Here is a 142,187-nt window from a genome sequence, read left to right as displayed (position 1 = left end):
AGACTAGCTATTAAGATTTGACCCCTTGCTGGGTGCCACGCCTGTCATCCTAGCTACTCAGAAGGCTGAGATCTGGGGATCAAGATTCAAAGCCAGCCTGGACACAAACAGACCTGAGACTCTTTTCTCTAACCTTTAGAAAAGGGGACATGGGGCTGGGTGCAAGGTAGGGTGGTAGCCTTGAGCTGAAGAGCACAGGGACAGCGTCCAGGCTGAGTTCAAGCCCCATGACTCCCCCCCCCACACACAAAAAAAAGAGGATCTGGCTCCAATAGGAGCCTATTATAAGTCATCATTTTGTAAGTAGCGAGCTATCTGATTCATGCCCTCTTTTTTTTTTTTTTTTTTTTTTTTTTGCCAGTCTTGGGCTTAGGTCAGGGCCTGAGCACTGTCCTTGGATTTTTCTCAAGGCTAGAGCTCTACCACTTGAGCCTCAGCACCACTTCTGGCTTTTTCTAAGTATGTGGTACCAAGGAATTGAACCCAGGTCTTCGTGCATGCTAGGCAAGCACTCTACCACTAGGCCAAACTCCCGGCCCCAATGACTCATGCCCTCTTATCTACAGTGCAAAGAATGCACGTTAGCTAAAGGTGCTAAAAGATCCAAACATATCTAACATTTAATCTAGAAACAACGATGTCAGTTCAATGTCAACGCTTTTTAATATTTAGGATGATTCATAGAGAGCCACACTGTGTGGTAGGTAAATAATTACAATGCCAGCACACAAAACTGTCACGGAGTAAATACTGCTGCATTTTAAATTTGTGGAAGCAGTTATTATAGTGTGTGTGTGTGTATGTGTGTGTGTGTGTGTGTAAGAGACAGGAAAGGGAGAGGAGAGAAAAGATAAAAGAGAGAAGAGAGCAAGGGAGAAAGAGATTATGGTTCTGTATTGAATCTTGCAACCTTGACTATTGACAAATCTAAGCTACTTTCCTAGCTCAAGAATTTACTGACTACTTTCTCTGAAAGCATACATTTAAAAAAAATTTGGTGAGTTGTGGGGTTTGAACTCTGGGCCTGGATACTGTCCCTGAGCTCTTCAGTTCAAGGCTACCACTCTACCCTTGAGCCACAGTGCCCCTTCCAATTTTATAGTAGTTGATTGGAGATAAGAGTCTTTCGTGCCCAACCTGGCTTTTTTTTTTTTTTATTCTGTTGGTCCTGGGGCTTGAACTCTGTGCCTGGGTGCTATCCCCGAGCTCCTCAGCTCAAGGCTTACTGCCCTTCCCTTTGAGCCACAGTGCCACTTTCAGTTTTCTGGTGATTAATTGGAGATAAGAGTCTCACGGACTTTTTAGTGCCTGGGCTGGCTTTGAACTGTGATCCTCAGACCTCAGCCTCCTGAGTAGCTAGGATTATAGGCATGAGACACCATACCCAGCTTCAACAAGTACTTCTAACATTGGTAATCTTTGTTGCTGTGGCATTTTACTTGTAAATACAAGGCAGTCAACATTTAGAAATAGAGAACATTAAAAAGGGGGGGGGGCTAGGTTTGGGAATGTGGCTTAATGGTAGAATGCTCCCCTAGCATACATGACGCGCTGGGTTCAATTCCTCAGCACCACATACTCAGAAAAAGCCGGCAGTAGCACTGTGGTTCAAGTGGTAGAGCTTTAGCCTTGAGCAAAAGAAGCTCAGGGACAGTGCCCAGACCCACAGGTCAGCCCCCAGGTCTGGAGCACACACACACAAAAGCCTAACGACAGAAAAAGAGCAAACTTGGCCACATCCCTCCCAGTGGATTTCAGGGGTTGAGGAAGAAGCTGGAGGCTGGTGGGAGGCGTGCAGCTCTCAGGAGGAAGGAGAAGCAGCCGTAGCAGAATGAGTTCAGTGAAGGTCCTTACTTGGTGTTCCGCCGAGGTCCTGAGTATTCCCATCCCAGCCGAGGAGCCAGAGCCTGGCGTTGCCAAGCCGCCTGTCCAGGGCAGTGAGAGGAATATCCGTTCTTCAGGGCAGGCTCGATTCTCTACTTATTGGGGATATCATTTTCTTAATATAATGCCCATGAAAGCCTTCTTTCAAAATTACTATCTCTAATTTTATTTCTGCTTTAAAAATTAGGCAAGGCAATCCTGTCAGTCCAGTTAAATAAGCAACGACTCATTGCAAGATACAAATGGAGCATACTCAGGTGCTGTATTCAAGCTGAAAATATATTCTCCAGTCTCCGAACATATTCTCTATCCGTAGAGATATGGAGGCATAGCTTCAGAGTCGCTGCAAACTGCCATCTGAAAAATAGATCCAGAATGTTTACATCAACACAGGACCAGGGTTATAGAGAATTTTTAGCATCTCCTTTACAGTGGAGGAACCTGAGCCAGGCTTGGGTGTTTATGTCTTGTCTTCTGCTCTCGCTATAAGCTTTCTTTTTTGTATGTCAATTCTAAGAGTTGACATATTAAAGGAATCAATCTCAATTTCTCCCAAATGGAAAATGTCTCAATACTTTTATTTATTTATTTTTGTGGGTCATGGGGCTTGAACTCGGCCTGAGCACTGTCCCTGAGCTCTTCAGCTCAAGGCTACCACCCTACAATTGAGCCAAGCCCCATTTCCCATTTTTCTAGGAATTAATTGGAGATAAGAGTCTCAGGTCCTTTTGTGCCCAGTCTGGCTTTGAACCTTGATGCTCAGATCTCAGTCTCCTGAGTAGCTAGGATTACAGCAGTGAGCCACCACACCTGGCTTCAATACTTTTAGTTTTATGTAACAGGTTTGTATTTAGTTTCTGCTATGAGGCAAGCACTGTAGTAGGTCCTTGCAACATTAGGAAACAATAAAAGTCAAAAGTCATGGCTCACGGCTGGGAAGATGACTTAGCAATAGAGTGCTTGCCTAGCATGCAAAAAGCCCTGGATTTAATTTCTCAGCACCAGAAAAAGCTACAAGTGGCACTGTGGCTCATGTGGTAGAGTGCTAGCCTTGAGCAAAAGACACTCAGGGACAGTGCCCAGGCCTTGAGTTTAAGCCCCAGGACTGGAAAAAAAATCATGGCTCTTTTAGAGTGGCAATGTATGACTATTTTTTGGCTTTCCAGGAGTTTGATATAAATTATGTTTCACAGGGGGTGATCTTTAAAAAGTGTCTATATTTCTAGCCTTCGTTCACTGTTTTCATTGCTAAAGAAACACAAGACTTCTAATAGCTAAGAAGGGTCATTTAGCTCCCTCTTCCTCTATTCATCTTGGGTCTGCGTAAATCTGTGGTTTGTATAGAAATTTTGAGATCGTAAGGAACAGTCAAGACCAAGATACACAGTGACGAAAGTGTGTAATATGGCAGGCAGAGTTGGTGACCTTGGTAGGAATGGACATATGGACTTGTGATCTAGAACGAGGTTGGCTTGAGACCAGGGTGGGGGAACAGAGAAGCCACTTAGGTCTGGGGTAACTGAGTGTTTTGAGGTGGTTTTATTTGTTTTTCCAGTCATGGAACTTGAACTCAGGGCCTGGGCCCTGTCCCTGAGTGGTTTTGCTCAAGGATAGCACTCTACCACTTTGAACCACAGAGCCACTTCTGGTGTTCTGGTGGTTAATTGGAGAAAAGAGCCTCACAGACTTTCCCCACCCGAGCTGGCCTCTGAGCCTCCATCCTCAGATCTCAGCCTTCTAAGAGGATAGGATTACAGGCGTGAGCCACCAGCACCTGGTGAGGGGTTTGAGGGCGAAGGCAAATTCAGCTTAGGAAGGGGACAATGGCAATGGTAAGAAGGCCACACCACATCAGCCACGGTAAGTTAGGAAGTGGTGCACATAGCTTGTGATGGAGTGGCAGTGCAGGAGAAAGGAGAAGAGAGGAAAATCCCTGCCACAGCAGAAACAGCGGCACTCTGTGGCCAGGGGCATTGGAGAAAGGGCATTGTGGCAGGGAACCAGCGTGTGGGGTCTTATTGGTGATGAAGTCACCTGAGTGGGTGGTGAAGGTGACAGCCATCTGGGAGACCGGTGGTGTCACTGACCATTCAAAATGCAAGGCAACCAGGATGGTTTTGATGGATGGGTGTGAGTGACACTATAAAAAAAATCTGTAATTTGAGTCAATTACCTGGGATTGCATAATTCATAGTTATATCCAACAATTATACTTAATTCAGCTCAGCATCTATTTTTGATGGTCCACTTCGCTGAGGATTTTTCAAGATGGGTAAGACAAATCCCACTCTAAATGGCTTTCAACACCAGAAGGATATGAATACAAACAAACAATCAATACAAATTGGGGAATGTCAAAGGAAGTCAGCAAGACCTGAGAAAAGAGCACAATGTAATCCCTCGGGGGAAGCTGCGAAGATTAGAGGAAGAAAGAATAACAAACAATTCTTAATGGAGAAACGGTGCTTTCTCCAAAAGAATATTTATGGAAACAGGCAAATTCAGAAATAATAAACATTGATTTGTTATGTGTCCAAATTCAAAGGAGTGGCTATATCATGAAAACATTCATGAATTCTACTCAGGAGGCTGAGATGAGAGGATTGTGGTACGAAGTTGGCCTGGGCAGAAAAGATTTGAAGTAGCACTGTGGAGCCTTGATCCAAAGAAGCTCAGGGACAGAGCCAAGTCCCTGAGTTCAAGGCCCAGGATTGGTGTGCATGTACACACACACACACACACACACACACACACACACACACACACACAGAACCTGGCAACAATGATTGGGTTCAAACACACTAAACTTAGTGTGGATCACAATTCCAGGCTTGAGCCCTGCACTCTGACCGTCTCTCTTGATTCTATTTTCAGGTACTTAGCTAAATAAAAAACCAGAGCTTAAGTACTGAGGGAACTGCTTAGTTCTCAGCACCCTGGCCATTTACGGCCACATCTCTAACCCACATGGATTTCTTCTCCAAGATTGCTGTTTGAGTTTATTTGAAAGCAATAACAAGTAAGCTTTTTCTTCCAAGGGATTCTTAGTTCTCTGAATAAGAGACATGCAATAGCAGGGTTATTCTGCATGCTGGCCTGTGCACAACTTCTCCACAACTAGAGATATCTGGGGAAGTTTAGGCCTGGTTTAATCCAACAGAGCATATATTCGTATTTTTGACAAATTTCACCCATCACATCATAAAAGGAAAATTCAGCTGCCCGTGTGTCCAGTGTCAGTTTAGTTCCTGTTCTTTCTGACCAGGAAAGTCAGTTTTCATCCACAGGCCTTCTCTTTCTTTTGTTTCTTTCCTTTCTCCTCCTCTTTGGCAGTTCCCCTCTGCCTCTGCATCACACTAAGACCCTTCCTGTCTAACTGGGACATCCTTTTGCACACCTTGCCATCCAAAGCCAGAAATATTGTCTAGAATGCTGAGACTTCGTTTTATTTCCTTATTCTCAAGCCTTATGGAGTCATTGGGAGACACGCTCTTCATGGCTGTGGATTATGCGCTGCAGAGTGAGGTAGACCAGAAGTGCAAGGCATCCTCACGAGTGGTGAGGCTGGTGTATTCAGCCCCACCATTAAACAGAAACGCCCTGCATTCTCTCACCTGCCCTCGGATGGCCTGGATGCCAGCAAAAGCAGATTTCTCAGTCTGTCTCTCTCACTTCTTCCTCCTTGCCCCACACGGGTTGTGGAAGACCGTCGGCTAAGGATTATAATCGCATCTCTGGCAGCAGAAGGTGTGGATGTTAAGCTTGTTTTAAATGTACTCTGATTCTGTTCCCACAGCAGAATCAGAGTCAATTTAAAAAAGCGTATGCTTCGTGTTTCCATTTTATGAAAGTAATACAGATTCATTGCAGAGAAATAGAAAATACTGATGTGGGCCTGGAGTGTGGCCTAGTGGTAGAGCGCTTGCCTAGCATGCATGAAGACCCGAGTTTGATTCCTCGCTACCACATACATAGAAAAATGCTGGGAATGGTACTGTGGCTCAAGTGGTAGAGCTCTAGCCTTGAGAAAGCCCAAGGACAGTGCTCAGGCCCTGAGTTCAAGCCCCAGACTGGCCAAAAAAAAAAAAGAGAGAGAAAAAAAAGAAAATACTAGTGTTTGAAAGCACATGTATAACATTACTGTCACAACTCACTGCCAACATACTCCATTGCCTTCCAGTCTTATTTCTGTTTATGCATATACCACTTAGCTAGTCTACATATGAAACATGCATGCATAACTAGATCTCCTTGGTTTTGCTTAGTAAACGGTGTGTGTGTGTCTGTATGTGTGTGTATGTTGGAACAACAAACGTCTTGTTACCTCTGGCATTGCCTTTGTTTCTCTGTGACACATTTACTTGACATGGGCTCTTTGTATCTGGCCAGCATTGGACCTTTGGTCACTTTTTATTTATGTAGCAAGTGTCCAGGAGCAGGAACTACTGTTCTGGTCAGAGCATCTTGGTGTTTTTGCTTTAGTCTGAACATCTGAATATATCATCTATTATGCAAGATGGTATGGGAAGCGGGGCTCGTAGTCTGTGCAGGGAGCTGTGGGCTTCATAAAACACTTGGCTCTGAACTAAGGCTAGACCACCCAACCATTTCATTAACCACTCTATGGCAGGACTCAGAATACGAAAATCACTCATCAGAATAGGTTAGGAACATTTCAATCAGCCTAATACTTAAAAATGCATTTGGCTGAGTTACCCATCCAGCCAGACCTGGTAGGGCAGCCTAGAATCCCAACACTCATGGGCTTGAGGCAGGAGGATCACAAGTTCAAGAACAGGTTGGGCCATACAGTGAGACCCTGTCTCAAATAATTCCCCCTCCAAAAAATACTGAAGCATCCTTTTTTTTTTTTTTGCCAGTCCTGGGGTTTGAGCCTAGGGCCTGAGCACTGTCCTTGGACTTTTTCTCAAGGCTAGAGCTCTACCACTTGAGTCACAACACCACTTCCAGCTTTTTTCTATGTATGTGGTACCGAGGAACTGAACCTGGGTCTTTGTGCATGCTAGGTAAGCACGCTACCACTAGGCCAAACTCCTGGCCCTAAAGCATCCTTTTTTGATAAAGGTTCTTTTAGAAAAATAGATGTACATTAACATACTTGAGCAGGCAAAATTACATATATTTCCAAGCAAATGCTAGAACTACATTTAATAACCCAACACAAGAACTCAATCTTTCTTTCTTCCTTCTTTCTTTCTTTCTTTCTTTCTTTCTTTCTTTCTTTCTTTCTTTCTTTCTTTCTTTTGCCAGTCCTGGTGCTTGAACTCAGGGCCTGGGCACTGTCCTTGGGCTTTCTCAAGGCTAGCCTTCTACCACTTGAGCCACAGCACCACTTCTAGCTTGTGTATGTGGTACTGAGGAATCAAATTCAGGGCTTCACGCATGCTAGGCAAGCACTCTATCACTAGGCCATGCTCCCGGCCCTAAGAACTCAATTTTTCTATGAAAGCTAAATAAAAAAGACAGGCTGAATTGGTGCATGAGCACATTTCTGAAAAAGGTACCTAGCAGTGCCTGGCTCACAGCAGAAGAAATTGTTTGTTGAATGGGTTATTGACATGCTCGACTAAGAGGGATAGGTCTTGGAATAAAGAGGTAAAATTATTATTTTTAGGCAATATAGCTTCATTCCCAGAAAATCCACTAAAAATGAACTAGAAGTAATAGGAACATTTGCGATAGTTGCTGTTTTCAAAATTAATATATGCAAATAGAAACCCCTTGAAAGTATAATGATCTCTTTTAAACTAACCACAGAATTAACAATAATAAAATGAAATACAGCTGCCCAATGTAATGAAAAATCTCAGCTTCTACTCATTTATTTTAAAAAAGTGCATTGATTGTGTGGAGTGTTTATCACTGTGTCAACTCTATCTATCCCACATATGAAAAGAAGGCAAATCAAAATGCCAATAGAAAATTTCAAAACCACTCGACTGATGAAAAAGTTTGATAATAGTCTACGTGGCACAGAATTTTGAAATAGTACCTGGTGTGGTGAAAGTTTATGGCTGTGAAATTCTAAAAGGGCCATTTTGCAATACCTGTAAAATTAAGTTGGGCTGTAAAGGCCTTGTGGGGTTCTACATATGGGTTTTGAGGGGCTCAGAGAACTGATTTTAACTGGAGAAATCAGTGGAGGAAGCCCGGCATGGTGGCTCAGGTCTTTGATCCCAGCTACTCAGGAGGCTGAGATGGGAGGAACCGTCGTTTGAGACTAGTCTAGGCAAACGTCTGTGAGAAACACCCCCTCCCCCATCTCAACCAGTAAGAGCTGGACAGGGCTAAGCAGAAAGAGCAAAGGGCAGGTCCAGGGCTGGTCAGGAAGCATAGGAGACCCTAAATATAATAACCAAGCAGACAGTGCAGGGAGGTATACCTTAAGGTGCAGAGTACCTGTCCGGCAATTATTAAGGGGCCTAGATTCGAACCCACATACCACCAAAGAAGAGAAGAGAAAGAAGTTCTTTCCCCTCGGAACATGGGTCCCCAGAGCATGTCAGAGCCAGTCTCCTCACATGCCCTGCAGGCTGGGCTTCCCACAGCCCGGCAAGAGCCTTGAACAGTAACCAGCGGCTGGAGAGAGCTGTTTAAATAGCAAACAGTTGAGAAAGCTGTTTGAGTAATACTAAAATTCATACATAAAAAAATCTCTCCAGTGGCTGAAAAAGAATGAAACATGGATGTTCTAGTCCTTTCCAGATATATGACAAACAAATAGATGACATAGGGGTGGGTATGCTATGATTCTAATGATAAGAGAACACTGATGTGTATGTTTAATACATGCTTGGGTTCCAGAAATGGGGGGCTTGGAGAGGCGATGAAGTGGGGAAAGCAGGCGCAGTTAGATCACATAGGAGGATCACTTTCCAACCACCAACAGCACGGCGACACAGTCGTCGCTGACAACATGCAACCGTGTATTTCTAAATAGCCACCCAGAGGGTTTTGCACGTTCCCGACACAAGGAGAAGCCAGGAGGAGCCAGTATCTGGCGTGCCGTAGCCCCACCAGCCCCCTGATCTGATGCAGGCTGAACCGTCTTCGGTGGCCATGTGAAGGCTGTCCTAGTACCTGGGTGATGGGTCACGGAAGTGGCCAGGCCATAACCCCCCCCCCACCACCTCTCACCTCCAGGGAGAGGACACAGAGGGATTCAAAGGAGCAGTTCAGCGACTGGCAGTTATCTGTCCTTCCCTCTACCCCTGCTCCCTGGAGGATTTGTCCTTCCCTGCAGGACTTTGATCTCTGCTCAGCTGATTGCCTTCCAGAAAGGTACAGAGGGCTCTGCCCAGCGCCCTGCATCAGTGGGGTGTAACGGACAGCCAGAGCTGCCAGCCTGAGCTCCCCAGGGCAAGGCTGGCCACCGAGATAGCCCCTTCCACACACAGCAGGCACTTGTGTGGGGCAGTGAGGCCATCTCAGGACTGGGTGCCACACGAATGTAGGTGGCAGAGCTAGGCTTTCCTCCTATCTTTCTCCTGCCCAGGGTCCAGGCTGCTTGCATGATGGCAGTATTTCCACGTGGATGTTTAGGACTTGGGAAGTCCCAGCCTCAGTGGTGGTGTCATGGTGGGGAGGAGGTCTTCAGTCTTTAGCACGAGGTCCTGGAGCTCGGAGAGGGAGCTTGGAGAGGCACAGCCCTGAGGAAATTCATCCATCCTTTCCTCTTGGGATGCCTGTGTTGGATTTGACTCCAAGAGGCTGACAGCAGCTCGGAAGTTGACCCCAGAATCCAGATTGACAATGGCGGGAGGGGAGCCCGGTTCCAGTGGTGGAGTGCTTCCATAGCCCTTGTCATAACTGAAGTAGTTTATTTGCTCTCCCTGGGTTCATGTTGTCCTTCCTGGGAGATCGTAAACTCCACAGGGACAGGAACTTGCTTGGGTCACTCCTGTATCTCCAGCCAGGTGAATGCAACAATATGTTTTACATGAATGGATGATTGTTACATACATAAATTAATTAATTGTTGGAAAAATAGAGCATGTGAACAGTGCTACTGCAGGCAGGCCTCCCCGCATTTGCTGAGCTGCTGTAACACCAGGAAACTCGGTGGGATGTCACCTCCCTGAGGCCCCCTGGCAATGGCGGCTTGTGTTTCTCCATCTCTTTCCCACATGCAGTTAGGCAGTGAGTGGAGTTTGGGGCTGGGACAGGGATTCAGGCGGCTTGGGCCTGCTGTCTGTCCGCAGTGCTGGCCCCCAGTGATTTCCTGAACCCCACCCCGGGGAGGGGCGGGGGGGGGGGCCGGTAGTCCAGATCACTGGCCATTCCCATAAGGAAGTTCCCTGAGAATGGAGAGGGCAACTAGGGCTGGCAGCCAGGGAATGGTGGGTGAGCTCTTTCTCTAATCTAATCTCTTATCCAGAGATAAGAGAACCAATCCACCCTCCCCTCACCCCAGACTCTGCTCAGTTCCGGTATGGCTGCCTGGTTCACCCCGTTTCTCAGGTCAGACACTGAAATGGAGGCCAAGGACGCTAGGAAGGGAGGAAGGCCAGTCACTGGGAAGACAGATCTTGATGGCGCTGACACCAGCCGTCAGGTCCCAGGAACGAGGTCAGGAGCCAAGAGAGGACCCTGCTGTAGAGACATAGGAAGGCAGGACCCGCCGTTGGTGGGAGGGTTACGCTCCTCGTTCACTAGAGGGGATTCCACGGCCACTTTTCTTTTGCTTTAAGTGTTCTGTGGTGGTTAGCATGCATTTAGTGTTGGGGAAACCCTCCCGTGGGCAATCTTACCGGTCAGCAGGAAGTTCACTGGAGAGACCCATATTAGCATTTGAAAAAAAGCAGACTGGTGAGTACGGGGGGGGGAAAAGCACAGAGGAAGGAATTAGGAATTCTCACTCACCACATGCAGTGTCACAGGCGGGTATCCATCAGTGCAGTGGAGCGTGTGTGCTGTTAAAAGGGGCCACAAAATTCTAAGGTAGATAACCTGAATCCACTAATTCTACTGCTGCGATCCAGTTTGTGAACACTGGTGCAAAATGTCCTGCATACTTTAAAAAGGAACCCAATTCTGACACACGCTGCAGGATGGCTGGGTTTTGGTTGAGTGAACCAGGTGAAATAAGCCATAAATAGCTACCAATAAGTGGCTATGCATAGCAAGCTGTCACACAAGGTCATATGTGTTCTTCTGCTCTTAGGAAGGGCCTAGAACAATTAAATTCAAGGACACAAAGGAGAATGGTGGTGATGAGGGATTAGGGGAGGGAGAATTTCTCTTTGGGGTAATGGTAGAGTTTGGAATTGATGGTGGTGAGGGTTACACTACCCTAGAAATGATGTCGTTGAACTGTGCGCTTAAAACACAGTCGAATATGTTCATGCAAGTCAACTATGCTCATATGACAAAATTTTCTTTTTGCCAGTCCTGGGACTTGAACTCAATACCCTCAGCACTGTTCCTGAGCTTCTTTTGTTCAAGGCTAGCACTCTACCACTTGAACCACCACATCACGTCTTGCTGTTTTTCTGTGTATGTGGTTCTGAGGAATTGAACCTAGGGCTTCATGCATGCTAGGCAAGCACTCTACTGCGAGGCCACCTTCCCAGACCTGAATGAGGAAGGCCCTTTTTATAGATTAAAATGTGTGTTGGGTATTTATTTTCTCCTTTGGGTTCAATGTTAACTGTCTACAACTTATTTTGTTTCCTGAAAGGCTATCTTTGGTTGTTGTTGTTGTGGTGGTGGTGGTGGTAGTGTGTGTGTGTGTGTGTGTGTGTGTGTGTGTGTGTGTGTGTGTGTACTGGGGCTTGAACTCAGGGCTGCATCCTCTCTTTTTTTCCTCAAGACTGGTGCTCTACCATTTGAATCATACCTGTACTTCTGGCTTTTTGTTGATTCTTTCAAGATAAGAGTTGCAGGGTCTTTTCAACAGGCTGACTTTGAACCTTGATCCTCAGATCTCAGCCTCCTGAGTAGTTAGGATTATGGGTGTGAGCCACCAGTGCCAGGCCAGGAAGACAGCCCTGGTGGAACAAAGCAAGCTGGCTATAGAGCTTCTCGCTTCCATGACCAGACCAGTGGGGCAACTCCAGGAAGAGTCTCTCGACGCCTTGCCCTCTTGGAGAACAGCTCCTGGTTCCCTACTCAGTGTTGTTAAACGCCAAATGAGTCTCTCCCTACGGGATATAGTACTAATTAAATTACCCACCACGAATCCGACGTTCTTGAAGCTTCACGTCCATATCATGGGCAGGTGTGGAACCATTCCAATGTCAAGTGAAGTGAGGACCACAGGGCTGGAAAGCCTCACGGTGAGCCTCTGCCCAGGTAACTCAGGCACCCACTGGAGGGGCTGCACGGGTGCACCCTCTCCATGCGCACCTTGGGCCACTCCCGGACCCCTGTAAACAAAGAGCACAGAGAAAGACCAGCTGGAGCCCCCAGGGCCCTTTCTGGTGTGCAGGAGCGGCAGATGGCTGCAGCCTCACTCCGAGAGGAGGGACCTGGAGGTGACAAAGGGAAACTTCTCTGCTCTGTGTCCACTCTGCACAGAAGGACAGGAGGCAGGTTGCAGGGTGCGGGAAGCCATACTTGCTTATGGGTTGAGGCGAATGCGTGGATCAGCTTCGTATGGAGCCCTAGGAATGGGTGATGGAGGAGGGGGACGACGTGCAGGCGTCACAGAACAGGGAGGAGTGTGCACTGAGGTGAGTGCTGTCCTTTCCAAAAGGAGGTGTACCCTTGGCTCATATTGTGTGTGCCATCCACACTGCCACTAGTCGTTCTGGTTCTGGCTTTGTGGGATAGGGTGGTCTCGGCCACAGCCGTGTCACCGCCACAGTCTGTCTCCCTAGACACAAGCACTGCCTAGCTAAATCCTTCGTCCACTTCGTGAGTGGGCTTGCTGTTTACTGTTGCATGCGATGAGTTCTGGATGTGTTTTGTACACTTAGCACTTGCTGCAGTTCAAACACTGAGCAAGAATTGGAAAATATCGTCGCCCCATTTGTGTGCAGTCCTTTAACCTTCTTCCTTTTCTTTGACACATGGAGCTCACCTAAACCGATTTATTGCTTTCTCCTTTGGTTGCTGTGTTTTCAGGGTCATAGCTAAGAACCAGTTGCCTAAAGTCAAAAAGGTTACAACTGCTTGCTCTTCTACGAGTAATTTTTGCTTTTAGTTTCATGTGTTTGGCCCACGGAGCTGGTCTTCGCATATGGTATGGGACAGAACCCTTCGTTCTTTCATTCTTCATTTCATGTGGATAACTGGCTAGCATGTGGAGTTGCCCAGTCTTTTGGAAATCTAGTGAAGGTGAATGTTGTCCTTGACTTTGTCCTGTTCACTTTTTCATCTGCCTCATCATGTCTTGATTTCACAGTTCACAGTTCAGGAAAATGGGAAGGCTTTCTGCTTTTTCTCAGACCTTGGCTCCTTTGAGTTCTTTGTGTTTCCCTATGAACTTGAGAATCAATTTATCCTTTCTTTTTTCTTTTTCTCTTTCTTTCTTTTTTTCTCCAAAAGGCAGTAGGAGTTTTGGTAGGAATTGCAATCAATTTAAGCATCTCCCTGCTATTTTAAATTTCAAGTAATGTCACAGCTGAAGTGAATTATTTCGATAGCAGGCCATGAGATAGGGTGGCAAAGGCGTTTTCTGCCTCCTTATATTGAGAGATATGAGTTCCTCGCCCAGACAAAGGACAGCTGTGAGCATGCAGATGCAGCCAGGGAGGTCAGACCTGGTGTCTTTTCTTTCCTTTTTCTCCCTCACCTATCAGGACATGTTCTTCACCATTCTCTACCTGCCCTGGGCCCAGAAGGCCAAACTTTGTGGATCATATCAAGCCAGCTGCCTTGCCTTTTGTCTCTGATGGCTTCATCCACAGCCACAGGCCCGGAGGCAGGGAATGAAGAGAGGCCGGCTATTCTCTCCCTGTCTCCCCGCTCAGGGAATGGCTGGAAGTGGCTGTGTGTTTTCTACCAGCTTCTCCAGTGCAGTTGGATCACTGTGTCTGTGTAGACGTCCTGTCAGGATCTGGCAAGCAGCCTATCCCCTCCTAGGAGAGAAAGTGTGGGTAGCTTTCCCAGGTTGCTAGCCCAGGAGCTCTTACTATCTTTTCCTAATCTTGCCAAAACCAGTCCTAGGGTTTGAACTCAGGGCCTGGGCAATGCCCTTGAATGCTCAGATCTAATGCTCTACCACAGCTCCACATCTGGCTTTTTGCTGTTAAATTGGAGATGAGCATCTCACGGATTTTTCTGCCCCAGGCTGGCTTTGAATCACAATCTTCAGATCTTAGCCTCTTGAATTGCTAGGATTACAGTTATGGTTTCTGGTCTAACATGGTTATATTCTTGTCATTAACGTCTCATTAACTACATTTTTGCCTTGTATTTTCTGCTTCCTGACTTCTTCTGGAAAGACAAAATAGAAAACTCTAGCAGGTCTATTGCTAAGTCAAAGATGATTCTTCCAAACCATTGTATCCAACAGAACATGAACTCCAGCTTCCTGAGTGCAAGCTACTCACCATCTCTCTCATCTCAACGTCTTTTTTTCCTAGTGTGTTCATTTTTAGAAGTCAAGAGACTGATGTTCTCATGGGAAGGCAGATCAGTGTAGCCATTTAATGGTTTCAATCATTAACCTGCTAGATGACCCCAAGTTTCATTCAGTTTCATGTTCCCAGAATATCACCAGGAGTCTGAAGAGCCATTTTTCTCTGCAGATCAAAGTCTGAAGAGAGGCATCTTGGTCGTCCGCCTTCCTAGCTTGGGGCCCTGGAGGGGAGCACCTGAGCTGCAATTAGAGGTGATGCTTCCTTTTGTTTTTTTCTGTGATTTGTTGCTGAGAGCACGACCTGATATCAAAGCTATTCTTGCCAAGTAGCCTGCAGTGTTTTCAAGCCACTGATTGGTACCTCGTTGTCCACAGCAGCTTATCTGTTACAGACTAGTCCTCTCACAGAGAAATGTAATCAAACTGGTAAATTATAATCTGTTGGGGCCGGGAGTTTGGCCTAGTGGTTAAAGTGCTTGCCTAGCATGCATGAAGACCCGGGTTCGATTCTTCGATACCACACGCATAGAAAAAAGCCAGAAGTGGTGCTGAGGCTCAAGTGGTAGAACTCTAGCCTTGAGAAAGCCCAAAGACAGTGCCCAGGCCCTGAGTTCAAGCCCAGGACTGGCAAAAAAGTGTAACCTGTCATAATTGGCATTTCTGGCAGAGCCAAATCATTACTAAGAGGACATGATGAAAAGACTCCTTTGTTGAAGGGCTAAGACTAATGAAAGAAATGGAGAGGAAGTGGCACTGTGTCTCACAGTGGTAGATCACTAACTAGCCTTGAGCAAATCAGCTCAGGGACAGTGTCCAGGCCCTGAGATCAAGCCCCATGAGCACCCCCCAAAAAAGAATGGTGAACAGAGACCAGCTGTGTGTGGTTCAGCGATTGGTGCTGTTGTGTGAAGGTTGTGTAGTGGGATATGACTTAAGACAGGAAAGAAACCTCCAGGGTTCCTTCCCTGGCCCCCTTTTTAAATTAACCAGTCCTGGGGCTTGAACTCCATGCCTGGGCACTGTCCTTGGGTTTTCTCAAGGCTAGGGCTCTAATACTTGAGCCACAGCACCACTTCTGCTTTTTTTCCTGTGTATGTGGTACTGAGGAATCAAATCTGGGTCTTCGTGCATGCTAGGCAAGCACTCTACCACTAGGCCAAACTCCCAGCCCTGGCCCCTTTCTTTCTTAGTGTGCTGAACTGGTACTTCTTAATTTTGAATAATATTTGCAAAACCCCATTATCTGTATTTTAAGTGCTTAGTCCTGTGGCTGTATTTTAGTCTGACATAGCATAGGTGTTTTTATTTGAAGGAAACATTAAAAAAAAAAAACGACATGTATAGTCTTATAAAAAGAGTACAGACTTACTAAGTGTGACACCTATGAGAACCAGGCCTCCCGGCGAACTTCCCTCTGCCCAGCCATACCTCGAATGACCCAGGAGCAGGCACCTGTCCTAAAAAGTCCCACACATGGCTGGGAATGTGGCTTAGTGATAGAGAAGCCCTGGCTTTGATTCCTCAGTACCACATACACAGAAAAAACCGGAAGTGGTGCTGTGGTTCAAGTGGTAGAGTGCTCAGAGACAGTGCCCAGGCCCTGAGTTCAAGCCCTAGGACCAGAAAAAAAAAGTTCCACAAACCTCAATCACAGACCATTGATTCTTATTATGTATATGTTAGCCCATCTGTGATTTTTATTATAACCCAAGATGGACTAAGCCAGCTAACATGAATGCAGATAGAAATTGCATGGTGGGAAGAGAAGAGATAGAACTTCTCTTTGTCGTAAATTCGGAGGTTATAAGAATTGCATGACAACTGTCTTGCTTCCCTTGGGCCCTTGCATCATACCTTAAGCCACTGTTGATTTCTTATAGTTGAGGAGTCAGGATATCTAAGTTCCAGTAGATTTGGAGTGGAGTGAAGGCCCATTTTCTGGTTTCACGGAGCAGGGGTTGGGGAGTGTGGGGGGGGGCTCCTGGGGCCTCTGGTGAGGGCAGTGATTTCCTTCAAGAGGGCTTGACCCTTGTGGCCTAGTTGCCTGGGAAGGCGAGCCTCTCCATTTCAACACCTCGGAGATCAGAATCTCCACTTCCAAATGGCAGGGGTGAGAGGTCCCAATGGAAGCCAACCATGTACCTGCGGGACTGCGTGGATTGCAGCTGCCTCCCCTCAACCCCACTTCCCACTTCCCACCTAAAGCACTGACAGGCAGGCAGAGAGACCACCCAAAGAAGAAACAAGGCGAGGGGCCACAGACCATGAAGTGGGCCTTCCATTCAGCTCGGATGTGGCCAGGACGGTCCCCAGTGTGGGGCAGAGAGAGCACAAATTCTATCTGGTGCATCTCCCACTGGGCCACTGGGCTGCTTTTCCGCAAAGTGGGTGTCCAAGCTGGCCGACAGCGGTCGGAGCCCACCACTCTCAGACATCCTCACCCTTTCCCGCCCTGGATGGCCCTGCTCACTGCCCGCCCGCTCACTTACCCACACATCTTGGCTGGGACCCTAGGAACCACTCTCAGCGTACTGATGGGACAGCTGGTGACTGGGCTGTGAGAAAGCCTGTGAAAAACAATCTCACGAGTGAAGACTACAGACAGAATTTACGGGAGGGGCTAGCAACAGAGTCATGCAAAAGTACTGCACACCTCTTTGTTTTGAGCCGGTGACCAACGGCATAAAGGCGATGGGTTCTTCAGGCCCTAGATTAGGAGATCAGGGCTATCCAGTAGGAGCCTGACTTCACCACAAGTGTAGCAGCTTCAAAGAAGCCCTAGCTCCTTCTGCACGCTCCCTGTGACTGCTGAAAAGAGGGATGGACTGTAGTGTGCTTGCTTGTGTCTTTCTGTTGGCCAAGAACACAGTGGCCCCCCCGCTTGTTCAAAGCCTCCCTCATCCACAAAGTCTTCTTTGAGTAACTCCTGCCCGCGGGTAACTTTTTCATTTCTAATGTCTGGAGTTAGAAGAGCGGGATCTGCACAGGAGAACATTCTGTGTAACGCCCCTACCTTGCACCTTGACCTTCCCTGTGCTACATAATCGCAGATATACGCATCCTTCCCCTCCATGGCCCCGTGGGTTAGAAGCACCAGGACATTGCCTTTGACTTTCCTCTTACTCATGGCTTCCGGTGTGGTGCCCAATGTGAAGCATCGCCCCGGAAAAATCCACTGAATTGGCATCTTGTCTTCAAAGAAATTGATAGAGACAGGCCAACGCTTCCATAACACCCCAGCCTAGATCACTGTGACATCTGCTCCACGAAACCCTGCGTTTGATCCCTCAGCCCTGAAAATGTACACCTCCTTGTCCTTAAGGATGTTACGGACCACGGCTCTATTATGTACTGAGAAACTGGGAACATTTTTTTCTCATATATTTTTTTATTGTAATTAATAGAAAGGTTACATTATATTCACCAGATAGAAGGTGCATTATTTCACATACATTGATACCCTTTCTCATGTCTTGGTCCCCATTTCCCTCCCCCCACCTGAAACTGGGAACATTTCAAATGAAATGAAAACATTTTAAAAGGGGCTGGGAATGTGGCTTACTGGTAGAGTGCTTGCCTAGCATGCCTGAAGCCCTGGGTTTGACTCCTCAGTACCACATACACAGAAAAAGCCAGAAGTGGTGCTGTGGCTCAAGAGAGAGAGTGCTAGCCTTGAGGAAAAGAAGCTCAGGGACAGAACGAGGCCCTGAGTTCAAGCTGACAAAACCACGCGCACACACACACACACACACACGCACGCACCCTGCCTTCTTGTTGCTGGCCTAAAACTCCTGCTCACAGTACTACTTCCTGAGTGCTCGGCTCACAACCAGCTTCAAACATCTTTATCAGCCAGTGCCATTCAAGCATGGAGGCCTGAAGACATAATCTTCATGTGAATGCTAAGGATAAATTCTCATTTTTCAAATCTAATGTTACTGAACCATGACGACAGTCACTGGCTAATCTTTTTCAAACATAACACCATTTACTTTTTAACTCTTAAGTTTCAAATTAGTTATTTTCTTCTGTTGAGTGAACATTATCTTGCTTTTATATTTTCTAGTCTAAAACTTCTGAGATACTTAAGGAAAAGAGGGTTAGCAGCAGGCTGTGAATGCCCAGACAGACAGACTTCCAAGGCCACATTCATCAGTAACATGTCTCCTGCGTGCAGGGAAAGGAAGAGTTTTATCAGCTCTTTCTAAAGTACCAGAAAAGCAGATGATACATGTGGATCATCGTGAATGAATGCAATATTCAAGTTGAGACAGAGCGCAGAGGGCCAGATGATGGTGCATGAGCGCACATGAGAGGAAAGCCTGCTTTTCCCTTCAGCCCCCAGCCTCTGCTGGTCTCCATCTGACTCTGTGGTGTGCAGGCTGCGGGCGCCAGCCAGTGTCTAAGGCAGCTCACCGTCCTCTGGAGGTCTGCAGATGGTGCAAAGCAGAAATCATACTTGCTCAGCCATAAGGGACGCTGGCGCTGGACTACATGGCCTTTATTAGCCCTTTCTGCTCTGAGAGCGTGCCTCAGTTTACTCCCAGGCCTTCCACAGGCCTTCCCGAGTGTGTGCACCCCAGCCAGAGGCAGGGAGAAGACACACAAGGCTGGGACAGAATGGGAAGGCCAGGTGGGCTTCCTCATCGGGCTTTATCTCCTTCCTAGAGTCGGCTCTGGCCAGCGTGCCGTGAGTGTGCAAGGAGCAGGGGTTCAGAATGGCACAGGGAGCCAGGTCGCTGCCAAACCCATCTGTGAGCCCAGAGGGACCAGTGTTGGGCAGGGAGATGGGGCCAGGCAGTGAGTGAAGCCGTGGGGCTGAGCTTCATCTACCGCAGGTAAACCAAGCCCTCCAGCGGGTGGCAAAAGCTCTCTGGAGTAAAGCATGCCCCCTCTAAGGGAATTGCTGGGTTGTGAAGGGATTCTATGTGCATCTATCTGTTATCTGGGGCTGCACTTCCCTTCCCACCCATAGCTTGTGAAGGATATATTTTCTCTACCTTTTGCTCTACTCTGGCTTTTTTTTTTTGCCAGTCCTGGGGCTTGAACTCAGGGCCTGAGCACTATCCTTGGGCTTTTCTTCTCTACCACTCTACCACTTGAGCCACGGTACCACTTCTGGCTTTTTCTGTGTATGTGCTACTGAGGAATTGAACCTGGGTCTTTGGGTATGCTAGGCAAGCACTCTATCACTAGGCCAAACTCTCCGCCCTATAATCTTCCTTTTTAATTGCTCTTATTCTAGTGGGCTTAAGGTGGAATTTGAGTTTGTACTTCTCTGATGGCATTAAGCATCTTGTTTGCCTTGCGTGCGTGTACTTTCTCTAGCCGCAGTCTGTTTGTTTTGGTCTTGTTTTTGGTGTTGGTTGTGGGGCCTCCTGAGATTTTTTGCTCAAGGCAGCACTTTACCAATTCAATCTCCACTTCCAGTTTTTGGTAGTTCGTTGCAGATAAGCGTCTCGTGAACTTTCCTGCCTGATTTGAACTGCTGCCCTCAGATCTCAGCCACCTGAGTAGCTAGGATTATAAGCATGAGCACTGGCGCCCCGCTTTTCTATTTATTTTTATTTGGGATATTTGTCTTTTTATTATTGAGTTAGAAGAGTTTTTCCTTCATTTTAGACACTAACTCCTTCTTAGATGATTTGTAAATACTTTCTCCCAATCTGTAGGTTGTTTTTATTTTCTAGATAGTGTCTTCTAAGGCACACGTTTTTACTTTCATGCAGGACGATTTATTTGTTTCTCCATTGGTTGCTCACACTTCACATTTCATTTGGGTGCCATGGCTCTTCCATTGCCGCCGTGGTATTGGGTCCTGGCTCCTGTTGTACGCATCCCTTGCTGCAGTAATCCTTACTGGGTGCGCTGTCCCTTTGTGAGGAAGCTCGCATCGGGCTAGACTAGGCTGATGGTGATGACAGCAATGACAGTTTTGGCATTATTGGCTGGCCGGGCCACTCAGAGTTCTGCTTAGAAAAAAGAGCTGTTGGTGGGATGGAGCTAGAATGAGCTGTATCTGCTGGTGGTTGGCTCTAGGCCTGAGATAATTTTTAAAACAAAAAATGTCCCTTAACTTCCTGGCTGGGGTTAGAAGACATGTTGTGCCTCTCAGACTTTCAAAACTTCCTTAGCTTTAGGACACCAGCTCTTCACACAGACTCTTCCTTCTTCGTGGAACATTTCCTCTCCCCCCCCCCCGCCCCCGCCCCTTTCTCCTCTTCCCTTTTTTCTTCTTCTCAGTATTGGAGATCAGACTTGGGGCTTTGTTCATGCTAAACAAATGTGTATGTCCTTTTTTTTAAAGTTTTACCTTTTGCCTAGGTTGGCCTTGAACTGCAAACCCTCAAGCCTCTGCCTCACCCCACAGATTCCAGACAAGAACCCGGTTTCTTCAGCCCTGGCTTCGGGGCCTCCTCTGGAACAGACAGACCCCCAGTCCACCCGCAGAGGACAGTGCCTTCCTCCTGGCTGGATCTGGAAGCGTCTCCGAACACTCACACGGTGTTTAGTGATGCATGGGTGAGTGTTTACCCCCTGGAGTGGGGATTCCTGAGTGGGCTCCAGCGTTGTTCAGCATTCAGTTCTCCAGAGTAGAATCCCAGGCATGGGAGAGACTTCTGTGGATCTGTCCACGGCTAGACGTGGGGTGCTATAAAGCAGTAAAGATGGTGGACGGGGAGCAGACACCGTGAGGAGAGGCCTTGCAGGTGTTTCCTGGGTACAAGAGCGGAGTGGGGCTGTGTAGGAAGTTCTTCACCCAGGAAGCAGTCGCGGATTCTCAGAAGCATCTAGACTGCCATCACTGAAGACCCGTTTCCTCTAGGCTGCTCTCTGGAACAAAAAGGTCTTCATTGCATTTAAGTTGCTTTTTTTTTTAAATCGCAGGTCAAGTACCTGCAATAGAAGAACGAGCAGCACACGGAAGTAATAAAAAACATTTCTAAGTTTAGCTGCAAGTTTATTATTGAATCCTGCAGGGAACTGATTGAACGAGCCTGCAGTACATCCTTTCATGGTCAGTTTGTATGGGAAGTTATAAATAGTGCGGTAAACTTGGCCTTCAAGGCTGCACGCCAGAAAACCTTTGAGCACATAAAGAGACTCTTGTTCTTGGTACAAGGCAATTCTTATGGATGCTTTCTGAAAATGGAAGTAGAATAAAGCAGTTTGTCAATGGACAGTCTAATAAAATTTGATAAAGATTGCAAGCAAAATGGCTCATGTCCTTTATATGTTAACTGTGATCTCAAAATAGGTAAGAATGATTCCTGGACTCACATACCATCAATAATAAATTTCTGTATTACTATTCAGTGACTAAATTATACAGTGTTAAAATGTGGAGACAGTTCAGCGTGGAAATTACTCATGGTACAAAACTATTCTTTTTATTTTTTTCTAGTCCTAGGGCTTAAACTCAGGGCCTGGACACAATCCTTGAGCCTCTGTTGTGCAAGACTAGCACTCTACCACTTGAGCCACAGTGGCACTTCTGGCTTTTTCTGTGTATGTGGTAATGAGGAATCAAACTCAGGGCTTCATGTGTGCTAGGCAAGCACTCTTACCACTAAGCCACATTCCCAGACCTAAAACTATTTTTTTTTTGCCAGTCCTGAGGCTTGAACTGAGGTCCTGAGTACTGTCCTTGGGCTTTCTCAAGGCTAGAGCTCTACCACTTGAGCCTCAGCACCACTTATGGCTTTTTCTTTGTATGTGGTACCAAGGAATCGAATCCGGGTCTTCGTGCATGCTAGGCAAGCACTCTACCACTAGGCCACACACCTGGCCCTTAAAACAATTCTTATAACTATATTTACCATACTTTACTTTTATTTTATTTTTTGTGTCAGCCCTGGGGCTTGAGCTCAGGGCCTGGGTGTTGTCCCTAAGCTTCTGTGCTCAAGGATAGAACTTTACTCCTTGAGGCACAGTGCCACTTCTAGTTTGTTCACCAGTTAATTGGAGATAAGAGTCTCATGGAATTTCCTGCCCAGGCTGACTTTGAACCTTGATCCTCAGATTTCAGCCTCCTGAAGAGCTAGAATTGCAGGTGTAAGCCAACAGTGTCGGGCTTCTCCTTATCAATGTAATACACTGGGAGTGTGGCCCAGTGGTGGAGTGCTCCCCTAGCATGCACGAAGACCAGGGTTCAATTCCTCGGTACCACAGAGAAAAAGGCAGAAGTGGTCCTGTGGCTCAAGGGGTAGAGTGCTAGCCTTGAGAAAGCCCAAGGACAGTATTCAAGCCCTGAGTCCAAGCCCCAGGACTGGCAAAAACAAACAAATAAAAAATAAATGTAGTCCGGGAGTTTGGCCTAGTGGTTAAAGTGCTTGCCTAGCATGCATGAAGACCCGGGTTCCATTCCTTGGTACCACATATATAGAAAAAAGCCAGAAGTGGTGCTGAGGCTCAAGTGGTAGAGCTCTAGCCTTGAGAAAGCTCAGGCCCTGAGCTCAAGCCTAGGACTGGCAAAACAAAACAAAACAAAACAAAACACTGTAATACATGTTTACTTACGCATAATAATCAGTGTGAATTGTTAGAAAGAGAAAGAAAAATATTCAAAATTTCAGCAAGCTGTGTTCGCTGCCCTCACTTCTTTTGAAGTTAGTGAATGTGTCCTTATTTTCTTTCTTTTCTCTCCAGACCTAGGGATTGGATCCAGGGTCTTGCACATTTGAGGCAAGTGTCTGCCACTAAAACACATCTCCAGCATCTGCTGTCATCATTTTAATTACTGTAGTTGGCTTGATTAACACCATGAAAAGTAACTTGACAGGGCCACGAGTTTGGCCTAGTGGTAGAATGCTTGCCTAGCAGGCACAAAGACCCAGGTTCAATTCCTCAGTACCACATACATAGAAAAAAGCCGGAAGTGATGCTGAGGCTCAGTGGTAGAGCTCTAGCCTTGAGAAAGTCCAAGGACAGTGCTCAGGCCCTGTCTGAGTCAAGCCCAGGATTGGCAAAAAAAAAAAATAACTTGACAATTATACATAGTTGGCTGGGTGCAGTGGCTCATACCTGTAATCCTAGCTACTCAGAGGCTGAGATCTGAGGATGGTGGTTCAAATCCAGCCAGGGCACTAAAGTCTATGAGAGTCTTATCTCCAATTAACCACTAGAAAACTGGAAGTAGCACTGTGACTCAAGGGGTAGGGCCAAGAGTTCAAGCCCCATGACTTACAAAAATAAATAAATTAAAAAAATAAACAAGGCCCGGGAGTTTGGCTTGTCTAGAGTGCTTGTCTAGCATGCATGAAGCCATGGGTTCTATTCTTCGGTTACCACATACATAAAAAAAGCCGGAAGTGGTGCTATGCTCAAGTGGTAGAGCTCTAGCCTTGAGGAAGCCCCAAGCATAGTGCTCAGGCCCTGAGCTCAAGCCCCAGGACTGGAAAAAAGAAATTATACATACTGCCAAGTGCCAGTGGCTCAAGTCTGCCATCCTGGCTACTCGGGAGGCTGGAAGTTCTGAGGGTGGTGGTTTGAAACAGGCCCAGGCAGAATAATACAGAAACCAGATTCTCTGTGGTCCTCAAAGATTGTAATCCTTTTATATCAGAAGTAAATTAGGAGGAAATACACTTTCCCGAATATATAACAAAGAACTAGTGAGTGTGTCAGGATAGCAATAAAGGAGACCTGAGAGGCACAGAATCCAGCAGCAGTGCCAAACAGGTCTTTGCGGTGACCTTGGGTGTGGGTTTCTGCGTCTGCTCTCCTTGAAGGACAAAGCAGGAGGAGGACCTACTTTCCCATGTCTTTCCAAAATGCCATCCAGATGAATGGCCTAGCGCAGAAAATGTCTCCAGCGCCTGGAAAACTCCGGCTCATTATTCAATGCCTGAGTCGGTAAGTCTGGTAAAAAATAAAAATCAATGAAGTCCACTTAATTCAGGGGAACAAATGCTCACTCACTGCTCACTTTTAGGGCCAGGAGCTTAGCCTAGTGGCAGAGTGTTCACCTGGGTTCCATTCCTCAGCACCACATTCACAGAAAAAGCTGGAAGTGGCATACAGCTCAAGTGGAAGAGCTCTAGCTTTGAGCAGAAAGTATCCAAGCACAGTGCCCAGGCCCAGAGGTGAAGCCCCAGGACAGGCAAAAACAAACAAACAAGCAACCAAAAACAAAACACTGCACTTTCGAACTGAGTGTATACAAATCACCTAAAAATGACCGGATTCAGTGTTTTCTAAAATGGCCCTCAGACTGGTGTGCTGGCTGGCCCTCGCTCAGAGCTCGTGGGTTCACAAGCTTTCTACCATAGTGGCACCACTGGTCTGTGTGTCTCACGTGTGCACACACCCTCCATGGTTGTGTGTACACTTAGACACTGTGTGATGCTGGCATTAAGACATTACAGAAATGCTTCCGGCTTCAGCTTGGAAGCTTCCACGGTACAACACGTGCGAGTTTGTGAACATAAGCAAAAAGCAAATTTTTAGAGTTCTTGCCACCTGCCTGTTCCAGCCTCATTTGGAGAAGGCTGTTTTAAACACCTATACCAAACAAACAATAATCCAGACTGCAGACCTTCTTTGTTGGACTTTGTGGCTGAAATGGTCTTACAAGTTAAATTATTGTTACATTATACTACCCAAGATGAGCATATGCTTGTAATTATACAGCTGTGTCATAAACAGGCAGTCAAGGGCCTCATCACCTCATTTTCCTGATTCCAGTAGATAAGATCCATTTATACCGATGTCCGTGCCTTGCAGTGTGTGGGGCCCTTGTTCTAGTCAATGAGCTGATAGTGATTCATTATTATTCCTTAAAAAAATCTATAGGGCTGGGGGCATGGCCCAGTGGTAGAGTGCTTGCCTAGCATGCACAGAGACCTGGGTTCAATTTGTCAGTACCACATACGCAGAGAAAAAAACAGAAATGGTGCTGGGACTCAAGTGGCAGAGCCCTAGCCTTGAGGAAAGCCCAAGGACAGTGCTCAGGTCCTGAGTTCAAGCCCCAGGTTTGGCAAAACTAAAAAAGACAAGAGAAGAAATCGATTTGACAAGTTGAGCACTATTGGCTCACGCCTGTAATCCTAGCCACTCGGGAGGCTGAGATCTGAGGATGGCAGTTCAACACCAGCCCGGGCAGAAAAGTTCATGAAGCTCTTATCGCCAATAATGTACTTAGGAAAAGATGGAAGTGGATCTCTGGCTCAAGTCGTAGAGAGCCAGCCTCGAGCACAAAGAGGCTCAGGGACAGAGCCCAGGTCCAGAGTTCAAGTCCCGCTGTATTGCACAATTCTGCACATTCTAACAAAGACACAATGTCCTGTGTCTACCATTTTCTTCTCATGCTTTCTTTTGCTGTGCTAAAATTATCCTGTGCTCTTGGCCCAAGCTCCTGGTCATTTCTGAACTTCTTAATGTCTCCATAGTTTTGTCTTTTCCAAATCGACTCCTTTTCCTTGGCAAGGTGCCCTTAAATTTTCCTCTACATCTTTTTCCTGGCTTGGCAGAGCGTTTACTTCCAGCCCTGTAGTTGGTCTGGTCACCCACTGAAGGACATCTGGGTTGTCCCATGTGTTGGCAGTAATGTACGCCGGCTGTGAACATGCTATGCAGACTTTCAGGCAGACAGGCTTCCAGATTATTTGTGAAAAATACCAAGGAACCCGACTTTAGATTGTAAGAGCATATTCAGCAATGCAAGAAACTGCTGATCTTACCTGGACAATTTTGCTCTCAGTATATCATCTTTGGGGAGATATCTGTTCAGATCTTTTGCCTGCTTTTTATTAGGCAGTTTTCTTATTATCAACTTTTAATAGTTGGTGTCTCTTTGGGACACAGACTTTTTATTGGATGCATTTTGCAAATATATGCTATTCTCTCAATACTTAGCTTGCTTTTTTTTTCTCCTTTAAGAATATCTTTTGCACAGCAAAGTTTTTCTTTAGGGAGCCCAGTTTATCAGCTTCCCCCCCCCCTTTTTTTTTTTGGTTGGTCATGGGGTTTGGACTTGGCCTGGCCACTGTCCCTGAGCTCTTCAGCTCAAGGCTACCGCCCTACCCTTGAGCCATGCCCCACTTCTGGTTTTCTAGTGGTTAATTGGAGATAAGAGTCTCTTGGGCTGGCTTTGAACCAAGATCCTCAGAGCTCAGCCTCCTGAGTAGCTAGGATTACAGGCGTGAGTCACTGTGTTCAGCTACCAGCTTTTTTCTTTCATGCTGGACTTAAAAGCCATGGTAAAACCAAAGTTTACCTAGACTACTGGTTCAAGCTTATTTAGATAAACATGTAAACAAGTAGGCGCTGCCAGGTAGCTTAGAGGATGAGCATTTGCAGGGTCCTGGGTTCAATCCCAATGAGCATATGCAGATAGATAGATAGATAGATAGATAGATAGATAGATAGATAGATAGAGGTTTAAAAACATCTAACTTTACAGCCTGTGTTGCCTTCTAGCTTTTATAGTTTCATGTTTTGTCTTTGCCTTTCTGTCTGCTCTTCTCCCAGGTCGGTCTGGAAGTGCTTCCAGAAATGATGGATTGTAGCTAACACATACCGATTCTCTCAGAACTAAGCAGGCCTCAACATTTTTTTGATGACACCCCAAATTCTAATGTTCTTCAGTGGGCTCACAGGTATACATAGTGATAATGAAGACTCACAAGTATTGTATTCTTTGTTCACTTTTCCCTCCTTGTTCTGAGGATCAAACTCAGGTCCCTGATGTGCAAAGACTTACCTTTCCTGTCCCCCATTCTTTCTTGTTCTGTCGAATTAGTGTTTCTCTCTATAACCCACGCAGGCCTTGAGTTCCTCACCCATTTACCTGAGCATCCCTGACACTGGGGTCACATTTTGTTTTCATTTTCTATTTTAAAATGATCATCATCATTATCATTAATGCCAATCCCGGGGCTTGAACTCAGGACCTGGGCACTATCCTTGAACTTTCACAAGGCAAGCACTCTACCACTTAAGCCACAGCACCACTTCTGGCTGACTGCATGCTAGGCAAGCACTACCTCTAGGCCACGCTCCTGGCCCCCCAAAATTATTGTAATTCATACATAAAAACATACTAGTTTTGCAAATTAGTAGGCTGTCATGGGAAGTTTTGATACATATCTGTTGCATAACATTGCATCATATATGAAATAAATCAAATGCAAAGCGACTGCGATGCCCTGGAGGTGTTCTCAACGACCCCCCCCCCTTCTGATAGGCTTTCTGCTTCCTTGGGAGGCCAGCCAGTGTCCTCAGGCGGCAGCGGGAGGTGTGACACAGATTTCCAACCAGTGCCTGCAGTGTAGCAAGAAAAGGCAGAGGTTTCATTGCAGACAGGAACAAGGCCCCTGGCTTGTTTTTAACTTTCCCTGAATTGGAACAAGAACAACTGAAACAAAGAGCGAACCTGCCTTGAGAAGGCCAGCCATTCACCACTGCGCTCTTCACTTCTTCTGGGGGGCCGCAGTACGAGGGTGTGATCTCGGGGCCCCCGCGTTCAGGGCAAACGTTCTACCGCTGAGCTACACTTGTCATGAGTTTGAAACAGGATCTCATTCCCCCCCGCAGGCTTATGCATGCCTGGGTCAAAATCTTCCTATCGGGGGGCTTCCTGCCCCAGCGGGGAAGACAGGCAGGTGCTCCAGGGCCCAGCTACAGTTGAGAAGGGAATTTTGTCCCGAGTGGCCTTCCGATCGCTGCCTCCAGCGTGACCGGAAGGGCTGTGCAAGCTTGCTCCATTGTGCCAGCTCCTGTCCCAGGGAAGGGTAGGGCTATGCCTCCATGTTGTTCTGTTTCCCCACCTCTCTCCCTGTCTCTTGTTCACAGTGAGCTAAGTGGCCTTGGCCACAGGCTCCTGCCACATGATCTTGCCTGGCCACGGGCGTGGGCCAGCACAGTCGAGGGCTAGGGACTGGAATCCCTGGAACTGAGCTGACTGCCATCTTCCTTCTTTCAAGTTGTGGCTATCAGGTGTTTATCACAGCGGTGAAGAGTCTAACATGGGATCTTCACCAACCAGAAAACTCGGGGCCCCCAAGCCATGAGACTCGGTGTAGATTAGAGGAGGAAGGGCGAGGCTGGCCGGAACCAAGCCCATCTCCAGAGCACGGGACTCTTGAAGCTCAGTGACTGAAAGGGAAAAACACAAGAACGGTAAAAAATCTATGTAAAACTCTCTGTGGAACTGTTCCAATAATTCTCAGGTGGCTGACTTCTTAGTTGGGTGTGTTAAGAGCTCACTCAAACTGTTTATTCAAGAGTGATGTTCATAATACCAAACATTTGTGTTGCTAATAGCAACCATTTTCTCACCCACAGCTCTTTTGAGCCTGAAAGGCAATCTTCCCTGGTTTTGTTTTTGTTTTTTTTCTCTATATTTTGTTTCTAAGCCTAATGGTATGCTAACTTGTCCTCTCTCCATCCATCAAATGCAGTCAAGGCTCTCCAGAGCAAGCAGATTCACTTTATGGGGAATGCATTCAGAAGCTAAAAGACTCTGCATGCTGTCCTGGTACCAGCTGCATCACAGGGGATGGAGGGCAGCCGATGGGTCCTGAGGCTGTCCTTCTCCTGGCAGGCTCCGAGGCGGCTACAGAGGCCACCAGGAGGCAGAAGTGTGCAAAGCCACACAGCCAGGCTCACATCTGGAATCCCAGCTGCTTAGGAGAGAATCATGGTTCAAAGCCATCCTAGGCAGGAAAGTCCATGAGATTATTATCTCCAATAAACTACTCCAAAAGCCAGAAGTAAGGTTGTAGATCAAGTGGTAGAGCGTTAGCTTTATATACAACAACAACAACAACAAACCCCTCAACCCCTAAAGCCTCAGGGATAAAGCCTAGGCCCCGAGTTCAAGCCCCAGGACTGGCACCAAAAAATAAACACACACACAAAGTCACTTTTTCCAGTGACAAGCAGGGGAGAAGCATGAGTGGCTCCGTAGGTCACGGCTCAGCTAAACCAGGGCCTAGATTCCTGGTGATGGATGCCACCACACCGGCGCCAGAGGTCAGGAGGAACACAGCATGAACTCCAATGGCTTCACTCTCCGTTCCGCTGCCTGCTGGCCTGGGCAGAGGAAAAGAGCAAAGGTCCTGCTCTTCCACTTCCTGGCTGGCTCTGAAGTCAGGGCAGACACTGCTTGCCTCGGTTACTCTACAGTTTTAGGTCCGCAGTCCTTAGGGTGGTTAGGCCCTCTACCAGTCTGCTCTAGCAGCCACGGGTGCCTGGCCACTCCTGTGCCAGGGCTGCCAGGACTCTCATTTCCCAGTGGCACCCAGGAAGTCTCACCAGCCTGGCAGACTCCAGAAAGAGAGCAACAGACTCCTGGCTAAATGGCCCAGATCAGGGCTGCCATCTTGTGCAGGAATGATGTCTTTTCTATTTTGAAAACTTCCCACGATCTTTGGGCAACACCCCCTGCAGAACAGCCAGAGTAGCGGCTCTTAAGGCACAGGCTGACATCCCTTCAGCATCTGTCAGGCGCCGGCACCGGCCAGATGGCTAGTTCCTTTCACAGTGACTTCCTTAAGCGATGCTATCAACCGTGTGTTTACTGAGAACACAGCTGAAATCCTGAGAGAGGGACAGGAACATTTGTAGGGTCACAAAGCTGGGTTAGATGCCAGAGACCCTGGTCTGGTCAGTAGCCAGGACATTCCATGGGAGCCGGAACCTGGGTACACATTTTTTTTTTTTAAATAAAACAAAACCACAAAACGTTGTACAGGAGTAAGGTGTCTTTGGCAGAAAATTCAGGCAGCAGAAACCAAGTGAAAATAAGTTTAACTAGTAACATCAGTTTGTAGAAAATAAGACTGGAAGTGTGAATTTGTTGGTAGAGATATTGCTTACCCCCCCCTCAGAATGGAAGGCAAGTCCAACAGCTAAGGATGACCTTTCTCTCTAAGGTCCACTCCACTGACCAGAGCTTGTGCTTTTCTCTTAATTGCAGTTCTGAAAGGAAGGAACTTCATTGGCTTCAGGCCAGCCAATGGGAGCCTCTTCCCGAGTCAGGTGTCGCCTCTGGCCCAATCATCATGAACGAAAGTCATGAAGTGAAAACAAGACCGCTGGGGGTGAGCTCTATGGATGGACCCACAGTTCTGAGAACAAAAGGAAACAATCTGGTACTGGGTGTCTATTGTGCTTGGATGTCACTGAATAAGTGCCTGTTGCTGGGTGCTTGGTGACTTGTGTTATTATGAGTCTCTACCGAGCACTGGGCAAACCTTAGCTCAGCCTTTCTTCCCTGTCTCATGTCATTCCCAGGCAGGGGGTCGTAAGACCGTATGTGGTCAAGAAAAATAGATGAGGTTTCTTTACACTAGTTATCTGTTGTTTACCTCTACTGGAGCAACTCAGGCAAGGAGAAATGAATTATTTGTTCTCAAGTGCCTGGGTATCAGGGGGACAGAAGAAATGGGGGGGAAATGCTTGCCGATAGGGCATCGTGTGGCTGCGGTCCAGTTACCAGATGGGTGGGCCACAGCAAGTAGGTGCTGTGTGTGTGGCTTCCTTCTCTTATAGGAAATTGTTTCCCCTGTTTTGTAACTGTGTTGCATTTCTTTTGCTCGTGGAGTGAATAAACCCCATGTCTGAGACCCCCCCTCCCTCCCCACACTTTTACTTTTACATTTTGTACAGCTCCAACTTCACAGCTGATTTGAGAAGTGCTGGGCTGGTCAACTCCCTGGTTCTGGCGGTGCCAGTGGACAGATTAGTCTTCTACTGCCACCACGAGGGCACTGCTGGAATCACACAGTCAGCTTCATAAAAGAATGAGCACGTTAACTTTAACCTTGTATTATTTAGCTAAAATTATACTACTCTCTTAAACATTGTAGCTTACAAAAGCTCATCATGGAACAACTCATTTTCTGAAACATAACCTTCTGAAAGTGCAGAAGGAGAGGCAGGGTTAGGGGTTATACCTTTGAATGCCTGATCCATGATCCCTTTTGATACTCCGAGATAGTGACAGGTTAATATGTAGTTACATGCAACAGCACGGGGAAATGCCTGTGCCCGTTATCCAGTTCTCCCCAGTGGAAGGAAATAATGTATAGAACAGTATCACAGCAGGACACGGATGTTGAAACAATGTGGCAATGTTTTCAGATCCCGGGTTATTTTGTACTCCTGTTTCTAGTGATCATGTGTGACATCCCTGGCTGTTTTGTCAGTCCCTCTATGGCATTGTTATAGCAGCCTGCACTGAGATGACGTATATTTTGGGGGGACAGTGGGGGCTTGAACTCAGGACTTTCTCTTGCTAGGCAGCTTCTCTATCAGCGATGCCTCCAGTCCTCTTTTGCTGGTTACTGGGGCTTGAATAAACAGCCTTGTGCTCTCGTGGGGCCTTTTCATGGAGAGCTGGCGCTCCACCACCTGAGCCACGTCACTGGTTCCAGCACTCTTGCTGGTTAAGTGGAGATGAGACTCATAGCTGGGCCTCCGCCTGGCCTGGCTCTGAACCCCAGCCCAGTCCTGAGGAGCTGACTACAGGCAGCATCTATAGGTACCTAGCTCGTTTTTCTTTTTCTTTCTTCTTTTTTTTTTGGCTTGGGCCAGCCCGGAACCATAATCCCCTAACCTCCTCTTCCCTATGACCAGGCAAGGATGCGTTCACCTGTGTCTCTGGCTTTAGGGCTTGAACTCAGGGCCTGGGCACTTTTGCTCAAGGCTAGCACTCTGTCACTTGAGCCACAGCACCACTTCTAGCTTTTTCTGTGTATATGATACTGGGGAATTGAACCCAGGGCTTCCTGCATGCTAGGTGAGCACTCTCTCACGAGGCCACCTTCCCATCCCTGTACCTGGCTTATACATTCCTAGGTATCAATTGACATGTACACCTGGAAGTGTTTATAGGGCAAGTGAAACATTTATGAAGCATAATGGTGACTGAGAAAACTCGGAACTTACTCCCGTGGAGTATGGGAGGCTATCTCAATGGAAAGGTCACTGGCAGGAACTCTGCACATCATCTGAAGGGCCTCTCATCCAGGACGGCTTTGCAAGATCTCACGTTGCAGGCTCACTTCCGTCCTCTGTTCTCTGCCAAGTTTTGGGTTCTCAGCACTGCTCAGAGACACAGGCCAACCCATGCTACAACCTGAATCTCTGTCTTGACTTTTTGTCAGGCAGTGTTTAGGCCAAGGCAAGGCACATCAGTGGCATAGGTATTGAGGACCTGAGGAAAACAGATGGGCCAGCAGGCCAGACTGTGGGTTCGAGGCCGGTTAGGAAAGCCAGAGTGCGAGGTGTTCTATGCCAGGGAGAAAGCACGTTTTGCTTGTGTTGCTAGTTCTGCTCCCCAGCCTGGATTCTCCACTGCGCTCAGATGGTGAGGTTCTGGGGAGCTCACGGGGCCAACTTCATCCTGGGAGCGCGCAGGCACCTGCTGTAAAACCAGAGGCAAATCTAGATGTTACAACTAAAGGCAGCTGGGACTTCAGGTGGGGTGTGGCAGAAGTGTCTTTTTTCCTCATGGGTAGCAGACAGGCCAGTGTCTCACCACCAGGGAGTTTGTCGGAGATGCAGCTGTGGCCACCCTGGCTCCCTGGGCTGGGAGACCCCAGGAGCTTGAGAGCTGAGCAACCCAGCCCAAGATCACTCAGGGAAAGCAGTCTGGCTTGGAGACAGACAGCAGAGGAGTCTCTGTTTGTGTGGATCCAGCCGTAGCCAGAGGACTGCAAGCTGGACTCCTCTCACCACTGCGCTATGCCACCGCTCCAGCATCGCTCTGGAGTAAAAGGAAACTTTACTTCCGGGGCACAGCCCCTCCCCCAGGGGCCAGCAGCTCCCTCCTGGGGCTCGGCCCCACCCACAGGGAACTCGGTGAATTACACTAAGCTGGCAACCCTTTCATGGCAGAGGCTTTTGAATACTAATTCCATTCTTTTGTTTCCTCACACTACTAACATTTTAGCCTGACCGCCTTTTGACAACCTGATTTACACACTCAGTGTCAAAAGACAAAGCCATCCTCAGTCCTCCAAAACATACCCACCAGTCCACAGACTTGGCTGCAGCAGCTTTATTGCAATCTCTTAAAATCAGCATTACAGTTAGATATTTATGCATAATCTATAACAGTTATTTCAGAAGCAGCTAAGACATTTAACTAAAAATAAAAAAAAAACCCAAAACTTCAACACAAAGCTGTAAGGATTATCTGAAACTTAGATTATTTACAATTAAACATTTAGGGTCCTGATTCACAAAACTTAGTGCATTTCATGATTTACTGGCGAGTTTCACAAAGGTGAGCAGAGAGCATGTGTTTCCAGAAAAAGTCTGGGGCCAGAGGCTCTTACATGCTGCTGGTCTGGCAGCTGCGTTCAATTTGAAATTTTAATTACACGGCAGCAACCAGAACGGGCCACAGAGAAGAGCCCGGGCCACTCTGAACAGTGGTCTCCATGGGAGGAAAAGTGATCTCCCCGCCTGCTCCCGTAGCTCTAAGATTCTCTTTTCTTCCTAGCGTTGTGTTTGGACTCTGAGTGAATCAGCAAATTTAAACAAATGAAGCGAAGTTCCTTGTACAGCAGCCAGGGTGAAGTGGGTTTTTCTTCAGTGGCCAAAGCTCGGGCAGGGTGACCAAGAGGTCAGCGACTCCACTGCCAACAAAACATGCCAGAGGGCCCAAGGATACCCCCCGAGACCAGCAGGGGCCCCAGAGACTGGGTGTACAACAAAACTAACAGGAGGAAATGTTACTAAGAAAAAGCAATACCAACAGGAAGGGCTATGAAGATAAAGGATACATTCAGTGAATCAGGTCCAGGTAGTCTCCAAGAACAGTCAACACTTTAAACTGTGGGATGGGCGGACTGCACAGTTAGCACGCACGGCATTTACAAAGCTGCTGAGACAGACGTGGCTCCAGAGTAGGAAATCTGAATGTACAAGCCGGTCCACAATGACTTTCGATACAGGGTTATTAAAATACATTGTCAATCATAAAAATACTTTCCTATATACATGTATGCTGTATAAACTACACGCCTACTGAAGAGTGCTGGGCTCAGGCGGCCTGGGCCAGGCAACTCAGCAGGGCTATTGTTTGGTCTTCAGAACCTGGGCGCGGCGGAGCCTGGAGATGGCGGAGCCGCGGGCGGCGCAGCTCTCTGCGGAGGGCTACTTGGAGGGGTCCGAGTCGGCCTGGCTCCCGCCGTCCTTGGCTGTCCTCCTGAAAGCTGACCCCAGCAGCTCTGGGCACTCGCACTGTTCATTGGCAATTTGGTTACATTTCACGATGAGGCTGTAGTTCATCTCATCCGAGATGACGCTGTCCTGCTTGTAGTCGGGATGGCTCGCCACGAACTCCCTCATCCACCGGGCCACGGTCATCAGTTGTCCTGACAAAGAAGCAGAGCTGCTCAACACCACGCCCCGCCACCTGCTGGCGTCTTCCATTTCCGCGTTCCACCTGGAGAGCAGAGTGGCAGGCAGGCAACGGGGTGCCGTTGCTAGGAACCTGTTAGAGGCCAGCCGCATGCCAGCATGACGGACGCCAGTGCCTACCATAGGAGCAGGTTCCTCTCGTGGCCAGAGGGAGGTGACGACCCCTCAGGCTGCAGGGCCTTGGGTGATGAGGATGGAGGAAGAGGAGGTTGACAGTGGAAAGCACCGGGGCTGTCCCACGAGGGGACCCCTCTCTCCAGAGCTAGCAGGGGGCCTTTGGCATGTGCCTAGGACAGCCCAGCTGGTGGCCACGAAGCTCGCTGCACAGATGCCAGGCCTGGTATGAGGCTGTGGCATGCTGTCACTACTGTCACTGCTGGGCACACCCACCCAGCAGCCCCAGGAGGGCTCCTGACTGAGCCCTGGGGCGTGTGGCGAGTGGACCCTCGGGCCTGGAAGGACGCGGTTAGAGAAGAAAGGGGAACGGTTACCGTACCGGATGCTCTCTTCTTGATTAGCTTCAGGTAGTTGAGAATGCTACATCTGGTGTCCACGTCCACTTCCATGCTCTCCAGGTAGGAGTTGAGGATGGGAATGAGGCCGGGAAACACCCCTTCCTGTGAGACGGGCTGTGTGAGGCCGGAGCCTTCCTCCCAGGGCCCTGCCTGCCTGCCTGCCTGCCTGCCTGCCTGCCTGCCTCCCTCCCTCCCTGCCTGCCTGCCTGCCTGCCTCCCTCCCTCCCTCCCTCCCTCCCTGCCTGCCTGCCTCCCTCCCGGCCTGCCTGCCTGCCTACCTTCCCGTTGATGATGGTGTCGATGCTCATGAGGCCGTACTCCTCCACCGTGAGCTCTGCACTGCTCTGGGTCCTGCCACAGCCATCCACCATGGCGTTACTGCCTGCGAGGAGAGGAGAAGCAGGAAGAGAGGAGGCAGGAGGTTAGAGGTGGGCCTGGCCCACACCTCCCCAGAAGCCAGGGGGCCTGTCATACCTTTGCAAATGTCCTTCCTAAAGTAAAACATGCCCTGCAACACAGCATCTCGTCTCTGCGCCGTCTTCATGTTTTCATCAACCTAAGGGCCAGGTCAAAACACTTGATCAAGCAAAGCGCCACGAGGAGCTGAGCCCCACACCGCGAGGCCGAGGCCGGCCTGGGCTGTGGGGAGACGCTGTCGCCACCAAGCCAAGCAGAGCAAACCAAACTAGAGGAATTCTGAGCCTTCCTGCCTCCACCCCAATTACACGTGCACGATAGAGGGGGGATGGCTGGAGGGACCTCATCTGTGGGACCCCCCCAAATCTCATCCTGAACAGAGATCCTCTAAGAAACAGCACAGGCCCAAGAGGAAAGCCGGGTGAGGGGAGAAGCCCACGACGGTGCCGAGTCAGAGGAGCCGAGCTGGGAGCCTGCCTCACCTTGGACAGAGGAATGAGGAAGTCCAGCTTGTACGACAGGATCACCCTCGTGAGCAGCACCACAAACACCACGTACGCCGAGTTCTCGAAGTCTGTCAACTGCACCTAGACACACAGAGACTGCACACATCAGGGACCAGCGCTGGCCCTTCCCTGGCGGCCTTGTCCCCAAGCCACCCAGGGCTGGGAGCCTGCGCCACATCCGCTCAGGGCTCAGTCCCACTGGCCTCTGGGCCTGCTGTTTGCTAATGGGCTTGCTCAGCTTCTTCCTCTGAGGAGAGCTGAGGGGCGGACAGAGGCCCCGAAGAGAGTTGAGGGGTAGACAAAGGCCCCGAGCAGAGCTGAGGAGCAGGAGGGCAGAGGCCCCGAGGAGAGCTGAGGGGTAGACAGAGGCCCCGAGGAGAGCTGAGGAGCAGGAGGGCAGAGGCCCCGAGGAGAGCTGAAGAGCAGGAGGGCAGAGGCCCCGAGGAGAGCTGAGGGGCAGGAGGGCAGAGGCCCCGAGGAGAGCTGAGGAGCAGGAGGGCAGAGGCCCCGAGGAGAGCTGAGGGGTAGACAGAGGCCCCGAGGAGAGCTGAAGAGCAGGAGGGCAGAGGCCCTGAGGAGAGCTGAGGGGCAGGAGGGCAGAGGCCCTGAAGAGAGTTGAGGGGTGGGCAGAGGCCCCGAGGAGAGCTGAGGAGCAGGCGGGTAGGCAGCGGCTGCCCTGGCCATGCCGGCCTCTTACCTCCATGGGCCGGAATTCCACTCTCCAGCCGATGTCTGAGTTTGGAGGAGGAGGCTTAAATCTCATGGTCTGCCAGTTGGTGGACTGGATGTTCTAGGGAAGAAAGCAAGCCAATGGTGAGATGACCCCGTGTCCCCAGGAAAGCCCCGCTGTGGATGAGGCCTGCGGCCTGATGCACCCCACCGGTATGGCCTGCCCGAAGGCTTTCTGGCATGCAGCCTGGCAGGCTCAGGAGGCAGTGGCATGGCTGGAGTCTCAGCACCGGGGTCTACGAGGCCATCTGTCATGCAGTGTATGACAAGAAGATGAAATACTGAACAAAAAGGTGTAGGATTGAGGAAACCATCTAAGAATTTTTAAAAGGGTGCTTTAAACCCATTTTTAATTTTGTCCATTTTTCACCATGCTAGGGAAGGTGGCGAAAAGCATGAGGACGAGATGTAGAGTGTCACCAGCCCCTGGGGAACACGTCTGGTCCTCAAGATAAACTGCATTTAAGATGGAGGAGATAGGGCCAGGAGTTTGGCCTAGTGGTAGAGTGCTTGCCTAGCATGCACGAAGACCCAGGTTCGATTCCTCGGAACCATATACACAGCAAAAAGCCGGAAGTGGTGCTGAGGCTCAAGTGGTAGAGTGCTAGCCTTGAGAAAGTCCAAGGACAGTGCTCAGGCCCTGAGCTCAAGCCCAGGACTGGCAAAAAAAAAAAAAAAAAAAAAAAGATGGAGGAGATACCTCGAAATGGTCGGACTCGTTGGCATCATCCATGTGTATTTTCTCTTCAAACAGGGTCAGCGGGTCTCTGATGAAGAGATGAGCGACATGCTGGGCCAGGAGGTGATCGATGCCTGCAAGACAGACCAGGCTGACTGCAGAGGGCAGGCCCGCCCCCCACGCGCATGGGGAGAGGAGAGGAGCCCACACGCTAGGAGGCACGGACGGTGCACCGACCTCGGCTGCCCAGGTTCTGTCCTGCAGGCGCTGGAGGGCCAGGGGCCTCTCACTGCCGACACGGCGCCTGCGGCTGCACACAGAGCTCCAGAGCGAGCCCCTGCTGCTCAAGTCGAGAGGACCTCAAGCAGCCTCCTAAGAGAAGTTAGAGACCAGGCGCCCATGAGCACTGGACGGGGCGCGGGGAACGGAGCGCTCACCTTCCTCCAGGAGCTGCTGGTAGATCTCCTTGTCGATGGTCAGCTCGATGTCGTTGTACTTCTCCCCGCACGTGGACAAGTAGCTGTCTATGGAATCGTACCGTGACTTACTGATCCTGTAGCTACTAGTCTTCAGAGGCTAAATACAACGAATACAGTAAATGCCAGAGAACGTGTTCACCCAGCTAAAACCCCAAGTAAGTCTATAAGAACACGCTTGCTTTTACACTGATAGTGAACACTTGATGAGACGTGCCTGAGGACCTTGGCCAGATCACAGCAGGCCTGGCCAAGGCCTCGGGAGTGGAGCAGGGCGGGGAGGGGGGGAGGGAAGACAGCTCCCTCCCTCACTGGGCACAGCCTGGCCCACTGAGGAGTGACTGTCCGGGAGGGCAGCAGAGTGGTCCTGCAGCAAGCAGGAGACATGGGAAACTTGTCCCCACCTTCCCCCCCATTCTCAACTCCCCATTCTCAACCTCCCATCCTCCCGTCCTCCCTCCCCACCTCTAGTCCTCGCTCCTCCCGGGTCCGGTCATCCACTGAGGCAGAGATGACTCCCCAGCGGCAATCGATGTCTGACACGTAGCCTCGGTAAAATGGAGATGCCGCGCTCAATGCCATCTACGGACCAAGGAAGACAGTTGTACAGGCTTCACTGGCTCACTTCCTCTCAGAAGGACGCTCACCAGGGATGACCCTAAGTTCTTGGCTTCTACTCATCCTCATCGTCACAGCGGGAGCATGGCCAAACTTGACACACAGCAGACAATTCCCCAGCAGCGGGACTACAGCACAGTAACTGAGCTCCATTAGCCATGCAGCCTTTCAAATCAGTTCACTTTCAAATGAAGCGTCCCGGATCCTAACAAGCACGCTCCAGAAATTCTGCCTAGGCAGCCTTATCTCCCATACCACGTGTTTAAAGTAAAATGCAATTCTACTTACAACAATTGGGCAGATGGTCGCCAACTGATCATAGAGGTATCTGGCCTCAGAGATGCTGCAGGCCTGGAATGTCACCTGTTAAGAATGCACATTCAGAAGTCATTAGTGTGTTTCCCAAGCAATCAAGTGTGACAGGGTAAGGGGTGGAAGAGAGGAGGAGGGGCACTGAGCCTGCTGATAGCCACGCACACTTCTGTGAAAAGCTGTCCTTGCAGAGGTGACCTAGGATCGGTACTGGATTGTGTTCCTCTGCACGGGTTGGTGGAGGCTTCGACAGGGATCTGGCACTGTTAAGGACAGTTTTAAATAACCCTGGGAGGGTACAGGGATGGCCCGGAGTGAGAAAGGTCTGAGAGCACCCATCTGAAGAAGAGAAGGCTGTAGGCGTGGGCAGGCAGGGCGGACAGTGACAGTGAAGGGTGACCCAGGACAGGAGATGCCAGGACAGAAGACCTCCAACACCTCTGAGTGGCTGGCACCGGGGGGAGATGTTTGGGTGACTACCCGGAGAGTACCACATACAGAAAACCCCACACCTGCTAAAACCCATACTCAGGCTCAGTAAAACACACCAGGAAGTTAGGCCAACAAAGGCCACCTAACTGGTTACCACAACTCCTCTACCCAACTACCCCAAAGACACAAACGAACCAATAATACCCCCGAAGAAACGAACAGATAAACACATGACGGCCTCGCCTCCTGTCGCAGGCTGGCAGGACATCAGGAGAAAGGGGCAAAGGGCAGCTGTTTATCACAGCAAACACATCTGCTGTAGCTGAGTACGGCCCAATAATGACTGTGTAAGTTCGGGTTGGTGGAGGAGGTGCTGATGGGCCTTGGGCCTGAGAGTGGAAATGCCCGTGGCCGACTATGTTCACTGCTCACGGCCTCAACCGGTCTGTTCCAGCGCTCACTGGAGCCTATGTCAGCTCATGGTGGCGACCACCCACCGAAACCATCACGGGGGTTGTTCAGAGCCCCGTCCTCCTCTAGCCACCATGCTGAGGCACAGGCTCCCGCACAGAGGGCGTGGGCATCCATTACCTAGACATTTTAGGTTAATTCAACATGGGGAACGAGCTGGCCTGGCTGCATCACCGTTCCTAAGGGAGGTGTGGTAGGAATTCATAGCCGAAGAGGAAATGGCTAACCTGGGGACCTTGTGACAGATCTGGCATCGATGCTGCCCAGATGAAAGAGGACACTGGAGGAGGATGAGGAGACACTCAAAGGCACTTACAAGGTACACTGTGGTGACTTCTGTTCAGCAAGGACCTCTCAGTTTAGGCCCCACTGTGACTTTTAAATATTATAATGTGTGTGGGGGGAGGAGGGAGGCAATTTTCTAAGATATCATGATACACATTTTCTTTTCTTATGCTTCAACCGGCTGCTCTTTGATGCTCCAGGTCAAATCCTGGACAAGTCAACCCTGGACATGACTGCTTACAAAAAGCAGTGACTGGAAGGCGACGGTTGAGCTTTCAACAGAAACTGACGTTATTCTACACAAATTCAGTCACTACTTGCTTTATTCTAGGGTGATATCGCTGATAGAACAGATCATAGCTGTAACCAAAGGGAAAGGAGCAAACCAGTTTTAGTACTGGAAGAAGGGTAAGAGTAGCAGGCAGGACAGGCCTGGTGTCTGTGCATTAACACATCACACACAGAGGGGCAGGGCCCGTAGCAAATGGACAACAAAGCAGATGTTCAAAGGCTCAGCTGCAATTTACCCTGAGCCAGTTCTGAAGTTCCATGGTTCCCTTAGGGGAAATCCCCACAATAACGAGCCATGAACTGACTGCCCACTGAAGGATTCCTGGACAGCCCCCGTCTCTGTACAGGGTCTTGTTGTGTAGCTCAGGATGCCCTAAACTCCTTCTTTGTCCCCCCATGCCAGCCGAGTGCTGGGATTACAGGCCTGCGGTCCACTATACCTGGCTCAGGAGTTGGGAACTTGCATGTGGAAAGGTTTTTTTTTTTTTGCCTGTCCTGGGCTTGAACTCAGGGCCTGAGCACTGTCCTCGAACTTTCTCAAGACTAGAGCTCTACCACTTGAGCCACAGCACCATTTCTGTTTTTTTTTCTATGTATGTGGTATCAAGGAATCGAACCCATGTCTTCGTGCATGCTAGGCAAGCACTCTACCACTAGGCCAAACTCCAGGCCAATGTTTTTGTTTTGAACAGTAAATCCTTAAATCTTTAAAGTAAAAATTAAAAATTACTTTGAAACTACCTTTTTCCCCTATAATTTGTATTGTTCTACAAGATTCAGAGCACAGATACCTGTGGTTCTTAGTGGAAGTCATTGCATTTGCAGCATTTTACAATGTCTATATTTGTGACAGAAAACTCTGTTTATGACATGTTGGAAAAATTAGCACTGAGTTTATAGTAAGGCTTGAGAGAAATGTACCTTCGCCACAAAATGCTTGGTCAGATGACACTAGAACCCATTTCTTTACACAACTACCGTGTCCAGGGAGAGGTCCTCGACCTTGGGAGTGAGATGTGTCATTTGCACACACACAGTGTTCTGAGAGAAGAACAGCAGCCCTGGTCCTTGGGAAGGAGTGTGACGAAGCAATTGTGCTTCCTCGGCAGAATACCTGGTTTATGATTAAAGCAAGAAAGGCCAACGGGCGTCCCGAGAGCACTTACACAGTTCTAAAGCCATGCTCGAAACCAGCCTAATGGCTCTCCTTAGAAACAGTTGCAGTTAAGACAAGGGAAGTCAAGAATGCAGCTAAAGGCAAAAGTTTTCATTTTGAGTTAAACGTGGCTTTTCCTCCTAAGGAAACTTACGGCCTAAATTTATTCTGAAGCCAAATTATTTTGAAGCCAATATAACATCTACTCCCTACACGTTAGGAGAACAGAGAGAAACATCATCCTTCATCAGACTGCATAGAAACAAGTCAGTGTAGAAAAATGCGGTGTGGTCTTCGCCTGGATGGCTGTTCTGAGCCAAACAAGCTGGAGGACGCGCAGGTGTGTGCACAGGCAGTGGCTGAGGGCAAGGCTGGCGCTGGGCCAGGGTTTGCCTGACATCCTCTTCAAGTGCTGGGGTGACACTTTGGTGATACTCCGTCTCTCCCTGTGGCCGTGTGTCCCCCACAACACTGGTGGCTGAGATGGAGCCTCCCAAGCAGCGGGGACCTCAGGCTGGAGCCTGTGTCGAGCTCCCTAAGGCCACTTCATCAGCTGAGGTTATCAGGATGGACTCGCTCTGACTTTCAAGTCTCCATGTGCAAGTGTACACACTGTGCAGTGTCTACACAATGACTTTAATCAGATACGTCTGTTAATCAAGGCAAGGAAATGAATCTAGGCTTGAGTCAGACCTAGAAGGGGCCTTGCCATAAATCCCGCTGTCAGTTACACATGACGTCTGAGGAGCCCCAAGTGATGGGAGGGTGGCTGGCAGGCGCTGGGCTGCCCGCCCCTGGAGCACTTCCGCGGAGAAGGAACGTTACTGCTCTCCATTCTGCATGTGCTCAAAGAAAGAGAGATGAGCGCGTGCCTAGCGGCGTCCCTGCCTGCCGACAGCGGCAGTAAGAAGAGCGCCATGCAAGGTGGTTCCAGGTCAGTGAACTACAGACCCCAGGGGTGCACTGAGGGGATCTGGGGTTCTAGGTCAAGAGACAGCTTCAGATGAACTTACTAAAACAATCTCCTTCCCTGGTCCCTTTGTACAACACCTTCATAGGAACAAAATTACTAAAAAAAATCTAATTTCTTTTCAGAAGGAATACCTTCTACCCATCGACTTGGTTCAAACGCAGAGTTTAAAGCAGAAGTGCGCGGGCCGGAGTCTGCGTGGTGGAAGCCATACCTGAAGGCAGCAGTTGCCCATGCCGAACCCCATGGCGTCCATGTAGATGTGGTCGGGCTGGGCGGCCTGGGCCGCCTCCTCGTCAGGAAACGTCTCCACAAACGGAGACGGGGTGTTCTTGTCCTTGAATACTGCGTGGTGCACACAGGGGAAGGATGCGGTTGAGTCAGGATTCCACAGGTCAGAACCTCTCCTCCTTGCCCCAGCGCCCCACACCTCCGTAACTTACTTGGCACATTGATGGCAACCTTTTCTCCTCTCCGATGCCGGATATTTCTTGTTAGGGTACTGAAACAGACAACCAAGCTTCATAAATGTCATCCAAGACCCACCACACACAACTCCACGCACAGAAATGAACGGATGGATGTCCTCTTCACACGATGTCAAAGAGTCCATAGACACTGCCCAGGCTGAAGGCACCAAGTGGCTTTGGGAAGGTGAGCATGCACGACCCAATCCCCAGCTCCCTCGTGGGAAGCTCCCCGCCCATTTCATGGCCCCTGCTGGGTGCCCACATCAAGAGTCTAGCTCAGGTCTGCCATGGTAGGCTCACTGGGCCTAACCCTTTCCCATGGTGACTTTGGGCGAATCTGCCCATGCACTTTGCAGTTACAATGTGCCCTGCACACGCTTCTGCAAGGGCTCTGGTCCACTCAGCTTAACAGCTCCTCTAAGAAGTCTGCTTCTCCCCCAAGGCAGCAAGAGGAGGTTACATTCTCCAACTAGCATCTCCCATGCTGCCACCTTCTGCTATCTATCACAATGCTCACTCACTTTCAACACAGGAACTGTGTTTATAAATCCATGTGCCCTCCACAAGTCCCCACACAGGACAAACGCTGCAGAGTCCCAGCGGCCCCTGCTTGAGATCGAGGGCCTTTGCTCAGGGCAGGAGAGCACGCGAGGTGCACAGGCCAGCTCAGGCCAGCTCAAGCCAGTGCAGGTCCCGAAGCAACTTCTCAACCTAACAAATGGCAGCTAAGAGCCCAGCAGTTAACAGCACAGAAGGAAAATAGCGCCTATGAGGCACACCAGGAGCCAGAGATGTTTAATGCTGTTGGGACAGTTGTGGTGAGATGAGCAGATCACAGAGACGTCGGTGGTTTAGAAGGGAAAAGCGGGAGTAACACGAGAGTGATGTAAGGGATCTGCTCGGCCGCGGGTGGCAGTGCTAACGACTTCCAGGAGGACTTGGAAAAGGCACAGGTTTGGAGACGAGCGGCAGCCACCAAGAAGCTGTGGCTCCCGTGTGCGGGCGTGCGCGCGCGCGCGCGCGCGCGTGTGTGTGTGTGTGTATGTGTGCATGGTTAGGGAGGAGCAGTCTGCACCGCACAGCTGCTGTGAGCGCCGTGTGCATGTATGTGTGTGTGTGTGTGTGTGTGTGTGTATGTGTGCATGGTTAGGGAGGAGCAGTCTGCACCGCACAGCTGCTGTGAGCGCCGTGTGCATGTATGTGTGTGTGTGTGTGTGTGTGTGTGTGTGTGTGTGTGTGTGTGTATGTGTGCATGGTTAGGGAGGAGCAGTCTGCACCGCACAGCTGCTGTGAGCGCCGTGTGCATGTATGTGTGTGTGTGTGTGTGTGTGTGTGTGTATGTGTGCATGGTTAGGGAGGAGCAGTCTGCACCGCACAGCTGCTGAGGGCTGTGTGTGAGGGAAACCCGGAGGCACACTCACCTGAAGCGGGGGTGCTTGTTTATTGCTTCGTCTGGGAAGAAGAGGGACTTGGAGGCACCTCCTTCCACGGGGCTGGGCTTGCACTCAGGCAGTGTGAACCCAGGACAGCCTAATCTACAACAAATCAAAGAGCTAAATAGGCGGGAGCCATGCTGGGGAGGAGTGCCCGCAGTCTCGCCACGCGTTGGCGTCTGTAGGTCATCACCTACTCTGCACTTTCACGGCCCCCACACCCTCCCGACAATGAAGCGGTGACTCAGGGTCTCTGACTCTGATCGCATGTCAGGGGCTGTCGTGTACCCCACGTGGCTTGAGCACGCTCCTTCCCTGGCGAGTTGTTCTCTGGACTGCCACTGCTCTGCATTCTGAGGGTGTCTCTGTATGGGGACAGGGTCTCCTGGGTGTCACCCAGCAGACCTCCTCAGAGTCGCTCAAGGCTGGACAGTCTCCAGCTCTTCACCTGCCCCTACCAGCCCTGCCCTTCCCCTGACCTCGGAGGGGCACTAACACGGAGCACAGACTCCACCTTCCTTCCACTCCTTGGGCTCTCCTGTTAGCAGCTGGGATCAGGGCTAAGCCCTGCGAGGCCCCAGGGCTCTAAGGTGGCATGGACAGGGAGGCGCTTGGCAGGATTTCCGCTTGGTGCCTGTACCTGTCTTTCATATGGGGAAGAGGCACCTACTGGCTGGCCACCACCTGGGGACAACTGGAGCGGGAGCCCTCATCTGGAAGACAGTTGCCAGCTAGACGGGACACGTTTTAACAGGCATGGCTGAGAGGTGACAGCCTCTTCCTGACCAACCACGCCACCACGGGCCACTGAGGCCCAGGTGACCACACAGACACTTCCCTCTCAGCCTCCTCACCAGAGATGCTCACCATTCCTGGACCCCAGTTCAGTGAACTGCCACGCACAGGACAAGGGAGATTGCGACGCAGTACTAGGGTTTGAACTCAGGGCCTTGCACTTGCCAGGCTGGCACATGAGCCATTACTGTGGCAGCTAGCCCATTTTTTTTTTTTTTTAAGGGCTAGTGCTCCATGGAGAGCCCTTTTCAGTTGAGGGGTGACATAAGAAGGTTAACCCAGATATTTTATTTTCTGGGCATAAAGAATGGTCACTGTGTGATCACACTACATATTCTTTTTTTTTGGGGGGGGGTCATAGGGCTTGAACTCTAGGCCTGGGCACTGTCCCTGAGCTACCACCCTACCCTTGAGCCAAGCCCCACTTCCCCTTTTCTACAGGTTAATTGAAGATAAAGAGTTTCAGGTCCTTTTGTGCCTGGGCTGGCTTTGAACTCTGATCCTCAGATCTCAGCTTCCTGAATAGTTAGGATGACAGGCGTGAGCCACCACGCCCAGTTTCACACTACTTATTCTTAATTTTAAAATATGAAAACACAGTCTGGTTTATTTTACAACCTTCACACTCTTTTAATTTGCTAAATGAAATATATAGTGCTCTTAATGTTAAATGGGAAAAAAGAAAATGTAGAAAGTTGGATTTTCAAGTTCACTGGAAGTTGTCAAATGATCTCCTCAGCCTTCTTGTCTACTTGTCCTAGGGCTTCCCTCAAACAGCAGCCACGACCTGACCTCCCCTCCTTCCCCTCCCCCAGATTCCCCTGCTCTTTTATTTCTACCACACACCCACTGCTGTGTCCCTGCTCTGCAGTCAATCTTGGGGCACCAAGCAAAACTGTGGCACTACCCAACCTTCTAGAAGCTTTCCCAGGCTGGCCATGGCTTTGAGGGCGGTGCCCTGGCATGGCTGCTGGGTCCACAGGTGTCTACCTGGGGACGGACGCTGGCGCCCACCTGGGGAAGGATGTTATTGTGCACAGGGCCTGGTTCTCTCCCAGCACCGAGGTGGCCTCCTGCCGCCGCTTCCGCATGTTGTCCTGGACGGTGTTGAACTCGGACATGGTCCCCCCATAGGGCTGTCCTGGGGTCCCCTCAATCATGTAGCTCCCGTACTCTGGCCGCCAGAGGGTAGGATGACTGCGGGAGACAATGTGCAATTTCCTCTTACTCTTCTTTGGAATCTACTTTACTATTATCATTATTACCTTCTACTTTACTATTATCATTATTACCTTCCTCAGTGTCTTCCGTTCCTCCCTCTCTCCTACTCCCTCCCTCCTGTCTCCAGCCCCGTGTGTAGATTCACTTTCATCCGTGTTCACCTCAGCCTTTTGCTGCTGCAGCATGCTCGAGTCTGTGTTAGGACTGAGGGCATGGCTGAAGTGGTGGCATCCTTGCCTGGTGAATGTTTGAACCTTAGCGCCACCACCATCACTACTACCAAATCTAGAACTTGCTTAAAAAAACCTGAAGGCCATTGGGTGTACACGAGGGAAAGACCTCCTTCATGAGGACGCCGAGGCCTTGAGCTCTTCAACCATGGAAGGACGGGAGCCATCGTGTCTAAAATATTCCCACAGTCTTTAACGTGTCTAAAACATTCCCACAGTATTGCATAATGGTAAGTACAGTTTGTGTTTAGCCTATTGTATGTACTAATATAGGGATATATTTAATCTCAACAACTTGGGGGGGTTGCATCGTTATTATCTGTACTTTACAGATGAGGAAACTGAGGCACTGAGTGGTTAAGCTTGGCAAAGGCTACTCAACTACCAAGTAATCAGTGCGCGAAAGCCAGGCAACCTGGAGCCTTAGCTGCCATGATATCCCACCTCCTACAAATCTCTTTGTAGCGCTAAGATCTAAAGGCACAGAATCATGTCTTTAGTAGTCAGCTTACTTGGGGTTGGTCCTTTCCCCTTTCTCTTGCAGAGTTTCAAGAACATCTTCTCCAGACAGGACCAACTGGACCTTTTTATTTTCATGGTCAAAAGATACCAACATGTACTCCACCTATTGAAAACAGTAAGAGTGAGAATGGTGAGCACCCTGCAGACTCCAGCAATGCCACTCTCATAAAGGCTAGAAAGCCTCAGTAACCAGAGACAGTCACATTTGCTTACACAACACCACCAAGGGCTCATTTGCATAATATGAAAACCTGCAGAAGCCAATGTCTGAGAGCAAGAGTTCCTTCTTGGACACTCTTACCCTATCCTAGGACTATCCCAAAGAAGCATCAGGCACCTGATGACAAATTCTACTTCAACAAAGCAGGATGGTGCAAACTGCTGTGGTTAGGAAGTTGTATTTTAACTTACTTCTTCAGTCATCTAATTATTAGAGACATGGCTACCTGGGAATATAGGCCAGGCAGGTTACAATCACTGGCATTTCAGATTTGTAAAAAATCGATTAATTTAATTAATTTATTTTTGTCAGTTGTGGGACTTGAACTCTGGGTGTGGGTGCTATCCCTGAGCTCTTCAGCTCAAGGCTAGTGCTCTATCACCTGAGCCACAGTGCCACTTCCGGTTTTCTAGTGGTTAACAGGAGATAAGAGTCTCATGGACTTTTTGTGCCTGGGCTGGCTTTGAACCATGGTCCTCAGATTTCAGCTTCCTGAGTAGCTAGGATTACAGGCGTGAGCCCCTAGTGCCCGATTTTCAGATTCTTTTATAACCCCTCTAAGTCCCAGTTTGAGGGAGTTCTACTTGTAATCATCAATGCTTCAATAATTTAGTTTTGGTATACTACAAATCATTTCGCTTCCCAGCTCTGAAACGGATTTTTACAACACAAGGCACAACAGTGCCTTAATAACAACACCTAATATAATTCTGGTGAAAATGGAGAGTTATGTGCCAAAGCAAGACTCCTTTGGGTAAAGAGCAATTATGATGCGCTTTTGTTTCCCTGAACTCATTCCTTAAGTCATGAGAGTCAGCACGAATAGTGAAAATTATGAAACACTGTGACTGAAGGGAAAACATCCATTTTCCACATGAGTGCAGAGGTGTGAAACCGGATTATTCAGGCAAACCCTGGAACATCATCTTTGCACAAGGCATCAGGACAATGATTTAAAGAAGGGTAGACTGATGCCCCCAAACTAAGCAGACTGTGATCAGTTTGGTTTGACTTATGGGACTCTAATATGGAATACACAGTACTATCACATTTACTGCATACACCAATATACTGGTAATGTGCAAACCTGCACACTGCAAAGGCAAGTGGCAGTCTACTGCTCTGGTCCCGGCCCCCAGGGCAGGGTGGCACACAGCTGCCTGCCCTGCCACATAAATGGGAATCTAAAGAGACTAGCAGAGTATAAGCTTCCAATGACCTTTTATTACAAAGGAGCATAAGTTCCCATTGGAATTCAGTTCAATAGATGGTTAAGAATGCTTGCATTGAGGGATGCAAGCCCTGTAATCTGTGTCAATGGACTGAGAACAATCTGGAAGCTTCCCCGCCTCAGCCCGAACTGCCACAGTCACTGAGGGCTGCCACTGCCTGCCAACTGCACCTGCAGACCTGGTACTCTAAAGAGACGCAGGGAAGGGGCATGGAAACCACCTGCATCTTGACCAGCAGGAGAGACCTCTGTCTTTAGGTGAACATAATGAGAAAGTGAGTGCCATGAATTTTTCATGCACTGCATCCTAATCTTTCAGCCCATCATGTAAAAGAAGCTTTGCTTACCCATTTTCTAGGGACAAAGGGGCTAGAGAGGTTAATTCAGTAACCCAAGGCCCAAGTGCTGGCCGGGCTTTGCGCCTGTCCCTGCCTCACCTCTGGCCTGCCTGGAACATCATGTTGCTAGGACCCGGGAGGGTGGCCACTTGGTAAGCGAAGGTGAAGCTCTGCAAGGTGGCGGAGGGTTACAGTACAGACGAGGCAAGGCAAGCAAACTGCAACCAACAGATCGAGCAGGCTGACCGATCCCAGAGGTGAGGAAAACAGAGTCCCTGACACTTATCTGTGTACAAAGTAGGCGAGAACTGGTGGTGGTTATGAAGGACCAATTACAGGAGCTGCTCATACTTCTCTAGTTTTGTTTGTTTCTGCTGTTCAATGGAAACTCTTAGTTTTCAAAATCACTCTTAGTCATGAGCCAGGCACTGACAGCTCAGATCTGTCACCCCTGATACTTGGGGGAATGAGAATGGGAGGTCTGTGGGCTGAGGCCAGTCCAGGCAGAAAGCTCCGAGACTCCTTCAGTGTGTAGCTGGTACTAGTGGTATGTGCCTGTACCTTATGTTCATGGAGTGTGAGACTGGGAGGTCCGTGGGTTGAGGCCAGCCTGGGAAGAGACTGCACCTCAATGAAAAAAACAACAACCGGGGGTAGTGCTGAGTGGCTATGATCTCAGGTAGGACAAGAATCATAAAACAGTAAAGACTTTATTTAAAAATTAATGAGTTCAAAATCAGGGCTGGAGGCATAGCTTAGTACCATAGCACTTCCTAGCAAGCCTGAAGTTTAAAGCACAGCCTGTAGCCCAAAAAGACAAAAAGCTCAGAAATAGTGTGAGCTTTATTATCTGCCAAATGGATGACCCTTAAAATGTTAACAAACCAGACTCCTCTTAATTAAAGAATAATCATCCATGATCTCACTAAGCAAACAAAACAGAAAAACAACAGAACATTTACCGCAGAAAAAAAAGAAAAGGAGACCTGTTCTTCTGTAGGGCCAATGGCTGCCAGAAGTGGAGACTTTTCAGATCATTTTTCACTCAGATTTAAAGCTAAAGTGGCAGTCCTCTAGCCTTCTAACATCTTCCCTGAGCTTCTACTTTTTCTAACATCAGTGCCTTACCACTTACTATTTGTTTATTTCCAATTCTAGTTCATACAAGCATCCAAATAACTACATCCTTGAGAACCAAACCAGGAAACATAGATTAGATTCAGTAACGTAGACAATGGGCAGTAACAAAGACACAGGAAAACGTGCTCCTGCTGTGAGATACCTAGTCACATGACTTACGTTATGATTTCTAAATGTTGTCCTTTTATCCCCTCTCTTCCCCCCTCCCTGGGTGTGGGGCTTGAACTCTGGGCCTGGCACTGTCCCAGAGCTCTTCAGCTCAAGGCTACTGTCCTACCCCTTGAGCCACAGCTCCACTTCCAGTTTTCTGGTGGTTAATTGGAGATAAGAGTCTCAATCCTCAGATATCAGCCTCCAGAGCAGCTAGGATTACAGGCATGAGCCACCTGAGCCACAGAGCAGTCTTGTCCTTTTCAAATAGTAAGGAAAGAGAAAAAAAGAACACAAAGGCCTGTAAAACTCCATGCTGGGCTGGGAGCATAGCCTAGTGGTAGAGTGCCCGCCTAGCATGCACAAAACCCTGGGACCCTGAGTGTGGTACCTCATACTCAGGAAAAGCTGGAAGTGGTGCTGTGACTCAAGTGGCAGAGGGTTAGCTTTGAGCAAAAAGTGTCCAAGGACAGTGCCCAGGCCCCAACTTCAAGTCCCAGGACTGGCAAAACAAACATCAAACAAATAAAAACAAAACTCCATGCCGAATCTAAGGATTAAAATATCCAGTAGTTCCTTTACCTTTTCAGCCTGCTATGTGCACGTGCAGAGGTTTGGACATTCACCCAGATAACTTACATACTCCCTGCTTTTCTGTCTCTGTAGTTAACATGTAGCTGTGGAGACACCCTTGCCTGGCTCCCTAGAGTCCCCAGAACTAGCTGACAAGCAAGCCTCTGCCAAGGGACAGAAGCAGAGGGAACTGTGTGCACGGTTCTGCTGGGCCCCTGGCCTGTGGGCTGGCTCTGCATTTGGCATGAAGTGAAGACGAGTCTCTGAAGAACAGCAGTGGTTCTAAGAAGGGAGTCAAAAAACTACTGCGTAGGCTAGTGGGAGGGGCCAGTGGTGGACGGGAAGATTGGGCCCCGAACCCCAAACGTGACTAGGAGGTCTGGAGACCTGCCCTGTCTGCCCCCTCTTCCATATTCTGCCATGACTCCCTCTGACCCTTCCCAAAGCTACGGACTCTCATCGCATTGTCATCCTTTCTCCATCCAGACTCTGGTGACCCAGAATAACATACCCCCAAATGAGAAGTAACCACAAGGCACGGAGTCTTATGGAACTGGAGTGTTTCAGAATTATTTGTGAAACATTTTCACTTCTAGGAAAGAGAATTAGGAAATAATGCTTCATAAAAATGCCTAATCATACACCAAAGTCTAAGTTTCCAGAAGCTCTTACCCTCAAGCAGGAGTATCAAGTCGAACAAAGCTTGGGAAAGGAAATATTTTGAACTGGTGAATATCACTCCAATACTTAACACTAATCTTAGGAAGTTTGAAAATAGGGCAGGAGGCTCACACCTGTAATCACATCCACTTGGGGGCCGAGATTGGGGGGTCAAGGTTGAGGCCATCTCTGGCAGGACACCCAACCCTGGTGAGCCAATGCCAGCCCAGTGCCTTGCGTCACGCAGCGAGAGCCTGGACATCCAGACATCAACCACAGCCTTGTGCGTCTAGTGGAGATGTGATAGCATGCCATGTGGTTGGTTACTTCCCTGGTAACACCATCAAAAACAGGAGGAGCACTGTTTTGGGTTCATGTCTGGGCAGTTTTGGGGCATCAGTAAGTATTAAGTAAAAAGTCCTACTTTTAATTTTCCATTTGTGTTATTTTATATGTATAGTGATATTTTAAATTGGTAATGGATGAAGTATTTCATGAAACTGCCCCATGTCATGAAAAGGAAATGCTTTAGCCATTTAAAGTGATAACAAATTCCTAAAACCTTAGTCTCCCCATCCCCACCATCATCTTACATGGCAGAACTGCAGGGCACACCCAGAGGAGGAAGTCGAGATTCTTAGAAGTGAAATGAACATGGCCTCACCCTGACCTGGCCTTCTGTTGGCCTGAGGGATGAGGACAGATATCATGGGTTTCCCATATGACTGGGTACTTCCTTGAATCATGCTGCCCCCCCCCCCCGTCTCCCCCCGAAAACATTCTCACAGGCCTCGGGTACTGCCAGGAGGCTAGGGTGAGAAACTGAGACTTCACCAGAGATGCTGCAGAAAGGCCACGAGGACTCTCACAAAGGGAAAATAGTAGTATTTTGACTAAGGAGAGAAGTCAGCCAGGCTCGGTGGCTCACGCCTGTAATCCTAACTACTCAGGAGGCTGAGATCTGAGGATCTCAGTTCAAAGCCAGCCCAGGCACTAAAGAACGTGAGACTCCTATCTCCAATTAACCACCAGAAAACTGGAAGTGGTGCTGTGGCTCAAGGGGTAGGGCGGTAGCCTTGAGCTGAAAGCTCAGACATAGCACCCAGGCCCAGAGTTCAAGCCCCTAAACCAACAAAAAAATTATTTTTTTCTTTTGTGTGTATGTACATGCATATGCAAGTATTGGGGCTTAAAAAGAAGTCAGGGGCCAGGACTTTGGCCTAGTGGTAGAGTGCTTGCCTAGCATGCACGAAGACCAGGGTTCTATTCCTCGGTACCACATACATAGCAAAAAGCCAGAAGTGGTGCTGTGGCTCAAGTGGTAAAGCCCTAGCCTTGAGAAAATCCAGGGACAGTGCTCAGGCCCTGAGCCCAAGCCCAGGACTGGCAAAAAAAAAAAGAAGTCATAATGGTGAGCCCTGGACATGTGGTGATTTAGGTACAAGGTGCCATGGGCACAGATCTGTTTGTCCTGCTTTGAATATAACACAAGACACTCCTTTTCTAGGCCTCTGAATTTATGCTGGCTGACTTTTCCAGCATACCTCGGTGTTAATTTTCTGACGTGCCCAAAGCCCAGGAGACAGTCCTGCCTTGTCCCTGCCTTGCTGGGAAGCACACTGGGTTACCAATGTGATGTCTGTTTTGGCCACTGGCATAATCCAGGCAGTACAATAGAGAAACCTGAGCCACAGGCATTCTTTTTAGAGAAACAATATTATAAGCAGAACTAGTTCTTACCGCAGAACACCTGCACTTGAGTATTACCTGGAACAGTGAACTCCCTGGCTTTGTTGACAGCATCCTCCCGGCCCTGGTCCGAGTGGAGGGCAGGGAAGAGAAGCTGTCCTGCTCCCAGGACACGGGCTGCCAAAGACAAAGCTAGGCCCAAAGGGTGAGAACTATACAGAATTTCTGTACATGCCAACATGCGAGAGTGTCATAGCCCTGGCTACAGAAGGCCTTTGCTCTCCACTAGGATGCCACTGCCTATGGTGCCATGTTTACATGTCAGGATCTCCACACTCACCTCGTGACCACGGCAAGGGCTAGAGCTCAGAACATTCAGGGCCACTCAGACAGGGCACCTCGGGGCCATGGGAGGAGGAGACTCATGACGTGGTACTCCAGCCTCACAGCATCTGTGTTAGGCGCACTGCTCCAGTCAAAAGTGGAAGGAGAGTACAGCCCCGTGGCCATGGGGCCAACCCAGGGCCCGCACCCAGAACACTGCCCCAAATCTCCCATGCCTCAGCACAGCTCCCACCCTCCCAGGAGTCTCTCAGCCTCCTTCATGTGGTCTCCCTGACTGGGCAGCGACCACACCGGCCTTTCTCTGCTTCTCTAGCACTTGAAGGCCTTTGCATGGCTGGCAAGGAGACTCCCCTCCCCCAGCACCAGACACAACGCCCTGCCCCCTTGAGAATACATGCTGTCTTACCAATTTTTATGAATACAAGTGGGGCTCTAAAAGTAATTCAAGACAGCAAACACACTTGCACTTCTTACCCAGGCTTTGGACTTGATTTTGTTAGTTACTAATACTCTTAAAGATACCCGAGCCAGTTTTTTACAGGTCCTGCTATTTCTGTATCACCTGACTTCCTGTAGTACACCCTCGGCTGGCCCGCGAGGTAAGCCATGTGGGGGCTTGAGCTGTGCTCTGGGGAGCGAAGTGCATGACCGCTGTGCTCAGAGAACTTTTGTTGACTTGCTAGTTCTTGATATATGAGTAGAGGAGTCAACAGATAACAAGCCCTAAACCCAGCAGGCCAGGGCCTGGGCATGCACACCTAGTTTGGTTAGTCCAAGAACGTCCAGAAGGAGAGATGAAGGAAGCGCATCCATAGACCGTCTCAAGCTGTGTCTGAGGCTTCGAGTGCTCAGAGAATGAAGTGTACAAAGAATTCTTTACATGTTCACTTTCTCAGCTTTAACGTCACTGCGGCAACTGGAACTGGTCTACAACACTTCAGAGAAGCACAGCCAGTGCTCTCAGGCTCTTCAAGCCCTTTCCTACCTTTGGGAAGCTCTGAAGTTCCAGTCTATGACTCTATGGTTGATTTAAACAGGGCGAAGCCACGTTCCAGATTCGCTGGTTCTCAGGGAAATGGTCATGGTGTTTTTTTTTTCTGCTAAAACAGCATTCAGACCCTCAAACTGAGAAGGAGGAGGGAGGGAGCAAAGGGACAAGGGAGCAGGGGATGAGTATATATCTGGCAGGAGGGAAAGAAACAACAGTGGATCTGGAAGTGCACAAACAGTTATGCAACCAGGAACGTCTGTTTTGGGAGTTCTCTTGTATTCTTACGGTGGAAAATAGTTCAACTACCAAACCCTGACAGAACCAACAAGAAAACCCAGGAGTACTGGAAATTCTTTAACTAGGGAGTCGTGCACAGAATCTTAGGGCTGGCGAGCCTTTGTCAGCACGTGGCAGGCCTCAGACCTTGTGTGTCTGATTAGCTGGGCTTGCTCTCTCCCAAGTTCCTCCACATCCAAGAGGTCCCCAGTGCCTCCCAGGCTTGCCTACCTGACACCACCCTGCTCCAGGAGCCCTCCCATCCCCCTGTGGGGAGGCCTCACCTTCTTCACCCCGACCTCGGGCCCCACTCCTCTTGCTAAGAGTGTGTAGCATGGCTTCCCCTCAGGCTTGGTGGCAGCCCTGCCCTTCCCCTCGACAATCTCACCCCTCTGACATCACACAGCCACTCCCACGCTCCTCACGGTCCAGTTGCTGCTTCTCCTTCAAGAGTGCCCAACTCCTGAAGCAAGAGGCTTTGAACGAACATCTGGACCAGTGCCTCACGGGCCGTCCCCTGCCGGGATGCCTGCTCACAATCCTCTGCCAGAAACCTGGGGAAGGCGGACCACCACCACACACTCAGGCGTGGCTGATGACATCCTCTAGTAGGGAATTTGCCTGTAGTGATCCCTCCTATTCCATTTTTCATATCACTTTCAAAATGATCTACAATAAAGACCCATGCCCCAACACCATCTCTCTCAGTACTCATACAGTTCCCGAAGCAGCTGGACTCTGGTGGCATTCCCAGCCTTATCCTCTAGCCAGCCTGTTCCTTCCCAGATGCCAAAGCCATAGTCACAGCAGCCCCTTGGCTTTAGGACCGTCAGGACCTCCAGCCTCACATGTGTATAGGCCCTTGCCTTGTCTTTTCCATCTTCCTGAGGCCTGACTACAATCTGTGTTGCTAGAAAGGGCCTACCTGTCTCCCCTGCTCTAGCCGCGGCATTCTTCAAGAACCGAGAGTTGCTTTCCCTTCTCCTCCCTCTCTTACCAGTTTCACATGGCCATACTCTGTGGCACTCGCTAAATGCCTCAAAAGTACTGTACTCCACTGTGGAGAACAGCTTTTCATTTTGCCACATGTGAGTAAAACTTAAGTTTCAGTTTTTCTGAAGTAAACAATTAGGAAGTCATTTTGTTAGAGAAGCTGTAAAGCTCAAAAAGGTGTATATAGGAAGCCAAAGGCACCATTTCTGAAACCTAAAACCCACGGCTTTATAATGGCATTACTCCTCCAGAAGCCACAGGAACATGTTTCAGGAGAATGCTGAACTCTCACAAGCAATGAGGCAGAAAAACCATTTCTAGCATTTCTCATGGGCACTTCCTGACTTTCCTAAACTCAGTGGAATGTAGAGCACTCTGAAACAGCTAAAATTGTGAAAAGCACTGTCCTAGCAATCATAAGGCACTGAGTTCAATCACTAATACTGAAGTTAATGGACAGAACTCTAAAATGCTCTAAAGTTAACGTATCTGCAAACACATAACTGGAAACCTTATTAGGGATTTTTCTGCTGTTTGTCTTTGCGTTTTGAACTCACAGTCCTGTGCTGGTGGGCTTCGAGCCAGATGCACTTTCCTGCCTGGGGCTGGCCTCCTCTCCAGCAGACCTTCCCGATCTCAGCCCACTGGCAGCTACAGTCACAGGCTGGAGTCTCCACCACGGGGAAAATGTTGTTTCTTCCTCTTCTTCTTCTTCTACTTTTCCTTCTTCTGCCTTTTTTTTTTTTTTAAATTAGTCTTATACATGAGAATGTAGTCCAAAGATTTGTGTCTAAGATCAAAGAACTTTCTGAGAGAAGGGCTTTTACTTTTTAAACTTTAGCCAGTCATCAAATATAAGCAAACTTTCAACATACTCAAGTCACAGAATGGACAGTGACACTAATGATAAACATTAGTAACAGAGGGGCAAAGAACATCCCAACCTGAAACACTTGGCTAAACCAGTTATGGTAGCATACACTGTAGTCCCAGAACCTAGGAGGTTGAGGCTGGAGGATCTTGAGTTTGAGGCCAGCCTGGGCCTAGTGGGATTCAGTTTCAAAAGTAAAACAAAACCCTTAAGACCTGTGAGGTCCCACCTCAGCAGTCCTGCAGCATCTGAGCCAGGCCAACTGTGCTCTCCAAATCATAACCTAAGGTAATGTGCTGAACGCCAGGTCTATGGACCTGCCCAGTACACTGTACAAGCAGCTCCCAAAAGGGCATTCCAGAACATAGCTCAGGGTCATTCCAGGAATATACCAAGTATCAGGCACCTAACAAGGTAAAATGCACACATCCATCAAGTTCAAACAAGACCTTGATCTGAAAGCTGTGTGCACTATATGTAGATATGAGCTTCCCCTTACCACGGGCGGGCCACACACACACCACGCGGGTCCAGAAACATTTCCTCCCTTTTCCCACTGTGGCCCATCCTGGTGGTGGATCTCACAGCGTGTTTACGCTTGAGCTCCCACAAGCCAGCAGGCACCTCCACTTCACAACATTAACATACTGTTTTGAGATATACACCTTCACTAAAAATTTTACCCAAAAGGCATTCAAGCGAAGTCCAGCTCTTGAGTTTTCCAAATGAGAAATGAAGTTCAAGGTCACACAGGCCATTGGACAAGGCAGGTCTGACTATTTCCCCAGTGGCGGGGGTCCTTCCCACCCCATCAAGGAACAGTCTGAATAGCTGTTTTGGTATGTGGTTTTTACGCCACAGCGCTGGGGGTGTGACAGCCAATCACGAGAAGCAGAAACAGGTCTGAAGTGCACTGTGCTGCCTGTCTGAGGCAGGGCCACCCATCACGGAGAGCTCACCACTTATCTGCCAGCCACTTCCTGTTCTCACCTATGCTGCTGTCTGGTGCTCTTGGCTCTAACAACTCCACTGCACACTCAGTGTGTGCAAAAGTGAGTCCCTTCAGGCAAGTTGGCTCAAGCCTGTAACCCTGGCTACTCAGGAGGCTGAGAGCTGAGGATCACAGTTTAAAGCCAGTCCAGGCACTAAAGACCTTGAGACTTATTTCCAATTAACCTCTAGAAAACCGGAAGTGGTGCTGTGGCAGAAGGGGTAGGGTGGTACCCTAGAGCTGAAGAGCTCAGGGACAGCTCCCATGCCCAGAGTTCAAGCCCCACGACTGACAAAAAAAAAAAAAAAAAGTGAGTCCCTACAATGTACAAGGCCTGGTCTGATCCTGGACTCCCTTGCACGAAGCTCTCTTCAAGGAAGCCTTCTATGACAAAACTTAAGACTGGCTTTCAAGCAAAACTTTAACTGTGAACCACAGGAAGGAATAAATGACCCACCACAAACCCCTTTTCATACACACTCAGTTCAAAATTCGAATGCAGCTGTCTTACTATGTGATCAATTTATCATGTATGCTTCACTCTACATTCAACAGACAGAGTATGCCACTGTTCACTGCAGGACTGTTGACAACAGCTGAGGTGGGAACACCCTACATATTCACTCACAGAACAGACAAAAGAGAATTGAGTAGTGCTAAAGAAAAAGAAAGTTTAGTATTGGTATACTGAAACAACAAAATACTATTTAGATGCAAAGAAGAACTCTTGAATATATGACAATTTCAACTAGCCTCACATATAATCAAAGTGAAAGAAGCCTGTCATAGGACATAGTTTCAATATAATATCCTTTCACTTATATATCTTAAATATTTAAACTCTCTCTCTTTTTTGTGGGAATGGACTCTGGGACTGGGCGTTGTCTGTGAGCTCTTCAGCTCAAGGCTACCACCTACCTCTGAGCCACACAGCCCCACTTTCCCTTTTCTAGTGATTAACTGAAGTTTAAAGTCTCACGGTCTTTAGTGGTCTTAGTGCGGGCTGACTTTGAACTTTGATCCTCAGATCTCAGCCTCCTGAGTAACTAGGATTACAGGTGTGAGCCACCGCACCCAGCTTTGTAAACTCCTAAAAGTCAGAGTAAGACAGTGGTGCTGGGGGAACTGATACAAAAGTAAGTCCCTAATCAACTATGCAGGCCCAACAAATTTTAGAAAGTGGTACAACATTGTTTCAGCCCTCCACAACTCTATACTTAACATTTGTTAAAAAGATAGACTGTATCTTCCCCCTTCCCCCCCCCCCCCAATTGAACTCTGGGCCTGGGGGTTCTCTATGAGTTCTTCAGCTCAAGGCTACCACCTACCCATTGAGCCACAGCACTACTTCTGGTTTTCTGGTGGTTAATTGGAGATAAGAGAACCTGATCCTCAGATCTCAGCCTAGGAAAGAACTAGGATTATACAGGCGTGAGACACCCAATCTGGCTGACAGAATGTCTCTTCACCATTCACCACCACCAACTATCCCAGAAAAAAAAAAAATGGGAAATGAAAAAGAGGTTTTTTCTTCTTTGTTGCTTCTTCTTTTTTTAAATCTTGTTCTTTTATCTGTCTATGGGAGTTGAGGGGGGCAAAATTAAGGGACAAAGGATGAACAAATGCAGCCGTGGTGCTCACTGGACCGGATGTTGAAAATGAACTGTACAACTTGTGGGTGAGGACAGGAGGGAAAAATCGGGAGAGAGCAAGGGAAGGGTTGACATTATCTAAAAAAAAATCTCATTACCTGACTTACATAACTGTAGTCCCTCTGTATATAATCTTTGTAAGAACCACAACATAAATAGCCCAGAGATGTGGCTGGAGTTTTCTGACTCTGTTCATCAACTTGCTTGCAGGTTGGAAAATGATGCCTCCTTGTGGGATGACAACTTTGTGTCACACTGAGGAGTAGAGGCTTGGCACAGATCAGGTACCACAGTGGGACACACAGAGGTTTACACCCAACAGGCCCAGGGAGAACGATGGGAGGGCCCCACTGAAGTGTGATTTCCCCTCCCATATGAAAGTTCCACAATCGTATTCATCCTCTGCCAGGTGGCCTATTTCCAGCTGGACTCTAATCATTGGAAGGCAGTAAAACATCAACTGATAGTTTCATATTTCATTTCAGTTTCAAAAGTCCCCACATTTTTAGAGAACAACTCTGACAGGTTTTAGTGTAATGGCAGGAAACCTTGCTAGAGTATTATGAGGCCAAACTTCCAAACGGTTCCTTTGATACCTGACTTCACATTTCAGGAAGTCACCTTTGTAAGATGGCTGGAGGCTAAGCCCAGTTTCCTCCCCCTTGAAGACAAACACTGAATTTCCCACTTTCCTTAAATTTTGGGAGGAGAGGTGAGTACTTTCTAGAAATCCTCTGTACTATACTTCAAGGCTCTGTTTCATTCAGCTCACCTCACTTTAACTCAACACCTTCAAGTCTCTGTGAACAGGTAGGTCTAAATGCTTTCCCTGCCCATGGAAGGAATGGTTTTAAGGCAGGGAGACTAGGCAGGAGGGGGTCCCTGTGTTCAAAAGATTCCTGTTCTATCTGGCATGTTAAAACAGGCACAAAGGAAATTTTAACTTGTAGTTGCTAAGGAATGGCTAGTTTTCTCACCATAATTCCACAGTTACCTGAAGCCAACCTGGCATAAGGTTTAGGCCCTAGGGCAATAGGTGACCAAATTGCAGTGTCTCTGCTCTTCTTGGGTTGACACTTTCCTGTGAGTGACACAGGATATGTGTGTCACATAAGGAACAATGAACTTAAAAGGACTTTCACCATACACCCGCTGTGGCTCCTTTTCTGTAGACACATCAAGTTACTATCACTGTATTTCTTTGATTTAGAGAAGTTCATTTCACCAGAGCCAGGAGTCAGGTCTATCCAACCAGTCTTAGAGAGAAAGTACTTCTGAAGTGGCAGCACACAGCCATTAAAACTTAGGTCAGTGGCCGGGAGTTTGGCCTAGCCATAAGAGTGCTTGCCTAGCATTCATGAAGACTGGGGTTGGACTCCTTACCGGAAATGGTGTTATGGCTCAAGTGGTAGAGCTCTAGCCTTGAGAAAGTCCAAGGACAGTGCTCAGACTCTGAGTTCAAGCCCCAGGACTGGCGCAAACAAACAAACAAAACCCTCCCCACAAACTTAGGCCGAGACTGAGAGCTTTACCCCAGAGACAGACAGAGAAGGTAAGCCACCTCAGACAAATGCTCAAACCATTAAAACCAAAGAGAGCATCTCAGGATGCCGGTTAATTTTATGTGCTGCGTATTAATTTTAAAAAGGGAGGTGGGCAAACACCTTTGGCAGAAAGGAAGTCATTCCGCTCAACCTGGGTTCAATAAATTTGAGCTGGGGCTCTAGACCCCGGAGCGACGCTGGGGTTTTCCCTCCAGGAAAGGCTGCGCCCGGCGATTACACTGGCTGCTCGTTCCGATGTGGGGGGTTTCGGGGAGAGCAGTTAGAGGGGTTCAGGGAGCCGCCTGGACGGCGGCAGGCAGGGCAGACACCCCAGAGGCAGCACTTCCAACAGGCAGAGGCCTGCGGGCCCCCCAGTGCTGGTCCGCTCCCGGGGCCGAGGGGGCCCGCGGTCCGCAGATGCTCCAACCGCACTTTTGCACGCGTACCCGACGCGGGCTCTCGGCTTCCCAGGGCCCAACTGGCGGCGGCCGAATGAAGGGGAGACCCCCGAAGAGCGAGGGGGGCGGAGGGAGGCACAGGCCCGCCCGCGCTCACCTCGTCGCCCCACTTGAGCACGTCCTTGTGCCGGTCCTTGACGGCGTGGTAGATGTGCAGGAACTGCAGGATCCCGTGCCGCCGCACGTGGTCGGCGTGGCGCTTGGTGTCCTCCCAGCTGAGCGGCGACCCCTGGGCCAGCAGCCCCATGGCCGCCCCGCCCCTCCGCTCGGGGCCGCGGGCGGGCGCGGGCCGGACGCCGACTGCTCCTCCCCGGGGACGCCCTCGGGCCGCGGCCGGCGGAGGGGGCGCCCTCCGTTCCGGCTCCCGGTGGGTGGTCCCTGCCGCCCGGGGGCGGATCGAGGACGAGTGGGTGCGGCTCTCGCTCCCGCCCCGAAGGGTAGCGGCGGCTCCCGCTTCGCGGCGCCGCTGTCGTGCACAGGCTTCCTACTTGTGACCGAGCCCTGCGCCGCCACGGAGCATGCCCAGTACCCGCGTCCGCTGCTCTCCGCTCCAGCGGGGAGCCGGCGCTCCGGGTTTTATAGACGGCGGAGGGGGCGTGGCGCGGGGGGGCGTGGCGCGGGGGCGTGGCCGACAGCTGGGAAAGGGCCGCGCCGGAGGCGCGCGGAGGCGTAATTGGGGCAAGGCCGAGGGGGCGGGGCCTGGGGAGGGCGTGGCCTGGGAGGAGGGCGGGGCGGCGGGCGGGGCAGGGCGGGAGGCCTCACAGAAGGCAGTGATGCTGCTGGAAGATCTTTGTGGTGATAGTTTTGTATCTTCCGGTAGCGGTACAAAGGTCACGACGCCACACCTCTGGTGTCGCTCGCTTCCTAGTCCAAAGAGCAGGGCGGAGGCTCCCGCGGGCTCCCCTACATCCCGCGGCACCGCGGCCCGCCGGGCCCCGCGGAGCCAGCCGCGCCCAGGCCGAGCGCAGGTCCCGCCCCCGAGCCGCCCGGAAAACCCGGCGGCGGAGCGGGGCGGGGCGCTCGGCGGCCGAGCCGCGCATGCGCGGAGGGCCTGGCGGGAGGCGGCGCGCGAGCCGGCGCCGCGGGCCGCGCCGTTGTTGTGGTGCAGCCCCCCTCACGTGACTAGCGCTGCGGCCGCCCGCCGCCGCGGTGCCGCCTCAGCGTGACTCAGCACGGCGTGCGCGCTGGGGACCGCGGGGCGGCGGGGGACCGCGGGGCGGCGGGGCCCGCGCCCGGGCTGGGCCTCGGTCCTGCCTCCCTCCCGCTCCCGCGGCGGCGGCCGTGCCCAGGACGCCGGGCTCCCCGGGCGGGCGGCCGCGCCGCCTCAGCGTGACTCAGCGCGGCGGGGACCGGGGCGCGGGCCCGGCTCCATCTTCCCGCGTCCCCGACGGCCCGGGCAGCTCTGTAAGCGTGGCCCCCGCGTTGACCCGAGCCGTCGGGAGCCCCGCCGCCAGGCTCGGTGCCCGAGCCCCCTGCCGGGCCCGCGAGGCCCGGTCCGGCTGGAAGCGCGCCCGCCCGGGGCCCGACCGTGAAGAGCTTCCGACGGCACCTGGTCAACCCGCCCGTGCCCGGGGCGGGCGTTCGACGGGCACGAAGGAGTCCTGGGGGGAGCTGGCCGAGCCGGGCCGGGGGCGGGTCGGCCCCGGGGTGGAGAGCACTTGAGGACGGGCACCGGGTGGCATCTGAACCCCCGGTGCGCGGGGGCCGTGTAAGAAACGCACTCGTTCTGGCTGGTTCCCCAAATTTGAATTTGAAGTTTCGCTTTTGTTTTTGTTGGTTTGTTTTCAGGCAAGGCCTTTCTTCAGGGCCTTGTGAGCTCTGAGATGACGAGCCCGGCCATCGCACTCAAGGTTCATATGGAGTTTTGGAAGCCGCCAGCGTACTTGTTTTTGCATGTAGTTACAAAAGCAACACTGGGTACCAGTGGTTTATACACCTGTAACCCCAGCTCCTCTGGAGGCTATGGTCTGAGGATTGAGGTTCAAAGCCAGCTTGGGCAGACAAGTCTGGAGAACTCTTGAGTTAACCAGCAAAAAAGCTGGAAGGGGAGCCATAGCTCAATCGGTAGAGCTTGCCAGCTTTGTGTAAAAAAGCTAAGGGAAAGCTCAAGGCTCTGAGTTCAAGCTTCATTATGGGCTTACATACATGTCTCCTTCCCCCACACTTTTTTCCCTTAAAAACTATCTTGAAATAGTTGTACAAAGGAGTTTCCATTTAAGAAAGCAGTTTATGAATACTATATATATATATATATATATATTTAAGATATAGAAGCTTGAGTGGTTAAAGAAGGGGTCACAGGATTTCCTGGCAGGAACTAGGAGCAAAAATGGATGCTTAGAAGCAAGATCTCTTAGGAGACAGGAGGATGGGCCCTCTTAGAACACAGGTACATCATGATCTCCCTCCCACAGGCCTCCCTAGTGACAAGGAAGAGCTTGAGGGTGCTAGAACGTTGGGAAGGAAGAATGAAGGTGGAGTTTAGGAGGCATTGCTCTCAGGTATGGTTTTTATGGACATTTTCAATAGCAAGAATAGAGGACACAGTGGAGCAGTGGAGTGACTCTGAGCATTGTCCCTCTTTGAGGCCACCACATGGCTATTCTTGTTTCCATTGTGTGCCTCCTCCCTAGCAGTTTAAAGCAAGTCTCACTGTTACCTCAGAGGGTGGAAGAGACAGGAAGGTGAAAGGTAGCTTCAATAGTAGCCAGAAATATGTAAAGAAATGAACTGGGGAGTAGATAAATCTCTTAATAGAAACCAGTTCTTAAAATTTGTTCCAAAGCTGGTTGTGGTGGCTCATGTCTGTAATCCTAGCTACTCAGGAGGCTGAGTTCTGAGGATCACAGTTCAAAGCCAGCCTGGGCACTAAAGTACATGACTCTTATTTCCAGTTAATCACTAGAATACGGGAAATGGGACTGTGGCTCAAGGGATAGAGCGGTAGTCTTGAGCTGAAGAGCTCAGGGACAGCACCTGGGCCCAGAAATCAAGCCCTATGACCCCCCCCCCCCCCGAAATGTTCCAAATTATCTAGCTATTCTAAAATAACTAAATAATTGTGAGACTTTGCATTTAAATCCAGAGCCCAAAACAAAAAATCCAACTGTGCTTGTTAAGTATAAATTGTTTCACAATAACTATTGGGTAGGCTAAGTGTCAAGCATGAATAAGATCTTTAAGCCAGGTATTTGCTGTTTTGCAAGATTCCTAATCCTTCCCCTTCCCCCTCATTTCTTTCTTTTCTCCTTCACTCTCATTCTCAAACTCACTTATTCCTTCTGCTTCTCTCTCCTTCCATTCCCCCCTCCAGTTCTTTTTTTTTTTTTTTTTTTTTTTTTTTTTTTTTTTTTGCCAGTCCTGGGCTTGAGCTCAGGGCCTGAGCACTGTCCTTGGACTTTCTCAAGGCTAGAGCTCTACCACTTGAGCCTCAGCACCACTTCCTGCTTTTTTCTACATGTGGTACCGAGGAATTGAACCTGGGTCTTCATACATGGGAGGCAAGCACTTGAACCACTAGGCCAAACTCCCGGCCCCATTCCCCCTCCAGTTCTTTCTCTGTCTCTCCCTCCCCTGTACCTAAGGCTCCTTGCATACTAATCAAACATTCTACCACTGGGGCATTTTACATACCTAAATTCACATACATACAAGTAAATGTTGTATTGTAATAGACAACACCAAATATCTGACCTAGGCAGTAGCACCCTAATGGTATAATGAAGAGACATAAAAAAGGCCGAGTCATTATTTCTGAGGCATGTGGGAATATTGAGCAATTTTGCCTGGACAAAAGATATTCTTCAGAGCAAAAAAACCCACTGCTGTTGCATAATTGTACTTCCTTAAGTGATTTCTCTGCAGACCGTAACTCCTGCCACTTATTTTAGTATCTAGATTTGTAAGCACCTTAAAAAGGAAAGCATCCCACAACAATTAGCCGATGTTGTCACTAATAATCAGCATCAAATTGAGAATCTTTGGTCTGCATGTGAGAAGATGTACTTATATTCCATAGGTGCATTTCCTTCAGTGTTTGCAAACATTTCTGAGGTGATCCAGATGATATATGTGGCGAAGAACTGAACATAGACTGGTAGCATTATTTTAGTTGCAGTTATTTCACTCAGCCTTCAGGGAAGTGGTGTGTGTGTGTGTGTGTGGATGGGGGGCAGGGGTGAGCACCAGATGAGCATGTTGCTCTGTTTTTGGTCTGGACAAGGTGGAACTAAGAAACTACTCATTAATTATGCTCCATCTAAAATACATATAATTTACATACTGATACTTTCATACAGTCTATAAACTATATAATTTTATAAAATATACAATTTACACTTATTACTTATAATTCATTTTTCCATATATTCCTTCCCACAACCAGAATAAGGCACAGCTTCCCACAGAGTGACCAGAACATGACCATACTCAACCTTTACCATTGCTCTCCGCCCCCCCCCAACCAGTGAGCTGGCAAAACAGTTGTTGATTTGGGCCACACTGGGCCCACTTCCTCACTCTGGTAGCAAGCTTTGCAAGGAAAATTATCTCGCAAGGTGTGGTAGTGGCACAGGCCTGTAACTCCAGCATAGAGAGACTGAGCCAGGATTATCTTAAATTTGGTCTTACAAGGAAGAGAGTAAAGGGAGGAGGAACTGAGGATGGATCCCAAATAAAAGCGAAACAAAGAGGTGAGGAGGGGAGGGAGAGAGTGCCCCACTTACTTTCAAGGTGTACAATATTGTGCATGAGGTTGAGTAAGGTGACTGTGGAATAACCTCATTTTAGAGGAGGAACTAGAGCTCTTGAGTAGGAGGCCTGCCAACTGGCGATCCTAGTAAAAAGCAGAAACAGGATTTGACCAAGGTCTGTTTCAAAGTCCAAGCTCATTCCACTTTCCTCACGTTGGTAAAAGCACAATCAAACCATACTGATTGGCACGAAAAGTGTGAGCGTCTCATGCCTTATAGTGTGTTTAGAAAAAGGGAAATCAGAGAAGGAATGAACATTTCTTGTGTACCTTCAATGTATCTTGTACAGTAAGAAACTTATCCAACATTGTCAGTTTTAGGTTTTTAGGCATAAACTTGGCCTTGGCTTTAAACATTAATTTGCATTTTTGTAATTTTCTCGCTACTTTTCAGAGCTTAGAAAACAGAATTTTAGGGCAGGGAGCATGGCCTAGTGGTAGAGTGCTTGCCTAGCATGCGTGAAGCCTGGGGTTTGATTCCTTGGTACTGTATACATAGAAAAAGCCAGAAGTGATGCTGTGGCTCAAGTGGTAGAGCTCTAGCCTTGAGAAAGTCCAAGGACAGTGCTCAGGCCCTGAGTTCAAGCTCCCAGGACTGGCCAAAGAAAGAATAAAAGAAAACCTCTTAACCTTAATAACCTTTTGTTTTTATGTCCTTATCTCTCTCTCTTTCTACCCTTTGATCTTTTTGTCTATAATTGTGGCTATCTGAAGCATGTGCTGACAGAGGGAGATAAAGGGAAAGAAGGCTGAATCACAAAGTGCAGGACTGAAAAGTGAAAGAAACTTGGAAGCTAGCGACTGGACACCCTGCAAGTCATAATCTCTTCTTAAAGGGGAACCTTCTGAATATCACCCAAAGAGGTATGTTCCAGGAATAACAAACCACTCTTCTTATAATTCCGTCCACTGGACTTCATGGTGGCCACATGGTAATTCTCTTTTAAGGATACAGTTTCCTGTCTAGAGAAAACAAATGCAAGTTTCTTTGGAGCTCATGAGCAATTTCCACACTCAGAGGAAGAATCACTGTTTACATTCCTTAGAAAGGTCAGGGCACAATACAAGGAAGAAATTCAGTTTTTCTGAGACACTATTTGATTGCAGCAATGCTAAAACCTTGAATGTGAGAATCCCTCTTTGAAAGCAGATTATGACGGAGGCTACATTTGCTATTATTTTGTTTTCATTTTGGAGAACAAACAAGCTGTTCACAGAGCTGGTGGTGCTAGCTCAGTGGGAGAGTAGGGGACTTCATGCTCCAAGACCTTGGGTGAACTCCCCAGCACCAAACAAAACAAAAACAGTTCACGTAGATGATATTGTACTTTCTGTCTAGTTGTGTCCTTCGGCTTTGATCTATGACCAGGCTGCTTTCAAAATCTTTTCCCTGGCATGGGCAGACCTCAGCATATCTGTGTGTATTGGATTGATTTCATCATACCGATGTGTGTTGTGCCCATCTTAGCAACCTGTGTGTATTGTACAGATCTCGGCACATGTGTGTGTACTTGGGTAGATCTCATCACACCTGTGTAGATCGGGCAGATCTCAGCATATCTATCTGTATTGTGTAGATCTTAGCACACCTGTGTATATGGGGCAACTCTCAGCACACCTATATTGTGCAGATGTCAGCACACCTGTTTGCATCGGGCACATCTCAGCATTGGGGACTTCTCTCTGTGTATATTGGACATATCTCAATACTGTATATCATGACTTATGGCACAGGAAAGAAGCTGATTTCCCCACAGTGATCAGTTCAGGATTAAGTAAGAATTTCCAAGATAGAAAGTGCCTTTTTCCCCCCCTCATTTAATTTTTCCTGTGTAAACTGATGGTACAAAGGAGTCTCATTGTGATGTTCCACATAGGCATATAATGTATTTCCATCATATTCACTCTATTTCTCTTTTTCCTTTCTAGTCACTGTTCAGATGGTGTTAGTGGGTTTCATTTTGCTGTTTCCATCTTTCTAAAATATGTTTTGATCAAACTTCATGTTCTTCCTTCTTCTTTCCATTGTCTTTCCTCCCTTTAACTGATGTCCCCCACCCAGACATTTCCCTAAAGAAATTTTTTTCTGTGTGTGAGTCAGTGGGCTTGAACTGGGCCTGGGTGCTGTCCCTGAGCTCTTCAGCTCAAGGCTATCACTGTACCCTTGAGCCAAGCCCCACTTTCCATTTTCTAGAGGTTGTTTGGAGTCTCCGGTCCTTTTGTGCCTGGATTGGCTTTGAACCTTGATCTTCAGATCTCAGCCTCCTGAGTAGCTAGGATTACAGGTGTGAACCACTGCTCTGGCTCCTTCATGCTTAAATGCGAAGTGAGATCATTACTTTGTAGCTCATTTACACTTTAATTGTAGTCCAAGGACAGAGAGATACCTTTGTCCCCAATAGGACATCCTACTTTCTGTTACTCTAGGTCCCTAGAACATTGAATAGTTAACCAATTTCTGAAGTGCAGAAGGATTATGAGAAGTTTAGATTCATTCAGTAAACCAAAATAATGTGATATATTAACATGACTGATTAAAAAATTACTTGGTATGAAAATAGTAGTAATCTGGTTGATAACATCATATCATAATATGCTGTAGGAAGACCATGAGAATACATGTTATGTACAGAATGTAAAAAAAGAGTAAAGAAGTACAAATAGCTCTGTTTTTCCTTAATTTGGTAATTTTGATTATGTAAAATTTTAATAGATAAATAATTTAATACATATTGTATTACATTTATCAATTGGGGGGTGTTTCCTCATAAAATAATAACATAAATTCTGCTTGAAATGGAATCCTAAAAAAAACTGGGTTCCTTTGTATCCATTCTTACATTTTCTATACGGAAAAGGGGGTCATTGTGTTTTAATTATAGTAATATGTTTTGAGGTTTCAAAGTTTAAATTTTCAAGTTATGGCCAGTTTATCCAGCTCAGAGCTGTTTCATATTGCGATGATTATAAGGTAATTTACTTGAAAGGCAAAAAGGAATGCTTACATAGGTCTGCAAATACTTTCTCAACATTGGTAGTCTGTTCATAGCTCAATTCAGGTAACATGTTGATGCATGATTAATGACAAAGTTTCTTTTTAACTGTACATCAAATCCTGTTGAAAAAATAACCAAAAAACCATGATTAGGATGCTCTGTTTTTTCTGAGGCTTAGTTTTAGCATTGCATTCCAGCATTGCAAAGGAGTGACAGAAAATGTGGTGTAATGTTTATGGAAAAAAGTACAAAAACAGGGCTGGGAGTTTAGCCTAGTGATAGAGTTCTTGACTAGCATGTACAAAGACCAGGGGTTGATTCCTCGGTACCACATACATGGAAAAAAAGCCAGAAATGGTACGGTGGCTCAAGTGGTAGAGCTCTAGCCTTGAGAAAGCCCAAGGACAGTGCCCAGGCCCTGAGTTCAAGGCCTAGTATTGGCAAAAAAAAAAAGGACAAAAAGAATAAAAGGACAAAGAGAAGAAGGAAGAGGAAAAGGGAATGCAAAGAGAGAGACAGGAAGACAGACTGCATTCCTTACTTAGTAGCTTATTTATATGTCAAAATATTAGTGTGCTCTTGCTAAGTGTTTGGGCCAAGAAATTTATTTCTTAGCCAAGTTCTGGGGTAAAAATACTAAAAAAAAAGTCATAACTGGAACTGGACAGGATAATAATTCTAGCTCTTCTTCACAGTTACTATGAAGCTTAAACAACACAGTTGTGAAAATTCTCTATAGAAAGCAGTAATCTGCAGAATGCTACTAATAAGAGGCAAGGCCCATTTCCTGTCTTCTGAAACCCCGTTTGGGGCATTTCAAGCAGCTGCCAAATGGAGCCCAGTGCCACTGTACAGAGGGCAAGATACACAGCATCTTTACCATGTGAGCACTGGTGCTGGTCTGGTCTCAGGTGAGCTGGAGCCAAGCAGGCGCCGAGCAGTGTCCCTTTGACTAATGCCTTATTGTACTATAACTGCAATAGGCTTTTTCATATTTGAAATGTAAGCTCTAATTAGGAAAAGACAGCTGGATTCACTGTACAAGACAGGAAAAGATCAAGGACACTGACTCATCTGGTTCACCGTTGATCTATGCAAAGCCTCTTTGAATGTTTACGGATGTGGTCAAATCAGCATTGTCCTGTGCTCTGTTGAAACTGGTATGTTCCTTTCTGTGTTCAACTCTCATCTTCTCAACCAAATGAAGCTGTTGAGGGCTGAAGTATGGCTGTGAACGTCTGCCTCTCTGGTAGGTGTTAAAAACCTCCATGAAAGTCAACCTTTCCAGCTCTGCAGGTATCCCCTACTCACATCTCTTCCCAACCATAAGGCAGCTTTGGTGTTGAGGTAGAATTTTCCTGGGAAAACAGCTGTGGGCTCTGTTATCTCTGACCCAGCCACCTACCCCTGTCCTATTTTTGTTTTCTTTTTCACTCATACTGGGCATTACACTCAACTGGTAGGCATTTTACCACCTGAGCCACTCCTCAGCCTAGTGGCTTTGGTGATTTATTTCTTTATTTTAGTTATGCCCAGGCTGCCTGGACCACAGTCTTACTTATGCCTCCTGCAGAAATATGTGCTTCCACACCCAGTTCTCTTTAGCTACTAAGATGAGTGGCAAGGTTCAGGTTGGCTTTTGAGTGTTATGTGTTTGCCTCCCCAGTGCTGTAATATCATGGACTTACCATTAAATGTTAATATTAATATATAACTTTCTAAGGTTCTTTTCCAGGATGTGGTTCTTTGACCCTAGCCTCCTGCTCTCTCCCCTCTTCCAGAGTTCCTGTTAGGCATTTCTGAGGTACCAGATGGAGCCCTTCCTACCAAGTGTATTGTGGATCCCAGCCGAGCTCACTGCCCCCCAGTGACTGGAGGAGGCTCAGGGCACCCTCTGGTGTCTAGACTTGTACTTCCTGTGTATAGACCTTGTTGTCTAGAAGCAAAGGGGATCTGTTTCCAGTGCTTCCTCTCCTTGGTCATAGAGCAGCTCTGAGCAAAGCTGGAGGCCTCCAGATCCATTGAGGAAGATTCTACCCCGTCGTTGCCGTCCCAGATCTCCACTCCCCTTTTCTCTAGCTTCCACCCAGTCATCAGTCTGAAGAATCACAGTCCACTAATCTCTCAGTGAGTAAACAAAAGTTCGTTTTGTTTTTTTTTCTGTATGCTAATCAGGCACCATGTTACTTAAAAGAAAGCTGGGAGCACACACATGTATTCCCAGACATTCAGGAGATCAAGGTCAAGTGTCACTGAGCCCTAGAGTTGGAGGTCAGCTTGGGGAGGATGGCTAGACCTTGTCTCAAAAACAAAAGAAGAACTTTAAAGTGAGAATAACCTTGCTGACCTCTGTGTACAAATGGGGTCACTCTGCAGAAAATCGAAGAGGCTGAACATAACCTGTCCATCATCAGAGACTTAGGACTTGACCCTGGGCTGCCTTTCTCCAGAACTACTTGTGTGATGGTCATGGAGGGGACAGCACTTGGGACAATAGGGCAGTCAGGAATTGCAGTGTGGTGTCTGAGGACTGACTGTTAATGAAGATGGAGTGCTTGTGACTTCTGCCCCCAGTTCCCATGGTGAGCTGTAACTGGGGACAGGAATTCAGAAGGTGACATGGGCCCTGAGAGTAGAGCTCTCCCAATGGACTGGTGCTCTTCCAAGATGCCAGAGAGCACTCTTCCAGGAGAGCCAGGCTTCTAGTTCAGTGCTTTTAACTGATATCCCCAAACCATACTTTTCTAAATATTAGTTATAGCCAGATGCAGTGACTCATGCCTATAATCCTAGCTCCTCAGGAAGCTGAGATTTGAGAATCACGGTATAAAGCCAGGAAGGGCACTAAAGTCCATGAGACTGTTTTATCTCTCATTAGCCACCAGAAAATCAGAAGTGATGTTGTGGCTCAAGGGGTAGGGCAGTATCCTTAAGTTGAATAGCTCAGGGACAGACAGCATCCAGGCCCAGAGTTCAAGTCCTATAACTGACTGTATATATATTGGTTACAAGTAGCCTCTTTTTTAAAGTAGTTGAGCCATTTTCACTCCAATCAGCAGATGTATTTATTTTGCTCACTCTTCCTCCCTCCCTTTCTATGGCATACACCCCACTCCCCACAGGTGGTATGTTCTTAGTGTTTAATATGCATTTGCTTAATGACCAATATTGTTTAGTGATTCTCCATTATTGTTTAATCTTCTTAAGACAGACTGTGTTTGAGGCCGTAAGGACAAGTCGCAAAAAAGCTGAAAGGCAACAAGGCAAATAAGGTATGTTTTTGACCATACTTTGCCAAATTGTTTCTGTATTTCTTTATCTTTGAAAATCTGCCTTTGGGAGATGTCCTCAGGCTGCTGTTTTAGTTTCACAATATTCTTTGGCTGCATTTGGCTTGCTAGTTATTTTGTTTTGTTTGGGACAGGGTCTTGCTGTGTGGGTCAGGTTGCCTTTAAACATGTGATCTTCTTGCCTTAGCCCTCCAGGTACTAGAATTACAGGCTTTCACTATTGTATCCTGTTTACATCTAGAATTCTTTCAGGCTATTTGTTTTAATGCCTAATCTTTCTGTTTGGCTCTCAGTGGTTTTTTTTCACTATGCCTAATATCAATAAATTTTTAAGAAAAATGCTGGTTGTGCTTATTTAAAATTCTTAATCAGTTTGTTCCAGTATTTCTCTTGATAGGGTATATGTTGTTCAGTGTATCGTTTTCCTTTGTAGTGGTATATACTTCAGATGTTTTAGATTGTGTGCTAATGTTCTGTGAAGTTGCTAGCATGGAGGTTGAGGTTCTATTTTAATCGTGGTTAAGGATGATCCCTAGAGAGTTCTAGATACCACAACTGCAGTCATCAGCTCACCTGTTGATACTCCATTAGGCTCTGTTCTTATGTGGGCACCCCTAAAACTTTTGAAGGCCTACTCCATAGCTGGTTCCCAGGCATCTGTGGCTCTTGTTCAAAATCTTGTCTGAAGCTGGGCGCGGTGGCTCACTCCTGTAATCTTAGCTACTCAGGAGGCTGATATCTGAGGATCATGGCTCAAAGCCAGCATGGGTACTGAAGTCCATGAGACTCTTATCTCCAATTCACCGCAAAAAAAAAAAAAAAAAATCCAGAAGTGGTGCTATGGCTTAAGTGGTAGAGCACTAGCCTTGAGTTGAGGAGCCCAGGGACAGCGCCCACGCCTGAAGTTCAAGCCCTGTGACCCACATTTTTTTTTTTAAAAAGAATCTTGTCTGGATTCTGGGTGGTAGATGTTTGTTGGGTAGTGACTGAATGCTTTGACTTGTGCTGTGAGAAAATGAGTGTTGCAGCAGAATGCAGAACAAAGAGGAGGCGAGCCAAGTACCGGCCCAGGTGAGAAGAGGAGGAGGGAAAGGTACTGGCCTGGGTAAGGACAGGAGGAAGGCCAGGTACTATCCTGGGTGTTTTTTGTTGTTGTTGCTGTTTTTCCTGTCCTGGGGCTTAAACCCAGGGCCTGAGCACTGGGCTTTCTCAAGGCTAGGGCTCTACCACTTGAGCCACAGTACCACTTCTGGCTTTTTCTATGTATTTGATTCTGAGGACTAGAACCCTGGTCTTGGTGCATGCTAGGCAAGCGCTGTACTACTAGGCCAAACTCTTGGACCCCAGCCTGGGTTTTTGCTGTATAATTAATTTGTTCATGGAGTTCAAACCGCTGTTATATTTTGGTTCTCCTTTTTTCTCTAAAAAAGGCTAAACAAGTCCAATTTGGAAAGCCAATTGTTATTATTTAAAACTTATAGACCACTTTAAGTATGCCAAGCTCTATCGTAGAAAATACACAAATGCGGGCTGGGAGCGTAGCCTAGTGGTAGAGTACTCGTCTAGCATGCACGGAACCCTGGGTTTGATTCTTTGGCATATACAGAAAAAGCCAGAAGTAGCACTGTGACTCAAGTGGCAGAGTGCTAGCCTTGAGAAAGCCCAAAGACAGTGCCCAGGCCCTAAGTTCAAGCCTCAGGACTGGCAAAAAAAAATACACATTAATATCCAAGGTTGTTTTTTTTTTTTTTTCGGGAACTACCACGTTTCTCTCTTTTACTGCAGCATTGCCAGTATTTACGCTTGTTTAAGCTTGAGAAATTTCCTCTTTATAGTTTTTTATCCTTTATGTTTTAGATGGATCTCTGTCTTTTTTAAAAAATCACAAGTAGATATTAGGAAGCCTCTTTTATGTACTGAAATAGTTTCTCTCTCTTGTTCTCTCTCTTTGCTTCCCAGCCACATTAAGGTATGATCTCACAACCACCTGCTCTTTTGAGGATGTTCTACCTTGACCCAGGCCCAAAAGCAATGAGGCGAAGTAACCATGGCCTGAAATCTTGGAATGGTGGGGGGGGAGGGAGAGGGAGAGAGAGAGAGAATTTGAATGACAGAGGAAAAGCAAAAGTGAATGAGAGGGAGAAGAAGAAAGCAAGAATGAGAGAAGGAAAGGGGGCTGGACAGAGAGGTGGAGTCTGAAAATCCCCAAGAGCATCCCACTGGTCACCTAATCTTCCTTTGGGCCCTGCCTCTCAAAGTCTCTTCCACCTCCCAAAAGTGCCACAGGGTTTTGTCAAGCCTTTTAGAATTTATCTTCACAGGCCTCCTTCCTTTAGGGGACCATGAAGATTAAAATCATAGCAGACTATTTTGTCTTTGCCTATCTTGACACTAATCTCCGGGAATTAACAAATAAAGCTTCCAGAGCATGCAGTGGTGTTCACTTTTGTTATCTGTGACTGCTTTCACACTACTCATTGGAAGAATGGAGAGAGTTAGAGGATCCTAAATGATTGCAAGTCTAAACTCTTTTATTATGTAGTCAATATCTACTGAAACGATCTGTTGGCCTCTGATATAGAGAATTCCTGAAATAAGGGCTTAGTTATTCTACCTTTCACTTGGACTTTTGCCAAGGAGATTGACATAGGTTGAAGGAAGCTAGATGACCCCAAAGAGATTCAAGGACCTTTGAGTTAGTCTAACACCATGAAGGCAAGATTTTCGAAGAGGCATCTGTAGGACCTCAGATTTCGGTTCCTTGTATCGCGTTGAGACTGCTCCTGTCAGCACTTGTCACTCAAGCAGGCTTGTGTGACACTTTGCCACAGCTCTTGAGAACACGTGGTGCTGACTATAGAACGCAGAGTGCAGATATGGGGGTGGTGGGCTTCCTTACCTAGAGTACAGTGATGTTACATGTGCATGTAACAGTACAGTGAGTACACATGCAACTAGCAGGGTGTGACACTGAGCATTCCAGGCAGAGGCTTGTGGGGGTGGAGCCCCCAGAGAACCCCAACCAGGGAAATCCCTAGTAGAGCCTTGGGAGCCACATCCTCCCTTGATCTCAGAATTGTTCTGCTACCAGGCTGCAGAGCCAGGCCAGGAGAGTGGCAAGTGTGAGACTCAACAGGGGCCACTGCTGCCTGGCCTAAGCCAGGAGGTAGCACATCAAGTTACTGATCATCTCCAGCTTTGAGCAGTCTTTTCCCTAATTTCTTTTGAAATTCTTCTTGTCTGTGTCTTCCTTTTAGAATGGGAATGTTCTGCGGTGATCCACATTGCATGTTATTTCTTAATTTCGTAGGCAGATGGAAGAATTGGCCTCTGAATGAATCAAACCTTGAACGTCACCCATGAATGATTTAGTTGGTTGGTGCTCGAGTATGTCTAGACTTTAGGCTGTTAGGGTAGAATGTATTTGCATACAAAATTTGAGGATGAAGATAAATTGTTATTGTTTAAGATTATTCTCCTACATTCTCTTTTTTCCTTTAGTGGTTGTGAGACTTGAACTCTAGGCTTGGGCACTGTCCCTGAGCTCTTCAGCTCAAGGCTACCTACCACCTTATCCCTTGAGTCACAGCGCCACTTCTTGTTTTCTCGTGGTTAATTGGAGATAAGAGTGTCACAGACTTTAGTGCCTAGGCTGGCTTTGAACCGAGATCCTTACATCTCAACCTCCTGAGGAGCTAGGATTACAGGTATGAGCTACCGTGCCTGGCTTATCCTAAATTCTTGTGAAACTTAATCTCTAATATAATAGAACTGAGAGGTGGAACCTTTAAGAGTTGAAGAGATTCAGAGGTTTCCTCTGTCTTGAGTGGTTTAGTGCTCTCATTATGGGAGCAGGTTACCCTGGATATTAAGTAGAAGACTCAGCTCCTCTCCCCCCCATCTCTCCCCTTCCCTCTTCCCCTTTTATTTCCTCGTCCCCTCCTCTACTTCCCTCTTCTGCTCTAGGATGACAAAGTAAGAAGGCCCCTGAAGCCCTCCTCACCACATGGATGCTGAGCCACATGACCTTGGACCTTCTGGTCTTAATACTATAAGAAAGAAATCTCTTTATAAAGTAGATTAATCTTTAGCATCCTGTTCAGACAGCACAAAATGATTAAGATTCCAAGAAGGCCAAGTGTGTTAACCAGAGCTTCTTACTAGCCTTACCATGTTGCTCAATCAGAAAAGGGTTTATATATTTACTAACTCATGTCAGCCACTCTTAGTGAACTTGAATACAGGGAATAGGTTGTTAAAATACTGTGACCGATTAACTCAACCCTGATAGGAACTGAGCCAGTGTGGTAATAATCTATTGTATATTTGTCCATTTTGGGGGGCTTGGAAACTTTCCTCCAGATACTGCTGTCTTCTGCATACTGCCTCCTGGAACAGTGGAGGAGGGGAGAAAGTGTGGGATGGACATGTGGGTCTGTGATTTAGCAATTTCCACCATATACCTATTATATCTTTCTCTCTCCAAACAATTCACTTGCCCTTTCCTCAAATCTTTCTCAGCTTGGAATGTGAATTAGCACTCAGTATTCTGCTCTTCAGACAGGAATTCTGCCTTCTATCAGACCACTCAGGCTAGTATTTGTTCTGATTTCTCAATAGGGAGTGGTATGGGAATTTCTAAGTCGTTACAATATTAGATTTATTTCTGTGTTTTGGGTCAGTGTGTGTCATTGAATTGACATCTGGTCATTGACATCAAAGTTGTGACTAGAAATAACTAGGAGAGTGTGTGAATCCTAATAAAATGGGGGAGATTTTCGAGAACATTGTTCTGGAGAAGGAATGCAATATAATTCAGGACATGTGGACAAAAACCAAGTTTACACAGACTAAACAAAATGCCTGGGATTAAAGCTGCAATGCTATGTGGTAGACTCAAGACTCAGTTGGGAGGGCTGGGAGCGTAGCCTAGCATGCTCGAAGCCCTGGGTTCGATTCCTTGGTCCCACATCCACAGAAAAAGCAGGAAGTGGTGCTGTAGCTCAAGTGGCAGAGCACTAGCCTTGAGCAAAAAGTGTCTAAGGACAGTGCCCAGGCCCTGAATTCAAGCCCCAGGACTGAGGAGAACAAGACTCAATTGGGGCAAATTATATACCAGGGTAGGGTTGGGGATTATAGTTTTGGTATGCTACTGGGACTAAACTTACTTACAAGCTGTAGGATGGTTGGCAATGACTGAGTGTAGTTGGGTTGGTAAGAGTTGGTGATATTAAGGAATGCTGGGTGCCATGGCTCATGCCTATAATCCTAACTGCTCAGGAGGCTGAGATCTGAGGATCGTGGTTCAAAGCCAGCTCAGGCACTAAAGTCTGTGAGACTCTTATCTCCAATTAACCACCAGAAAACCAGAAGTTGCATTGTGGTTCAAGGAGTAGAGCACTAGCCTGGAGCTGAAGAGCTCAGGGGACAGCGCCCAGACCCAGGGTTCAAGCCCCATGAGTGACAAAAACAGAACAAAACAAAAACAAAAACAAAAAGAAACCAAACCTATTTTATGACATTTCATTTGTTGATCAACTTTTTATCAGTATCTGCTCCTTTCTACAGTTCTGTTGATGCAAGGATTGTACCTAACTACAGAGCGGCCAACTATAATCTACACAGTAAAATGAGTAACTCAGACTGCTAAGTGACAGAACTAGGCTTTGGACTCAGGTTTCGCTCAATGTAAAAACTGCTTGATTTTGTATCTAAAATTCTTTCCAGGAGGTCATTTAACAGATTCTACAGCCTACACATCATACATACTAGAATATGTATACCTACTCCTGCATCGATTTGCATGTAGGTTTTTTTGTTTTGTTTTGTTTTTGTATTGGTCCTGAGGCTTGAACTAGGGGCCTGGGCATTGTCTTTGAGGTTTTGTGCAAGGCTAACACTACTGCTTGAGCCATAGCTCTATTTTAGGCTTTTTGATAGTGAATTGGAGGTAAGAGTCTTATGGTCTTTCCTGTCTGACTACAAACCATGATTCTCAGCTCTCATCAGAGGCACCTGGCTATATGTGGATATATATTTGAACGAGATCTCCTTTCAGTCCTCTAAAATATTAATATAAAATTCTTATTTTTCCAGTTTTGACTAAGCATCCTTTTGTGCCAGGCATAAAAATAAATGTGCTGGGTGCAGAATGTATGAGGGCAAGTGCTATCCCCATGGATAAAAGTGCTGTCCCCTGTGGGCAGAAGTGACATCTCCCATTGGCAGTCCTCATCAGAGCCTTCAGAAAGACCAGGTCTGAGAGATGGTGGTAGACCTCCATGCACAAGGCAAAGAACCTGCACTCCCCACACAACACTGCTAAGACTGGAATACCATCTGTGAAGCCCCCTGCACTGCATGTGCTTCCGTGCAAAAATGGGAAGAAGAGCAGCATGGCAGGAAGCCAGCATGTGCAGTCAGGTTATACAAAAGGGCTATGTAGCCCATTACAGTAAGGATTGCAGTTTTATTGCAGACCATGAAGTGTTTGCTTATTCATGCATTTGAAATGCAGTGACACCGTCGAGTTTCCATTTCTCAGGAACTTCCAGGCAGTTTAATTCAAATAAATAGAAGCTGTGTAGGGATTGAACCTGGTGCCAGGTAGTGTTCTACCTCAGAGCCAGGTGCCAGCCAAGGGGGAATCTCTACTCATTATACTATAATAATGCCTTCCTTGTCTTCTTTAGATCTATGGCACAAATGTGCCTGATCAGTTTAAGCGTAAATTAACCAGCGAATTTTCTTACATCTTTAGGATATTTCAGTCACGCTCTGCCTTTTCTGCTTTGATCAGTTCACACATGTTAACAAGTATCTTACCAAGTATGTAACTCTACACAGAGCTGGGCTGAGGCATTTCAAATGGTTTCATAGGTCACACATTCCCAAGATAATAAAGCAGTATGGAAATTTCCATTTGATTTTTTAAACTAGGGATTAAAAAAAGTTAAACTCCTGGACTGGGCATGCTGGTACACAACTGTAATCTAAACACTGAGGGTGGAGGCAAGAGGATGGTGAACTGAAGGCCAGCCAGATCTACATAGTGAGACTTTGTCTTTAAACATTCCAAATGAATAATACATAAAATATTCCCCTCACAGTTGTTAGTGGGTGATGTTGAGCAAGTATCTGAATGTGGGTTTTCTCACAAAAATGCACCACTTTCTTGACTTTTTCAGTATTGTTACAATGCAGACTCAAGGATAAAGATCCTAATTGCTTTATGGATTAAAGAAAACAGTTATATATATATATATGTGTGTGTGTATTGTATAGATATATAATATGTATATTTGTAATATATGTGTAATATTAGTTCTACCATTGGTACCTTTACAAACTACCTGAAAAAGAAGCCATTTAATTAAAATTAACATTATAAATATAAAAGGTAGTGTAAATAAATAACTGATTCTGTCCCAGAATAATTGATATACTTACACTTTGATTTTTTTTATAACATCATCAGGAAGAATTTTGCTACTCTTCTACAACATAAAAATAAATTGTCAAACAGTAACACAGCCCAAGGCATAATATCATTATGTTTTTTGCTGTCTTGTTTGCTTGGTCTCACTATGTAATGTAGACTGGCCTCAAACTCACTGTGTAGCACAGGTTGACCTCAAATTCATGATTCTCCTGTCTCAGCCACATATTGCTGGGGTTACAGACGTGTGTGCCACCATAGCTGGCTAAGGATATTTTTTCCAGTTGTTCCAGGTGGCCTTGCGGGTCTAGCAGGAGAAGTGACAGTCCTGAAGTAGATCTTGGTAAATTTGCTTGACTACATTCTTCAGGTAGTTGTCTTCTAATGGCACTTTAGACATAATGGTAGCAATTTCATCGTGTCCAATGTTTCCAAGGTCACACTTTGATTTTGACCAAGGTGTTTCTCAGCTCTAACTAAATTTTGTTGTTTGTTATTTTTCAAACTGACATGCCATTTGTCCTTCAAGCTTTTCATTTGTATCTTCCCTACTTACTTGAATTATATGATGGTTTTGGACGATAATTCTTTTACCAGGCTGTCATTAGAAGACCCGCCTCTATTCCCACTGGCCACCCTCCTTCACTCCTGTTCTCTTGTGGCTGCACTGCACCCTTTGTTCTGTCAATCAGCTTTCACAAATGAGTGGGAACAGGTACTCTTTGCATCTGTCCTGGACTTTGGTGAAATTTAGCCTTGCCACTTTTCTACCTTTGCTGGGAACTCTGCACCAAAACTGATGCTTTCTTTTATCTTTGGAACTCGTTAATATTCATTAAACCAAATCAGATTGTATATGAGTTAACTCAGTACTGCAGCGTTCCTCAGGATGTGTTGGCATTTAAACATTTCTCCATAGATTTAGACTGATGTCCTTAGGAGCATCTGTGAACCAGTGATAGGCAGCAGGTTGATGAACAGATACTCAGGATTCTTAGCCCCAGATACTCGGGATTCTTAGTCCTGGGCTGAGGCAACTCTGAGTTGTGCTGTGGTGTTGATCTTAGAGTTCCCTGACAGGGCTGTGTTTCAGAATTCTTAGTTGTTGGCTTCCATGTTAGGGCCATGTAAATATACTAGCATCTTTTTTTGTAGAGCCAAAGACCATCCTCAGGGCCTTGCACTTTCCAGACGAATCCTCTTCAACTGAGCTAAACCCCCTACCCCACAGTAGTATTTTTGCAACAGTGATTTAACTTTAGAGCTCACCACCCTGCTTTGCCCAGGGACTGGACAGATAAGCTGGTTTGCTTCCTCTGCTACGTGGATCTTCATCTCTTGAACCTTGACCATTGGAGATGAAGCAATACTTTCCAGACACTGTACATATATGAGAATGAGGATAGTGTTGACAGTGTCACCCAGTGTCTAGACCTGAGGCTGATCTCTTAGTATTTGACCAAACATAAGGCTGCTTTCCATTTGACCAATAAAACTAATGGCAGCATGTGGTTGATGTCTGTCAGCCTCGCAGACAGAAAAAGTGCTACCATCTAAATGTACATTGACCATCTTCACCCTGCTTCAGCTTTTTCAAAATGTAACCACTTCCCGGAAGGACCTGCCTACACTCCTGTTATTTGTGGTTGGCGTATATGCTAATTATTGAAAGGACAATGACTGTGGGTCTCGCGTGTTTATTTACAGTGCCTTAGCCTCACTTTCTCCGTCTCCATCTGCATGGTGCTCTATTACTCGCTGCTTTTGGTGAGTTTCCTTTCTCTTATCTTTGCCCATGGATGTGGTGTATTCTGATGTTATTCACTCTCTAACATTCTCTGAAAGTGATGTTTTCTTTCCTCTGTTTTTAAATTTTTTTTTTATTTTTGTCATTGTCATTTCTCCAAGGAGCCATATTTCACATATTCCTGGATAGCTTTTAGCAACCCTGTTGTACTTGTAGAGTGTACATCTGGGCAGGCCATTGTCAGCCGACCCAATGGTTGTGTACATCTTAGAGTATCTGGTGTCTTTCAGTGGGAGTTGCTGCCTGACTTAGGTTCAGTCTGTGAGCTGTAAGGAGAAGTCTTGTAGACACAGCTGGTGGGTACCTGTGTCTTCTCTAGGTGTGGTTATTGGGACTGGCCACCTCTTCTGTTCCTGCCTTGGCCTAGGCAATGTTGCTTGGGCAGTTCTCTGAGGAGCTGATCCTCTGTGGGCATAGCCTTCCAGGAAGTGCTCAACTACCTTCTGCCAACCCAGGGATTTCTTGAGACTTTCATTCTTTTCTGCCCTGTATCTCAGATTTTACCTGCTAAAATCTGTGTCAGGAATGTAACTGACTATAGCTTGGGGATTAGGGATTTGCTAAGCTTTTTTTTGTCATTTGGTTTTATAAGAATATTTCAAAATCATAAAGGTGATTATAAAGATGATATACAGAGGGGTTGTAGTTACATGGGTTAGGTAATGAGTATATTTCTTTTCTCTCTCTCTCTCTTTCTTTCTCTCTCTTCTTTCTTTCTTTTTTGGTGGATTAAGGGGCTTGAACTCGGCCTGGGCACTGTCCCTGGGCCTGGGCATTGTCCCTGAGCTCTACAGGCCTACTTCCTGTTTTCTAGAGGTTAACTGTAGATAAGAGTCTTAGGGTTGGCTTTGAACCTTGTTCCTCAGATCTTAGGTTCCTGAGTAGCTAGGATTACAGGCGTGAGCCAATGAGCCACTGCTCTCTATGAGTACATTTCTTTTGAGCAGCATCACTGGTTCCCTAATTGTCTCCCAGTTTTTTTTCCTTCTGAAACCCTCCCCTACAGTTAGGTAGTTCATTTTCAATGTCATGTCTACTGAGTATCACTGCTGAGTAAGTTTACCCTTGTCCCTCCTATTCTCCCCCCAAAAGAGAAAACTACATACAGACAAAAAATACAGAAACCACCACCACCACAACAAAAAAAAACAGCAACAGAGGGAAACAGCAAGCAACAACAAGACACAAAAAGTAAAACAAAAAAATTCTTATTTCCATTTCTTGGAGTTCATTTCAATAAACATCATTTTATGATCATATGTACATAACTATTGAGCTTTTATGATGCTCTAAAAATATCTTCCTGTGGTCTCACTATGTGAGTGTTTAAGAGTCCTGTTTAATTTCTCTTCTACAAGTGTGGTATTTTTGTCTTTTACTTTCCATTGGATTTACTTGTAGATTTATAGGCCCATTCTAATGACCACAAATGAAGGAAACTATGCAACCTATTTTTTGGGGGTCTGGTTTGCTTTTCTTAATATTTTTTCCATTTCCTTGCAAAGGGAGCAATATCATTCTTTCCCCTAGAGAGAATGTGTATCTATACTACATTTTCTTGATCCATTCATTGATCCATTTCTTGATCCAGTTTTCCTGATCCATTCATCCACTGAGGGACATCTGGGTTGATTCCATATTTTGGCCATGCTAAACAATTGAGCTTTCTTTTTGGATAAGTTTTTATGTTATTTTCCCATAAGATTTTATTTATTAAATTAAAAAGGTTTTCAGCTATTAAAGTGACATGCTTATAAAATAATTAAAACCCTATTAAAGGCAGTAGTAAACCTCTTTCCTTAGAACAGTGTTTCCTATATATTTCCTTCAAAATTGTCCATTGTGTCTACAGATATTTATACAAAAAAGAACATACTACTTGTCTTTTGTTGTTGTTGTTTATTTTAATGTTTGTATTTGTTTTTTGCAAGTCCTGGGCTTGAGCTCAGGGCCTGAGCACTGTCCTTGGACTTTCTCAAGGCTAGAGCTCTACCACTTGAGCCTCAGCACCACTTCTGGCTTTTTTCTATGTATGTGGTATCGAGGAATCGAACCTGGGTCTTCGTGCATGCTAGGCAAGCACTTTAACCACTAGGCCAAACTCCTGGCCCAATGTTTGTATTTTTTGACACAAGATCTCTCTGTGCAGTCCAGGTTGACATAAATCCATGCAGTTGATTAGTCTGGCCTCAAACTCGCAGTCCTAGCTCCTCTTTCTAAGTGCTGGGGTTACAGTGTAAAAACCATCCCCTGCACAATGGCCCAGACCTGTAGCCACAGCTCAGGTGATAGAGATTGGGAAGACTGAAGTTCAGGACTAGACCAGAAAAAAAATTAAGTGACCGTGATCTCAACAAACCTCCACCCCATCTTGTTCTCAACAAACAAGCCAGGCATGATGTTGCATACCTGTGATCCCCGCTGTATAAGAGAAGTGGGTAGGACTGCTGTTCTAGGTGGGCAAGGAAAAAAACCAAAACCCTATCTGAAGAAATAACCTAATGAGTAAAGGGATAGAGGTATGGCTCAGATGGTACAACACCTGCCTAGAAAGTGCAAGAATCTTGCGTTCAGTCACCATTACTGTAAAAAAAGAAAAAAGAAACAAAAATTAGAACTTGAAAACAGTATACATGGGCCAGGAAAATAAAAGGGTAATACATTTTGTTTTGGTATAAGTGAATATGTACACTTAAATAGTACTGTCAATTTTAATATATAATTTTCAATATTTAGGCATTTTTCCTCTAGTGCTTTGGTACTATAATCATGAAATACATATAAACAAGTATGTGAAGGGTTTGTATAACCTTTTTTTTAATTAAAGAATTTATTAACGTTGATTTTTACATCATATTTTAAATGACAAGTTTAACAAACAAGTGTTCAAGAAGGGAATCTATTTATAATCACTGGGACTTAGTATTTAGAACTTAATCAAAATTAGGCTAAGGGTTTGTATGTCATAGAAACATACTAATTTATGAAATAAAACATTATGTCTATAGAGTCATAGGTTTTTATGTCTATATAGTTATGTTTATATTTCCATTACCATGTCCATAGCATTGGGTATGCAGTTATTGAGTCCTTGCTCTTGTAGTCTTTGGATTTAATAGCCACATATTAAGGATACCTGTGTATAACCTTTTGCCTGTAGCTCTACTGTGGCTCTGCATGGCACTGCAATGCAATACTTTTTAATAGGAAAAAAAAGGGGAGAACTCTGATACATAATTACCATTGGTAAGCTTCAGAAACATCCTGTACAGCATAAGCAGATATAGTTCCATTGATGGCATTCAGAAAGGAAAAAACGACAGAACCAGGACTGCGAGGGCTGGCCCAGCTCTGAGAGGCTACCTAGGGGTAGGGGAGGAGTTAGGGTGAGGGAATGCTTAGTATCCTGATTACAGTTATGGCTCTTAGTGTTGACTAAAATAAGTCAGTATTTCTATTTTTCTGTGACTACAGTGAAGTTTAAATGATTTTATATGGTTCAATTTATATAGCTTTCAGAACCTTCTGTTTAGAAAGATGAGTTTTACTCTATATGCAGCATTAATGTGGTTAGAGGATTCCAGGAGATTGTCTATAGTGTTGTGAGTCTTGTAGAAAGTACACACTTGTTGAATTCCCCTTTGTCCGTCTTGATTATTGTGGAGTTTGCCACTTTGCTGTATTTCTTTTATAGCCTACTGTCTAGTTGACAGACATTGTTTACTTATGGGGTCTAGACATTCCTTACAAGTAATAGACCCAAGATGTTAACTGAGTCCTCCAGAATTACCTGATTTCACTTGGGGCTGAGAATTCATCTCTCGACAACATGTTTTCTCAAGATTGGATTTAATTGCCTTTTAGTAAAACTTGGCATAAAGACAACCATGTTTAGAGTTCGTGTCAGAGCAAAGGCTTCTTGTCTTTAGAAATTTTTCGCCCACATCTCAATTATGTTCATCATTATCCTGTTGGCAAGCTGACTGGATTTCTAAAGCACATGGAGTTCCCCTAAGACTTTGTATTCTAAGATACGTATTGTCTATCCATAAATGACTAACAGTATAGCCATTATTTTGTTTTTATAGTCTGTTTCACAGCTATATTGCATAAATATTTTTCAGTGGATTTTTTAGATTTATTATAGCATTACTAGCAAGTTTATCAAGGCATCACACAAAAAAAGTATGTTAATACATGGTAAAACCAAGACTAGGATGTAAGGAAGGTCACAGGGTTAGTACAAAGCTGGTGTCTCAGGCCCAGAAGACTGCAAAGGAATGGGATAAGAGAAGGACGGAAGGTTTTGTGGGTGCACAGTCACCATGTGTCCCCCATGGACAATTGAGATTGTATGGTGAACTGATTAAACTGAAAGCAAGTTAGTTTCCTGTAAGCTTGAAGCACCATTTCTGCTGGTGATTAGTGACCATATAGCTCTGTGGCTTGGTGCACAGGGCAGAAAGAACATCAAAAATGGTTCTTTCAAAATGTATTTTCAGGGCCGGGAGTTTGGCCTAGTGGTAGAGTGCTTGACTAGCATGCACGAAGACCCGACTTTGATTGCTCGTTACCACATACATAGAAAAAAAGCCAGAAGTGGTGCTGTGGCTCAAGTGGTAGAGCCCTAGCCTTGAGAAAACCCAAGGGCAGTGCCCAGGCTCTGAACTCAAGCCCAGGAGTGGCAAAAAAAAAAAAATCAAAATGCATTTTCAAGCAAGATGGCATTGCTCAGTAGTCCCAAGTAAGCCTGAGTTAGTTGACTCTTGTCAACCTCATTGAATTAGAGAGTAGTAACAGTAAGACCTGAGGGGCTTTTGCTTATTTATTTGGATGCAAATTTATTGAATATTAAAATGAATTTTGTAGCATATGGATGACATTTTCTTGTCAGGCACCTCCATACAATACTGTTATATACAATGGGAACTCAAATGGCCAGTAAAACTCGCTGTTTTATGATACATAAGGGAAAAAGAAAAAAAAAAAAAGCTGGGTGCCAGTGGCTCATGCCTGTAATCCTCAATCCTGCGACCAACAAAAAAGAAAAAAGAAAAAGATGGTAGCCAATTAAAGTTTCTTTAGTAACTAACTTCAAAATGGTTAAAGTTCCAAGTGACAATTATACAGTTACAGCATATAAAAATGGTATATTGACAGCCCCTGCAATTCTGAGAAAATTAATTACAAAGTTGACTATTCTGGTAAATTCAGTCTAGAGTTTTTTTTTAATGGGGGGGCAATGTGATTTTAAAGACTTGCTTTTACTTATAACATAGACACTTTCCAAGTTACAGTAAGTGGGTATATCTTAGCTCTTACAAATTAAGATGGTCTCTTTACAGAGTCATACTAATACTCAAACCTTACCCGTCTCCTGTGATTTTTTCCCTATGTACATCAGTGTATGCAGGTATCTTTTCTTCTGCCATCTGATCTAGTGTCAGTTCAGCCTAGCCAACCTGGTGAGGAAGAAGCTTCCCCCCACCCCCATAACACCAAAGTGAGAGTAGGGAAAGACAGGTAACATTCTATCTAGGCTTCTTCTTCACTATAACCCTAGTTCAAGTTTCAGCTGTTTCCCTCTTGTTTTAAGGGGTTTGATGTGGGAATGTATATATTAATATCAGTATGTAGGGAATTCATGATCAATTTTTAGTGTTCTTTCTTTTTTTTTTTTTGGTGGGTCATAGGGCTTGAACTTGGCCTGGGCATTGTCCCTGAGCTCTTCATTTCAAGGCTAAGTGCCCTACCCTTGAGCCATGCCCCATTTCCTGTTATCTAGAGGTTAATTGGAGAAAAGAGTCTCAGGTTCTTTTGTGTTCGGGCTGGCTTTGAACCTTCATCCTCAGATCTCAACCTCCTGAGTAGCTAGGATTAAAGGCATGAGCCACCATATCTAGCAAGTGTTATTTCTTATTTAAAAACAACCACCATTGACTGTGAACCAGTGCCCTGTGATTTCATTTTTGTGTAGTCATGCATTCTCAGCACTCCTGTGTGTGGATGGGTGTGTGCCTCAACTCTGACTAAGTATATACTTGCAGGTGAACAAGTCAGCAGCAAACATGATTTTGAGAATTTGATACTCGGCTTTTCTTATCTATCAAGTGAATTCTTAACTCAAAGCAGGTTTGTGTAGTTGTATTGAGTCATCAAGAACTTCAATGCTGAACATAATATAATGACATACTCGTGCTGAAAGGAGACTGGTCCCTACTCACTCTGCGTTGGCATCTCTCTTTGTGTTTAGATAGATAGCTGCAGTGATACATTCTCTTATTGGATATGTTCCCTAATGGGGTCAGTCTAAGGTAACAGGTACATAGGACAAAGGAAGTATGGCTGTGCTGACTTCACTGTGACCTTGCTGACTCACTGTGCTTTTAAGAAGGCTGAGTAGAGCTTCACATTCACTTCTTTTTTCTTCTGCTCAAGTAATCCTGAAGGAATTGTCCCAGGCTCACCTTTCAGTCCCTAGTGCTCATGTTTCCAGAGCTTTTCCTCTTGCATAACAAAGCAGCAAAGCTTATAAACCCTGTGTCCCTGCTGGAAATCTACCTGGCTGCCACCTAGGATTGAATATGACTCGTGAGTTTAACATGAGTTTGAGATTTATGTCCAGACACTGGGACACTGAATTTCAAGACACTGAAGTGAGATTAATGAATGACAGTGTGTGTGTGTGTGTGTGTGTGTGTGTGTGTGTGTGTGTGTGTGTGTGTGTGTTGTATGTGTGTGTTTATTTTTTTGCCAGTCTGGGGGCTTGAACTTGGGGCCTAGGCACTGTCCCTGAGCTTCTCTTGCTCAAGGCTAGCACTTTACCACTTGAGCCACAACACCACTTCCATCCTTTTCTGTTTATGTGGTACTGGGGAATGGAACCCAGGGCTTCATCCATACTAGGCAAGCACTCTACCACTAAGCTACATTCCCTGCCTCTGGCATTATTTTCATTTACATTATCATTTTATTTTTCACAACTGTGCATGTAGAGGATGGGAGGAATCAATTTTTCTACTTCCTCTTCCTCACCATTGACTTGAGTTCACTGACTGAACCCACTGCTACCTGATGTTAGCTCCACTGCTTCCCAGACATCACCTACCCTTCAGATTCACGGGGTGAATTTGTAAATCTCCCTCCCTCCATAGGCTCTTGTGTTTGTGGTCTCTTCTTAGATCTGCATCTTTCTCTCATCCATGGCAATCTTTTTTTTTTGGTCTGTTGTGGGTCTTGAACTCTGGGCCTGGCCCCTGTCCCTGAGCTCTTCAACTCAATGCTACCACCCTACCCCTTGTGCCACAGCACCACTTTGGGTTTTTGGTGGTTAATTGGAGATAAGAGCCTCAAGGTTTGGTCTTTAGTGGCCAGGTTGGCTTTGAACTGTGATCCTCAGCCTCCTGAGCATCTAGAATTACAGGCATGAGCCACCACGCCCAGCAATCATACCAATCTTTTCTTTTTTCTTTTTTCTTCTTTCTTGCCAGTTCTGTACTTGAGCTCATGGCCTAAGCACTGTCCTTGGCCTTTCTCAAGGCTAATGCTCTACCATGTGAGCCAAAGCACTAGATTTGGCTTTTCCTTTGTATGTGGTACCAAGTAATCAAACCCCAGTCTTCGGGCATGTTAAGCAATCTACCATTAGACCAAACTTCTGGCTCCAACCATGGCAATCTTAATACTGTATATCCACTTGGTTTTCTAAAGCCATGTGAAAACTTATGCCATCAGAGAAAAACTTATCTTCTTAAAACTTCTCTCTTTTTACGCTTCCCTCAGGGTTCATGTGTCTTTTGATACAGCACTAGTTAGTCAATATGAGTAGACATCGATATGAATATCCTCAGGCCTTAGTTGTTTTTTCCCCCTATTGATGTGTATTGCTCCTGAGGCCCTTGCTTCCACTTGTTTTCCAAAATGCATAATAAAGTCATCTATAAAGCATGAACACTAGCTAAGTATTGATTCCCGCGGGTCCACATTAAAATGTCCTGTTTGTTCTTGTCAGTGGAGTAAATATTTAACTTGTCTAACATGACTGATATTTGCTCAGGCAGTGCCATTTCCTGCTTTGGGGGGAATTTTGGTCAGTTGCTAACTGGTTGGTCCTCTGAGTCTTTTCGTATATAGGGTGTGGGCCTTAAGAAGTTGAATCAGGCATTGTTCTCACAGGTTTTACTACCTGTATTGTTGCATAGGATAGGAAAACCCAAACCAAACTCTTAGAGAGTCAATGCAGAGCATCTCACCTCTAGACACCAAAGTGTGTGGTGATTTCTCCCGTGAAAAATCAGCCAATCTGTATCAATCTGACACACTCCCACAGGCTGCCCCACAGGCCACAATAAAAGGCACGAGTGTCATTGATGATTTGACTACTGGGTATAAATCAGGATTTCCATATCTGGAATGCAATGTATTTGTTTCAGATGATTCACAGAACTCCTAAAAACTTTTACTTTTGCTTAGATTGGACAGGACTGCAGAAACTTTTTGTTTTCTTAAGGGTAAAACTCCACAAAAGCTTGTACTCATTTATGTCTTCATTGTGCATTATTTATTTCAACATGAAATTATCCACTTCTGCCAAGGAAAGACATTTTACTGCTACCTATGGACCATTTCTTAGAGCTCATTATATCCTGAGATACATAGGGATTTATTATATAATGAAAATGAGAGATGTAGAAGCCATACTGATATATTCAAAACTAATGTAGAGTAAAAAGGTTTAAACAAACTGAACTCTTCAGTCCATAAGATACGTAGTGACTTCCTTGTTGTAGGATATTTATGTTTCAGATGTTTCAAAGTTCAGGTTTGTTTTTGCCAGTCCTGAGCCTTGAACTCAGGGCCTGAACACTGTCCTTGGGCTTTCTCAAGGCTAGATCTCTACCACTTGAGCCACAGCACCACTTCTGGCTTTTTTCTCTCTATATATGGTACTGAGGAATCGAATCCCGGTCTTTGTGCATGCTAGGCAAGCACTCTACTATTAAGCCAAACTCTAGGTCCTAACTGATGAATTTTTAGTTGGGCAGACCATTAGGAGATGAACCTTGTTGGAGGAGGTAGGTCATGGGGCTTGCCCTTGAAGGGCTGTGTCTAACCCCTAGCCCTTTCCCTCTGGCTTTCTCTGCTTTCAGCCCCTTTCCCTCCGGCTTTCTTTGCTTCCTGCCAAACAAGCGGATCACATGTTCCATGCCAAGTAACCACGAGACTGACATCTCTGAAAACATGATTTCTCTTAAATTATTGTTACTATTTTTTACCAGTCCTGGGGTTTGCACTCAGGGCCTGAGCACTGTCCTCGGGCTTTCTGAAGGCTAGCGCTCTACCAGTTGAGTCACAGTACCACTTTCAGGTTTTTCTATGTATGTGGTACCTAGGAACTGAACCGCGGGTCTTTGTGTATACTATGCAAGCACTGTGCCACTAGGCCAAACTCCCAGCCTCTCTCAAATTATTTAATCTCAGTTGAAAAAGTAACTAAGACAGAGATTTAGCTTTAACCCAGGAATCAGAGGGTATACGTTTAAATCATAGCAGTCAGCACATATTGTTAAGTGCTAAAAAAAATCATGTCAAAAGACCCAGAATCTGATTTGAATACACAAATTTCACTAGGAAAACCAGAATAGTAGATTGAGACATAGCGTTTGAATCTAAGAGTATAAAAAGGAAAGAGCTCTTAATCACTTATAGAGGATTCTGGGAAATCAACTCATTATTTAGAGATCTGGTAATTAAAAGAAAAGAGGCAAGCATTTATCCTTTCTTATCCTTTCCTGTGCTAATTATACCACAAAAGAACCAAACCATTAATTAACGGAAGTTTCTGTATTATAGACGTAGTCCTGGGAATAAATGAATAAGGAATGAGAATTGGATTTTAACAACATATGTATTTCATCCAAAGACTGCATGTAGATAACAACAGGGCCTCCACTAGCAGTTGTCTCTTCTGATGTGCCTAAACACACTATTTCATTAGGCTATTGACAGTATTCCAGTCTTCATTCAGGAAAATAATGTGCCTAGGCACAGATTTATAACACACTTTCCAGGGACTAACATTGTTATGAGATTTGCATTATTGTAGTCCTTACTTTCAAAGCTTTTGGATGGTAAAAACTTAATTTCATTTGATGATAAGCTGTCATGTTTGTTCTAAGAAGACACATTAGAAGATCTTAAAAACTACACTGGGGGCCAGGAGTTTGGCCTAGTGCTAGAGTGCTTGCCTAGCATGCACAAAGACCTGGGTTCGATTCCTCCGTACCACATACATTGAAAAAGCCAGAAGTGGTGCTGTGGCTCAAGTGCTAGAGCTGTAGACTTGAGAAGTCCAAGGACAGTGCTTAGGCCCTGAGTTCAAGCCCAGGAATGTAAAAAAGATGTTTGTTTGTTTGTTTTTATGGGTCATGGGGCTTGAACTCTGGCCTGGGTGCTGTCCCTGAGCTCTTCAGCTCAAGGCTAACACCCTATCCCTGGGCCTACACCTTGTCTCTGAACTCTTCAGCTCAAGTCTACTCGACCCTTGAGCCAACTTTAATTGGAGATAGGAATCTCAGGTCCTTTTGTGCCTGAGCTAGCTTTGAACCCTGATCTTCAGATCTCAGCCTCCTGAGTAGCAAGGATTATAGGCGTGAGCCACACTCTGGCCATTGGAATATTTATAATGTCTTTAAGACAGACAAAACTTAAACCACAAAGAGTAAAACATTGAACTTTATATATTTATAAAATCTCACATTTTTTTTCCTCACTTGGTTTCAAGGTGGTACTATAAGTATCATACTATAGTTACCAATTCTTCTTTGGCTCATTGATAATTCTAGTTCATGGACTTACTTTTATTTTCCAGCTTTTATTTTTAGCTAAATTAATTTACATTATCAAGTTACATATAACCAACTAAGAGAGGTTTTATCCTTTATGGAAAATGTAGGATGACTGACTAGGTGAATTACAAAAAAAAAAAAAATTCAACCAGCCTGTAATTAACCACCAGAAAACTGGAAGTGGTGCTGTGCCTCAAATGGTATAGCAGTAACCTTGATCTGAAGAGCTCAGGGACAGTACTCAGGCCCAGAGTTCAAGCCCCACAACCAACAAAAAAAGAAAACAAAAACCTTCAACCAATGAAAGAATGAGAAAATAATATGCATGTTTTGCTATCCTTAAATTAATAATATAGGTATTATTTTCTAAGACATTTTTGAATATAAAATTTCTAGCTATATTTTTAGTCAAACACAACCAAAATCACTGTCTAGGCATGGCTTTTCAGCCTCGGCTATGTCCTAATATATTTGCGGTGTTTTGGAATCTAAAGTTATTTAATAAAATGAAATTAATTTCATTCATGAATGGTAAATTTATGCAATTTGTTCAGAAAGACTAAGATATTTTTCATAAACTCCAAGTGGTATTATTTCCTTAGCAAATTAAGTAAAGTTTTGCTTTCTTCCAAAGATTCTTTTTTTCTTTTCTTTTTCAGTACTAGAATTTGAACTCAGTATTTCATGCTTGCCCAGCTTACTTACTATCCTGGTACTCTATAACTTGAGCCACATCTTCAGCCCTCATAGACTCTTAAGTTGATTAAACATTTCTAATAACTAAACTTTTTAACTCACTATATTAACAATGAGCAAAAGGTAGTTAATTTTAACTTTTTAATGAATTTATCCATCTCCTATTGATTTTGTGTGTGGGGGGGGTGTGTGTTGGGGTCATGGGCTTGAACTTGGCCTGGGCACTGTTCCTGAGCTCTTCAGCTCAAGGCTATTACCCTACCCTGGAGCTAAGCCCTACTTCTGTTTTTTCTAGAGGTTAATTGGAGATAAGATTCTCAGGTCCTTTTGTGCCCTCGTCCTGGCTTTGAACCTTGATTCTCAGATCTCAGCCTGAGTAGCTAGGATTACAGGTGTGAACCAACTGCCTGGCTTCTTGTACTGAGTTTTTGCAATATTTACTCTGTAGACTTTTAATGTTGGTCACTGTTCCAGGTTGTAGTGCTGAATCTGAAGGAAGGGGTAAGAAGCACACCCTGGACAAAAGCCCCATCCTCCACCCGCCCCATCATGCATCCATGCCTCCCCAACCCAGTGGTGTGTGGTGACCCAGTGGGCCAGAACCCCTGTGGTGTGTGGTGGTGGTATTGTGCCCGCCCCTGAGCCTGAGTCTGCATTTAAAAAATCTCACTTGAACCTCGCAGTGCTTTCTACTACTAAGGAAGAAGTCTTGGTCCATTCTTAAGAAAACCAAGAGCAGAGAAAGTGCTGAACTGCATGACTAGGCATCTGTCGGTCCCGAAGTCTACTGCTGCATGTGAATGAGTGCTGCTCATGATCACACAGCAGAAAACAGAGCCTTGACCACTGTGTGCTGACTGTGCCACAGGCAGTGGACGAAAAGTAATGACAGGCTCCTGGGAGTGGCAGTAAAGGGGGTTTCCAAAATAAGGTAGGACACTAAGGGAATAGGAGGAGATAAAATATTTCAGACTTCACATTTCTCTCTGAAGACCAGACAAGTTGGAGCTTTTTTTTTTTTTTTCCAGTCCTGGGGCTTAAACTCAGGGCCTATGCTCTGCCTTTGAGCTTTCTCGAGCATAGCACTCCATCACTTGAGCTTCACCACCACTTCTGGCATTTTCTGTGTATGTGGGACTAAGGAATCAAACCCAGAGTTTCAAGCATGCAAGGCAAGCACTCTACTACTAGGCCACATTCCTGGCTCCTTTATAAATTTGTTTTATGGCTGGCATTTGAAATTAGGACTACTCTAATTTCAAATTGGAGGCCAGCATGCCTCCAACCCTTCTAAACACTGGTTCTTTTTGAGTTTCTGGACTGTAATCCCCTTATGTTAGGCTTTCCCTTGTACTATGATGACAGATGTGGAGATGTTCTGTGATGACAGATGTTGGAAGATGTAGAGATGCGTACTATGATAAGAGATTGTTCCACCATGACTGGCTTCTTTTAATTGGCATGGAATCTTATGGACTTCTTCCCAGGCCAGCCTTGTTCTGCCACCCTCACAGCCTCACCCTTCTACTTAGCTTAGGCTGACAGCACACACCAGTACACTCAGCTACTGATGGGGGTTTGGGGGGGTCTCTTGCTTGGATTGGTCTAGGTCCTTGATCTTCCTCTTCTCAGATTCTTAATCAGCTAGAATTATGGTCATGAGCCACTGGCACTTGGCTTTGTGGGAGTTAATCAGGCAGATGAGTGTTTGTTTTTTAATTCAAGGCTTGTATGCAAGTGCTCTACCACTTGAGCCAGGCCCCAGGCCTGACTCCAGACACCAGGACAGACTCACTCTTCCAACCCTCCATTTGTGCTGTGATGGCTGGACAGTGTAAGACAGGTTTGGGGCCTACTCAGCCTTTTCTGATATTAGTTCAACACAGTGCAGACACAATCATTTGTTTGCAAACATGGAAAACAAACTGAAACTAGTTAGTGTCCTACTATGCATTTCAAGAAATATACCCAGTTTTGGAAATTTCCTTTTCTTACATTGCCTCTCCCAAAACTGCCATATGCTATTTCCTGTTTCAGTAACATTTCCTCATACAACCATTCGTTTATTTTTTTTTTAAAGGTATTCCATTTAGCTGAGGTATTGAATGTTGTTTCAAGGGATGCTATGAGGACACTTGCAATAAAAGTCTTTTTCATTCACACTCATTCAAAAAAAATGAAGTGAGTCTATGCTATATAATTTTTTCATGCAAGTGCAGGAGTGGGGTTGTTATATAAAGACTGGATAATCATGTCCATTCCAAGAAGATTGAGAGACATTATTGTTTTGAAGTAGTCAAAGAATTTGTTCTCCCACAAGGCATGTGGCTTCAAGCCAGCATACCTCATAATTCATTCTCCTTTATTCCTTCTACTATTTTCTTCTTCCTTGTTACAACACCTAAGTTTCTCAAGGGAATGTACAGTAGAAGGAACTTTTTCTTAACTTCTTTTTTGGTGTGGTGCTAAGGATTGAACCATGCATACTTGGCAAGTTCGCTGCCACTGAGCTATACCTCCATGACTTTCCTTACTCTTTTAACTTTCAGATAGTTATTTCCGGGACACATAGTTGACTGCAAAGATTTGCTATGTTTTGAAGGTGTTAAAGTCTCTTCTTCATCCTTGTTCTAAATTTTGTCCAGATGCTAGTGTCAAGAACATCAGATTAAGATAGCAAGACAGTACATGAAATGCACCAAAAGGTATTACATTTTAAATAGATATAGGGTGAGATACTGAGATCAGGGTATTGGAAAGTACATTTAATAGGAGTAAACACATAATAAAACAGAACATTGTAGGTGGTGAATAGAACTTGTAAGCCTAACTACTCAGGAGACTGAGATCTGAAGATCACAGTTCAAAGCCAGCCCAGGCATGAAAATCTGTGAGACTCCTATTTCCATTAACAACCAGAAAACCAGTGGCACTGTGGCCAAGGGATAGAGCCTTAGATTAAGCTGAAGAGCTCAGGGACAGCACCCAAGCCCAGAGTTCAAACCCCATGACAATAAAAAAAAAAAAGGAAGAAAGGAAGGAAGGGGGAAGAAGGAAGAAAGAAAGGACTGACTTGCAGTGGTCTTCGTCCTCTGACAAACAGGGTGGTCACCTGTGTTGCTGTAACCCTGGCTCAGCTTCACAGTCCACGCTGCTACCTCCATTTCTAGAAGATGAGCTTTGATGCTCACTTCAAAAGCATTTGGTCATGATGACACTGGAGTTGCTATGATGGCCAATGGTAGGATTAGATAAACAACATTTAGGGACACAGACATATTGAAAGTATTTTCTTCTTTTTTAGAGGATGGTATGATACTTTATAATAAGCAATTGATTGAAGGCTTGTTACCCTGAACCTTATTTTCCAGAGACTTTCAGTTTTAGGCCAGGGTTGGAACAGCATTCCTGGTCCATTTGTGTATGACCATAGAGAATGGGCTAGGGAAGAGAAAGTTACTACTTTTAATCTCCCCTGGAAGAGTCTATAAAGTTGAATTAGTATGTCAACTGTTAGGTGCTACTGGCACCTGGCCTATATAGTTTTTTTCTATATAAAAATTTAAAATACTTTTATAAAGACACAAACACTTCAATTTTCTTTTCTTTTTCTTTCTCTTTATTTCTTTCTTTTTTTTCTTTTCTTTTTTTTTTTTTTTTTACTGGTCTTAGAGCTTGAACTCTGGTTCTGGGCACCATTCCTGAGCTTCTTTTGCTCAAGGCTAACACTCTACCACTTGAGTCACAGTACTACTTTAGAGTAAACATTACAAATGGGAGAGTAGAAAGGATTGTATCTAAGAATTATGAATATCTCAACAAAACTGTTTCAGTGCCATAAATTGTAAGAACAATAATTAATACAGGTATTATTGTCTTCCTGTCCCATTCTACTTTATAGCACATTCGTGAAGCTTTTCTTTGCCAGTTGAAACTGTAATCTAGGGCTCTTTAAAAGAGATACTAGCCTCCTCCCCCAGGCCATTGAAACTGGAGCCTGAGGGTGCTAAGACGCTGCATTCTAGCAGCAGATGGGGGTCTGTGCATGTGCCTGCATCTGAGTGAGCCAGTACTTAGTAGGGCGCCCTCCTCCTGGGAGCCTTTGGCAAGACAGCACCAGGGGGTCTCCCAACGGAGTCATAGAAAGATTCACAGCCAAAAGCAGCCCTGTACTTCTGGCGGAAATCACGGGTGCGCTCTGCCCTAGTACAGAAAAACAACCCTGAAACACAGCAGGGAGCTAGAGGGCAGACCAGTAAGGGCTGAACCCTCACTCTGAGAACCCAAAAGGCACTGCTCTGCCCTACTCCAGAAACTCCCGCAACACTCCTCCTCAGGTGGGCCCTGCCCCTGGGAACAAAGCCAGCAAGCTGAGACCTAGGTGCACAGCTGCACACAGCCTTTGGGAACTTACCACATCAGCAAAAGGTGCTCGAGCAGACCCAGTCAGCAACGCAATTATTTGGGCTGAGAACCACACATATACATAGATACTCAGAACCACCAGCCCCCAAACCAAGTAAAGACCGTCTTCTACTGACCACAGAGTGAACTCCCCAATGTGGAAATCACAGCGACAAATCATGAAATATATAAATAATCAAAGTTCCACACAAATCCCAAGAGGAAACAAGAGGGGAGGGATGAGAGAGAAGTCACCATCCAAAGAAATGATACCTAAAGAGACTCAAGATATGACTCTGTTCAAGGAAATGATTGTGGGCATGACTAAAGAGATTAATGCAGAACTCCTAAAACAATTCCAAGAATATAAGCAGGAAATCACCAAGGAGTTCCTTGATTCCAAAAGAGAAGTGGAGACAAACATAGACAAGGTTTGTACTTCCCTAGATAGAAAGATGAATACCCTCAGAGCAGACTTGATGGGCTCAATGTCCACAATGCAAACTAAAATGGAAACAATAAGCAACAGATTGACTGAGATGAAGAATAGGATATCAGTAATGGAAGTTAAAACACAAGAGCTGGAACAGAGTCAATAGTCTGGAGAAATCAGTCAGAATTCACCAAAGAGAAGTCCAAGAATTGGCAGATGCAGCCAAGAAATCTAATCTTCGTATAATAGGAATTGATGAAGGGGAGGCGTTTCAAACAAAGGGAATGCAGCACTTATTCTTCAGGATTATAGCAGAAAACTTCCCTAACCTCAAAAGGGAAAAATCTCACTCCCATATGGAATCCTTCAAGACCCCAAACAAGCAGGATCCCAGAAGGAACTCCTCCAGACACATTAGACCTGAATACAAAGAAGCTGATCTTAAATGCTGCAAAAGCCAAGAAAGAGCTATACTACAATGGAAAAAAGTTAGAATCACTGCAGACCTCTCCACACAAACCCTAACTGCAAGAAAAGCTTGGAAAAATATCATTCATGCCCTGAAGACCAACAACTGCCAACCCGGACTGTTATACCCAGCAAAACTAGCATTTACATTTGAGGGAGAAACTATTTCATTCCAAAGAAAAGTTATATGAATATGTGCACACTAAACCAGCATTGCAAAAAATATTAATCAAGAACAAATTGCAGAACAGCAAGAATTCCCATTAAGAATCTATTACCTATTAATCAGTAAACATACAAGGGGAAAAAAGAGAGAGAAAGAAACTCAGAAGGGAAAAAAATAATGATAAAGGATTGCTAGCCACCTCTCCATAATTTCCCTAAATGTGAATGGGCTGAATAATCCAATCAAAAGACACAGAACAGCAGACTGGATTAAGAAACAAGACCCATCAATATGCTGTCTCCAAGAGACCCACCTCACTGCCAAAGACAGAAACAAACTCTAAGTGAAGGGATGGAAAAGAATTTTCCACTCCAACGCACCATGCAAAAAAGCAGGAGTAGCAATCTCAATCTCTGACAAAATTAACATCTCAGTAAAATCAGTACATAAAAATAAAGATGGCCACAACATATTAGTAAAGGGGTCAATTCATAGCCAGAATATTACAGTTATAAACAGTTACTCCCCAACATGGGAGCACCTAAGTACATCAAGCACACTCTTAGGGTTACTGAACAAGACTCAAACACAGTCATAGTGGGAGACTTCAATACACCACTCTCACCAGAAGACAGATAAATTCAGCAAAAGCTAAGCAAAGACACCTCTGAGTTAAATGACACCATAGCCCAGCTGGGCTTAACAGATATGCACAGAGTCTTCCACCCAATGGCAGAACTTTATACATTTTTTTCAGCAGCACATGGAACATACTCCAAAATAGATCATATAGTAGTTCATACAGAAAACTTAAGCAGATACAAGAGGACTGATATAATCCCATGCATTCTATCTGACCACAGTGGAATCAGACTAGTCCTAAACAACATAGTAAAGGGTAAAAAACATCCAAACACTTGGAAGCTGAACAACATAGTTCTGAATAACCCCGGGGTTACAGAGCAAATCAAAGAAGAAATTAAAAACTTTATTGAATGTAATGACAAGATACATCACAAAGGAACTTATGGCACACAGCAAAAGCAGTTTTAAGGGGGCAAATTTATCGCTCTAGGGGCCCATATTAAAAAAACAGAAGAAGCTCATGTAAATAACCTAAGGAAGAAATTGAAGCACCTAGAGGAGCAAAAGTTAATTCTAAAACAACTAGAAGGATAGAAATAACAAAAATAAAAATGGAAATTGAAATAAGAGCTACTATACATAAAACTGTTAAATCAAAAAGTTGGTTCTTTGAAAGAGTCAACAAGATTGACAAACCCCCAGCAAGATTAATCAAAAAAAAAAAAAAAAAAAGACAGGAGACTCAAACAAGATCAGAGATCCTATGGGAACAATCATGACTGAAATTCAAGAAATTCAGTCCATTACGAATAAATTCTTCCAAAGCCTATATTCAAAGAAACAGGAAAATTTAGTAGAAGTGGTTGATTTCTTAAATATAGGCTACCCACATTTAACCAAGAAGAGATAAGCCAACTGAACAAACAAATTTCATACAATGAGATAGTGGAACAATCAGGGAAATGCCAACCAAAAAGAGCCCAGATCTAGACCGTTTCACTGCGGAATTCTACAAGACTTTTAAAGATTAATTAATATCTACTCTTAGAAACTCTTCCGAGAAATAGAAGTAGAAGGAGCAATACCAAACTCATTTTGTGATGCTCATGTCACACTCATCCCCAAACCAGGAAAAGACCCAACAAAAAAAGAGAACTACAGATCTATCTCTCTAATGAACACGGATGCAAATCTCCTCAATAAAATACTAGCCAACAAAATCCAGAAACAAATTTAAAAATTATATACTATGATCAAGTAGGCTTCATCCCACAGATGCAAGGCTGGTTTAACATTCACAAATCAATTAATGTAATACATAATATCAATAGAGCTAAGGATAAGAATCATATGTTAATTTCTGTGGATGCTGAGAAGGCATTTGGCAAAATACAACATCCATTCATGTTGAAAGCACAAGAAAAAATAGGAATAGGAGGTACATTCCTTAAAATAATTAAAGCCATATATGGCAAATATACAGCCAGTATCATCTTAAATGGAGAAAGACTAGAACCATTTACCTTAAAATCAGGAACTAGACAGGGATGCCCACTCTCTCCACTTCTCTTCAATATAGTGCTGAAACCCTTAGCCAGAGCAATAAGGCAAGAGAAGGACATCAAAAGGGATCCACATAGAAAAAGAAGAAATTAAACTATCCCTATTTGCAGATGTCATGATCCTCTACCTGAGTAACCCAATAAACTCAACTCCCAAACTCCTAGAACTAATAAACCACGTTAGCAAAGTTGCAGGATACAAAATCAACCGCCCACATTACACAAACAGAAGGAGAAATCAAATGCTTAATATCCTGTATCTCTAGGGAACTCAAGAAACTAATCCACCCCCAAACCCAACAAATCAATTGCTAAATGGGCAAAGGAATAAAGAGAGACTTATCAAAAGCAGAGGTTAAAATGGCAGAAAAACATATTAGAAAATGTTCATCATCCATGGTCATAAATGAAATGCGAATAAAAACTAAGATACCACCTTACCCCAATTAGAATGGCCAATATTTTGAACTCAGACAACAAATGCTGGGTGCAGTGGCTCACACCTGAAAAAAATTTTAAAAAGAGATACTAGACAAGAATGTTTTAGCAACCTGAAGATGAATCTTGCTCTTAGAAGCAGATACTCAGTGTCAGAACTTCTGTGAACACATGGAACATGAAGAAGCCACAATCACTAGCTCAGATCTTGATAGATAAAAGCTGACATTTCTTAGGGGCTTATGTCAGACATACTTCTCAGGGCTTACTTATTCTCTTGGGGTAGGAAGGATCAACAGTCCTTTGCATTCTGGTATTCTGAGATGAGTTAATGGAGAAAGTAATGAAAAGATAGATTCAGCAAAAAAAAGAGTAGCCAACATATTACATAGATGACCCAGTGGCTTTGTGGTGGAGATTGAATATTAATGCCCTTAGGGGAGAAATGATGAAGACAGAGAAGATGGGGATAGATCCAGCCTGGCACTTTTGCTGCAGAACCAGGAAGCAAAGGTGGACTGATGGGAAGACAGGCAGACATTTCAACTGAGGCATTCTATCTATGTGGCTGGCCAGATAGATCCTACTTGGGCTGAGACAATGGGTCCACCAGATCACAGTGAGAGCTGGAAAAGGAAGTGCATGGAGGAGCCTGGAGAGACTAGGTCATATGACCGAGTAGCAGGGAATTTTTACAGTGTACAGGTGTCTGATACTCTGGGACACTGACAGACTCAAGATATCTAGCTTTATGTGGTAAAGCTAATCATGGCTTGATGACCCAGGAAAAGGAGAAAAAAATATTAAAATAATGGCAGTAGTGAGTGAAGTTGACCAGAGTTCATCTCAACAGCAAAACATAATCATAGCAAGGATAAGGGTGCTCTCAGCCCCTGCTTTAGGCCTTAGACAGCTCTACTGTACAGTCAAACACTGGTTACTCATGCTTGTAATCCTAGCTACTCAGAGGGCTTAGTGAAAAGCCAGCTTGAGCAGAAAAGTCCATGGGAATCCATCTTCAATTAGCTAGCAGAAAGCCAGGCTAGAGGCATGGCTCAAATAGAATACTAGCCTAGTGAGCTTGAAGCCTTGTGTTCCAGAGCATCTCAAAACAAACAAACCCCCAGAAAACTCTATTAGTGAATTAATTCCTTCTTTTCTCCCAGTTGTGGGAAGCTGATTCTGACCAGTCCTGATTTTTAGTATTCTCATTCTTACTATAATTTTTATTTGTTTATAAGTAAAACTTTTTTTTTTACAAGTAGATCCTAATGCCAGTCTTTTACCACTATGCTCACAGGTTTGTCCAAGAAATTGTGAGGCCAAAAGAGTCATTGGAAGATTCATTGGAAGTTTCTCCCTGTAATCTTTACCTATACCTTATAATATGGGGTCTTATGAAATTCTTCAGTCTCCAGTTTCTTTTTTTCTTTCCTTTTTCTTTCTTTCTTTTTCTTTTTTTTTGGGAGGGGGTGGAATCATGGGGCTTGAACTCAGCCTGGGCGCTGTCCCTGAGCTCTTCGACTCAGGGCTACCACCCTACTCCTGAGCTCTTCGCACAAGGGTAGGGGATAGCTTATGAGCCCCACTTCCCCCATTTTCTGGAGGGTAATGGGAGATAAGAGACTCAGGTCCTTTTGTGCCAGGACTGGCTTTGAACCTTGATCCTCATATCTCAGCCTCCTGAGAAGCTAGGATTACAGGGGTGAGCCACAGCTCTCCGCTCAGTCTCCAGTTTCTTATGCAGCCATCTAATAAAGTGCTAGCAAATCTTTTCTGTTAAGGGCCAGAAAATAAATATTTTAGACTTCATGGGAAGCATTCAACTCTGCTGTTTATAATGGGAGACAAGCACAGACAATAAAATGTATGTGTGGGGCCAGGAGTTAGACCTAGTGGTAGATGCTCACTTAGCATGCACACAGACCTGGGTTCGATTCCTTGGTACCACATACTGGTACATAGAAAAAGCCACGAGTGGTGCTATGGCTCAAGTGGTAGAGCTCTAGCCATGAGAAATCCCAAGGACAATGTCTAGATCCTGATATATATATATATATATATATATATATATATATATATATATATATATATACAAATGCACATATATATGGTTTTGTTCAGATAAAGCCTTATTCACTAAATAGAGAGCAATTACATTTGGTATGTGGGTCATAGTTGCTAAGTAAGTAAACAATCAAACAAAATTTGTGTGTTTTTGTGCCAGTCCTAGACTGTTCCTGACCTTTGTTGCTGAGGCTTTTTTTTTTTTTTTGCCAGTGCCCAGGCCCTGGGCTCACTCAGGGCCTGAGCACTGTCCTTGGGCCTTCTCATGGCTGGCACTCTACTGCTTGAACCACTTCTGGCTTTTTCTATGTATGTGGCCCTGAGGAATTGAACCCAGGGCTTTGTGCATGCTAGGCAAGCACTTTACCACTAGGCCACACTCCTGGGCCCTTGCTGAGCTTTTTGATCAAGGATAGTGCTCTACCATTTGAGCCATGAAGTTGAACCACTGCTGGATTTTGATTAATTGGAGATAAGCGTCTTAATAGATTTTCTTGTCTGGGCTGACTTCAAACAGCCCTCATATCTCAGTCCCCTGAGTAGCAAGGACTACAGATGTGAGCCACCAGTGCCAGGCTCCGAAAATGCTTTTTATCTCCATGACAAACTTCTTTCTTTCTTTCTTTTCTTTTCTTTTCTTTTTTTTCTTTTGCCAGTCCTGGGCTTGAGCTCAGGGCCTGAGCACTGTCCTTGGGCTTTCTCAAGGCTAGAGCTCTACCACTTGAGCTATAGCACCACTTCTGGCTTTTTTCTATGTATGAGGTACCAAGGAATCGAACCTGGGTCTTCGTGCATGCTAGGCAAGCACCCTACCACTAGGCCAAACTCCCAGCCCTCTTTTTTTTTTTTTAAACTGTATTTTTTTTTTTTGTCTTTTTTGGTACTGGGGATCTAATGCAGAATGTTGTACTTGCTAGGCCAGCACTGTGCCACTGAACTATATCCAAGCCTGGATTTTTCTTTTTATTTGTCCTTTTTTAAAGGACTTTGGAAAGGCAGAGCCATTTGATCATCTGGAGAGTCCCATGCAACTTATATTTGTAGTTTTGGAAGCTCATGGTCCAAGTCAAGCTTCTTGTTTTAAGATGGAGAGGCTTTAATGACTGTATTTCAGATTTTCTTGATGAGTAAGACTCTATTTTCTGTATTTCCAGTGAAACTCTTTGTACACAACAGGCCCCTGTGGTAGTTCAGGAACTTCTGGATGGCTCATGTACTTTCTTCCTCCCATTTCCCTGAAAACAGTGACAAATGAAGGGTCCTTTATTATTTTATTTTAAAAAGTAGCTTGTGTATAAAGAGTTAACAGATTGAAGAACAAAGCAGGTAACATTTATTCTAAAACCTACGCAGCCCTCAAAATGAAAGTTGAGTGAAAAGCTACTAGAAGAGGGCTGGTTGGTCTAGTGGTAGAGTGCTTGCCTACCATGCATGAAGACCCAGATTTGATTCCTTGGTACCACATACATAGAAAAGAAAAAGCCAGAAGTGGTGCCGTGGCTCAAATGGCAGAGTTCTAGCCTTGAGAAAACCCAAGGACAGGGCTCAGGCCCTGAGCTCAAGGCACAGGACTGGTAGAAAAAACAAAAAAAAGCTACTGGAAGAGAATTATCCCAGCCCAAATCAAGTCCAAAGGTAAATTGTGTTTACCTTCCTTATCTAGCACTGAAGATGCTGCACCAGTGCCCAGGACTTGATAAATGCAACAGTCTCTTTAGCAATAGCAATATATCACCTGTTATTGGTTAAGTTAGGGTGTTGAAATCTCAACCTGTGATATTTCTGATCTCACCTTATTTGGAAAGAGGATCTTTGCAGGTCTAATGGGTTAGGATGAGGCCATTAGGTGTGCCCAAGTCTAACATAGCTGGTATTCTTTTTGTTGTTGTTTTTAAAGGCAATATTAAACTTTGAATTTAGAGCTTTGACTCGACAGGCTGATTTTCATGAGGCACTCTTCCGGTGCCTTTTTGCCTTAATTTTTTTTGAGATAGGGTCTCAATTTATGTTCAGGTGACCCTGACTACAGTCTACAGTCTTCCTGCTGTGTTCCCTGAGTCCCTAGGAGGGCTAGTGGGTGCCACTGCCTCCGGCCATTATTTTCTCCTCACAGTGGAGATGCCAGGTATGGGCCACCACAACTAGCTATTGGTCAACATGGATTTTTGTGAAGTTTTTTTAAAATTTTATCCAGGCTAGCCTCAAACCACTCCCCTCAATCTTAGTCTCCCAAGTAGCTTGGAATAATAGACTTGAGCTACGGAATCCATCTATGACTAGTTTTCTTGTAAGAAGGAAATTTGAATGCACATGTACCCAGAGAGGAAAGACTGTGTGGAGATGGAGACACACAGAGAAAAGATGACCTTGAGAAAATGGAGGCAGAGGAATGCCAAGGCTGGCTAGCAGAGTTGCCTCTAGAAGGAACCAAACCTGCTGGAGACTTGAGGTTGAATTGCTAGCCTCCAGAACTGCAGAAGAATTCATCTCTACTGTTTGAAGCCACTCCACTGTAGATAATTTGTTATGACAACCCCAGAAAACTAATACTCCACCACAGGCCAAAGTAAAATAATAACTAGACTTCCACAGAGTAGCATGAACCTTTTGCTCGCCACTATGTGTCTGCCTTAGTAAAAGGATAAATTTTAACAATCCTGCAGTCTGTTTCACCTCAGAGTACCTTTCATTCAGAACTAGTTAGTGGTTATTTGAAAGCCTGTCCTCTTTCTGTTATGTGCATTCAGCAGCACTGCCAAGGGCAGTTTGGTGAACTGTGAACAACTGATACCATGACTGAAAAACCTGATATGTCAGCTGTTGTTCTACTGTGTTAGGTTGTTTGAGTCCCATGAGCTCGGGAAAGTATAACAAAGCCCTTACAGTGTAAACACTTGTGACTATGGCTGGGGTCCTCCGCATTCCTGTTGTCTTTGTCGGTGCCTGTCAGTGGGGAATTCTCTGATGCCTTTGTTCTCTCCTAGCGTCTTTCCTCTTAACCTGGTCTGTGTTTGATGGCACAAAGATGACCATGTACTTGGGGCAGCAGAAGCACAAACGAGCCCTGTCAGAAGCCATGCTTCCGTGCAGTACAGTCCCATGGGCACACCCTGGAGACAAGATGGGAACTGTCACAGAAAGAAATACTGTGCGAGCTAACATTTCTTGAGTGATAGGTTTCAGACACTCTCCAACAGGTTTTACAGAGCTGTGAAGTTACAGCCCCCGACCCCATATTTAAAATGAAAAATTGAAATTGGCTTTGCTTGGGCTGTGAGCAACTTTGCCACTTCTCTGTTCCTGAAGTTCCTTCCAACACAGAAACAACCAACACTTCCACTGCACTGCACGGTCAAATAATAGAAACTGTCGATCGAAGAGCCGTCTCTTTTGTGGTCTGAGAACTGCTGTCCCCTGCCAATGGCCGTTATAGGTGGCCAACCTTCAGCCATGGGCTGAAGGAGGACATTTAGCTCAGGTCATGGAGCTCCGCCGTCCTCTCTGTCAGCCTCTTTACAACTAACTGCCTTAGGAGACGATTCTAGCCGAGGTGGCTGCAGAGGCTGTGGAGGTCCTGCCCAAACTTCAGAAGTTCCAGCTGCAGCACTTTCCCCACCTGTCCCGGCGGTGCAGACTGGTAATGAAGGGGAGAGCTTGTGGACGGCAGACAGGCGATGGTGCCTAGCTGGTCCTGAGTGAGGAGACCTCCTGCCTGCACAGTGTCCCATTCTCCAATGGTGCAGCAAAGCCCTAATAATGCCTCTTCTGGGAAGTGCTATTGCAACCAGAGGGAGCTGAACTGGTTGCATAAAGAACAGGTTACATCCGGGCCTGTTAGTTCCAAGTATACCTAGTAGTTAGAGTACAGCTGGTGAATCCCTGCCAGCGACCAGGAACGGAGGCTGTGAAGAACAAAAGCCATGGTGACTGGAGGGGCTCCAGAGGGCCTCGGAGAACCTCTAAAGATGGCTAAAGGGTCACCACAAATGTCTGAGGCTGAGCTGCCAGCACTGACAGCATGGCTGTCATAGTCAAGAGCTGCTAACATGAAGGGAATGCATTTTCCAAATCATGTACTCTATCCAAATAGAGCAAAAGAACCCTCAACGGATTAGTGGCACCAAGAGTAGCAAAGCCTTAACTATTTCTGCTCTGTGCACGGGCCCATGTCCCAAAGTCTCTAAGACTAAGACGGCCTCTCCTGTCAGCCCTCGTAGAAATCAAAACACAGAATTTAAAGATGTGGTGGTGGGGCAGGCCCAAACAAAAGGCCCTGTTTCAAAAGAGGAATGGAGGAATAGCAAGGGAGGGCTGGCCCAAAGCCAGGCCAGACGGGACAGGGAAGGTAGCAAGTCCTGAAGCTTTCTGACTGCCTTCCTGGGGCCACTGTGGTGGAAGGATGTGGGAAGCCACTGTGAGCTTTTATCCTTGCAGCCCACACAGCTGTTGTCTTAGGTAAGTCTGCACGTTCTCTGCAGCTCCCAAGTGCACACACGTTTCTAGGTTCTGCATTGCAGCTGCCCCTTCATTCCCACTGCTAAATCAACATCACCCCACAGGCCCTTCTTTGAAAGGACCCCAAAGCCATAGCACACACCCAGGCTTTTCTTTTTGCAAATAGGCAAAAGCAAAAAGCCAGGCACTGTGGCTCACTCCTGTAATCCTAGCTATTCAGAAGGCTGAGATCTGAGGATCAAGGTTCAAAGCCAGCCCAGGCACAAAAGGATTTGAGTCTCTTATCTCCAGTTAACCTCTACAAAATGGGAAATGGGGCTTGGCTCAAGGCTAGGGTGATAGTCTTGAGCCAAAGAGACAACACCCAGGCCCAGAGTTCAAGCCCTATGACCCACCAAAAAAAAAAAAATGGCAAAGACAGTTTGGCCAACTGTCAGCAAAAGATTTGACTGGAAAGCCTTGACATGTCAGCTATTGTTCTACTTTATTAGCTCCGTTGGGTACTATGAGCTCATGTAATATAATGAAGCAGTGTACTGTTTAAACTGAATATATGGCTAGTGCTCATAGCTGCTACGGTGGACTGTGGATTGCCATGACCCCAGAGCTGTTGTGCTCTGCACGCCTCCAGGGTGTTGCTGCCCTGAGCTGAACTGGGCCTGCTTGACTATCGGGGCCTCAGACTGCTGGCTGGACACAAGCAAACAGATCTGACATATGATCCTGATTGCAAATGTTCTTCGAGCTCTTTTCTGAAACGATTCTGCCCTAGAAAGCTTAGAAACAAATTGCACTTTTACACCTTTGAACCTTCAGTGGGTTGGGCAGCAGGGCAGATTCCTTGTGCTCTCCAGGTCCTCTCTTCTTTGATGCAAGGCTCTTGGCTGCTTCTTATCAGTTCTAATCTCTGAGTGACTACCTTCCTTGCCCACAGTTTTCCTGGCCAGCCTGATAATTTTCCAAATCTTTTTAGTCTTCTTTTTGCTTCTCTATAAATTTTTGGCTAAAAGCAGCCTCTTAATATCCATGTCATAGACCAAATGCTTTGCTGTCTTGAAAGCTCCAGTGTTAAGTGAACATGCCCAGATTCTTTGCCAGGTGTAATAATGATAACATCTACTCGAGTTCCCAGTAGCACCTGAACCCTTGTCAGGTCTATTAGAGTATCTTGAAGTAGTTGTACAAAGGGGTGGTAACTACCTAACGGTAATTCTTAAGAATATAGAGAAAAGGAATGGTCTGAAGCCCATGATTAGATCTGGGTGTAATAATCCAATCCCCCAAATTCCAGTTTAGACTGCTTTCCATAGTCATTTTAGATATAGACTTCACAGGCCATTCTTCTCAGTCCCTAGTTCACAGTAACCTGAAATTCACAATTTTTTTTTTTTTTTTTTTGCCAGTGCTGGGCTTGAGCTCAGGGTCTGAGCACTGTCCTTGGACTTTCTCAAGGCTAGAGCTCTACCACTTGAGCCTCTACCACTTCCGGCTTTTTTCTATGTATGTGGTACCGAGGAATCGAACCCGGGTCTTCATGCATGCTAGGCAAGCACTCAACCACTAGGCCAAACTCCCAGCCCCATGATATGTTGATTTTTTTTTTGTTTTTTGCCAGTCGTGGGCTTGAGCTCAGGCCCTGAGCACTGTCCTTGCACTTTCTCAAGGTTAGAGCTCTACCACTTGAGCCTCAGCACCACTTCTGGCTTTTTTTTCTATGTATATGGTACCAAGGAATCGAACCCGGGTCTTCGTGCATGCTAGGCAAGCACTCTACCACTAGGCCAAACTCCCGGCCCCTGAAATTCACAAATTTTGAATGCAAAATTCAACTCAAAATTAACCTCCTTTGGGCAGGGAGTTTGGCCTACTGGTAGCCTACCATTCACAAAGACTGGGTTTGATTCCTCAGTACCACATATTTAAAAAAAGCAAGAAGTGGTGCTGTTACTCAAATGGTAGAGCTCCAGCCTTGAGAAAGCTCAAGGACAGGGCTCAGACCCTGAACTCAAGCGCAGGACTGGCAAAAAAAAAAAATCCCTCCTCTATTTTGACCTTTCTAAATAAAATTGCTATTCCTTCTGTAGCAGTCTCAGGAGATTGTGTGCATACCCTTAGGATTATAGCCATTGCTTTATGCAGCAATAGTCTGTTTACATGTCTGTCTCCCAGCCTCTCCTGCATCATTTCCACCTACTACCTGAGACGGTGAGCAAGGTCTGTTCATCTTTGGTCTCTGACAAAACATAAACTCCCTATGCATTTAAACTTAGCATATGCTCTTTGGCTTAACCTAATAAAAACACAGTGGAGTTTAGTTGAAGGTCGCTATTCAGGGTTTTCAAAATTTATTGGAGTAAATATTAATTTGCTTTATATCACAGCATATAGAAATGGTCTTGAAAATTTCAAATGTCTTCATCTGATCATGTCAAGTTTTAATAATGGTTTAAGTAATGAAGAATATTGAAGTCCTGGGGCTTGAACTCAGGGCTTGAGCACTCTTCTTGGGCTTTCATGGCATCACTTCCAGCTTTTTCTGTGTATGTGGTACTGAGGGGTCGAACCTAGGGCTTTTTGTATGCTAGGCAAGCACTCTACCACTAGGCTACATTCCCAGCCCTTCAGTATATATTTCAAATTATCATCACATAGTTGTACAAAAGAGTTACACTGAACAAATCAGTTTATAAATGCAGTGCGTTTTGGTGATGTCACCCCTTTCATGGCCTCTGCAGTTCCTAAGTCCTCACAGTGCAAGCTTGTTCTTGTCCTGCCTCTCGGGCCTATCTCCAGGGCTGCTTGTTGAGTAGCAGGGACATTACACTTCACTACTGCCAGAGAAATCAAGACTGTCCACAAGGACACACAAATGTGTTGTTCCCTGTTCTGTAGCTCAGAAGTCGACTTCATCTCAGTGCATTTCTCTGTTCTGGGTTCCACAGGGATAGAATCAAGGTGTGGACTGAGGCCTCATAAGTAGGCCTGCTAGGCTGGTTGTTAAAGTTCATACGCTCGCAGCCGCAGGGCTGAGGTTCATGTTTCTTGCTGGCTCTTCTCGGAACCTCTGTTGACTCCTGTGGCCTCTTCTCATCTTTGTATGAGGCCTCCACATCCAGGAGCCACTGGAGCACAATGAGTTTGGATCCAAAGATGTTGGATCTCCTTTTTTGCACCTTGGCCTCAGGCTAGAGAAATTTCTCTTTTAAGGGCTCAAGTAATTAGATTGGGCCCTTTGGGATAATGCAAGATAATCTCTGCTGTTCAAGATCCACAACCTCAATTATGTAAATTCCCTCCTGCCCTGAGAATAAACTGGCACAGGATCTAAAGACCTTGTGGAGGCATTGGTGCCTGCTTCAGGGCTCCTTGGAGAGAGCAGGACTTAAACTCTTTTTCTGCTGACTGGTCTATTGTGATTAGGTTGTTTGTTTGTTTTGTTTTTCTTTTGGCTCCTTGAGCTTCTTTTGGTGAAGAAATCTGGTAAGGCCCTTTCTGGACATGTTTTTCCTCATGGGCAATAACCCAGCTTTGTCAGGAGGAAATTGCTTTTTGACATATTTTCCCAATTCTTTAGCCACCTTGCTGCACGTAGGAGTTGGGCTTCCCGTTTATGCCCATGGTGTGCTCCTAGGAGGTGCCCCACGGCCTTGATGGAGTGAGCTGTGATCCCTGTGCTGGACAGTGTGCTGTCAGGATTTCACGTCTCAGCTGTAGACTGCTCAAGATGTAATTCCATCTGGGAGCTTCTCATTTGTTTTTATTTTCTCCTTAAGTCTTTAGAGGGGAACTCAAATGTTCACGGTATCTGTGCATTTTCTTTACACTGACGCCTACTGATGGTCTCAGTGGTCTCCACATTCGGATCCACTCTTGCTGTCTTGTTTCCAGTTGATTCACTTATGTAACTTCCTAAGTCAAGCGTCAAATCGATCACTTTCAGCACATAGTCAGTGGTGTTAACTGATTGACCTTTTCACTTATCATTGTACCTCTGAAGATTCAGCCCCTTTCCCTCTATTGGTAGGTTCTCGTGTTTTTTCTTTTATACTAGAGTTTCTAAGGAAAGTCATGGAAGTTTTCCTAAAGTATACCTTTGTTTTTTTAAATTGCTGGTTGTGGGGCTTGAACTCTGGGCCTGGGGGCTATCCCTGAGCTCTTCAGCTAAAGGCTAGCACTCTACCATTTAAGCCACAGTGCCACTTCCAGTTTTCTAGGGATTAATTGGAGATGAGTCTCATGGACTTTAGTGCCCAGGTTGGCTTTGAACTGTGATCCTCAGATCTAAGCCTCCTAAGTAGCTAGGATTACAGGCATGAGCCATTGGTGCCTGGCAAAATATACCATTTTAATGCACACTGTCAATTATTTTCCTCTGAAGTTGTTCAGCATTCTTCTGAGGTACATTTAAGATATAGTTAGTGTCAAGCCACTTGGAAACATGTTGATAGTGACATAACTGTCAGTATCTGTTCTTGAAGTCAAGCCATTATCATCCCATGAATAAAAAGTTGATGGATCTTGCTTTTCTGCATCGAGAAGTTCCATTGTATTCTCAAGTGAAATATTGAACTTGAAATACTGGCCCTGAGCTGTAGACTGCAGTACCATCTTCCACACAGCACTTGTGTGGGCAGCCTCTGAAGCTGGAATTGGTCCTTTTGGCTGCTGAAGCTGCCAAATTTTATTTTCTTTATACACACACACACACACACACACACACACACACACACACACACACACAATTTATTTATTGGTCAGTCATGGGGCTTAAACTCAGGGCCTGGGTGTGCCCCTGAGCTTTTGTGCTCAAGGCTAGTGCTCCGTTACTTTGAACCATAGTACCACTTCCCATTAGTAATTTTTACTCTCCTAATTTTGCTGGCAATTCAGTACCCATACCCAGAACTCTGAATCTTCACCCAGGATGATAGTGGCCAGCCATCGTGGAGATTGTGGGAGATGCCAGGACTGGGCTTCAGAGTCTGCTCTCAGCAGTGCCTCTGTTTTCTCCTATTTGAAGGGATCCCTTTCTTGACTTCCCAAAATCCATCCACTCTAGGCATTTCCCATCTTTTTGACAAAGGACTTGACCTGAGGCAGGGGCTGCAGAATCTCTGATAACAGCTCAGATTACAAGAGCAGCTAAACTAGGTGGAGTTACCAGAATTCCTCCCCACCCCACCCCCCTTGGCCTGCCAGGGAATTCCCTCCCCTTCCTTTGTCATCAGAGCAGTATGCCTGAAGCCCACAGAGATGATAGGTCAGTTCAAACAGAAAAGGTGTCAGTGGTTGCCCCAGCCATCAATCAACCATGCTGAATTCCATTGGCCACCTGTATATGGCCAGCCCAACCACATGGCTGGGGCCTATAAAAGTAGCCTGTAAGATCAGGCGGGGTCGCTCTCTCACTCACATCTTAGAGGCGGCCCTGACTGGTCAGTATGATTCTCGATGCTAAGCGCGGAATAAAACTCTGTTTAACTTAACTTCCAAATTCCGCTCTTGTGTCAGACTCGTTCCTTTGATCACGGACCCTAACACTATTCATGGGAACCTCTGGGTGCCTGCGAGTGGTATCTACCATCACAGGCTCCCCAGGCCACCAGGCCACGGATACCCATGAGTGAGATTTATAGCAGTAACAGGAGATTGTTAACTGCTTTAGTTCTCCTGTAATGAAGGTGCTAATGGAACCAGAATGACTGTGCGTCCTAGAATACAAGCACATTACAACATGTTTATATTACATAGATATACACAACCAAATAATGTAGTCTTGCCTATTCAAATATATATGAGTATATGTCAAGCAAGCACTGAAAAAAACCAGGTAGGTGCTAAAACCAGTTCCAACATGTTTTTGAATATTTGGCAATTATAGATAACAGATAATTAAAAATTAATGAGGAAATAGCTTCAGAGATAGCAATCTCATGAGTTCTTTATAAAGAAATGTAAAGTTTTGGCTATATACCTCCTGTAACCTCTCATTTTCTTAGTTACATTTCTAGCTTCCATCTAATTATTGTGGCTGTCTACTTCACTGCACTGTCACATCTAGTGGTCTCTGCAGCAAGGAGTGGGTACTCAATGAATGGACAAGAATAGGACTCACTAAGAGGTGATGGTTCATTATTTTTTTCACTCATTTGTTTCACAAATCCAACTGACTTCCTGTTACAGACATTGTCAATGTGAATCACAGTGGTGACTCAAACAGACATGTCCTTTGCTCTTAAGGAAGGGCAGGACACAAGCAGACCAATGAGAGAGCATCAGTGGTGACATCTCTGACATGGAGCTGCAGGGTGGTCCCCAGGGCCGGGAGCAGGGTGGAAGCCTCAGAGGTGTAGGAAGGAAAGGCAACACACTTGAACCTCCCCTTATCCCATGATGCCTCCTGCTGAATGAAGATGTGAATAGGTCAGAAAGTCTAGACACAGACCCTGAGCAGAGGATGAGCCATGATTGGCATGGGGCTTGGAGACGAAAGGAAAATCACACACAAATGGCACCAGTTAGAAACATCTCAGCACCTCTGATCCCCCGAGAGTGAACACTGAATTGGATTTACCTTTCCCCCTCAGGACCGAGAGAACACAGTGAAACCTAAGTGCTTGTTAATTTAATTGCTCTTAGTAGGGCTGGCAATTCCTGAAGAACCTCATTCCTGAGTGTATTCCAGCCATATGCATGGCTCATGGCTGTGTTCACTGATCATTTACTAAATGACAAAGGTGTTTTTCTTTTCCTTTTTTTTTTTTTTGTGCCAGTTCTAGGGCTTGAACTCAGGGCCTGGGCACTGTCCTTGGGCTTTCTCAAGGCTACAGCTCTACCACTGGAGCCATAGCACCACTTCTGGTATTTTCTATGCAGGAATCGTGCAGGCTAGGCAAGCACTCTACCACTAGGCCAAACTCCCAGCCAGATGCTTGTTTTTGCATACACAATTTCCTTTGCCATCCACTTGCAGAATGGTGAGAGAGGAAAACAGTTCTCAAGGGAGCTCTGTGGTAAATAAGAATAAGCTCTGAGGGACAGATTACACCATTTTAGTTTCCTTACTTGATTTTCCCTCAGGAACCCTCTTCTTTAACATTGACTAAGAGTCAATGTTTCGGGGCCAGGAGTTTGGCTTACTGGTAGAGTGCTTGCCTAGCATGCATGAAGACCGGGGTTCAATTCCTCAGTTCCATATACATAGACAATAGCTGGAAGTGGTGCTGTGGCTCAAGTGGTAGAGCTCTAACCTTAAGAAAGTCCAAGGACAGTGCTCAAGCCCTGAGTTCAAGGCCCAGGACTGGCAAAAAAAAAAAAATCAATGTTTCTTATAGACTTGAAGAGTCATGCTTCTTGTAGACTCTATATATGTGTTCTCTTCTCCTGAAACCACCCTCTACTGGAGGGTCGCATAGCTGGGAGTGAGAGGAACTAAGTCACAAGTGTCTCATTTTCTAGTCAGCCTTGTTCTAGAGAGGGTAGAAATGGAGATGAATCTAGAGCATTTTAAAAGTAGAGGGACAGGGAAGTCTGCTGGGACAGGGGAGGAGGGCAGTTACTGAAATTAGATGATTTCACGGACATTTGCATACACACTGATGTATTTAAAACGTGTTGTGGATCTGCTGGATCACTGAGTTAAGAGTTGTATAAGTTTGTTCTTCAGAAGCAAAATACAAGGCATCACAGGAATGCTGGTTGTGGATCTTAGGCTGCAGGAGAGAAAGAAGACATCTGTGATGTGACTAGAGCCAGAGGACTGTGTGTGTGTCGCGTTGACTGTTGGGGGAAGAGGAGCAATCTTGTGTCTTGTAGAGACAGACCATGCTCTGTGACAGCATCTCTTCTTCTGGCTCCTGCCGAGGTGTTCCCCAGCTCCCTTCCCTCCCGCTGTGGCTGTGCACCTAGTTCTGGCTGAGAAGATATGGTGGGGCTGATGTGAATGTCTTCTATACCTGGCTCATGAACATAGATCCTGTGTGATTTTCCTCTCTGGGAGCAGAGATGGCCCCAAGATGGAAGGAGACAGCGCCCTATCATGTGTAACCTGTAGTGAAAACCAAGTGTTAGCTGAGAGTAAAAACTTACCAGATGAAAAGGCAGGAGTCCTCTGCTCAGATCATGAGGTATATAGCCATGAAGCAGGTATATCGCCTGCTTCCATCCTCACTTTCCTCTTCTGGGCTAAATAATAACAATGACAAAAAGGCTTTGTGTTTTGAAGATTTTAGTCACCTCTTTACCTGTGACTGAATATCAAGAGCTAGAATTGGAATGATGTTTAGACTGTATTTATAAGGGCTCTTCTTGGAAGAAGTTAAGCAAAGCTGTGGTGTGAGATAGTCATGTTCAGAACCAGAGGCTCCTGTGCCCACCCGAAGGGACAGGGGGAAGTGCTGTCTTCCTCCCATTCCCTACTGAGCACACCTGTCTTGAAACTGGGTGGGAAGGTGAGTTTTGTGGAGAGGGTACAGCTGGCCCCTCACCCACCTGTGACCGTCTAGGAAGTAAAGGACTGTGGGGCTGTCTGCAAGGATCCAGGCTGGATATGCTTTCTTCTTCACGGCACGGCTCTTTCCTGAGCTGGACCTCTTCCTGCCTTCCACAAATAGAGTGCATGGAGAGGAAAGACAGGAGGCGGCTTTGAAATCCTCTAGCCCTAGACTTTCAACTGAACTCGACATGTGGGTACAGCATGACAAACGGATGGGACCGATGGGCCCATATATGATTGAGAGAGAGAAAGAGAGAGGGCGGAGGAAAGAGACACAAAGGGGAAGAGGTGGAGGGGGGGAAGAAGGAGGGAAGGTGAGGGGAGAGCCAGCACATGACCTTGGGGGTCATGTGGGAGATGAGTGAAAACTCAGCGTGCTGCCCCCGGCTGGTGTTCTCAGGACTGGAGTTTGTGGCTAGTCCTTTTACATGGATACAGGCCTCAAAGAAAGCTAAGAAATATTGAATTTCCCAGCGGCAACTAAATGTTAGTTAAGTACACAGATACATGGTTGGTTGCTACATGTCATTTTTTCAGTTAAAAAGCTGAAGTGGAAGAGAAGGGAAGGGAAGGGCTTTGAGATCTTTCCATGCCATAAAATGCTTTTGTTTTCCCCAAAGTTATTTCACTGCAATTGATGGTGCAGTGAAGCTTGTGCTGGCCGGGCTTTGTCAGGGTAGAAATGGAACTGAAAAGTCCACTTAATCTACGGCTACTGAATGATCAAGGCTGAGGGGAGCCAGAGGCAGGCTTTTGTCTGAGTTATAAAGCAAGTCCTCTTACATGATTTTTACCTTTTTCTTTGAAGTCTTCTAGCAGGATAATACCCTTTCAAGTATTTATCATTTCCTTTTGTTGTTGCTTTATTTAGGTGAATAATGGCAACAAAATCAGAAAAAGCAAAAGCAAGCACCCAAATTACACCCCAGTCATCACAGAAGGAATACTACCAAACTGTCCACATTGCTCTCTGATTGAGCTCTTCAGCACACATTGACAGAATAGCACTGGAGACATTTTGTTTTGTTGTTCCTTCTACAGTTCAAGAATGTTTTAAATAATGAAATTGTTTGCCAACATTTGCCAGATAATTAACAGTGTCCAAGATAGCTGTTCTATTTCAAGTTCCCAAGGGGGTTGGTTAAGTGGTCTTTCCCACTGAGTGTGCTATAGGGTAAATAAATATTTTTAGTCTTCAATTCCAATAATGATCCATGGAAGTATGTTTGAAAAAGTATGCCCTAGTTTTTTATTGAGGTGAAGATAAATACTGAAAAAAAAGTTCTTTTAATGCTGCCTTGTGCCAAGGAATGCATTCATTGGTGAATCAAAGAGAGGTCAGCTTGTTAGAAATGACATAAAATTCATTTGGTTGTAACTAAGGGGAAAGTAAATTAATGATATTACTTTTGTTTCTTTTTGCTTACCTATTTCCGGGTAACCTCCATCTATCTACATGTTTGCAAAACATACTCGCTGTAATGGCCAGAATCCTAGCTCCATTCCTTATACACTTCCCTTGTTCCCTCCGAGGATTTCCTCTCCCACCAAGCTGACTACAACTGTCAGTACACAAGCCTGGGCCATCTGCACCCTTTCTGATCTACCGGGAGTAGACCCAGTACACCGAAAACAACTCAGGCCTAGGGACTGCCACCTGGTCCTAAAATCCAAAGTCAAGATGGATGATAAGCTACGGGAAAGTGGCTTCCTGGAGACCTTATCATGCCTCTGGCCCATTACTTCAGCTGCCAGGTAACATGCTATTTTTCTGGATACATTTGCTTAATCATAGATAGGACTCAGGCATTATAAAAAAAAATAACAAGTCCTTTTCCTTCTGAAAAATAAAAGGAGGTGCACCATTGGCTCCCAGGAGTATAAGTAGGCTTAATCCATCGTGGAAATGGAGTCAAGTTTTCAGTTGGGAAGTGAAGAATCTTCTTGAGTTTCACATGAAAGGTGACATTGCCGGTTGTGCGCCCGCCCTCCACACGCCCTGCAATGTGTCGTTACCAGAAACCCCAGCATCCCCAGTGTTTGTACTGGTCTTCACGTGCCTCGTGTGAAGACAGCAGTGTGCCCTGGGAACTGTGGAGTTCAGCTGGTAACCTCCAGTGATTTATCTAGCGCGAACAGATCTCTGCTTTTCTTCCTGGAAAACCACTGTCAGGGTTTTGAATGGCCTGTCTGATGAAGAATCCTCCAGTTTCATTATCGCTTCACCTTTCTGTCATAAAATATTACAGGTGATTGGTTCTGTCGTGATTTCAAGACCTAGCATTTGTCCTCTAACAATTAACACCATGCTCTCCAGCTGTATTGAGTGTGTGCGATGCCAAAGTGACCACGTGGCGGTGCTGCTCCGGTGTAGACTTGGTGAATGCTGGCCACGATGACGGACTGCAAATGACAGGGTGTTTACCCCTGCTGCTGCTGCTGCTGCAGCGACTGCAAATGACAGGGTGTTCACCCCTGCTGCTGCAGCGACTGCAAATGAGAGGTGTTTCACCCCTGCTGCTGCTGCAGCGACTGCAAATGACAGGGTGTTCACCCCTGCTGCTGCAGCGACTGCAAATGAGAGGTGTTTCACCCCTGCTGCTGCTGCTGCAGCGACGGCGGCTGGGCGCAGGCGGCTTGACCGGTGTGGAGTGACCGGTGTGGAGGGAGCGCGGTGACGGGATCGCCCTGCGGAGCCCCGGGGCGGCCCGGCGGACCAGGACGCACACGCCCGAGGTCTCCTCTGCTCCTGGGAGGAAGCCGCGCTGTTCACTGCCGGTGCCTTGTTCTTGATTTGCAGTGGTGGTGCCCTCTCATTGACGTTGACTACGAAATACCTCGAGGTCGGGGCAACACAGAACGTGGCTCACAGCATACGCTGCTCGAAACACCTCTCACGGCTGGGATAAAGCGCCCTCGCCCTTTGGTATCCTCGGGAGATGGTCACCGGGGTGTCCTTGCCCGGGACACCAGTACCCGCACAGGGTCGGTTTTCCTGTCCGCGTGTGTGGCCGCGCGAGCCCCGGGGCGGCGCCGACCTTACCGAGCGCGCTCCCCGCCCCGCCCCGCCGCGCCGCGCGCACGGCAGCACTTTCCCGTTACTCGGCGATGGCCCGGAACGCACGGACGCAGCTCCCGAGTCTGCGCTTGCCGAGCATCGTGAGCGGACGACGGGGCCGCGCGGCGCGGCGTGGCGCGGCGGAGGGCGCGGGCGCCCGTGGGCAGGCGCGAAGGGCAGCCCGCGGTGACGCCCCAGCGCTCCGAGGGTCCCCGGGCGGGACTGGGCGTGGCGAGGGCGCCGCGCAGGCCCGGCAGCTCCTCGGTGGGGCAGAACGGCCTTTCCCGGGGCGAGACGCCGCGGCTCCCCTGGCCGGCCGGGCGGGCGGGCGGGCGTGCGGAGCTGCGGAGCCGGGGCGGCCGGCAGGGGCCTGCGTTCCGGAGGGGCGGAGCCGGGGCGGCGGCTGGCGGCGGGCGGCCCCCACCCCGCCGCGGCCTGGGCTCCGGCGCCCCCGGCGGCGCGCGGGCGAACTGCGGCCTCCGCGGGCTGGGCGGCGGGGGCGGCGGGGACGAGAGCTCCGCCCGGCCGCCCCGCGCCCCGCTCAGATGCTGACCGGCACCGAGGACACCGAGCTGGCCCGGGACTCGCGCGTGGCGCGGCCGGGCATGGCGAGGCTGCAGGCCGACAGCCCCACGATGGCCTCGGGCAGCTCGTCGTCCTCCGTCCACTGGTCGAGCTCGGGGCTGAAGCTCTGCACGCACTTCTTGTAGCGCTTCTCGCCCTCGTTCCAGCCGCCCAGCAGGAAGGCGCGGCCGCCCAGCGCCGCGGCGCCCGCCGTGCTGGCACCCGTGGGCAGCGGCGCGGCCGGGCTCCAGCGCCGCGCGCCGGGGCTGTAGCTCTCCACGGCCAGCACGTCCACGCGCTCCCCGCGCGGGCCCAGCCGGCTGCCGCCCAGCACCAGCACGCGGCCGCCCAGCGCCAGCGCGCAGTGCCAGCCCCGCGGCGCGCCCAGCGCCGGCAGCTCCTGCCAGGCGTCGGCCGCCGGGTCGTAGGCGCACACGGAGCTGGAGTAGGCGCCGTCCACGTAGCCGCCGGTGACCAGCAGGCGGCCCTCAGCCACGGCGCTGGCGTGGCAGCAGCGCGCGGCCCGCATGGGCGCCCGCGGCAGCCACTGGTTGGTGGCGGGCACGTAGCACTCGAGCGAGGCCAGGCCGCCCTGCGCGTTGCGGCCGCCCGCGGCGTACAGCCGCCCGTCCAGCACGCTCAGGCTGAAGTGCGTGCGCTTCTGCGCCATGCTGCTCAGGTGGAGCCAGGTGTTGAAGCGGGGGTCGTACCTGAGGGCGAGGGAGGGGGTGAGCCGGGCGGGGCTTCCGCTCCCACCCTCCCCGATGTCACCCCTGCTCCTCCCGCCGATGTCACCCCTGCTCCTCCCGAGGTTCAGAGCCAGCCCGGGCACGAAAGACCCGGGGACTCCGACCTCCGAGGACCCCGGGGACGGCGCCCAGGCCAGGCCCGCAGGGTAACAGAGCCAGAGGCGAGCGGGCTGGAGGAGACGGCGGAGGGGGCCGGGGTCCACCCGCAGCCTCGCCGCTGACTCCACGCAAGCCCCGCTTTCTTTGGTCACAAAAAGAGGACATAATGTAGCCTTGAATTCCTTTTTTTCTTCTGGTCGGTGGTGGGCTTGAACCCGGGCTCATGGGTAGGTTTACCAACCTACCTCGAGCGTTGCCAGGGGCGCTGTCCCCGAGCTCCTCCGCTCCAGGCCGGCGCTCTACCACCTGAGCCACAGCACGGCTCTGGCTTTTTCCTATGAGGAGTTGAACCTGCTAGGTAAGCACTCCACCACTCCTGGCCCCTTGAATGCCATTTTTTGAAGATTTTATCATGCTTTTGCTCTTTGGGGGCATATATCAAAATGAGTTTTCTGCCATTCTTCAACTGTCACTGTTTTAACAAAATCATTCTGTTTGCTGATTATGAGTCAGACAGTTGCCAGCAGCAGCAACTCGAAAGAAATTTTGTGGGTTTTTTTTTTACCACTTCCTGTTAAAAACTGAGTTTGTACCCAATTCCTTTCAAAAGTCAGGGTAGAGGGGAAAATGGAAATGTGAATAGCTTCCTAGGGGTGTCTGAGTTCTTTGGTGCCAGGTTTTTCATCTATGATAGAAAAACAACCATGCCTTCTGTGCCCACCGAACGCTTCGGAAATGTTGACTGTGTGATACGTTTGGATGCATGTCACTGACAACCCTGCGCCCCTGAAAAGTGGCATCGTAATCATTATTAACCCTAATGATGGAAAGGTAATCCCCCCAACCCGGGGCCACACTCGAGGCCAAATACCTGCAAACACTGCTGACCGCATGCTTGGCTTGATTCCTCGCGTCATTCTGGTCTTCCCCACCAGCCACATAAAGAAATCCATCCATCACGGCCACACACTGATTAAAACTCTTGGCTGGCATTTCCGTCAGCTTGCTCCATCCGTTCTCAGGGTCTCTATACAAAACGTCTCTACTTGGGGACTTCTCGGTAAGGTCCGGCCGCCCTCCCACGGCCACCAGGACTTGGCAGCCCCCTCGGATTCGGGTCCGCCTCGACTGCAGCGTGTTCTGGTGATAGGGAAGCAGGTGGTAGTTCATAGCATCCACAAGAAGTTTGTGGCAGTCCGCGTCTTCCATCATTCTCGGCACAGACTGGACATAACTGACCAGGTCTTGAGCGGAGATGGTGCCAAAGCGGACGCTGCTCAGAAGATCGGCTGCGTGTTTCATTCTCTTTGGGTCAAATTCTAACCATTTCATTGCAGTCTGGAATGCTACGATCTCAGAAGGCAACTGTAAGTCGTCATCTACGAGCAGTTCATTTATTTGCTCAAACGTAAGTTTCAGGAACTGGTCTGATTCCGCGAATTCAATGAAGTTATCCCGTATAAACTTCTGGGCCGCCGCTTTGGCGGTTTTCAAGGCGTAGGTCTCGGCCACGTTGGCGACGTACATGCAGTTCTCCACGTTTATCTCCCGCGTGAGGAAGTCACTGCACATCTGCACCAGAGTGTGAACCTGCAGGTGGACGGCCGCAGACACCACACTTCCGATGGTGTACAGGGAGAGGCTCAGCCTTCCCGAGTAGGCGTAGCCGAGGACGGTGGCCAGGCCGAGCGGCGAGACGTCGTTGAGATCCACTCTCTGAGCTGATGGGTCTTTTTTGAGGACGTTGTAGAAGTACTCACTGCACGACGCCATCACCGACTTGTGAACATCAAAAGACTTGGTTTTGGTAGCGATGACAAGGTCACAGAGGAAGCTCTCTTGTCGCATTTGACTCAAGCCTTCCAGGAGGTTGGGGCCGTAAGAAGCATCTGCTAACTCAGAAGAAATGCAGCTGAGCCCATTGCCTCCCTCCAGAAGCTCATTCAAAGCACTTAGCTTGCTCAGGGGGCTCTCCTCCACAATTATGGTTGTCTCCTTGATGTCTGTTTTGTTCTTTTTGACAGGCTTCCTTTTGGGGGCCATATTGCCAGGCAAGAGCTTGCTAGAAAAGGAGAGAGGAGAAGAAAGGGAGGGAAGGGGAGAAGAGGAAAAAAGAGGAGGAGAGGAGAAAAATGGCATCGTTTAGATTGGGAATTTTTTTTTGACTTTGAAATCCCACATTGCAAAAACATTTTAAAGTTAATAATTTCATAATGGCATAAGATTGGTTCTCAAAATACATGCAAAAGAATGTAGATAATGTTCAAGCTACATGTACAGTTTGCAGTTTACTTCAGCATCAAGCACGAAGAGAAAAAAATGAGCATTGTCCCCAGAGGTGAGTTGCCAAATAGCTATTTTATCACAAAGAAACAATCCAGGTTCGACTGGACAGTAATTATCGAGTAGTTCTTAAACATCATTTGAAGGACACAGTCTAACTCTCATCGGAACATGGATTATCACCATGTTGAAGGTTTTCCTTGATGAAAATGTGAAAATTGAGGAACTCATGTAGATTTTCTCATTTTTTAAAATTTTTTGCCAGTCCTGGTGCATGAACTCAGGGCCTGAGCACTGTCCTTGGTCTTTCTCAAGGCTAGAGCTCTACCACTTGAGCCTCAGCACCACTTTCAGCTTTTTCTATGTATGTGGTACTGAGGAATTGAACCCGGGTCTTCGTGCATGCTAAGCAAGCACTCTACCACTAGGCCAAACTCTGGTCCTTTTTTTTTTTTTTTTGCCGGTTCTGGAGTTTGAACTCAGGGTCTGGGCACTGTCCCTGAGCCTGTCTGTGTCCAAGGCTAGCACTTGAGCCCAGCACCACTTCTAGCTCTTTCCGTGTATGTGGTACGGAAGAATCAAACCCAGGTCTTCATGCATGCTAGGCAAGCACTCTACCACTAGGCCATCTTCCTACCCCACCCCACCCCACATGTAAAATTTTAAATACTATTTTTTTTTTTTTTGGTACTGGGGACTGAACCCAGGTTGTTGAACTTGCTAGGCAAGTGATTTGCCACTGAGCCACATCCCAGCCCCAAACCTCTCACATTTTAAGAAACACATTTGCTGACATTGAGCAAGGGCCTCGTCACCAGCCAGCGGGGCCCTCCCTGAGGCCTGAAGACAGCCTCCACATCTCCACTCCCTACCACCTTCACCCCTTCCTGCGCCCTGGTGGGGAAGGACACAGACTCTGCCTCTGTTCCGTCCAGCCCAAATCGTCTTATTCACATTTATAGTTCTTTAAACTAGAGAATATGTTCCTTTTCTTAAAATTTTGCATCCAGTTTTCCAAATGTGCAAACTTTGCACATTTATAAATAGACTACAAAACCACCCCATTTTCGCGTTCACATGGCACTTGACTATTGAGTGTCTCTATGTTGAATCACTTGGGGGAAATTTAAAATATTTTGCACAGCAAGCAGCTATTAGAAGCCTTCTGCTGAGGGTAGCAGTTTTCTGGGATTGGTGAAACAGTGAAAAAACAGAATTTGTGCTAGAAAGAAGTCGTGACAAACTTAAAAATTATACCAAGAGCACCACAGAAGCACAGCACAGTGAATGACAATGCCCTGCTTGCATTTCTGGAAGAGCCCACAGGGCCAATATTTTATTTACGCACATCTAAACACTTGTATCTGGAGGAGATACTGACCTTAATGGGTAGTCTAGATGCTTCTGACTGAAAGCAAAGCATTTCTGTGCCCAACAATGAAATGTTTTGTGGGTAGCATGTAGGGATATTTCAATTAGCTACTACCCAGAATACACTCAGGCCACAGTGCTGGAGTGGAGGCCCAGAGACTGGTTCTGACATACACGCTGGAACTTGAGAAAACTCGGGACAGCTGGTTAAGGTCAGGTTAGCACAGAACATGGTGCCTCCATTTGCCAGGACTTAGGGATGCAAAGTAGAGGACTTCCTTGTGGAGTGATGTTGGATCGGGAGCACCGTGGAATGGACGAGAGCAGCTGTGTTCTGTTTGGGGCCCTGCTGCGCAGAGGCCCTGCTGCTCTCGTGCTTGGCAGATCAAAACCCAGAGGCTCCTGAGTGAGATGTCTGACTCCTCACACTGGCACTTTCTGGGGAGTCCAGTCTGGAGTCTGTGACGCTGCGCTCCCACACACACACACACACACTCTACAACAACAACTACTACTACTACAACTTGGCCAACCATCATATTTAAGTTAAAGACAGGGTGGTTTCAGAGGAGAGAAACTATAAGTGGCAGCCTAGGAGGACATGTCGAAGGAACGAATAATAATTGAATTCCGTTTCACTCACTCATTTGGACTCATGGTACTGGGCCTTAAGGCCAATTATATGTGCCAATAAAAGGTGTCTGGAGAGGAAGTGAATAATTAAGGTAATTTTTACAGGGGAACTAGGTCAGAGATGAACATGTAGTGATTTGTACAGACACTTCCACCGTGTTCTGGGGTCAGATGGTGGCTGGTCATCCGGGGGTAGAAACAGGGAGAGTCACAGGGTAGCCAGGGGAGGTGGAAGAACAGGCTTCCTGCACCGTTCACAGCAGCCACCCTGCCCGCTGGACACGGGGAATAACTCGTTATCACTTTCTGTTTTCAACGAACTCAGCTGAAAGTTCAATGAGGTTTTACTAAAAACAAAAACAAACAAAAAAAACAACAACCATATATCCATATGTATATATATGGGCCAGGAGTTTGGCCTAGTGGTAGCGTGCTTGCCTAGCATGCACAAAGACTTGAGTTCGATTCCTTGGTACCACATGCAAAGAAAAGCTGGAAGTGGTGCTGTGGCTCAAGTGGTAGAGCACTAGTCTTATGGAAAGCCCAAGGACAGTGCTCAGGCCCTGAGTTCAGTCCCCAGGACTGGCAAAAAAAAAAAAAAAAGTGTGTGTGTGTGTGTGTGTGTGTGTGTGTGTGTGTGTGTGTGTGTGTGCATATGTATCTTGTTTTCTTTTTTCTTGTGTCAAGCTAATGCTCTGAGCCCAGCTGCAAAGGGTGCCTGACCTTGGTAAAGGGAGACCTCTACTCAAGGTATCTTCACTCTGAGGACACTGTGCTAAGCTGTGTGTTGTCTGGGAGAGTTTTAAAACTACTCAGGCTTGGTCACCTCTTTCTGCCTAGAGGGGCTCTGATGAGTATCTCCCTTTAGGGCCAAAGGGAGGAAAGACTGTGGAGACCTGTCTGGGGAGTCCCGGTAGCTGTGCTTTCCACCAGGCCCTACCATAGTAAGAATGCCAGAGTGAGGAGCTGAGGTTGTGCCACGGCGAGAGCGGCTACTAGAGGCACTGCCAGTCCCCTTCTGGCTCTTCCTTTTTGGGTCAGAGAAGAGACTGTGCCAAGAGTCGGGAGAGTAATAGAAGGGGTTCTAGCCTTCATGCCTTGGTGGGAGCCCAGAGACCCCATCGCTGGCTATGGGTGCCACAGCCCTGTCCCACCTTGCAGGCCTGTAGGAAGAGCCACACGTTCGCATTTCCACGTTGTGTCCCCACAGCCCACCTAGGGTCCTGGCTCTGGGGCCATGCCCATGATGACAGAGCCAGCAATCAGTGCTCGCCAAGTGCTGGGCATGGAGCCATATTCACCCTTTACATCAGTCCAACTCAAGGATGCAAATTGCTTATTCTTTACCGTAAGTCACCACACGGGAATCTGTGCTGCATGATCAAGTGGCGCTCCCACCCTACCTAACGTGGTTGCAGATCGGACGTGTCCACGCCAGCTGGCTGACTGTGGAGCGCTGGCTCGTGTACTTTACTTCCATTTGTTTTTAAATTTAAATATTACAGAACTCCTAAAGGGGAGGTTATATTGTGCCTATGTTACATGTGAAGGAATTGAGGCTTAGAAAAACTAAAAAAGCAGCTTGTCAATGGTCATATAAGTAGGTGTGTCGTGTGTCCTCTGTGTGTGTGTGCGCGCGTGTGCACGTGTGTGTGCATGTGTGTGTGTCCGTGTGTGTCCTCTGTGTGTGTGTGTGCGCGTGTGTGCTCGTGTGTGTCTGTGTGTGTCCTCTGTGTGTGTGTGTGCCCGTGTGTGTCCGTGTGTGTCCTCTGTGTGTGTGTGCACGTGTGTGTTGTATGTGTGTGTGTGCATGTGTGTGTGTCCGTGTGTGTTGTATGTGTGTGTGTGCATGTGTGTGTGTCCGTGTGTGTCCTCTGTGTGTGTGTGAGTGTGTGTGTTGTATGTGTGTGTGCATGTGTGTGTCCGTGTTTGTCCTCTGTGTATGTGTGTGTCCTCTGTGTGTGTGCACGTGCGCGTGTGTGCACGTGTGTGTGTGTGTGTGTATGTGTGCGTGGTTTGTTCCCAGGTGGAACCCTGGCCCTGCTTCACCTGTCTCTAATCCAGGGGAGGTTAAAACCTGCAGGAGATGCAGAATTGGATTTCCCAGTTTGAGAAAACAGACTCGAGTGAGGCAGAGCTGAGAGTTATAATATCAGATTCAGGGTATGAAGAACACAAAACAGTTCTCTCTAGTTCCAACTTTTTTGAGTACAAAAGACGTTTTTTTATGCACAAATCCCATGAATTTCTCTGTCTTTTTAAGGAAAGGAAAGATACAAAATTTTAAGATTGGGTCAGTCAAAAATATAAATAGGTTCAAAGAAGACTCTCATGAGTCTTCAGATTAGATGAAATATGTAATTACCATTTTTTGTTTAAAAATACTGTCAATCTATTGGCTTAAAGAACAGATACTGTATCTAAATTTTATTGACCAAACATACACAAAATTAACTGCAGTTCTCTAAATATAGGATAAAAGGATCCAGTGCAATTTAAAAAAAATTTTTTTTGCCAGTCATGGGGCAAGGCACTCTCCTTGGACTTTTTCTCAAGGCTAGAGCTCTACCACTTGCAGCTTTTTCTTTTCTATGTATGTGGTACTGAGGAATCGAACCTGGGTCTTCATGCATGCTAAGCAAGCACTCTACCACTAGGCCAAACTCCCAGCCCTCTAGTACAGTTTTTAAAAAAATACTTCGGAGTTAGTGAAAGTTTGTAAAATTTCTCTTTCCTAGTATTTTGTATTTGTTAAAGCAAACAGGACTGCCGATTGAATTTTTAAGATTTTGACATTTTTTTGATCACAGCACAGCTGAAAACTGAGTTTAATATTCCTGTTCCTCCTCTAACCATTTGATAGGCCTGAGAGTCTAGTTTGATCACCTGTCACAAAGGAGGCGTCCCTTTCTGTTTTAAAACTAGGGAGTTGGGAACACACTTGGCTTCTGCTCCCAGAGTGCCCGGGTCTGCCCTGCATCAGCTCAGTTCTCCCCTCCAGTTGGCTTTCTACAGCCCAGTCAATGTTCACGATTGGTTTCCAGTTAAATTTACTGCAGTAATAAAAGATGATTTGTGGTTTCACTGCTAGATAAAGTAGGTCTGTCTTTTATCTTGCATCCCAGCTATGAACTGGATTTTGGAGTGGTCAGGGAGCCATGCAGAATCCTGAAGCCTGTCTCGCCTGTTTCTCAAGTGCTTCTGGGTAGTTCTGGGCTTCTTTCATGGGGTAAGTTAAAAGGCCCATGGTCCAGCCACTGGACCGAGGGTGGTGTTGCTAAGAAGTGATAACACAGTTGTACCTTCATCTATAAGAATGCTGGGACTCTTTCTGCTCCACCTGTCCCTGGTGAAGTGCTTTGAAGTAGTTACAGAAAAGGGTAGAGCCGGGAATGTGGCCTAGTGGTAGAGTGCTCGCATAGCAGGCACTAAGACATGGGCTCCATTCCTTGGTACCACATCTATGGAAAAAGCTGGAAGTGGTGCTGTGGCTCAAGTGATAGAGCTCTAACCTTGAGAAAACCCAAGGACAGTGCTCAGGCTCTGAGCTTAAGCCCAGGACTGGCAAAGAAGAAAAAGGAGGAGGAGGAAGAGGAGGAGGGGGAGGAGGAAGGGAGAGAAGGAGAAGAAGAAGAAGAAGAAGAAGAAGAAGAAGAAGAAGAAGAAGAAGAAGAAGAAGAAGAAGAAGAAAAAGAAAAGAAGAAGAAGAAGAGTTGTCATGCAGTTATAGAAATGACCGTGTCACCTTAGATTTCAGAACCCCCTCTCCTGCTCTGCACTGTGCCTCCTAGAGAGATGCTGTACACAGCCAATGAAAAGCCACATGTGCTGAGCTGTCACTGTCACTGTCATTCTAAGCCAAAGGAGCTGGGATCCCAAAATGTCTTCTTGCCAAGGGTGCGAATCAGCTGTGCCTGCTCCCTGTCCCTGCCACATTCCACGGGCTGCATCTGTCTGAGGCCGTCAGCGCTGCCTCCCGGAATAGAAACGGGCCTGGCCGCACTGGTCTTTCTAATTAAGTCCAAGTGAAGGGGGGGGGGGTTTCCATCCCATTTCATCTCAAGATGACTTTTACCATGAAACCTGCACTACCACAGCCCTATGTGTACTCATAAATACCTTTTGGTCAAAAAACAAATTTGAGGTATTTGCAGAAGGATTTCTATTTTGTCAGTGATTCTATTTCTCTTGTCAAAGAGTTGTCTGATTTTTATGCTGCCAGTTTAGTTAACGCTAATGACATTATCACTGAGCAGGCACCAGATGCACAAATGGATTCTAATATAAAATAAAGATGGAACGCAAAGCTTTGTGAACAAAACCTTACATTTTCTCTTCTTTTTTTCTCTACAAGGTAGAAGCAACACTTATAAGGTTGGGTGGCTAAAATGAACGTTAGAAATTAAATGATTCTATAAAGTGACGCTCCATCCATGCTTTCCTGTGACTGGGTCAGTTTCTCGACTTACCACATTTCTCAAATTCCAAAACCAGTTCTCTGCCTCCCAACTTGAGACCAGGGACCCCCTGCTCAGGACCGGAGCCCTGAGACAGCCCGGCTCGCTTCCCCCCCCAGGCGCCATACACACCCCAGGATCCAGACGACAGCCGCTGCTGAGGGTGGTCCAGCTCCTCTCCCTCCTGGGAAGTGACGGCCAGCCTGGCTGCTCAGCGCTCACGTCCTAGCCGCCGGCCCCTCCTGGGAAGACCTCTGTGGAGAGACAGGGAGGGAGGGAGGAGGGCGGGAGCCACCAGCAGCCACCTGACAGGCCTTTAGAGGACAGGCGGGCCTGGGCGCCAGCCCTCTCTCCCTCTTTGGCCTTCAACTGCAAGCTCTCCAGGGCGGAGGGCGGAGCTCTGGTTGGTGGAGAGGGGTTGGGTTTCTTGACCTGGCCACTTTCTTCTCCTTTTTTTTTTCTTCTTTTCTTTTTTCTCTTTAAGTCAACCTGTAATTGAAGAAAGAAACCCCACAGAGGTTTAGTTCCTTGAAGCAGGGATTTGGGTAGAAGAAGATGTTGGTAAAAACTAGTGTCTAGGAAAGTAATAGCCTGGTCATCTCAGGTCCTTTGAGAAGACTGTGGCTATAAATAGACAGTTCTTTAGAGAAGGAGCACATGTTCACCAGGACACAGGACTTTCGGTAGTACTTCAGTATGACTTTAATAAAGCCAGTTAATGAGCAGGTCTCATTTATCCAGTGATAAACACCGACCGTCCCTACACACGAGTGTATATACTCTTACCACAGTTCATGGGAGAAAAACAACTCAGACAGTCCCAACTGACCCAAAGCTTTTTAACAGGCACCAGGAGTGTGATGTGTGCTTCAAGCATTAACAGGATAATCAGCGCCAATAATGGAAAAATAGATCATGGAAAATAAATGTTCTAATTATTCCTCCTTCGTCAGATGATATGTTGAGCCCTTCCTTATCACCGTGGCATGCGGAGAACTTTCCCGCATTCTGGAAAAATAGGCTGGGTGGGAGAAACCTTCAGAAATGATATCTATTGGGGATACCTAAGGAAAGGAGGCGAGGCCCCTGGGGCGGGGGCCGGAAGCTGTTGTGCAGCAAAAGGAGTCACTGTCGGTGTCGCCTGCCCCACAGATGGGTGGAAACTCCAGGAAAATAAAGTAAGAGGAAGCACAGTGCAGATAAGAACTGGGGCGGCTGATGAAAGCGGCTTCCCTCCAGCTAATCAGTGCCCACAACTGGGCTGACGAGCAAGGTAGAAGAGTCTCCAGTCTTATGGGGAGCCTGTGCTGGATCGTCTCCGATGTCTTCCCCACTGGAAGGAGCCATGAGTCTAGGTGTCACCTCTGGTTTTCCTGACACCTGTGAACCCATCAGACAGCATCTGTCCTAGTTACCACATCTGCTGCATCTCCAGCTGGGTTTGCAGTAGCGAGACCTACTTTGATTAGTTCCTGGCTTCTAGTCATGTCTCTCCAGCACAAAATGCATCAGAAATAAGTCAGACGAGTTTACTTAATCGTGAATCAGTGGTAAAGAGATCCTTCATTTGTTTAGGCGATCTTGCTCTTGTTTTAGAGACTGGGTTTTTGCATCTTGGCTCCAAATTCCTGAGTTCAAGAGACCCTCCTGCCCTGCTCCTCAGCAGCTGGGACTACAGGCGCATGCCGCTGTACTGCAGGCACGGGTACCTTGAGGCAGGTAAGCCACAAAAGCATAAAAATGCTCCTTTTACTCAAGTAAAAACGGGCCTTTTGTTAGTGTCTGTCATAGCAATGGCAGTGGAAGGGGTCTTCTGGAAACATCTATTGGCCCCAGTGCCTCAAGAGTGTACATGATCAATTCTGCTTCTACCAGAGCAGCACTGAGACGGTCCTTTCCATAGGTGGAGGCAGAAACACAACAGGAAGAACAAATGGTCAACAGCAAAAAAAAAAAAAGAGAGAAAATCTAAGAGATGCTTTACTCAGAAACCGTATTTAAGAGTACCCACCATATGCAGACATTCAGCAGTTGCTAGAATGAGGGCAGGTGACAGCTGGCCTAGCAACTGGAGGGCAGATTGTAGTTAGGACAGGAAACTAGGTTGTCCTGGTTAAAGCAAGGGGGCCTGTTCCATTTCTTGAATGAAAACGAGATTGGCAGTGTAGACAGCGCATGTCGACATCTGGAGGTGTTGTCAGAAGAATTCTGAGGACGCAGGGGTCCCATCTCCCTGCTGGGCCTCTGAGCCACAGTTGGTTCAAGTGCAAGTCCCACGAGGGCAAGGACAGTTACCTGTTGGGTTCACTAGTGAACCTCAAATGTGCGAGGCTGTTTTTGGCAGAAAGGAGATGGCGAATCATTGCTCACTGATTGGACAAGTGCACGACGCTCATACCTGACGTGAAAACAGTGAAGTCGCAGAGCAGGAGAGCTGAGCGCGTGTGTGAGAAATGACTCACGGAAGACCACAGAACGGAGGCAAGAAAGGGCAAAGTGAGTTCTGCAGGCAGGAATCCCTGCTGGGCTTAAATGAGAGCCCGAGTGTGCCGGACCCTCGGAGGCACTTTTTACTTACCTTGGGAAGGGTTGGTTGTTCTGGAAGAGCGGTGCCCATTCTACACTGCCCTGTGGGTAGCCTCCTTGCTCCTCCTTGCTCTTACTTTTCACGCACTAAGGTGAACTCAGCTCTGCTAAACTTGGGATTTTCTCCACACGGTCGGTGGAGTGCCTGTCTAGACTCTTGCTCCATTAAGCCATTTTGTAATTTGTCTTTTTTTTCTTACATTGATGCATCCTCCTCTGTTGTATGCGCTCTCGTGTCACCTTCCAAGTTTGTTTTTACAATTTTTCATTCATGTTTCATTTTTACATACTTGAATGTGTCATTTTTTCATTGATTTAATTATTTAGAACAGCCTCAGCCCAAGATTATAAACTGTGTTTTCCTGGCCGGGTGCCTGGGACTCATCCCTGCAATGAAGCTTCTCAGGTGGCTGAGATCTGAAGACTGCCGCTCAAAATTAGCCTGGCAGAAAAGCCCGTGAGACTTCTTTTTCTTGGTCATGGAGCTTGAATTCAGGACCTGGGAACAGTCCCTGAGCTCTTTTGCTCGAAGTGAGCGCTCTACCACGTTGAGTAGCTAGGAGGACAGGTGGGAGCCACCAGCCTCTGGCTGTTCACGACTTTCTGAGATGCTTCAATTCCACAGAGATTGGCGCTAGGAAGGAGCTTGGAGTAAACGCTAGGCTGGCATCCCTGCTCAAATGGAAATGATCTACAGAGTCTGCAAGTGGCAGCTAAATACATTCAAAATCTCTGAGAGGCTTTTGCCATAGGTTGTGATCCATCTTGATGAATGGCTTTGCACCTGCTTATCTGAAGAATCTTAAAATGATAATCCCAAGAGATCAGAGATAAGGGAGGGTTTGTGTGTGAGTAAGGCGGTCAAGTTTGTGGGGACTTAGAGAGATGTTAGGGACGGTGGGGCAATGATAGAGGTGGTAGAGACGCTTCTCCGAGAATTCCCGCCGCTTGAACAGGCTTCGTGTTTGCCTTATGAAGAGGGTCTTGGCCCATTTTTAGCATAACTTGATATGGCTAGCGGTGGTGATCTCAGCTTCTGGTTTTCATTTTTAAACATGAAAATTAAAGACACCATACTCAGGATGTGTCTCACGAAGGTGGCCACGGGGCCAGGCACTTCCCAGAGGCTGGTAGCAGAGTCTATCACCAAGGCAGAGTGCCAGGCAGGCTTCAAATCTGTGGCTTTCTTCTCTAACAAGTGAAATTCCCAGGTGATAGACTGGCTCAAGTCTGGCAGAGCTAAGCTGTGTCCTGTCTATCTCCCGTGAATTTCTGGAGTATTACACATGGAGAGCCATCACTGTTTGCTCACAGCTGACATGCAGCTATAGCAGCTTCGTTTGTTGCACTGGCCTGCCAGTGCTAAAAAAAGAACTCATTTCACCAGTGGCTCAGATTACCGATTAAGCAGGCTCCAACTTTAACCATACTAAAATTGACTGATAACTCTGTTCCTTGAAAATGGTACCTCGAATGTGGTAGGCAACCAATCAACACATGGTAGATGGAGGAATAAAGCTCTTTCAATCAGTGTTTATGAGACCAGCAGGGGTACAAAGAGGAAAGACGGGAAGGGCTGCAGGGTTTAAAGCTTGTAATACAAGGTCAGCTAATATTAGCCCTATGACACCAGAATCCATTCAGTTCCTCAGTCCTAAGACCAAGCGGGGTCCTGGCCACTCCACTCCCTCTCTGAACACTGGCCAGCATGTAGCCACATCTGCTACATTCACGCCCAGGACGATTCCAGTAGCTCCTGGTCGACTCAGCAGCCACCTACGTGATTCTGGCTCCTTCTTGGCCCACAACCTGTAGTGAAATCCCTCACCAGGAGCCACGGGGGCCTCCCTGACGGGCCTCTGCCTCCCACTCCCAGAGCCTCCTGGCCATTCTGCCTCACCTCCTACAATGCTCCGGACAGGCTGGCCTGCTTTTGCTTCCTTAAACACATAACTTCCTCGGCCCATTCCCTCTGTCTTGAGAGTCCCTCCCCACTGAAGTCATCTCCTGAGGAATGTCCTCCTGGCCTATCCAGGTGTCTTCATCTGGTTATCCTGCATGACTCCATACAAGGCATGGATCGCTCTCTTACATTCTGCATTCTTTGCTTACTGTCGGTCTCCATCACAGAGGCACTAAGCCTCTCCTCCTCCTCCTTCTTCTCCTCCTCCCCCTCCTCCTCTTTCTCTTCCTCCTCCTCCTCCTTCTTCTTTTTTTACCAGTCCTGGGCTTGAGCTCAGGGCCTGAGCACTGTCCTTGGACTTTCTCGAGGCTAGAGCTCTACCACTTGAGCCACAGCACCACTTCCAGCTTTTTTCTATGTATGTGGTACCAAGGAATGGAACTCGGGTCTTCGTGCATGCTAGACAAGCACTCTACCACTAGGCCACACTCTTGGCCCCGATTTTTTTTTTTTTTTTTTGCCAGTCCTGGGCCATGAACTCGAGGCCTGAGCACTGTCCTTGGGCTTTCTCAAGGTTAGAGCTGTACCACTAGAGCCGTAGCACCATTTCCAGCTTTTTTTCTATGTATGTGGTACTGAGGAATGGAGCCTGGGGTCTTTGTGCATGCTAGGCAAGACCTCTACCAGTACGCCACACTCGCGGCCCGAGGGCCTGTTTTGTGGGGCCTGTAATCAGCTTCCCATGATCCTCTCGGAACGTATGAATGTGGGAGAGGCGCAAACGTTAAAGAGGGACACTACCCAGTGTCAGCGAGTGCTTAGCTCTCCAGGGAACCATGTCTTGATGCACTCACTGCTCCCAGCAACAAATCCTTGTCGTTAGATCAATGTCTTTCTTAAGTGACTCCAACATGAAAAGGCCTGTCCTTAACAACATTTAAGAATTAAACAAGTCCAATGAAACCAATTGTCTCTGTAGGCCTTGTTTAAAGGGCTGCCTCGCAGTCACAGATGGTTGCCTGGCTGGGAAACTGTTTTGAAGAGTGTGGCTTTGCAGCATGGCATGGACAGCATGCTGATTATGTGTGCAGGCGGCGTGGGTCACAGGTGGGCCTCCTTTGAAGGGTGCCCTGGAGGGTGGGTCGGGAGCTTCACGTTTGCAGGCCTGACTTTTAAAAGTGGTCTGAGCGCATTTCCAGGCGTGTCACACTGCTCTCAAGAACGAGGACAGCTGCATCCACCGTGGAGTGGACACAAGCTTATTTACACTTGGCAGTGTGGGCGTCAGACTCAACCCTGAGGTTCAAGAACATGGCTTCTGCCTACTTTCAACTGTTCTAATCAGAAATGGAGATGAATGAACTTTTCTGTACTTGTCTCATCTGTGCATTAGCGATAACCACGTCCTCGCCAGGTTATTTCTGAGCTACTACAGATAAGGAGCTAAGAGCCTGGTCTCACCCAATGGCATAATCCTTCACAGAGAGAGGCTAAGGGAGCGTGCTTAGACCCAGCACCAGGTATCGCTGGCTCGCTTGGAAGAGTCATCTCCATCTGCCTTGACTGCACTGAGCTCCGGTGAGTGCTAAGACGAGTGTGCGAGCTACAGGGTTTCAGCACTGACCGGCAGTGCTCAAGGTAAGGGGATGTAGAAGTGCTAGAGCCCACCGGGAGCTGGGGAGAGCTGTTCAGTGGGTACTCATTGACAGCGCCGCCCTAGAGCCATCGAGTAAGAAGTACATGAATAATCTGCGGTTACGCAGTCTGCTACCTTATTCTCCATGCTTGACTTACTGTCTGGGGAGAGAGACAGTTACCTTGAGAAATGTTAGGCCAGAACTTAAAAAAAAAAAAGTAACATGCCATGGACTTTGGGGGTCAGAAATTTTATTTCTTATGAAGCAACCACGGCGGTGACTGTCTTCTCTTTTTAATTCCTGGCTCACCTTTCACTTTTATTCTTCTAAGACAAAACAGAGTGGTTCTGTTGGTTTTGGTGCAGCACTCAAAGGGTGGTGGAATTTGTGGACAGACCATGGAGGGCCAGGAGGCCTGTGGGGATGGCAGGGTGGGTGAATCGGTACCCATCAGGAGAGCAAGCAACCCCTGGTCTACCTGTGAGGAGGAAATGAATTTCATTCTTTTGTGCCAGTACTGGGACTTGAATTCAGAGCCTTTGGTCTTACTCACTTTTTTTTCTCACAGCTGGCACTCTACCACTTGAGCCATCCCTCTAATACAGATTTTTGCAGGCTAATTGGAGGTGGAGTCTTGTAGACTTTTCTACCCAGAAATTGCTTTAAACCTCAATCCTCCAGGCCTCAACTTCCTGAATAGCTTAGATTGCAGGTTTGAGCAACCATAAGACTGAAATCTGGCTGTTCATGAGACTGAAATCTGAGGATTTCAGGTAGTAAAATCTTATCTCCAGGTAATTACCAAGAAGCTAGAAGTGGAGATGTGGCCTAAGTGTTAGAGTGCCAACCCTGGAGCAGAGGAGCTCAGGGACAGTGCCCAGGCTCTGTTCACTGTGTAAAGAAATTCCCTATTTCCTGTCTGCAATTTTATTTGATGTCATTAAAAGTAATTTTTATTTATAACTGCTAAAATGAGCTCTCTTCCCTTAGATTTGTCCTCCCCGCCCCCCCTCCCCTAATAACTGAACCTGAACTGGCTTGGAGGACTTCTTTTTCTCTTGCCCTGTCCTGTTGGCCAGTTCTAAACCTGGAGGCAGAGGGAGCCCGGGCTCGGTTTTTCTACTTCCTCAGTTCTGCTTTAATTTCATCATATGGGTCCTTTACATTCTTAGTTAATTCCTAAGTACTTTATTTTCTTTGCGGCTATTGCAAAAGGAGTTGCTTTCCTGATTTCTACCTTGCTCCTCTCATTGTTGGCATACAGGAAAGCAGTTTATTTTTGAGGGTTAATTTTATTCTTGGTTGGTTTTTTTTGTGGGGGGAGGCCAGTCCTGGGCTTGGGCTCAGGGCTTGAGCACTGTCCTTGGACTTTTTCAAGGCTAGCACTCTACCACTTGAGCCTCAGCACCACTTCTGGCTTTTTGCTATGTATGTGGTATCGAGGAATCGAGCCCGGGTCTTCATGCATGCTAGGCAAGCTTTCTACCACTAGGCCGAATTCCTGGCCCCTGGATTTTTATTTTTAAATGTGACTCTCACCCAGATTGTAAGCCTATAGAGGGAAATATCTGATTGATGCTTGTGTTTATAACCATACACATATCTCCAGTTCATGGGAAGGATTGATTTTTTTTCTTGTACCAGTCCTGAAGCTTGAACTCGGCCTAGGTGCTGTCCCTGAGCTTCTTTTGCTCAAGTGTAGCACCTTACCACTTGAGCCACAGTCCTACTTCTGGCTTTTTCTGTGTCATTTATTGGAGATAAGTCTCATGGAATTTCTTGTGCAGCCTGGCTTTGAACCATGATCGTTAGATCTCTGTCTTCTAAGTAGCTAGGATTACAGGTGTGAGCCACTGGTGACCTACAGGAAATATCTTAGTCTCTTTCCAGTGACATTCCGTGTCCGTGCAATTTATTCCATGCACTCACTGGCATTTCTGCCTAGAGGGCGGTTTTACACAGGGAGACAAAATAGGGTATTAGAGTTCAGTCCCTCTCCAGAGCGGCCTGGTCTGCCCCCTGGTGGTAGCCATGCTGCAGAGCTGTAAAGACAGGCGTTACCTTGTGAAGGCCCAGAAAAACTTAGCCTCCCTGCTTGTTCCTTGGATTTCTTTTGATGTTTTGTAGAAGAAGTTTGGAGTCATTTTTTCAAAGGTCTGCAGTCATCTTTATCATGAACTCCTCTCCAGAAAGAGGTTGTGTCTTCAGGAACAGCGTCTTCCCATCCTAAGTTTTGGCAGGGAGATGGGAGCAACCCAGGGAGGCAAACAGTGCCTCCCTGCTTCCTGCCTGGACACGTTCCCCTGTGGCCTTGGGGTGCCAGTGCAGGTCAGAGCTCCCCAGGGCTTCAAGTACTGCAGCGAACAATTCAGCCAAGACCAGCGTTTAACTCAAACCATAGTTTGATAGCCAAAGGCAGCTAAGCTAAATCAAACTTAAATCAAAATTTAAAAACATGGGTATGCTTGATTCCAAGTTTTGTTGTTGTTGATAGTGGTGATCGAATAACATTAAAGATAATAATTGGTTGGATTTTTGAAAGTCAGTTGCGTCCAGGGAAGGCTGTTGTTGAGGCTTAGAGCAAGACATGATTACAGAGCCTAGAAGTTTCCTGAAGTCATCAGCGTTCAGAGCCAACACCCTACAGTGTGCTGGTGAGAGGGAAGGGTGACAGGGTGACGTGAAGGGTGAGAAGAACACAGATCCTCTCCCACTCTGCACAGCGCTCTTCCTTTATTAACGAATCGTGAGCGTCGTCTCCAAATGGCAGGCACATTTTGAGTCTCAGTCACGTAGCTCACCAAGGATTTTGTAGTCACCGTGCCTTTTACCAAGTGATGATGTTTAGGGACATCTTGTGATTAGGTCAGAGGAAAACAGTGCTTATTCTATGAGCTGAGCATAGCTGCAGTCTGAGTTCTAGTTAACCCAGTGGAAGAATCACCAACCCAAGCGTCTATTGTTCCCAAGACCTTATGGCAGTTCCGCAGGCAGCGTTTCAGAAGGACTCAAGAACAGCCTTGGCCCTGGTGAAGAGCCGTCCACGCTCTTCTGCAGTCTGTGAGCTGCAGATCAAGATGATTTTTCCCTAGCAAATATGTTTTGCAAAAGGCCCCAGAAGTATGCAAGTGTTCCTGGGCAACACAATAGGCCTTGCAATCTGAACCACTGCAAAGAGCAGGGAGAGAAAGCTCTATTTCCAGTGCTATGCCAGTCACAATCCATGTATTCAGGGTCAGGACAGCTGGCGTCCCGCACGAGGGCTCCACAGTGCACTTCTGTTTGCAGAGCCGAGGCCCAGATAGAAATGCCAGCCGTGAAGAACAAAATCTCCTTGGGGACCAGGTTCCGCCTTGTCACAGGCCCTGGGGGAGTAAATGCTCGAAGGGTTGTCAGCTCCCTTCTGGTCAAGCTCCATGATCTCCTGAAAGGTGTCAAGGAAGATCAATGATGAGAACTCTGAGCGTGGAGCCTCGAGCTGGGTGGGGAAGAGGGCCTTGGGGAGCCCAGGTGCCGGGGAGGGCAGTGTGTCCCGTGCCTGCCCTGGCCGCTCACCCCCACCACACACTACCTGCTGTTAAGTCTTCCTAGAGCAGCGTGCTTTCCCTTCTGAGGCGTCCTCATGTGGGAAGAGGAAGCGTTGTCTCAAAGGATGAAATAGTCTGCATGTAAGAAGTTAATCCGTTGCTAAAGGCACTCAGGTACTATCAGATGACTGACATGGGTGAGCCCGCCTCCACATCTCCCTCCCTCCTCTTCCCTGCTCCCCTCCATTCTCTGGTTGCTGTGGCTCTGTGATGGATGAGAAAGGCCCGGGGGACATGGAGCTCTGCTCTGCGTTCTGTACCTGCTAACACAGTCGTCAGGGGCCGGCTAGAGAATCTCACAACGGGGCTGGGAGGCAGAGCCCAGTGGTAGGGCGCTCGCCTCGCATGCACCAAGACCCACGTTCCGTTCCTTCGTTACCACGTACACAGAAAAAGCCAGAAGTGGTGCTGAGGCTCACGTGGTAGAGCTCTAGCCTTGAGAAAGCCCAAGGACAGTGCTCAGGCCCTGAGCCCAAGCCCAGGACTGGAAAAAAAAAAAAAAAGACTCTCACAGCATCTGCTCATCCACGCCCAGCCCACTCTGAACTCTCGCTGTGAGTAAAGGAAGGGTCAGCTGTAGTGGTTTCCATCTGAAAGCCACAGTCAGCGGTGCTGCAAATCTGGGGAGCCACCCTAGGCATTTACTGAATTCCATTACCTTTTACCTTCTCCTCCTTTTGCTTCCCTTTCTTTTATTCTTTTTTTTTTTTTTTTTTGCCAGTCCTGGGCTTGAGCTCAGAGCCTGGGCACTGTTCTTGGACTTTCTCAAGGCTAGAGCTCTACCACTTGAGCCTCAGCACCACTGCTGGTTTTTTTCTACGTATGTGGTGGGGAGGAATTGAACCTGGGTCTTCGTGCATGCTAGGCAAGCACTCTGCCACCAGGCCACACTCCTGGTCCCCACTTCCCTTTCCTTTGCTTATTCAATGCAGAATTTTCCAAGGGGAAATTCTCGTCTGGTTCAGGAGCATTGTAGTGATTCACCCCACAATGTCACCGTGGAATTTGGGAACCAGTTCTGTTCCCCAGGACCCAGCTTTAGTCCATGCATGCGAGGAAGTTCTCCCTAGAAAAGTGGGCCACTTCTGCAGACTGTTCTGGAATGCGTCTCCATCACTGGCACAGTTGTAAAGTATGGATCGTCTTTGAACAGAAGGGTGATAATAGAAATGTCCTTATCTTTGCTTTTTGATCTCAGAGTAAGTTCTTATTTAACCCAGCAGTTTTCGATTTTGTGAAATGCAACATCTTGTCTTTGTGACACAACAATTGAAGAAAAGGAATGTTTGGGGATGCTGGGGGTTCAACGATCTGGTTCTGTCTCTGTCTGTCTGTCTGGTCTCTCTCTGCCTCCTGCCTTGCTCATGCTAGGCAAGTGCTGTACCTCTGAGCCAGATCTGCAGCCCTGAGTTCTCACTCCATCAGTTCTCTGTGACCATCAGTAAGTCCCATCTGTGTTACCCAGGCAGGAGGTGCCCGCCACCCCGGCCCTGCCTGGAGCCCCACCAGTCCTGCCCTACTCTCCAACACCCAGGCCCCTGGGGCCGTGAATCCTCTGCCAGCCATCCTGGTCCACACAGCCTCGGCAAGCTGTGGCTGACCACACCAAATGCTTCCGAGGCCCACAGGAGCCCTGGGACTCCCTGAACACCTGCTCCCGTGGTTCTGAACCACCCCCATCCTCTGCAATTGAGGCTCTGTCTAGGGCTTCCTGCACATGTCGTTTGTGTGGAATTCTGCCTATATCCACTCAAATAACCACCAATTAAGTTGGGGTAAAATAAAAATCAGCTTATATGGTTTTTAGGAAACAAAGAAAGAGCTTGGTATGTTGACAGGAAAAATCTCTAGCCCTAATTGTAAAAGTACCATGTATTTCTGTAAGGCTAATTGTAAAAGTAACGATGCATCTTTGTAAAATATAGCAGCACATAGCTCCGCCTCAGGTTAACAGTGCATGTACACACGCACGCGCACACACACACACACACACACACACACACGCACACACACACGCGCTTCTATACATGTATTCATATGACAGAGTTAAGAGACAAAAAGGAAATTTTGTTGTCTTCCTTGTTTTATAATAATCTCGTGAAGTAAATTTCATTTCTTTTCTTTTACAGATGATTTGAAAACTGTATCCCCAAAGAAGATTTATCCATGATATTATAACAGAAAATAGCTTTTTAGAGATAAAGTGTCCCTGTCACGGGTAAAGTGTCCGAGATCTCTCTCTAGAGTTCGGATCCTGGTTTGCACTCTTCAGTATTCATGTTCCCATCAGCAGGAGGAGAGACGTTGTACATGATTTATTGGAAAATAAACACCACGGGCCAAAGCTCTGACTTAACACAACATCAACACATACATTCCAGGTTTTAGACACTTCCTTAATCTTACCGTTTCACATCTTTACTGGAGGAGTTCAGGTGGCCTGTGGGTTCTAGGGTGGGGCATATTTCCCAGCTACTATTCAGACCAGATGGAGTTATTGTCACTAATCCTTTGTGTGGCAACACAGTGATGAATGTTAGAAATGTTAGGTTCAGACATGGAAATCCTGAACAGGACGAAGGTTCTAGAATAGTTAAGTTTTCTAGGGACTGTCTAAATTGAGTTTGACTGCCACAAACAGGAGAGATTTTGCGAGGTTGGGGTTCATGAAGTGCCTTTTCTGCACCCAGATATTCCTGTCCCCTGCTCTGTTCACTGCACATGGAGGACAAAGCCAGCTCTCAGCCCAGCACTGAAGGCCTGTGGTCTGTCTATTGTCTTTGGCTCACTTTTAGCTCTCATAGAGACATATTTTGGCATACATTGTCATATATATTTATATATGCATATACATGCATCTGGTATTGGGGCTTGAACTCAGCACCTGGGCACTATCCCTTAGAT

At 46.7% G+C, this 142,187-nt stretch overlaps 2 protein-coding genes and 1 long non-coding RNA gene across 7 annotated transcripts; 1 reads left to right on the top strand and 2 right to left on the bottom strand.

Annotated features, from left to right (window-relative positions):
- Positions 1–34,211: 34,211 nt before the first annotated feature.
- Positions 34,212–62,062, bottom strand: Gclc (glutamate-cysteine ligase catalytic subunit). The gene is made up of 16 exons (XM_090355474.1): positions 61,558–62,062; positions 47,329–47,441; positions 46,380–46,562; positions 44,559–44,672; positions 43,111–43,169; positions 42,882–43,012; positions 39,039–39,113; positions 38,598–38,714; positions 38,094–38,232; positions 37,678–37,790; positions 36,946–37,038; positions 36,225–36,329; positions 35,800–35,881; positions 35,604–35,707; positions 35,307–35,427; positions 34,212–34,764 (listed from the first exon to the last, which is right to left on the bottom strand). The coding sequence occupies exons 1-16, from the start codon at positions 61,705–61,707 to the stop codon at positions 34,544–34,546; spliced, it is 1,920 nt and encodes a 639-aa protein (XP_090211600.1). The 5' UTR covers positions 61,708–62,062; the 3' UTR covers positions 34,212–34,543.
- Positions 62,063–62,975: 913 nt separating this feature from the next.
- LOC150047559 (uncharacterized) lies at positions 62,976–117,968 on the top strand. Of its 5 annotated transcripts, XR_016539274.1 has the most exons (7): positions 62,976–63,168; positions 63,875–63,961; positions 66,925–67,074; positions 69,902–70,366; positions 70,988–71,333; positions 72,414–72,478; positions 117,228–117,968. It is a non-coding gene; the product is annotated as an uncharacterized LOC150047559 (long non-coding RNA). The 5 variants fall into 5 exon arrangements; XR_016539275.1 differs by lacking the exon at positions 63,875–63,961 and having other exon boundaries at positions 63,118–63,849; XR_016539271.1 differs by having other exon boundaries at positions 63,118–63,961.
- A 1,987-nt stretch (positions 117,969–119,955) lies between these two features.
- Positions 119,956–122,869, bottom strand: Klhl31 (kelch like family member 31). The gene is made up of 2 exons (XM_090355286.1): positions 121,698–122,869; positions 119,956–120,688 (listed from the first exon to the last, which is right to left on the bottom strand). The coding sequence occupies exons 1-2, from the start codon at positions 122,867–122,869 to the stop codon at positions 119,956–119,958; spliced, it is 1,905 nt and encodes a 634-aa protein (XP_090211412.1).
- Positions 122,870–142,187: the final 19,318 nt, after the last annotated feature.

This window comes from Megascapheus bottae, chromosome 22 (genome assembly GCF_031878675.1).
Source record: "Megascapheus bottae isolate mThoBot1 chromosome 22, mThoBot2.hap1, whole genome shotgun sequence".
NCBI classification, from domain to species: Eukaryota; Metazoa; Chordata; class Mammalia; order Rodentia; family Geomyidae; genus Megascapheus; species Megascapheus bottae.
This window is presented reverse-complemented; position numbering and strand designations above follow the sequence as displayed.

Bases quoted from the DNA above. Each gene is read 5' to 3' on its own strand.
- Gclc (XM_090355474.1), bottom strand. From the start codon at position 61,707: ATGGGGCTGCTGGCCCAGGGGTCGCCGCTCAGCTGGGAGGACACCAAG. The intron at 47,442-61,557 runs GTGAGCGCGGGC...TGTTTTCAATAG, and splicing joins TGCTCAAGTGGGGCGACGAG to GTGGAGTACATGTTGGTATC. The intron at 35,428-35,603 runs GTAGGCAGGCAG...CCCGTCTCACAG, and splicing joins ACACCATCATCAACGGGAAG to GAAGGGGTGTTTCCCGGCCT.
- Klhl31 (XM_090355286.1), bottom strand. From the start codon at position 122,869: ATGGCCCCCAAAAGGAAGCCTGTCAAAAAGAACAAAACAGACATCAAG. The intron at 120,689-121,697 runs GTATTTGGCCTC...CCTCGCCCTCAG, and splicing joins GCGGTCAGCAGTGTTTGCAG to GTACGACCCCCGCTTCAACA.